At 40.2% G+C, this 144,179-nt stretch overlaps 1 protein-coding gene across 1 annotated transcript; it reads right to left on the reverse strand.

Annotated features, from left to right (window-relative positions):
• Window positions 1-15,319: 15,319 nt before the first annotated feature.
• glra1 (glycine receptor, alpha 1) lies at window positions 15,320-84,088 on the reverse strand. Its single transcript, XM_052014070.1, has 9 exons — window positions 84,033-84,088; window positions 82,008-82,135; window positions 53,701-53,768; window positions 39,302-39,525; window positions 33,442-33,524; window positions 33,093-33,230; window positions 30,945-31,159; window positions 24,022-24,168; window positions 15,320-15,604 (listed from the first exon to the last, which is right to left on the reverse strand). Exons 1-9 carry the CDS (start codon window positions 84,086-84,088, stop codon window positions 15,320-15,322), a joined length of 1,344 nt encoding a protein of 447 aa, XP_051870030.1.
• Window positions 84,089-144,179: the final 60,091 nt, after the last annotated feature.

Consider the following 144,179-nt stretch of genomic DNA (forward strand, 5'->3'; position numbering starts at 1 on the left):
GGAGTGCATTCCAGTTACTCTGTGTCAAAAAAAAACTTACCTTGCACATTTCCTTTAAATATTCCTCCCTCTCATCTTAAAGCTTTGACATTTCCATCCTGGATAAAAGACTCTGATTATCTACCCTATCTATGCCTCTCATAATTTTACAACTTTATAAACTAGGTTAGGAATAGTATATATAGATTAGGATAGGAATTCACACAGAAAATCTGGCAGAAACATAATTTATAACTGCTTTTGAAAGGGAAGAGGATAAATATTTAAAAAATATGGAATTTGAGGGTGAAGTACTGGCCTGTGCTATTCCAACTGCTGGCCATTCTCCCTCATTCTACACTCTGTATACCTGAGAACTCTACTGCCTATACTTTAACTGGCACCAAGTCACCCACCTTCCCTTTGCTTACTGACTTTTATTAACTCCCAGTTAAATAATGATTTAATTTTAATGTTCTCACTCTTGTTTCCAAATCCCTAACTGAGATCTATAATTTCCTGCAGTCCTACAGTTTTACAAGATGTCTGTGATCTTGAGCAGGCCCAGTTTTATTTGCACCACCATTGGTGGTCTTGCCTTTATCTGCCAAAACTCTCTCTGGATTTCCCTTTCTAAGCCTCTCTGCCTACTGGCCCCTCCCTCTTATTATTTAGTATGCCCCTTTGACTTCGCTTTTGTGTCTGCCCTCAGATTTACTTATATGGTTTTGTATCAAATTTTTGATTGGTCGTACAATTGTGAAAAAGCTTGGGATGTTTTATTATATTGAAGACATATTGTAACTACAAGTTATGTGCTGAAAATGCTTTCAGAGAAATGTAGCAGAAGATTTCTAGAAAGCCAAGGCTAAATGTTTATGTTGTAAGAAATTATGGTCTGAAAAATAATATATTTGTTTACATTAAAATATACAGTATCTGCATTCATTATCCCATTTGATTGTTCCATATCTCTCTGAAAGCTATTTTCTCTCTTTTATCTCTGTTGCCAAGCTGAATAACTTGGTGTGATAAGCAACTTGTAATATGTTAGAAGACTTGCTCTCATCCAGTTTGTTAATGGATAGTATGAATGAGAAGGACTCGCAGTATGTATTCACTCAGCCATTACACCCAGGCTGAACCTTTTAAACACTGCTTTGAACAGTTAGTTAGTTTAAATAGTGAACCTCATACAACAGGTTATAACCGATGATGTACTTCTCGAAGTATAGTAACTGTTGAAATCGTAGGGATAGCAACTATGAATTCCAAAGGTTTAGCCATTGTATTAGTGATTAAATATGCACGTTGCTGGTCAATGGTGTTTTTTCATTGTCTTGTAATCTTCCACACAAGCTCACAACTCCTAGAAGGAAAATATACACTGTGCCCTTGTAAGGGAAATACATAGCGTTCTTAAAATGAATACATTGACGTAATAATAATGATATAAACAACTAAAGACTCACAAAGAGTGCCATGAAAATACCCAGTATTAATTGTGTCAGCAGGAGAATAAATAGTAACCAAGAGAATGTAGGGGAAAACTTACTGTTTTTCTTTGAAAAAAAACCTATAGAGTACTTTTATATCTAACTGAGAGGGCAGAGAGGTCTTTGGTGTAACATCACATCTAATTGATGGCTGCCTGGAAATTCAGTTACATAATTTTTTTTTCTTTCAATGCTTTTCAATTGAAAATCAAATGTTTTATGGGTGAAACATGGTAATATCCATTTCTGAGTTGTTAGGTGTCACTCAGAAAATTTAACGGGGCACTTTCTGTTGTGACTCACCATTGTGACCTTGTCGTGGTTTACATCAGGGCTGATAGGATGATGTCATTCCTTGTACAACCTGGTAGGGTAAGAAAATGACTGATTTACATACAAGATCCTTCCATTCCCCTGGACTGAGGATCTCCAATCTCAGTGGGCAGCACAGTGACGCAGCTAGTAGAGCCACTCCCTTACGTGCCAGAGACCCAGGTTCAATCCCAACTTTGGGTGCTGTCTGTGTGGAGCTTGCATGTTTTCTCTGTGACCATGTGAGCTTCCTCCAGGTGCTTTGGTTTCCTCCCACGTCCCAAAGATGTGCAAGTTAGTAGGTTAATTGGCCACCATAAATTGCCCCTAGTGTCTCAGTGAGTGGTAAAATCTGGGGGGAGTTGATGGCTGTGTGTGGAGAATAAAACTAAAATGGACTAATGTAGGTTAGTGTAATTGGGTGGTTGATGATTGGCATGGACTCTGTGGGCCAGAACAAGGTTCTGTTTCCTTGTTGTATGATTCTCTGATTCCTCCCCATCCCAACATTCTCCCAGCTTTCTCACCATCTCCTTGCTTCCTATCCTGATTCCTTCTGCCTCCTCCACAAAACCGATATACTGATACCCAGTACTGATCCCTCCCCACACATCAATGGCTGGTCTCTGCTCCCAATTTCACAACCTTCTCAATAAATACTGGGCTACAAGACGACCAATAAACCCCACCCTCACACAACTCCACTCTGACCCCAGGCACACTGGACTTACAGATGAACTCCCAAGAATTAAAGTTTGATGCAGTGGGACAATGAATAAGACAGTCATTGCAATTTACACACTCCCAAGGCAAAGACCCTCAATGTGGCAGCACTCCCTCACTATTGTATTTAATAAGGATCGCTTCTGTCTCTTTACCTTCCTTATTCACTTGCACATTGTTGGTAATTTAACCCATAAACAAAGGTTAAACAAACAATCTGCTGGAGTAACTCAGTGGGTCAAGCAGCATCTGTACGAAGAAAGGAATTGTCAAAGTTTTGGGTCGATATCCTGCATTGGGACTGAAGGTGGAGAAGCGAGATGACCAGTAATAAAGAGGAGAAGGGGAGTGGTGAGAAAGGAATCCGAGGCGATTGGTGGACTGAAGAGGGGTGTGAGATGACAGGCAGGTAGTGCCAGGTAGGGGAGGTGAGTGGGGGTGGAGTTGGAAGACAGTGGCAGGTGATTGAGAGATGGAGGCAGACAGAGAACGGAAAAAAGGGCAAAAAATAGATGGAGCAAAGTGGGGGTAGAGGAGGTAAGATGGGAGACGGCTGCTGGACGGAGATAAGCACGAACACAAAGCACTACCAGAGCTGGATTCTGATTAGTAAAGGAGGTGAGAATGGGAGCCATTAGGGGAGAGGTGAACGGCAGTTGGAACCAGATTTTGGGGGTGGATCCTGTGAAGGGGTCAGGGTGGTGGTGGTGGGAAAGGGGACAAAAATGGGAGGACTGGAGGATCAGAAGGAGAGGAGAGGAAGGGGGAGAAAAGGGATTACCTAAGATTGGAAAACTCATTATTCATGCCATTGGGTTGTAGACTACCCATAGTCTCCATAAACAAAGGTTACTTTATTCCTGAAGCAGTTTACTGTTGCTTACTTTTTTTAACAACCTCTTTGGAACCTTCCATCGCCAAATTCTGTTGCAACGTTAGCCTGCAGATGGTCAAAGGATACAATCCTTCAAGGGTCACAGAATTAAAGAAACATTTATTATCTATGGATCAATATAATACATAGCACATCCATTCCAACCTACAGTGATACTTGCTAGAAATCACAAACAGTCTAATGTATCCGGACAAAAATGTCCATTATTGTGATTATCCGGTAAACATTTATTTGATCTCTGTTCAGATTCTTAGCTAGGATGTCTTGATTTCATGGGATTTACTTACTGGATGCCCTGATTCCTGAGGATTTATTATTTTAGGCTCCTTGTTAACCATCTTCAATTCATTCTGAAATGATCTATGTTTTTGAGCATTGTCCTTGTGTATTAAAACTAATCCTATGGGATAGGAAAAGTGTGTCACAGATCTGGGAAAGTGCAAGAATAGCACTAAGGTCTGATGACGCAGATGAAGTGTGACCCGCCTTCTTTCTGTGCTGATGGAGGATATTCTTCACTATATATGAACACACATATGGAGCAATAGTGATCTGCTGCATTTAAAACCATTTGCTATTGCACAATCTATTCTTTTACAGATTTTGATGCACAATTTTATTTGAGTCCATGCATGTTTTTTATGTGTTGTGTGCTTCTGTACATTGTGGTTTTGCATAATGTCTTTTTCTGTTTTTATGTTAGTGTTGTTAACATTTGTTAAACCTAAGGCTGACCTGGAGGCTTTAAAATATAGTAGGATCCGGTGAAAATGCTATGAACTTTGCAAATCACATCTGTAAGTCATGACACACAGCAAGAGGATCTGAACGACTTTAATTTTAAGTTCTGTAATTAGTTTATAGGTTAGAAAATTCTGATTGGTCCAACTGAAGCCAGACAGGTGTTTTTTTTTCTGCCTCCAGCCTGGATTTGTTATTTGGATATATATAGATTTTATTCAATTGTTTTTGTATTTTTCCATCTCTTGGTAATTTCAGAAACTCCAGTTGCCACAGTTTTTTTCATCGTTGTGAAAATAATATTCTGTAACATTGTTTTCTGTCGTCTCGGGGGAATTTCATGAAATTGCTTTTCTGTTAGTGAGTCAGATAACTGTACACTGCTGTAGATTTGACCACGGTACAAAACGACACAGTGACTAACCTTCAAGTCCAGAAAGCAAGGGAAGAAACAAAAGGTTTTCCATTCGGCACGATAAGGGGATATTGCACTAAAACCCTTCAACTTATTCATAATTACTGAGGGGTCTTCTATGACGATAAGCATTTTTTAACAAACAAGTTGTTTCGGTTGATTAATACAGAGGGCAGTAAGAGTTAATTACAATGTGTGGGACTGGAATGATTCATTTTGGGAGTACAGATCCTCCTTAGGTTACGGACACCCAAATTACGAACAGCCCCTACATAAGAACAAGCATTTGCAAGACCTGCAGGATGACTTTGCCAGCTGCTGTGGGGCTGCAGGCATCTCCTGCTGGGTAGGAACAGGGTATCTCCATGTACTTCCATTCTCCCAACCTCCACCCACTTCCACCCTCCAACTCCACTGAGTCGCAAGAGTTGGGGCAAGGTTCAGCCGAGCAGAGCTAGGAGTGCTGAGCAGACTCACTCACTCACTCACTGAGTCAGTGAGGCCGGCTGGCGGCCGATCTTCCCGTGCCTGCTCGCTCTCCCATCACAGCTGTTTCTGTGATCCTCTTCCATACATTGTTTGTTCAGTTCCAACAGTTCAGGTATGAACAGACTCTCTTGCCATCATTTACTCATGGAAAAATCTTGTGCATACTCTATTTGTTAGCTTCTCCTTTAAGAAAAATGCAGCGTAAGCCAATGAACTAGAGACAGGAGCGGGATACCTAGCACTGCAAACAGTCAACTGTACAGCAGATACAATCATCTTTAGTAAGCACACTATTCCAGAGCAGAGGAAATAAACCACAATAACTTTTCCTAGTAAAAGCAGATTAATTTCTCCAGAAAAATGCTGTGAGTGGAGGATAATTATATTTGAATTATGTGCATATAATCAATCTCAGTCAATTACAGATGTATAGACATATAGCTCGATAGACATGAAAATTAGCCAATCATCTCCATTCTGGATAACGTTGTCACCATTCCTTAATTTTCAGTGTGCAACTATTTTCCTGATGATGATTGTCCACCTCTTGTTACCCATGAGAAGATGCTGGATAACTGCCCTCTGATTCTCAGACTAGATCCTATTGTAATAAAGGAATTTTTGATTTCACTGGGAACCTGGTGCATGTGGAATTCATTGATCTACCTGGCACAAGACAAGTATCTTTATTGAAGATATAATAGTAAAATCCAAATCCAAATTGAAGTCTCATAACAACGATTTGCACTCTTCACCCTCTTGCACCCTCAGCTTTCCATCTTCTAACCAATATCTTTTGGTTTGTGAGCCCTTCACCATGATAGGATCAATAGTTTCTAATTCCCCTTCTCCATTTTCAGTAAAACTACCTCAGTGTTTCCCTTTACCTGGAGAATATAAGATCCAATCTTCCTTAGCCTTTGCTCATCATGTAACTTTCTATTACAGTATCTGAAAGTATGCTTTATATTCTGCTCTTTATCCTGCTGAAAATAATGATAATGATGCTCACCTATATCACATGAACAGGAAGGGAATGGAGGAATATGGATCGTGTGCAGGCAGATGGGATTAGTTTCATCATGGTTGACCCAGACATCATGGGTGAAGGGCCTGTTCCAGTGCTGTATTGTTCTATGTTCTAACACTTAAAATGCAAAAGGTCCCAAGTCATTTTGAAACATCAAATTATAGATACTAACCCGGTTTATGAGGCAAAACAATCTTGGCCCATAGGGAAGGCCTGTTTTATCTGATTCGTCTGAACTTCTACCAGCCCTTAGTACTTCCACTCATTTAAATGTCTATACCCAGTTTTACTTCCATTGATTACAAAGCTCTGCCTTGTCATAATTCCACCCAGTTTTAAGGACATCCTCAGAACCTACTTCTCAATCACCATTCTTGGTTAATTTCTTAACAAGTTTCTCAAACCCTTTAGCTCTGTGCTTCAATGTAAAGGTCCAAAGAATATTTTGCTAATTTAAATGTGTTGTACAAATGTAGCCCACACTTCCCAAACTGTTAGATAAGTTTCAAAAATGGGAGGATACATCATTAGGGACAGCCTTTATCCAACAACAGCTTTCATACAGTAAAATATTGGCTATAAGGATGTTAGTTTTTGCAGAACACTTACATTCAAAGAAGTTTTGAATACATTTCCTGAAAATATAAAGCAACATAAACCAACTGATAAGCAAAGCTATGATGCATTCTTAGATCTTTGATGTGTCCTGCAGTCTGAGGCAAATGCCTTCCACTTTGTGGTGAGTATGAGGTTAATGAACAGACAGTTCCTGTACACTGTGGCTGATTCATCTCTGTGTCACTTAGAATCAAAGAATCGCACAGCTCAGAAATGGGCTTACATACCAATTTTTGTGCTCATTTACATTAATCTCATTTGCCCGCATTAGGGCAATATCCTTCTTTGCCTTGCCTATTGAAGTGTCTGTTTAAATGCCTCTTAAACATAGTGAATATATCTGATGACACCACTTCTTCTGGCAGCATGTTCCAGATATCAAATATTCTCTGTGTAAAAAAAACTTAACCCCCTGATTCCCTTCAAATCTCCTACCTCTCACATTAAAACTGTGCTCTCTTTTTATTTGGTAACCCTACTACTTGCAGAAAACAGTCCAAAAATTATTCGTCTAAATTTTAATTAAAGGTGATGATATGAAGGACCTTTTGAAGTTTCATTGTCCGAGAAATTCAATCACAGGACACTGAGTACTTCAACACCAAGAGGGAAATGTGAGACCCAGTTCTGGGTCATTTTCTGTCACTCCAGAAATTCAGCTGGTCACTTCCTGACAAGACTCATTCTTGAGGCAATGCTGTTTCAGGAGCCTTTCTGGGGAAATTGGATTGCATTGATGAGATGGACTCTGACCTCATGATCTACCTTGTGACCTTGTCTACCTGCACTGCACTTTCTCTGTAGCTGTGACACTTTACTCTGTACTGTTATTGTTTTTACCTGTACTACATCAATGCACTCTGTACTAACTCAATGTAACTGTACTGTGTAATGAATTGATCTGTACGATCGGTATGCAAGACAAGTTTTTCACTGTACCTCAGTACAAGTGACAATAGTAAACCAATACCAATACCAATACCATTGTTGTGAGATCATTGGTCGCTCCCAGGATTACTAGGACTAATTCACTCAGTGTTGGACTTAGAGCCAACCAAAACCAGCCCCCTTAATCACCTTCTATACTATTAGCTCCAACACTCTGAAACCCCAAGGTTCTGATCTTCCATGGTCCCACCCCTCTGATTGCTGCTGACCCCTATCCTCTAATCTCCTTGACTGACTGCTCGATCTTAACACCAGCCCTCACTGCCACAAGGTGCCAGTACTTCAATGGCCTCTGATAGCTGATAACACATGCCCCCTCCATCCACGTTCAATCTTCCTCTGGCTAATTGGTATTTACATACATTTGGGTTTTACTTGAAGCATCATACCTGGCATTTCTCAGCTTTAACCATTTCATCAAAATTTGCTGAAAGTAACTTGGCTGTGGCTGCCTTGTGTGTCAGCTTGATAAACTTGAGAATGTGGATGAGATTGTTGAATATGCATGGAAAGAATTTTTGATTAAAAGTTTGGAATAAAACTAAGTATGGGTAATGTTATTGATGATCGTGTAAAACTGGCAGTATTAGATTGTCACTTACTACATATCTGGAACACACCACCAGACGAGGTGGTGGAATCAGATACAATTGATATGTTTAAGAGGCACTTAGATAGGCACTTATGTAGGAAAGACATAGAACGATGCTGTCTTAATGTAGGCAAATGAGATTAACGCAGATGAGCAAAAAGGTCAGTATAATTGTGATGGCCGAAAGGCCTGTTTCCATGATGTGTGACTCCATGACTCTGCACAACTCTTTCAATTCTCAATCCTACTGAAGTCAAAGGTAATTAAAATCAGGAGAACCGAACAATGATTAGGTAAAATTTATATTGCTCCCAGTGGCACTAATATCTGAAAACTTGTTCCCAAATACAGTTTTGCATTTCATTCTGATACTCATTCGTAGCTCATCTGGTGAGTCAGGGGTATTAACAGAAAATGGTTGGCTGAAAATTACTGATTTTCCATTCATACTTCCTCAGGTTGGGAATTGTTCTGAAAATTATTTTAAGAACAATTTGGCAATCTATTTAACTTCTTTTCCAATTTTCCTTTCACACCAGAATAATGAAACAATGTTTTATGGCTTACAGAAGAACATATTTCCAAAATATGAATAATAAGAACTCACAACCACTTCCACCAAAAAAGATTAGGGCAGCAGACACATGTGGTTATCTGTAGGCTTCTCTCTAATATATTTGAAAATATGTTACCATTCCTTCATCATCACTGGGTCTAAATCCTGGAATTCCCTACCCAACTACACTGTCGAGAATTTTCACTGGAATGAGAGCAGGAGCTCAAGAAAGGAACATCAGGTTCAATTAACCATGGCAATAAATGCTGGTCTTACCATTGAACTGAATAAAACAAAATCACATGTATGAATGTGAATCAATAGCAAAGCAATTAGCAAACATCATTCCTAGAGAGAAAGGGGATGGCATGATTTTTTTTCCTTGTGAAGAAGTTCTTCACTTCAGCATTTTAAATTATTTTAATACTAATTGATAATTAATGCCAAGTAAAATCTTAGTAACACTTGGTTAGTGCTGTCTTCTGCTGGGGAATAAAATTATTCCAATGATAATTACAGAAAAGCTGCAACAGTTGAAAGAAGCTATGCTAATATTTGTCTATCTCATCAGACAGACATACACAGCATGATATTCTAGCAGGTGATATTTATTTTCCACTTGCGTGAATATTACTATGTTGATATCTGAGCTTATGATATGTCTGAAATGTTTATGTGTATGAAGAGACTTCTGTGCATCAGTAAGTAAGTAAGTGCTATCAGGTGATAACTTTTTGATTGGATATATCACAGTGATCTGGTGGTTCTAAATTTTTAGAAACAGTTTTCCTCTGATCTATCTCTAAGCTGTATTGCTGAGAGGTGTATCAAGGCTTTTGGTATGGTATTTCCGACAATTAGCTTAAATGCATCAATGTCAACCCAAGGACTTCCTGTATTATTGTCCTACTAAACCATCAAACAGGCAATTGTGTGCTCCATTGATACTTGTGCTGGGATACAAGACTACAATTGGCCTGAGAACAAACCAGATACCTGTCAGTAGTGTTGCACTTCATTATGATGTAGGGTGTGGGCTTACAAGGTATCCTTGTCTGCTTTGGTACAGGAAGGGATAATGGAAAGGGATCCATATTCTTTCGGTGTAGTCTCTTAAGGCTCAATGCTGGCTCCCAGACACTTCTCAATTGGCCACTTGGTTTCTATGGGTGCAGTTTTAGCATGCTGTGACTTTCATCTTTCTTATTTTTGTCACTTAATGTGAAATGATGGCCATCTCTTCCCTTGTTGCACTTAGAAAGTGGAGAGTAATCTTTCTGAACTATTTCAGTCCATGTGGTGAAGATACAATGCTGTTGGATGGGGAGTTCCAGGATTTAGATCCACAAATGATGGTGATTTCAAAGTCAGGATTCTGTGCAACTTACATTTCACTGTGTGTTTCGATGGACATGTGACTAATAAATAAACCTTTATCTTATCTTATCACTGAATAGTGTTCCCATGTGTTTGGAGTCTTGTCCTTCTTGGTGTTAGAGATCACCAGTTCTGTAGGTCCTGACAGAGTAGCCCAGGTGAGTAACTGCGGTGCATTTTGTAGACGGTATACGCTGCAGCCAAGGTATGCCAATCATGGAGGAAGTGAACGTTGCCAGCGATGCTCACTGTAAATAAAAGAGAGGTAGACCTACTCCCAGGGAGGTAGTGTACCTAAGCAGTTCCTTTAGTTAGGAGGAACATATTCTTTCCATGGAATATTTATCACATATCCCATTTCTGGTTTTGCTGCCACAAGAAGAGAATAAACTAGAAGCAGGGAAAACTATAAAGGTTTAGTGACATGGAGGTGTATTGTCACTCAGTGATCCAGGACAGCTTTTGCCACTGAAGCTGCTGTGCCAAATCACCCATGGCAGTTCCATCCCCATCATGTCAAAAATGCACATGAACAACAGCACCTGCAATATTAATATCTGGAATCACCCTTTTTGTTTGCTGAGAGACACCAGCTTTAATAGGACAATGGATGCTTCATGACAAATCTGCCTTTTCTACCGCAGCAAGGTCGATTTGCTCCCAAGGGGCAGCAATTTTGTAGACCATTTGTACATTATTTCAAGCTGTCACAGTATATTTGGTTCATATGATGGCTTGCATTACCAGCAGCTCATCGTACGTGGTTCATGATCCTTATCTGTCTTCTTATGCTTCCTTTAACCGTGAGGCTACAATTATTACCATCCAAAGTGACAAAAGGGGAAATAAAGAAGGATTTGTTGGTTGTCGGATTTCTTGCATTGCATTTATGCACCTGGGGTGTTGACAATATGCCATTAATCCTAATAGTGACATCATGCTAAGTGTGCTGATGTCTGGCCTTTATGATTATGATCTCCAAAGAAGTGATGTGCAGGATACTGGAAAGCAGTCAAGTAGTTGTGATGAAATGTTCTTGGAAAAGTGGACTTTTCCATGTTGCTGTGCTGAAGTTTCTATTTTCCACAATTCATTGGATAACAATCATTGTTAGAACTGTGCCTGAAAAAGTGATAGTATGCGTTACAACTGAAACCAAAAATTGCATTGTGACTCTAACAAAAGAACCATCCAGGAAAGTCACGAGTACAAGTAACACACTTTCTGTATCTTTGCAACTTGTTGACTTGTGGTACCGCCCTTCAATAATGCTGGTCCTTCAACAATTAATTTTTCAATAGCTGAGGATATGATTATCTGCAAATTTCATGAAAGAAATGACACACCTTCACAATACATTTAACATCTTGGTAACCCCAAATAAAAAATTGTATTCTTGTATGTTATATCTTATAATCGGTGAGTTGCCAGAAAATATTTGTTATCCAAAAATAAACCCTGAGTCATACCCTACAGGTGCCTGCTCAAACTCAGTTGACGTGAGTGACATTTATCATCTCTGCTAAGACATTAAAGGTGACATTCCCTGCTGCTTCATGTACTACATGGTACACCACAAAAACAGTGTCCATAACTATCTTCTCTGCTTCATACACCCATTCTCTGTCTTATGTGGGTAGTCAGCCTTTGTGGTTGGTTGTTTGCTTCGAACATAAGAACATAATAGGAACAGGAGTAGGCCACTGGGCCCCTCAAGCCTGCCCTGCTATTCAATATGATCAGGGCTTATCCGTCCTAGGCTTCATCTCCTCTTCTGTGTTAGTTCCCCACAGCTCTCAATTCCTGGATCTTTCAAAAATGTATCTAGTTTGTCTTTAAATGCCCTCAATGATCTTGATTCATTGATAATGCCTTGTGTGGGTCAAATGCCTTCCATGCCCTCTGCCTTCCCAATCTTTCCCTCCTGCAGCCTCAGTGTGGTACATCTGCCAATGAGTATTGCAGACAGATATAAAAAAAGTCAATGTCTCTGCTGTGCTGGCATTTCAAAAGTATCCTTTCTATTAAATACAAACTCCAGTTTTGTCTTGACAAACATGTTAATACCAGTATTATGTCACCAGGGTGCCTTGCAATAGTGACAGAATCAGCTATCAGCTGCATGATGCATCCAGTCAGGGACAGTTGGTTACAAGTAGCAAACCTTCTTCAACTTTGTACTTTCTAATGTTGCCATGCAGAGCTTAATTTTTAGTATTTTTGGCTAATATTATTGAACATGTTCTCAAAACAAAGGTCTGGAGCAATGGTGATTCTCCATTCTCTGAACTTAGACTTTTTAGAATTTCATATTGGGGCAGGCACGGTAGTGTAGCAGTTAGTGTAACGATTTACAGCACCAGTGACCTGGGTTCAAATCCGGCCACTGCCTGTAAGGAGTTTGTATGTTCTCCCTGTGTCTGCGTGGGTTTCCTCCGGGTGCTCTGGTTTCCTCCCACATTCCAAAGACATACAGGTTAGGAAGTTGTGGGCATGCTATGTTGGCACCGGAAACATGCCAACACTTGCGGGCTGCCCCCAGAACACTCTACGTAAAAGATGCATTTCACTGTGTGTTTCGATGTACATGTGACTAATAAAGATATCTCATCTCATCTCATCTCAGACCCTAAATGGAATAGTGGGGACTGAAGAGGTTGCCTTGGGAGTTCTGTGGAAGAGGGGAATGCATTTATTAATCAAACTAGCTTTAATTCAATGTTTATAATTAGTATGAAGAATGGGAGAGGAGAGCAAAATAAACAAACCTGTTTAAAGTGGGACACAGCAAAAAAATGTTTGGGAATCTCTTCTCTACTCGAACTTGTTATCTTTGTGGTGGAGGGAGATTGATATAACAACACTTAGTAGTCTAACTTATTTAAAAATAAGGTCAGTTAAATAACGTTATGATACCTTTGTGGCTGTGTTCATACAACTATCTTATATAAAACAGAAGACTGATGTTAAACACTCACTCCAAAAACACCAAACAGAATAGTTCTGAAAATGTTTAATTTGGATAGGTTCAGAATTCATAAATATATCTTTATATACAGAGATTGCCTAAATTATACATTCTCTTCAAAAACAAAGAATTAGCAATGGGCAGATTACTATTTCATTTATACAAGCCAAAAATATCTCATATTCTGTTTATCACATATTCATGCAAAAATTACATAAGTGTAATGTACAGGATTTATTACTGTATATAAGTGAAACAAATCTGCCTGATGCAAATTACTTCACTTCGTGCTGATGGGTTTCAGCTAAGAAAATTTAAAATGATTAATTAAGGTTACACCAGTTCTTAATTATTCCTTTTAGCAGTTCCCTTGTTTTGCATTCCATACATTTTGGCACAGCTAATTATTGACATCCACTCAACTAATATATTTCCCATTCAATTTGATTATTACCATGTGTGTGTAATTGAAAGCTATGCCTGGTCTGATGAGTCATTTTGAAGGAGCTTTGTGCTTTTAGAACTCCTGTTAATGGTGTTGCCATTCATTTTACATGGTCCATGCATTCCTTAAGTGGATGGCCTACAATAAATTTTAATAAAACTTTTCACATAAGCCTGTTGAAGATCAACCAAACTTTGTAACACATTTTAAAATTAATAGTTTTGTTTTGTGTTGTCCCATGATTTAATTTTTATTATCATGGTTGGCCATCATTTTTCTACAGAAATAATGAAATGAACCTGAGAGCTGCTAAAGATCCTAAATCCAAACTCAAGTCCTGGAAACTCTGTGTGTGAATTTAATGCAATAAATTATTGTATGGTAATTTTTTTGAAGGCTAAGTGCCAGCTTTCTTTTTAATCTATAGTCTCAATTACTTATTCAAACTCTTGATCAGCCATTATCAAGAACTGAAGTTAATCTTAATGGGTTGATGTTAGATCAATAAAATGCTCCAGAACAAGTTATTGTACATGTATGTTTGTTATTTGATTAAAATTGATGTGCAAATAATATTGATGTCTTAAAATCAGGTCAATCACAGTATTATAATCTATTCTGTTAGTTAAATAAAGAATGGCCATCTCTTATATTCAATCAGCAATAATTTACTGAGCTGAAATGAATCAATAATATGCTTCTATTCTTTTTACCTTGTCAGTAATAACAAATAAATTCCCAAGAATTGACCAATAATGACATCCATTCTGTTTTAGGATCAATTGCAATATCATGTTCAATATCCCTTTGGTATAACAATCCCCAACTTCCCACTGTTTCTTGTTCATACTTGATAAATTACTGAAATTAGCCTGATGTTATTTATTGTGAGATAAATCAAACGCAATCCTTCTGCAACACTAATAAGGCAGTTTCAGTATGGTTCAATGGTGGTAGCTTCACCTTTGACTGAAACACAATCCAACAATAATATATATACAGCAAGAGTAATTCATTAGTTGCTCAGTGGTTTGGGACATCCCAAAGGATGTAAATCCTGCCACATAAATGTAAGTACTTGTTTTCTATTAAATAAAGTATATTCATGAATTTAAAATGCACAAATTTGGAACAACTTGTTATCCTTTCTAGAGTTAGTCCTTCATTGATAAATTGGAAATGAGGCTGTCATGTTATGCAGCTGCTATGATGAAATACTATTATGATGCGGTACTAAGAGTAGTTTACAAAGTTCAAAATGAAACTGTTTATTTAGATTGAGAGAGAAAGTCGATATTAATGTGATTTAAACAGGACACAAAATGCCTTAAGGATGTAGACTACATTTAGAAATGTTGCAGAGGGAACAAGACAGAATTTTAAAAAAATGGTGTGACCTTAAGTGGAATATTTTAGATCAAGCACATGAGGTTTATTATATTATATAGTCATTCCGTTTTTTCAGATTTTATACAGATCAAATGATCACATGGAGGAGTCTAATGAACCTTTTATATATAATATATTTAATATGAAAGATTTTTTGACTGCATCTTCTCCTCTGTAATGCATCTGTACTGCAGTTTATAAGGATACCTTCCTTCAGTCTGACCATATATAGAAATTCTTTTCTTTACATATTGCCATATTCTCATTATATTCATGCCTTCCTGCATTGCTCATGTGCCAGATGATGATATTCTTCCTGGCAGTGGAGTGTTTTCTTTCTCAGCGCCTAGTCTTTGTGGATATCTTCACTCCTCACGATCTTATAGATCACCCAGTAGAAAATATTAAAAATCAGGAAGACAAGAGGGAAAACCACTCGCGATACCGTGTCAATCTTTTTTGCTCGGTGGATGAAAAGTTTCCTCATCTCATCTGACGTTTTGGCCGGTGGCGAATTTGACTTTGACGTGTTATTATTGCCCTTAATGGCAACTCCATCCTTAGCTTGTAGGCAAGCAGGTCCCATCCCATATGCAGTGAAACTGAAACGCCCTTCTACTACCTCATCCTCCTGGAACAAATGAGAAGAATTTAGCTTGTACACTGGGAAAGTCTTAGAGTGAAGATATGTCTGCCATATGAACTTTCACCAAATGAGAAGTTTCCAAGAACCCACAGTGAATCAGGTGCTTCTTGCCATTGGTGAAAGTAATGACTTAAAACACAGTGAGAGGATTAATGTGATCTGGAGAAACCCTGGTTCTTTTGGCTTGTGAGCCCTGATCTGACTTTGAATACTTCCAAAATCCAGACTGGTTCCAGAAAATGAACTGAAACAATTGCTTTAGCAAAGTATGATGAAGGTAATTAACAAACATGTATACAGAGATTAACAGTACAACAATGAAAACGTCCATGTTACTCATTTGTAACCAATAGCAAGTTTGGAAAACTATTTACGATTTGCCTCAAGTCTCATTCTCTCCTTATCATTTCCTTTTCTTAATTGTGAGAAATTATATTTCTCATTTTTTGTAGCACCTTCACCATCAATATATTTTTTTTGGGTATGAGATCTCATTGCAGACTCTAGCTGACAAATCAATACTCCTGTTAACTGTTCAAAGCCTCCTTTCTTTATTCAATCACAAGCTCACCTTTTTAATATATTTTCCTTCAAAAAAGAAGGATCAATTTGCAATACATCCATAATTTCTCAATCTTTGTCTCCTGCTTCCTTGTTATATTATTAGGGCAGTTCAGTCATTGCTTTAAGAGTAATGCTGATGGAGGACTATAATCGGTGAGGTATCTTCCCTTCAAATTGAATGACAGCGTTTTAATTCTGAATGACCTATATGACTACAATGCATGTCAGACCTGGATATATTGTCTCAGAAACACTGGGATAAAGCAGCATAAGTACCATACACCAGAAGCTGTGGTGGTTATGATCACTGAATACTTGGTTTCCTTTGCACTTGTTTTTTTTCCCCGTCCTTTGGTCCTCATTACACAACTTAGACCCAATTCCCATTCTATTTCCCATTCTCATCCAACAGAATGTCTGCCAGATTTCGCATTCCACTGATCTTTTATCCTTGCGGGGTTGTGCTTGACCTCTGTTTGATTGAGATTCAAACTCATAAGCCCGTATCCTATCACTGTAAGACCCAGACTAATGTTTTCACATTGTGGTGTCATCTCATTCCATACTTAAAAAATGTTGTATAATTTTTCTCTCTAATCCTCTCTTTGCTCTCATGTCCTTGTCTGCTCTTCCAACCATTTATATACGATAGTGGATGAACAATGAGCTGTCCTTGCGTCAATTCCTGATTTATGCCAGCTGTCATCTCTATAATGTGAGGTTATAAATAGCAGCAATGCAGGCAGTTCATTTCCAAAAGACACTCATTCAGGCCCTAATTTTGATTCAGTGCTTCACCTTTGGCTCAAATCAGAACTAATCCCCTTTGTAATGCATGCCCTGTATGACTACAGTCCATGTCGAACCTGGATATATTGCCTCGGAAACACTGGGATAAAGCAGTACGGGTACAATACAGCAGAAGTACAAATACTAGACACAGTGAGAGGCAGAGTAGGGAAACCAGGCGCTGCGAAATACAAGACACAAGCACGGTAAATCCAGGCCAAGGACAACAAGACCCTTGGCAGAATCAAATCCTGGATACAAGCAGAGAAAATAGCTGGCAGATGAAGCAGGAATATTAGATCCAATGATTAGTGGGCATAAGTAATGTTAATGTGAATCTCAGGCACAGGGAGTGGGAACGCAGCCACAAAGAAACACCAGGCAAAGTAGCCAAACCAATGCTGGACACAAAGTCATACTGAGCACAAAAAGTGAAAATATTGGACACAGCCAGCAGAAGTACCAGGCATGAATGATGATCCAGGATTAACAAAATAATAAGCATACTGGTGATAATCCAGGGTTAATGAAATACCAGGTACAAGGAGCAGAAATAGTGAAAAATTGGGTACATGAAATGAAGGAGTGAGCACAAACTCTGGAAGCATTGAGCACAATTGGTAGAAACAATGTGCTAAACAGTGGGAATATCGTGCACACACTGTGTGAATAGTCAGAACAATCATTGTGATTTCTGTACACAAACAGCAGGAACACTATACACAGCAGTGGAAAGATTACATGCAATATTGTGCATGGTAGTGGGAAAACTGAAAAGGCTGCAGGAATACGATGCATAAGTAGTTGGAATGTTGGCCACATGCAGAATGCTGTGCAGAGGCTGTTTCAATAAGGGACACCATCAACAAAAGCATAAGACATAAGCAGCAGGCATACTGAGTACAAACAACATAACTATTGTGTAGAAGTAGCAATATGCTGGGCAGAAGCAACGGAATAGGGTAGATTTTAATCTAACGCTGCAGTGGCAACAGTAGGTGCCTAGCTCGAGGAAATGCACCCCAAAGAAATATCGTTCCAACAGAATTCACAAGTGGTGGCTGGAGTGAACACAAAAGAAGAAATACTTTGCAAAAGCATTGTAAATACTCCATTCAGGTTGTGGAAGGGCAGTGACAATGTGAGCAGAGGAAATGTAAATATACTGTCCAGCAATGAAAATACTGAGTACAAGCATCGTAAACACAATGAGAAAAAGTGCTCTTAATACTATGCACAAACACTGGAAATGGAGAGCAGATATAGCATAAATAATATGTACAAGCTGCACAATTGGTATAGATACTGTATGGGCAATGCTAATACTACACAACTTATGTAAATATAAGCAGTGCAGAAATTGATCATGTGATATTAACACTGCCAAAGCTGTGGCAACCATGAGTACAAGCAATATTAATATGTTCACAGCAACTAAAATACTGTCCACAAGCTGTATAAATACTATACAACAACCAGAGGCAACCAAGGTCTTGACCATACTCTGTGCAAACAGGTGGCCATACTGATCCCAAAGTATATAAATATTGAGTATGGTGCAGAACTATAGCACAAGCATTTAAATACTATGTAAACACAGGCAGTATAAGCATTGTTAATACAGTGCACAAACAGATGGATACACCGAGTTCGAAAAGATATAATACTGGGTACTCTGCAGAAAAACAGAGCACAAATAGTATAAATTCTGTGTGAAGGCAGCAGAAATAAATTGGATGAGCATTATAGATACTGTTGACAGGCAGTGTAAGTATTGATTTGAAGTGATATCCATACTGTACAAGCTGCGGCAATAATGAGAACAAGCAATATAAATATTGTGCACTGATAATAAAATTACTAAGCAAAAGCAGAATCAATACTGTGCAAAAGCAGCAGAATTACTTTGCACAAATTGTATAAACATGTTCAAGGAGAAGTATTGAGAACAATCAGTACAAATATGTTGTACAAATTGTTGAAATACTGGACACGAGCGGTATAAACATTGTGCATAGACAGCAGAAATACTGAAGGTAGTAAATATGTAAGCTCTATGCACAAACAATGGAACAATAGAGCACATGACATAACTACCAGGTAGAAGCAATAAAGATTCAAAGCACGTTGTAAATCATGTATACTGGCAGTGGAAATACTTAGACAAACAAAATTATAACTGTACACAGGTAGTAGAAATAAAGAGCACAAACAGCATAAACACTGTGTGCAAGCAATGGAAATACGGAATACAAGCTGATTAAATACTGCACTAGAAACTACATTATGCATAAACACATTAAAAAAAGCACTATCAGGAACTGCACCAGTTTTAGTCCCTGGCTGCTTTAATTTCCATGCAAATACAATGTGCAAAGTAGCATTCACATAAGTATGCCATTTTGTGGGTATTTTGCATGATTGTTCATATTAATACATGCAAAGTGAAAAATTACCCATGCAATGCCCTGCCTTGACTGGGCCTCTCCAAGTGGCTGTAACTATTTCTGGGTAGAGTGGGGAGGACTTTGAGTGGTATTACATTAAGTGGGCCAGCATAGACATTGAAACGAATAACCAGCTTCCACCCGGCTTGATTGGATACATTGGAAAAGGATTTAAATGATTGGAGTCTGCATCCACAAGAAAGGAGAAGGTCCTACCTGCTGAGAAACCTGGTCCATCATTGCACTGAAGCTGAATGCATTCTTGTCTCTGCAACAGACACCCTAACAACGGTGCAGAAGGGAGATGTTCCTTTGAGGAGCGCCTGATCAAACTTGGTTCTTTTTATTAGGGACTGTTTCTCTGCTCTCTTTTTTCATTGCTGCTATGTGTACAGTTTTCTTTGTGCTAAGTGAATCACACACACACAAGTGTATGATTCAAAGCCACAATATATGATGTGTGTGCCAGGAAGTACTGGTTCTACTTCACCATCAATTTTACACTTCAGTCGAACAGCACAAATAACTTATGCCCTATTTAACTGATTTTCTAGACAACTGGGTACAATCAGCAGAAGTACTACTCACATGCAGTGTAAATATTGCAACAGAAATATTGAACAGAAGTGACATGTGCACCTATAGTAGAAGGACCAGGTCCATGGTATAAATACCGTATACAGGCAGTGATTATACTGAGTATAAAGGGCATACATAATGTGTAAAGCAATGGAAAGACTGAGCATAACCAGAATAAATACCAAACAAAAGTAGAGTAGGTACCGTGTACAAGTGGCAGAATTATTTAACACAAACAGTACAAACAACTCATTCAAGTGGAATTACTGAGAACAAGCAAGACAAGCTCTGCATTCAACCTGTTGAAATACCTGTCATGGATGGCGTAAATATTGTGTACAAACAGTGGAAATGCCAAATGCTCATTGCATAATTACTAATTGCAACAAAAATACTGAGCACAAGCAGAATAAATACCATAGGCTGGAAATTTTACTGTGCACCCAAAAATGCCCCTGCATGTGGCATCAGTGCCAGTTTAGATTCCCAGCTGCAGGAGAATAAATTTCATGCATACACAACATGCAAAGCACCAGGCACAGAGCTTTAAGCATGGCTTTGCACAATAACCACGTGTAATTCCGCTTGTCATATTGGAAAGCACAAACTTATTCGTGCATTGTCCCGCCATGACTGGATCTCTTGAAGTGGTTACAACTGTTACTGGATGCAGTAAGACATGGTATGAAGAGAGCAAGGATAGACACTGAAGCAGCACCCAGTGACTCCAGCTCTGGTTTGGACATTGTGGTGGCAGAGCTGGACACCAAGGAAAGGATTGGAACAGCCATGGACCTAACCCAGAATTAAAGTCGAAGGCCTCACAAGATCATCACAAGATCACAAGACAAGGAGCAGAAGTAGGCCATTCGGCCCATCGAGTCTGCTCCGCTACCTCACCGTGAGCTAAACTATTCCCATCTAGCCCCAATTCCCGGCCTTTTCCCCATATCCCTTGATACCCTGACTAATTAGATATCATCAATCTCCTCCTTAAACACCCCCAATGATTGGGCCTCCACAGCTGTACGTGGCAACGGATTCCAGAAATCCACGACCCTCTGGCATAAAATGCTGAGAAATTTAGTCTAATGTTGCATCGGAGGAGAATGCATCATGGTCTTCTGCAGCGCTCTATAAGGGAAGTGGCTGACTGAACCTGTTTCTTTCTAACTGTTTTCACATTCCTGTTCTCCTGTATGAAATCAATACTATTTCTTATCGAGAAGAAGAGTAGCAGCTACTACTTGCAGACTTCCCTGTAATTCACACATTATCTGGCTTGGAACTATATTTTTCCTCCTTCCTAGTTATTGGGTCTAAATCCTGGAACTTCCCACCCAACAACACTGTGGGAGTACCTTCACCAGAAGTTCTATTACCAGCTGTACCTGTTGGCCCTGGCACACTAACTTGACAGTGAAAACAGAGAGTCAAGTTCATTCCAGAAAAACTTGCAGATTAATTCTGTCATTTTACAAAGGTCATTTGTAGTCAGCTTGAAACAGAGGGATATCACCATTACTGGCAAACAAAATGAACAGTATACTGGCCTCTCCCTTCTTCCAGACTGGCTGAGAGATCATCTGTGCCAATGTGACAGCCATGGATGCATGAATGAAGTAGCTGATGTTTCAATCAGCATAGACAGTTGCTTCATCTCTTTTGACATTGAAAGCCACCAGGTTGTTGAACATTTATTGAATTTCCTACTTACTGCTCTTTATCTGGAACTAGCAAGTACTCCACATCAGACACTCCATGAGACTTACATATTGACTTCCTCTCAATCTTGTGAACTCATGTTCTAGCCTCTGTGTCACTGTATGGTGCATGAAAATGCTGGTGAAGGGCATGTGAAGCTATTGTCTGTAGCTGCTCTTTTGGTCCACTGAGACATTTGGGATTATAATTACAAAAAAAAATCCAGGCTCCAAGAAACACTTTTTGATGCAACTTCCATTGAACCATGTATTTTTGTTGTTAGGTATATTCCCACAGAACAACCTATTATTTAAGAACAAGCAAACAACTTTTGGAAAATGATACCGGTGCCAGGAACTCACTTCTTTCAGAGTCAACATCTATTTGATCCAATGGCTATGAAATCTAATAGAATTGACTTCCCATGCATGGATTACAACATCAACTGATTTTTAAAAAATTATGTATTAAACTACAAATAATATTTTTGTACAAAAGACTTGCATGCTCACAATATATATGGTGACCCAAGGAATTTTGATCCCTGGTTTCTGCATGATTAAATTCCACTCTAGATGGCTTGAGCACAAAACTATCTTCTGATGCTTCAGTACAGTACTGAGGGAGAGCTATTTTACTGGGGAGAAGCATTTCAGATGAGATCTTAGACCAGAACCTTGCCTCTATCCTCAGATGGATATAAAAGAATTATTTCAAAGAAATGCAATAGAGTTATTGCTGGTATTCTGGCCAGTATTTGTCTCTCAATCAATATCACTAAAACATATAATCTGGTCAATATTACACAGCTCCAGGGATTTGGTGGACACGAAATGGCTGCTAAGTTTCCAACATCACAATTGTGAACACACATCACAACTACTTCATTCATTGTAAATCACTTTGGGACATGTTCCCTTGTTATCAATCCTGGCATTAAAACTGATTAACCCAGAAGTCTAGATGATCCAATTCCCATGTGCCTCCATTACATGGATCCAGATTTAGCACTAAAGGATGGGATGGGCATGAATTTTTTTTTAACCTGTAACAATTAACCTCTAATATAAGGAATAATTTTTGAATCACAGCCCAATTTCCATAGTATGATGCGATCATAATTCAGTTTTACCAAAGCTAAGTTAGAAAAGTTACTTGGTTAATATCAACAATAAAATTAGCCACTAATTTTATTGCTACTTGTGTAATGTTGCTGGCACAGCATGGCTGTTTCATTTGCATATGTAACCAGGTACTGAAAAATTAATTTGTTGAATGGAGAGCTATTTTAGTGCAATGAGATACAAGCATTTTTAATTATAAAGAATGCGCAGGGATGATTAGATTAGAAAAGGAAGGACCCAATTGAGTGGGATAAAGACGCTTTTCTGAGATTAAGTAAATGGAGATTAATTCTACCTCTGACAACACCCTTGGAAAGCTCAAAACAGAAAACCTCAGTCTGCTGAGCGCAGAGATTGGCCACTTCTATCTCCAGCCCTGAACACATTATTCTTATTACAGAAGAGAAAGAGGTGAACAGAATTAGGTCCTCATTAATGGGATAGAGATGTGTCCTTGTCCAGAAGTGGGGAACAATGCGCAGTAACTATTATATATCCATATTCAGTGCCAGGACTGATTTCCAACCTATTGCATCTGTGGCAATGAAGTAACAAAATATTGGACATGCTATGTTTTCCATAATGACCTGGATTTAGGGCTACGTTACTTAAACATGTCCAGTATCAAAAACAATTTCTCCTGGTAAGGTTTATTAAAGTTGAAGCTGGTTTCAACCAAATATCAACTGGAATACCATTTTTCTTATAATAATTCATGTTCTATGAGGGACAGTTTCCAGATCTCATTTTCTCTATCTCTGTAGCCTTCTCTAGTACTCCACAGATTAAAACCTCTGCATTGTTTGGATTATTTTCTTTGTTTATGCTCCATTCCCTTCAGCCCAATGGTAATACCTCTCTCCTCTGCCATCCAGATTCTTTAATTAAGAATTCTGTCCTTAAATCCATTTTACTTCCTTCTCCTGCACTGAAGCTTCTTGAGACTCTTTGACCATCTCTTATCTCCTTCTTGGCATTGATAGATGGATTAGTCCTCTGTAAAGTGCCCAGTGGCACCTTAAAGGTACCATAAACATTGTTGTTGACAAATCTCCCAAAAATAATTTGTTTGTTTCTAATCTCTGGTCGTATACAGACCAGAAAATATCCTCTGTCACTGCCACGCTAGTTACGCCCTGATGGGCTTTACATGTGCAGCGGGAAGGGTCTCTATCCTTATCTCTCTAGACCCTACCTTATGCAGACGCCTTCGCCGGCGGAATTTCAGTAGTTCTTTATGTTGACGAGATACAAAGTTAACAGCTGCATATTCCAATAGTGCAGAGAAGACAAAGAGTAAGCAGACAGCCATCCAGATGTCAATGGCTTTTACATAGGACACCTGAAGTAGGGAAAGACAGTTATTATTCACACTTCTGCAGCATAGAAACTACACATTCATCAAATAACCTTGTTCTGGCCACTGGGACAAGCCTTTCAACCTTTTTGCCATCACTCAGGAGCTATAAAGGGGAGGACCAGAAAATGAAAAGGCAATTCGATTGACTCAATAAGGAAATATCAAAGAGATGGGAAATTAACAATGGGAACAAAAAAGATCAATAGATACAGCAAATACTGATTATTTTGAGAGTACCTCACAAATACTGAAAAATTACAGGATAAGAGATCATGCCCCTGGCCAGCATTATATTCCATATGCATTGCACGACCACATCTACTGTGTATCTACTGTTGCCCTGCACACAATCCTGGGAATCTCTTTTTACTCCCCGATGACTTACAAGCTCTATTATCTATATATCTGAATCCCCTTTCTCCATGGATCCTAATAAAATCTCTTTTTCTGAGGTATTAGTTAACTCTGGTTTTCTATTCTACCTATGCATTTTGTAGAAAAAGATTCTTCTAATTTCAAGTCATGCTTGAAGTTTAGTGTTTTTTTGCCTGTACCATCAATTTCTCCACTCAGAAACAGAGAAGGATTGTTTGCTTCCTTCTACCACACAATCTACATCTTTCATTACTCTAAAGACCCATATCGTGTTTCCTTTCAGTCTCCTTTTCCCAGTAGAAGTAAATTCAATTGCCTGCGTTTGTAATCTATAATCCTCCAAAGCATTGAATTGTCTTACTTTTCTTCCCTGGGCCTTTTCCCATCTACATGTATCCGCTTGAGGCTGAACAAATCTGTAAACTGGAGTTCATATTCTGCCTCACTATTGACATTGATATCTGATTTAGAATCCAGTCTCATTCCAGTATATCTCTGTATCCAGTATGCTAAATGCAAACTAATTCCCACTTTCTTTTTTGGTTATTTAAATTTGGCATAAGAACTCTATTTTCTTTTTCAGCCATTTTAATGTGACCCATTTTACATTAATACATGTGTTCCATCTCTACTTTTAATGCCACAGGCTGCATTGTTCCTGCTTTCATTGAGAAAGTCATTTTTGGTTTTATTTTTCTCTGCTCTGTCTTTGGTCGTCAGATGCATGTGGTAGGTTTGTCGTTTGGTCAAGTCCACTCACAGATCCAAGATTCCTCCAATATGCTCATTCCGAGTGTTCATGTTTGAAGCCATATTCTGCATCCAGAGAACCCTAAAGCATATGTGTCTTCCATGAAAATTGATGTTCTTTGGAATGTGTGTTTTGATTTCTTCAGCCCAATCATTTTGATTTCATTCTACTAGCTATTTAAAATATGTTTGGATGGTTCATCCATCCCTGAAACTTGAATGCTATTTCCTCTGTATGGGGAAGCCTTTATTGAGCCTTAGTGGAGTTTAGGTGAATCGGGTCTCATGACACACTGGGCTTTTTCATGTCATACGTGTTTCCAGTTCTATTGTCTTATGTTTGATTAAGCACCACTGCTAATGTTCAAATCATTTACCGAAATAGATAACTCCTCCACAATATCATGCATGTTACCTAAATAGAGACACCTGAAAATTCTGACTACAAAGGAATTTCTTGTTCAATATGCTTTACAAATAGTGGAGAAGTCAGATAGTCATGTCTCTGGAACACCATTGGTTACTGTACCCCAGAGAGGATTTTATAACGACTTTAGAATTTTGATACAAAACCTGTTTTCAATCCAGGTACTAAGCACGTTTTAGTCTTTGTGTCTCAGCATTATTTCAAAAATTTCAGATAACTAGCATTTCCAATATTTTTATATTCACTTCTAGACTCACTTAACAGTACTCTGGTAATTTTAGATAATCATTCTGAGTTTACACTTAGATTTTGTTACTTTATACATTCCAAATCCACCTTCTTTCACTTTGCATTAACCTCTTCTGCCATCCACCCCATCACAAACCTAACTATCTTCTCTTTCCCTGCTCTCTCTTTCTGTACCCTACGACTTGTTTTATCTCTATTACAGTTCTGATGAACTCTTGTTTCTCTCTCCACTGAAATGCTGGGTAATTCCAGCATTCTATCTTATTGGTAAAAAATTGGTAACCTATAATCAAGAGAAGTTTAGTGAGAGATTGGGATATAGTTAGAACTTGTTTGTTGAGGCATGACATGTGCTCTTAGAACTTCAGAATTCTATTGTACATTTGTGTTTCCAGTGAATGTCTGCAACAAATATGCTTATAGACAAATCATAGATGATCTTTATACATAATTTGACACCAGTGCTGCCATTTTGGAGCCCCAGTGCTCTCTCTCAATCTAACGTGGTTGGACATGAATTCATAGCCATGTACACACCAGATCTAATTTAAATGATCATCAAATCTTTACAGGTTAGTTGTTAGTTGGTTTCTTCTTGTCGCTTGGATGATTCTGCAAACTTAGTTCCTTCGTACAGTTGCCTCCAGTGGCAGAAGTCCACAAGAAGAGGCATGGCAGACACTGAAGGACTTTTTGCTGATGTGAGTTCATTAGTAGCATTCCCAGAAGTATGACTGGGAGAATACAAAGATGATACAAAGGAGGAAGGGAGAAGCAAATTTAGCAAGAGGCCTGAACTGCCCAGGGCATTCAGAGCCCAATACTGTTCTCCAAACCCAGTGAAGGATAACATGCACTATGTTGGTTCTTCATTCAGCAAAGTCTGCCACATTCTTCAGTCATAACTGCAATCTCACAGCAGGGCAAGGGTCACATTGCCAATGCTGTTCAGGGTGACCATGGTGATGGACATTAATACCTTTGGCTCCATTCAGGCTTGAGCTGGAGACCGTTGCAACATTTTGCAATTTACCATCAACTGTTGCATAAGTGAGATCACTAGGTTTCTCTATTCAAAGAGGTATTTGCATTTCATTCTCTCCTACCTGAGGCCAACAGGCTGCAAGAAGATCAAAAAAAACTGCAGATGCTAGAAATCTTAAACAAAAACAGAAAATACTCATCTGATCAGGCCACGTGTATGGGAGGAGAAACAGCATTAACATTTCAGGTAGGAGACCCTGTATCCAAACTGGAAAGGAGACAAATGAAGCCTGTAAAGCTGCAGGTGGAGGATGTCTCCGATAGAGCAAAACTGGGGTGACCGTGGGGTAAACAAGGTTATCCAGTCAATAAGTGAATGGGAGCAGTTAGAGAATAAGAGCATAAACAAAATATGGGAGTTGTGAAATGCAGGGCAGGAGGACAAGTCCAGCAGGTCAGGAGAGAATGAAAAACCAAGCTGAGCTAATATTACAGATGGATGACTGATACAGATCAAGAAATCAAGTCACCTGAAACATTGACTCTGTTTTTCTTCCCACAGATGTAGACTGATCTACTGAGTGTTTCCAGCATTTTGTTTTTAGCCCAGTGAACACTTGTTTTTGATGTGTCTGTAGGTTTCCTCACAGTTCTGAGTGTCATTGACCATACACGTTGCTTTTTGGGCTCTGTCAATTCTACCATTTACCAAAACATCCCTGAACATACAGCTACTGTGTAATCATCAGCCAGTCAAGACCTGGTATTATGGCAGCAGTCATTAATACCTTCATTCTTGTGATAGTCTTCGGCCATTTGCGACTAAACCACCACAATAGATCATAAGATGGCTAATGCAAAACAAGGACTTTCTGCTAATAAAAAGTGCAATCTATGCAGAAGTGCACAAATTCCATCCAATTTGTAAAAGCTGTCCTGCTGCATGAAATATGATAGACCATTCATGTACTGAAACAAGGCTTCCACTACATGGATCGCTCTGCAGGAACATTGTTGTAGTTGGCCGAGTAGATGTCAAGATTCATTTTGGATTGCTGAAGGTGCATAGCCTCATCGTTATGAGGGGACAGCCAGTTCTATGCTTCAGCTGAGGAAAGAGCACAAGATGAAGGGGAACATGGAGAATGAACGGGGGGGGGGGGGGGGGCTGGGGGAAGTAACCTGGGCAACACCTTTTGCAGTCAATGCAGATTTCACCTAACTATAATCCTAAGTTGTTATTCATTAACTTATCATCAATGATCACCACGATTCAATACAAAATTAAAAGCCACTGCAAAAATAAATATTCCCAAATGATCCTATAAACAAATCACGTCATGTTGCATACAAGTGTAATTTAATCACCCTTGCACAGTGGTTGTGTTCTGTGTGCCATTGCTTGATCAAATGCTCCAATACAATGCTGCTCCAGTGACTGGTATGAGTGGTGACAAGCCATTTACTTTGAGGAGAATACAGATGGTTATGTAGAACAATCTTAAGAGAATAAAAATTAGGAACAGAAGTAGGTCATTTGGCCCTTTTCACCTTCTCTGTCGTTCATCAAGATCATCGTCGAGCTCTTATCTCAATGTCATTTTGCAGTACTAACCCCCATCCCCATGATTTCCCCAATATCCAGAAATCTATCAATCCCTGTTTTGAATCAATTCAATGATAGAGCCTCCACAGTCCTCCAGAAGGGAGAATTCCAAAAATTTAGCACCCTCTGTATGAAAAAAAAATTCTCCTTAACTGCATTGTAAGTGATCAGCCCCTTATTCTGAGCTTGTGACCCCTGGTTCTAGACTTCCCAGCCGAGGGAAATGTTCTCCGTGTGTCCAGCCTGTAAGAATTTTGTAAATGTCAATAAGATTTCCTCTCAGTCTTCTAAACTCTAGGGAGGCCCAGTCTATTCAATCTCTCCTCACATGGCAAACCCACCAATGCTGGAACCAGTCCAGTGCATCTCTGCAGCACTTCCTTCATGGTAAAAGTATCCTTTATTTTTGGTAAGGAACTGTCGGCATCTCTGAGTCTAGAAAGCTCAATTGACGACTCCATCATACCAGCAAGTGTAGCAGCAGTTCTGAGTAGGTGGGCTCGTGTCCAAGAGCAAGGACACTGAGAGAGTGGTAGAGTTGGCAGGAGGAATGCTGTCCTCCTGAGTGAGGACAACAGTTTCTGGCTCTAAGAAGCAATTACTGCTTCCCACAAGACACTGCACTCTCTCCCCCTCTCCAGACCCCCCCGGTGCAATGCTTTAGAAATCCTAGTTATCGGCTGGAGGGCCGATTACTGGACTGGTGTGGTGTCCTTTTGAACACAGTAATACTCAACTGTGATAGAGCAGGCTGAACTTGCACGACGACAGACTGAGCTTCCACTGAAGCATTCAGAACCCGTGTGGCTGCTGTTTGCCCTGTCTTGGAAGCTACAAATCTGCTGTTAGATGATATAGTGTGAATGGATCCACGGGTATATGAATGACGTTGCTCATCAGTTCAGTCCTGGGAAGGATGGGTTGCAAGGTCTGAGCTATTTTTCCTTGATGTTAAATGGAAGTTTTCTAGTAGGTTTCCCAATGCACCTTATTTTGCATAAGTTCCCATCATCTGCTGTGATCCCATTATTGGAGTCCTTTGCAGTAGAACTTGAGAGTGACTTTGCTCTTTGCTCATTTGGCACTTGGGTTATCCTCATCCCCCGAATTACCTGCAGTCCACTTCATCTGATGTCTTGCCATGAACAGACTCCAAATCAATGCAGTCTAAATTATATGCAGTGCCAGTAATAGACAGATTGTACTACTGGTTATTAGAAATGGAAGAAGGATAAGAGTAAAATTGTGGTACTGGGATGATTGTGTGTGAGTGTGTGTGTGTGTGTGTGTGTGTGTGTGTGTGTGTGTGTGTGTGTGTGTGTGTGTGTGTGTGACTGTGTGTGTGTGTGTGTGTGTGTGTGTGTGTGTGTGTGTGTGTGTGAGAGAGAGAGAGAGAGAGGGAGAGTATGTGCAACGTGCTTATATCATCTGAGAACTGTAGGAGGGTGGTCATGGACTCAGCAGCCAACAGTGTCTTCTCCAGGGGATTATAGAAAGGGGTTAAGACTTTTTGGTGCACTTGCCCCTTCCGGTTTGTCACTGCTGCCATCAGTTGTCACACTGCCATGTGAGAGGGAGATGTGTATTGTTAATATCGTGTTACGTTTTAGGGTAACATGGCTGGCATAGCTGAACATAGGGCAATGCGTGCAAAGGTGAGACGTGGGTGTGAGGCTTGTAGTAGCAGTAGGTACATAAGGATACTGTAGAACTCCACCTATAAATGCTGTGATGGAGATTTTTCATAGAGAAAGGCTGGTGTTTGACAAAGTGACAAATCATGTAGTAGGTTGCACAGAGAAATCAGCTCTTCCACCAAGATCCAATAAAGCATCTGAAATCCTTGGAGCCTGTGTTCTCTACCACATTGTAAAATTCTTCATTGTGTACCTGATCAGCTTCACTTCCACAGGGGTAGGTAGCACTTGGTCCAGATGCAACAGACCTTCATCTGGGCCTGTCCAGCCAAACAGTGAGGTAGCCGTTGTTGCCACCAAAGTCAATGAAATGAACAGAAAGCACCAAGTTATTGTGCTTGCTGCACGGTAATTAGTAGTTTGTGTTATATGCACATCTTGCTCCCAATGCCCTCTTTCAGGGGCTCATGACTTCAGTTTCCATAACCTTTTTTTAACAGCCTCACATTGTAAAGTTTTGTTAGATTCTTTCTGAAGTTCTTGTTAATTTATAGAAATATCTTTATGACTTAGGACGCTATCATTTACCCGCAGCATTGTTACACAAAACACCAAATTACATGAAAAGAATTCTTGATTATGCTGCTCCTTTGACCTCTTAAGTATTTTTGATGCTGCTATGCAAGACTGGTATCCCTCCCTTAGCTTTTGATATCAGCCAATCTGTTACCTTCGGTAGCGATGCTCGGGATCCTGAGCTCTGTGTAGTCATGGTAAGCACTGTAGTAATTCCCAAACCAACACGTGCTGGAGCCGCATCCATGTTAATCCAGAAGGAGACCCAGGAGAGGATAACAATGAGGAGACTAGGGATATACATCTGGATTAAGTAGTAACCCATCTGTCTCTCCAGGTGGAAACGTGCCTCTATACAAGTAAATTTCCCTGGAGTGGGACAGAAAAGTTACAGTGCTGTTATTTAGATTAGTTAAGATATTATAATATCTGTTATGTCTCCAAAACAAAATCTACACCTTTTCAAGGAACATTCATTGTATTCCACAGAAGCAGTCTCCACAGGCAAGGGGAGGTCAATAGCCAGTGGACACTTCTTCAAGCTAATTGGCAAATGGAGCAAAAGGGAAAGTGAAGGTGAATTTATTTAGGTTGCTGTGTGATCTGGAATTCAGTGTCCAAAAGGGTAGCGGAAGCAGATTCAAAAAGGGAACTGTGCAGACATGAGAAATAATAAGGTTTGCTGGGCACCGGGGAAGGAGCAGGGAAATAGCACAGATGTTTTGAGGGGCCAGTATGAGCAGCTTTAATTGGCTTTTCAAGGGATAATCTCCTGACTTTGTTTTCCTTGCCCATCAGCAGCACATCTCCAAGAAGCTGTACTTATTCCAAATCTTTGATGAACAACAATGGACAGTTGCCTACCCAAACTTGAAACAATTATTTCCAACAGCCAAAGCCCGTACCGATAGCAAGAAGGAAAACAAACTCTTTAAGTCAACACGGTCCATTATTCACTTCCCTGTAATCTTGCATGTGGATTATTATGGCTAAGCGCAGTATACTGTTCACTTATTTATTACAGAGTGCTGTTTTCACCCTCTAAAGATGTCATTTATCTGCTTTTAACTGATTGGTTTAGTTTAACAATGCCTTATCCAGTATGATTCAGAATGCAGTCAAAGTGTCAGCTTCATTTGACAGAGACAAAGTGTCCTACCATGATTATAAACCAGATTTTCACCATTGAGGCTAAGTATTCATGATTATTATACATACTCATGATAGTGCAAAAACATGGATTGTTCATCTTTAAATGATACACTCTGCATTCTATGAACAACTAGCTAGAAACAAGAGGAAAACTGAATATCAATTTAAAAGAATCATGCAATTATTATTCCTGACAACCATAACATCACCATCCGATACTGTCCTTGCTCTTTTGGCTGTGACAGATCAAGAGAGATACTTTGTGAGGTTGGAACTCTCGAAGTGTTGCTGTACTGATAGTGAATGTGGCACTGGAGTTGCAGATATGACACTCTACCCCTGATTTGTTGATGTATTTTCACCAGTAAAAATGTCTCCATGTCAGAAGTGAAGATTGTGAAATTGTCCCTTGGTCTTAAAACTCAGTATGCTATTCTTTCATTTTCCTATCTTGAGAGATTTATAAGAGTTTCAATACCCTTAAAGGAAAAGACTTCAAAAAAAACATGCAAGATGACAAGACTGAGGTTTGTTAAAAGTGTGTACATATAAAGACCAAGTATTATAAATATCATATCTATTTCATCTCCAAAGAAATCACTTCAATACATACAGCAAATGCAGATGAGATATGCTGAATACCACATAATTAACATCATCTGAGAAACTTTGACATTTGATTAGCAAATTCCAGAACAAATGGGGATTTTGGAGATCTAAACAACACGTAGCAAGCAGATAAACTCTCAATCAACAGAAGTACCAAAATAGAGAATAATATAATGGCTAGAAAATGTTCCACTCAAACATTGTAGAATTATAATTATGGTTAAATACCTGACCTGTTTTTAAACTGCATGTCTCATGGGTAAGTTACAATGGTGCAATGGGAGAACAATCAGTGAGGTATAAAAATACAGATAACAACAGAGAATGGCATCAACACATTAATTTGAAAAAGTAAACCTTATTGAACACACAAGGGTAAATGTTTTCTTGTTGTGAAGGCAACTTTAAACAAACTTTTTATGTACACTGTGGTGCCTTGTACAAGTATGACAGTGACGATGAAACTATTTGCAACACTGTACTGTGAGAAAATGACTTGCACCAGCATCACAATGACTATGGAACTAATTACAACACTGACCTGTGTTGTAGTGCTTTGTGCAGTATCTTAGGTCCTTTTCCTCTTGAAGAATAAACTGTGGCAAAGTTAGTCCATCAGCTACCTGCACAGCAGCAGATTCATCCCATTCAAATATCAGATCATTCATAGTGTATCCAACTGAAAAACAGAAAAAGAGCAGAATAACCAACTAAGACTTCAAATGGAGTAGACAATTGACCATTGTGATACTGGACTCCAAGGGATTTTGTCAAATGCAAATGTATCAAGATGATAAACTTAATTTTCATTTGACATTAAGACTATAGGAGGTTGATAATACTCAAATGATTAATATCAAGCAAGCATGACAAAATAAATAGATACTCACAGCTTTCAAGTTGCATTATACATGTTTGCACATCCATTGGAAAATTCTTTAAATCCATAGGACAAGCAAGGCTCAGAGTTAACCTGAAAAGAAGCACAAAATAATTTAGCATTGTTTACAAAATTCAAATGAAATGCCTAAGCTCTATTTGATTGGAACAATAAAATCTGAAACAAATCTTCACCATCAAATTCACTGAACCAAAGACAATAGCACAATAGTCAATTGCCTACTTCATTTTAAGTGCTTGAGGCCAGCAAACACTACACATGACACTAAGTTTATTGTGGCTGGTGCTTCCAGTTACAATACTTACTTAGAGAATACTGTTGAGCCAATAATATTGAACAGTAAAATATGAGTTAGTCATAATAAAAGTACTCATCTTTCTCAATTAAAACATCACATGGCAATTTGGTTCATGATTGGTTGGGGCTTGACCTGATGAATTGAAATGATTGGCATGGTGCTGTCAGTGTAATAATTCCACTATCTCTCAGTACTAATTATGATTAGCTCAGGCCATTTACTTGGAGCACTGCCCCCATGACAACTGCCTTCAACACCTCCACACATTAATGAATTATTTTCTTTAATCAACTAATAATTTTCCACCGTATCGATCCTTTTTCTACCAATTCCTGTGATCACCACTGCAAAAATTACAGCAATTAACAGCCCACTGTAATAAATCATCTCTCTATTCCACACTGTAATCCCACAGTTAAGAAAGATTAGTGGGTCTCATTTCTTGTCCTGCCAGTGTTCTAATAAAATAAATTCCCTGATGATCATTGCAATGACTCAACTACTATTGGCTTCCGTCATGCTCTCTCGCTGGGGTGCAAAGCTTTTGCTCTGACACATTTAGAAACACAATGTGACAGTTACTACCTACATTTACACTTGGCTTACACCATTCAATATTCAGTTGGATGGCTCACTCCCCTGATATTTGTAAGGAAAATAAGAAAATTATGAATTTTCCCAGGAAGTAGCTAGACAATATCATTTATCTGTCTATCACCAGTAGAGCTAATCAAATTGTAGCATGAATATCAAGAGTATTTGACATTCTCAAAACAATTTACACTAAACCTTATGTCTATCATCAGTGAAACCATGTAATGTTAGAACATAGAACAGTACAGCACAGGAACAGGTCTTCACCTACCATGTCTGTGCCAACCATGATGCCAGTCTAAATTAATCCCATCTGCCTGCATGTGGTCCATATCCATCTATTCACTGCCTGTTTCTGTGCCTGCTTCCACCACCTCCCCTGGCCACGTGTTCCAGGCACCTACCACTCTCTGTGTGTAAAAACATGCCCTGCAAATCTCCTTTAAACTTTTCCACTCTCACCTTAAACATATGCCCTCTAACATTTGTCATCTCCACTGTGGTGCTACAGATTCTGACTGCCTACCCTATCTATGCCTCTCATAATTTTATGTAATTCTATCACGTTGCCCCTCAGCTTCTGACACTCCGAGAAAACAATCCATGTTTGTCGAACCTCTCCTTATAGCTAATACTCTCCAATCCAGGCAACATCCTGGTGAACCTCTTCTGCACCCTCTCCAATATCTCCACATCCTTCCAATAGTGTGGTGACCAGAACTGCACATAATACTCCAAATGTGGCCTAACCATAGTATTATACAGCGAAAACATGACTTCTTAACTCTTATACTCAATGACGAAGGCAAGCATGGCCTTCTTTACCACCTATTCACTTGTGTTGCCACTTTCAGGGAGCTATGGACTTACACCCCAAGATTCCTCAATGTTCCTAAGAGTCCTGCCATTTACTGTATACTTTCCTCTTGCATTTCACCTCCTAAAATGTATCACTTCACACTTTTCCAGGCTAAACTATTTGAACAGGATTCAAATGTAAAGCTGCATGATCTGGAGCGTATTGAACTCACAGGTTGGACAGATGAAGGGGAAGTTTTGAGCTGAATGACCAATAGAGGGTGCATTTATAGAATGCAAAGCAGGAGACCATCCTTAGGTTACATGCAGATACTTATTCTCCCTGTACTTATGTATGAAGAAACATTGTGCACATCACTTACCCACACTTGCCATCCTTGCCTGCGGCCTTACAACACTGGACCTCATGACCTTTGGGTGTGGGACTAGGGGCCTAACTGGTCTGGGGACCATAGAAGTAAGGATGGGATACCCTCGGATTAGAGACCCAGGAATATGGCAGGTGTTGTTTGATTGTCTAGGCCCAAGTACAGATCCTGGCCCATCTCCAGCTCCAGGCTCAGTGTATCATACTGCTCTTGGTAAATTGGTAAATTAGTTTACTGTTGCCACATGTACAGTGAAAATCTTGTCTTGCATACTGTTCATACAGATCAATTCATTACAACGGTGTATTGAGGTAGTTCAAGGTAAAACAATAACAGAATGCAGGATAAAGTGTTACGGTTACAGGGAAAACGCAGGCAATCAGGTGCAAGGTCATATCGAGGCAGATTGTGAGGTCTAGAGTCCATCTTATCGTACTAGGGGACCACTCAATAGCCTTATAACAGCGGGACAGAAGCTGTCCTTGAGCCTAGTGGTACATGCTTTCAGGCTTTTGTATCTTCTGCCAATGGGAGGGGAGAGGAGAGAGAATGTCAGGGGTGGGTGGGACCTTTAATTATTTTGGCAGCTTCACCGAGGCAGCGAGAAGTGTAGACAGAGTCCATGGAGGGGAGGCTGGTTTCCATGATGTGCTAAGTTGTGTCCACAACTCTCTGCAGTATCTTGTGGTCGCGGGCAGGGCAGTTGCCATGCCAAGCCGTGATGTATCCGTATAGGCTGCTTTCTATGGTGCATCGATAAAAACTGGTGAGGGTCAAAATGGACATGCCAAATTTTTTTAGCCTCTTGGGGAAGTAGAGGTGCTGGTGAGCTTTCTTGCCATGGTGTCTACATGGTTGGACCAGGACAGGCTATTGATGATGTTCACTCCTAGGAACTTGAAGCTCTCAACCCTCTCAACCTCAGCACTGCTGATGTAAAGAGCAGCATGTGCACCGTTCCCCTTCCTGAAGTCAATGACCAGCTCTTTTGTTTTGCTGACATTGAGGGAAAGGTTGTTGTCATGACACCATGTTACTGAGCTCTCTATCTCCTTTCTGTACTCAGTTTCATCGTTATTTGAGAGACAGCCCACTCCGATCGTATCATCTGCAAACTTGTAGATGGAGTTAGAGCATAATCTGGCCACACAGTCATGGGTGTATAGGGACTAGAATAGGGGGTTGAGGATGCAGTTTTGTGGGACCCCAGTGTTGAGGATAATTGTGCCAGAGGTGTTGCTGCCTATCTTTACTGATTGCAGTCTGTTGGTCAGGAAGTCAAGGATCCAGTTGCAGAGGGGGGTGTTGAGTCCCAGGTCGAGGAGTTGGGAGATGAGTTTGCTTGAAATTGTAGTATTGAAGGCAGAGCTGTAGACAATAAACAATAGCCTAACGTAGGTGCCTTTACTGTCCAGATGCTCCAGAGATGAGTGCAGGGCCAGGGAGGTGGCGTCTGCTGTAGACCTGTTTCAGCAATAGGTGAATTTGACTGCAACAAGGTTTGCTGGAAGGCTGGATTTAATGCGTGCCATGACCAGCCTCTCAAAACACTTCAAGATGGTGGATGACAGAGCCACCGGGCTTTAGTCATTAAGGCTCTGGTGTGTCACCATAAAGGGATAGAGTACTGGAACTGGGGAAACAGTACTAGTGGGTGCAGGACAGCCACAGTAAAAGATCAGGGTACAGTACTAGCAGGCATGGATATGGCAAGGTGGAAAGGAGCACAGGAGATTTGGTGAGTGTACCTGTAAGGGAACAGTGAGTGCAGCAGGGAGAGGTTTAATAGTGAAGATTAGAAGGGAAAATAAGAATCCATGCTTTGGACTACAACTCATTTCTCAGCAGATGATTTGTGGCTGGGCACAATCTTTATTTGTGAATATTTTTGGTGGACAGGTAGAACATGCCCCCAAGGATAAGATCAATCGCAGAAGCTCCATCTCAAGCTAATTTGGACTATAGTACAGAAACAGACTCTTGTTCACCATGAACTCAGCCATGAACACAGTAACTACTTTGCATGGATAATTTTAAATGAGACATGTCAACTTTGGGAATGAGATAATAATTGGGACATAAATGCAACAATATAGTTAGAGAGGATTCTTGCTGTCAACAAGGAATAATAAACTGAGAGCTATGACTTACCACCTGAGGCAAGTTGGTCCAGAGCCAATCAATTGAAGTGGTCTGGTTGGAACCAATAAATTTTCCAAAAAGACCACCAGGTAATGTGAAACCTATCATTTTTTTCCCTGACACATATGGGGTCTGTACTGGCAGGAATGATTAAAGTATAAATAATCACTCCTGTAGTCTAAAATCAGTTGAGTGGTGATTCACCCCATCTGACACATCAGCACAAACTTATTCTTCTGAAAGGGTTACATTACATTGAAAACAGAAGGCAAGACTAAGCAAAAATACAACTCGATAAAAATCAGTCACGATCTTATTGAATGGTCTTCTCCAGCTTTTGTTTTTTATATATATACCAGCCCAACTTATCTGGGAATGTGTTACCTCAATTTCAGTTACTTACTAATATTTATTTATTATAATTAATTAATATTGTTATTGATTGCCTATTTATTCAATAAAGTTACAGCCAGTATTTTGCAGGTAATTCATTTTAAAATCTAACAATGTGTATGGAGAGTACAAAGGGTGAGTCCAGACAGCAGATCCAGACAAGTACAATTCACCACAATAAATCTCCAGCCAGTTATACAGAGCTAATTTTCTTTTGTATCACTTCCAGTAAGGGAAACATCTGCAACTCTGTTGGAGATCAGCGTCTCTTTTTGAGATGTAAAGTGTTTCTTAACAGTTTCGCTTCTCAATTTTTTAAGGGATAAAAGCTTTATTTATTTACAGTTCATAACTTCTCACATTGAATTTATATCTTGGTCTTAAAAATCTACATGGGATACCACTTCACCCAGTTCAGTTTAAAGTGTTCCCATATGGTGTGTTGGCCCAGGCAACATGTTGAAAATTAATCATGAATGCTTTTAGCATTAGGGAAGGATCTGCACATTTGCCTGTACTCACTAATTGGCCCAAACAGAGCTATGTAGAGCCAACAAGAGTGCAACAGCAGAGATTAACTACTGTTACTAAGAATAGAATAGACAGATCATTAGGTAAAGTGAAAGTGCAGCATCCAATGTAAATTGGATTTGTAGAATGGCCATTGCTTCGGTTCAAAGAGCATCTTTACAATACAGCATTCTCAAATACAAATAGCAGTAACAATGTCCATCGTGGTTAGTGATAATGATCAAACATGAGGCAGATGTATCTCAGTAAAAACTGATGTAACACTTACCCAACAGCCACAGTTAGTCAGTCCTTTATTCCTGGTCCTCAAGTACCTGCTTCTTAATCAATGTTGTATATGTAGTTCTAGGCTAATGTGATATGAGAACTAAACACAAATATTGTTGTATATATAATTCATTACTGTGTAGCTGTCAAATTCCCTCATACTCTACAAGTTCCTGTTCTGATTCATTCATACATTGAAAAGCAAAAAACTGTTGAAGGTCAATGTTAACTCTGTCTCTCTTATAACAGATGCTGCCTGACCAGCTGAGTATTTCCAGCAATTTCTGCTTTTATTTCATACATACACAGTTTGTTTGGTATTACTTGCTTACAATCTGCTTATGCTGTGTTCTACTTTATGGCAGATAGTTCATGGTTACCAGTCATCTCATAGCCTGTGCATTGCCCTCACCCAGTTCCACATGACTGCCACTTACCTGATACTGTAGAGGACGTTACCATTTTTAAAAATTCGCAGCAGTTTGTTGTCTGTTGTAATTTCATGAAAATGAGCACCTTTTTCATTAGCAAAGAACAAATCTGGTTTCCAAATAGAATCCAACATGGATGGATCCAGATCTAATGAGTCATCAGGAAACTCGCTGTAGGCCAGTCGTGGATCATTCCATTGCTGTCGTAGGAAAATATTTAACCGGTAATCCTACAAAGGGAAAAGAAAACCTGTTTAGGTTGGGCTCAGAGTAATGTGAGAGTGAGAGTTCATCATCTATCTCAGTGAAAACCTGATTAAAGGAAACAACCACATTACACCATCATTGCTTTTATCACCATGACTTTAGTTTCCCTTCAGCTTGCTTTCTCTGTATACCCAGACGGGAGCTAATTATTATTATTACTGCAGAGGGAATATAATGCTTTAACTGCAAGAAAACAAGATATTATTAATGTATTCAATGATATTGTAATAGTCATTTCAGGAGGTCTCTTCAATTTAATAAAAGGGAATGTGTAGGACCTGGTATAACCATTCCAAGGACTGATTTGAAGGGATGTCAAAAATATCATGTGGGAGATGGGTTAAATAGCTTGTTGGAGGTACAGAAAAGGTGGATCCAGGAGGAAGAAAATTGAAATGCATATGGCCTGAGTATATTTGCATAAATGAAGCACACGGATTAGATGGAACATGGTTTGAAGATATGGTACTGTAGGTGGAAGTTGTGAAAATGACACACACTGCATTGAAAAGATATCATCAGAACATATGAAGCAATAGCTTGAAGTTAACAGGCGGGAAGCTTTGAATGACATCAGGAGGAAATGATATTTCTACAGAACATTGGGAGAGTAAAAGCAGACAAGATAAGAGTGCCATGATAGATGGCATTCCCAGAGGGGAATAATAGACATTTGTGACCACGAGGAACATTAGAGGCCATTTAATATGGGCTTGATTATCAAACACCAGTGGCTGTTCCAGTCATGGTTAAACCCTATGTCTTCCTATAATATGGATCTTCAGAATCTTGGAAACCATCTCTACCTCCTCACAAAGAGTTAGCACAATGTGTCTTCGCTTCTTGCTGGCTCCATATTTAAGCATTGAATGGTAAAGAAGTGTAAGGCATCTCCATCATAGATAAGCCTGTTGAATGCAGACACCAATGATATGTAAATATATGTACTTGAAACACTGAATTTTATTCTTGGATGGATGTGAGTTTTGGAAATGCTACAGAAATCATTTTTATGTAGCAGAATTTGAGCTCAGTAAAGGTGATGGAAGCTGAATTATACTGGATCTGAGTGATGCTAGGTATGAAGAATGATTATGAAAGATGCAATACTTTACCTTATATTGCCCCCAACATCAGCATGTCCTGGACACATGATGGGTCAGGGTAAATCTGGGACTTACTTATCTTGGAGCAACATTATGGCAACAATTCTCTTCAGAACTTCTAGTCACAGCCAGTATGAATTGACTGAATATTTCTCTTGGTCAGTGAGTCAGTAATTAGAAGAGGTATATACAAAATATATAATATTTATACAGAAGGTGGACTGGACATCAGGTGCTGAATGAAATCATCAATGGGAGCAGAAAATATATATACTTTTTTACAAGAAAGGTTGATGTGGATAACATCAATAATTGGGCAGGCACGGTAGTGTAGTGGTTAGCGTAATGCTATTACAGCATCAGCGATCCGGGTTCAATTCCGGCCACTGTCTGTAAGGAGTTTGTACATTCTCCCTGTGTCTGCGTGGGTTTCCTCTGGGTGCTCCGGTTTCCTCCCACATTCCAAAGACGTATGGGTTAGGAAGTTGTGGAAGTGCTATGTTGGCACTGGAAGTGTGGTGACACTTGTGGGCTGCCCCCAGAACACTCTACGCAAAGATGCATTTCACTGTGTATTTTGAGGTACATGTGACTAATAAAGAAATCTTAATCTTAAACTTTGAAACAGACACATTTGAAAAAAGTGTGGGAAAAGTCAGATAAAATTGATAGCAGTGTTCAGTAGATTTGGGCAAACAGGACATATGGTACCTTCTGACTGTGATGTAGAATAGATGCCATCCAGGAAATTGAGATGGAATATACTTCAGGAAAACAGACACTTATCTCAACCAGTCTGTGCTGGTGGTTATACTTCACAGGTCTTCTCTTATTTCACTTAATTTATTTTAGCTTTTCAATACTTTTATTCTTTCTCTCACGTTTTCATCCACTCATCATGAAGAAGAGCGCCAGCACCTCCACTTTCTTCAAAGCTTAAGGAGATTTGGCATGTCAGCAAATATTCTACCAAACTTCTACAGATGCACTGTTGAAAGTATCCTGGCAGGTTGCATCATGGTCTGGTATGGCAATTCCAATGCACAGGAACACAAGAGGCTGCAGAGAGTAGTGGACACAGCGCAGTCCATCATGGGCACAGTCCTCCCCACAATTGACAGCATCCACAGGAGGTGCTGCCTCAAGAAGGCGGCGTCTATCATCCAGGTCATGCCCTCTTCTCGCTGCTACTGTTGGGCAGGAGGTACAAAACCTTGAAGTCCCACATCACCAGGTTCAGGAACAGCTACTTTCCTACAACCATAGGGTTCTTGAACCAACCTGCACAACCCTAATCCTACCTCAGCAAAGGAACATTATGGACCACCTCTAGCAGTACCATGGATTTATCTCTGGTTGTGTTTTTTTTTGCACTTGAATCTTGTTTTGCAAAGTCTTTTTCTTCACTGTCTTATATAATTTATGTATATTGTACTGCTTCCGCAAAACAACAAATTTCACGGCATATAAGTCAGTGATAATAAACCTGAATCTGATTTATGAATAATTTATGTTCTGTGTGTTGTCTGAATCTATGTGCCTGTGATGCTTCTACTAGCAAGTTTTTTATTGTATCTGTACTTCACTGTAATTGTGCATATGACAATAAACTTGACTTAACTTTCCTTTAAAAAGCATCTGAGTTATTTGCCTGATCACTGATTTATTTGCCAGACCACAGAATTCCTTATTCTAACCGGTTCCTGTTTGGATATTTTGATAACTCTTTTGGAGTCATAAGAGACTGCAGATGCTGGAATCTGGAACAACAAACAATCTGTTGGAGGAACTCAGTGGGGTGGGCAGTATCTTCAGGAGGTAAGGAATTGTCAACACTTCAGGTCAAAACCCTGCATCAGGGCCTGCTGATTTCCTCTAGCAGATTGTTTGTTTGTTTGTTGTTGTTGATAACTCTTTTGTTCTTTTGTGTTGATGGTCCATAGTTTTAAAATTATATGAGGAAGACCAAAGCTGACTTGGGTGCAGTTGTGCCTAAAAGGCAGAGCAACAAGGGGAAGACTGCTGTGAGAACCCACTTAGGCATAAAGAAAATCCTCTGTTGACAACAAACTGGCCTGAAAGGAACAAAGTTTTTTGAGTTGAGTTCAATGTCTGTTCATTACCACATGGTGTCTAGAACAGAGGAAGAATTTCTATGTCCATATTGTTCAATTGAAATAGCTGGCTCGAAATGAAGACAAAGCAGAAGAAATAAACATGGTGATTAGGTTTTAAACTTTGAATAATCCATATCCCAGTTTCTAATTAGAAGATATTAGCACTATTCACTACTCAATGGTTCAGTTTAATGCAAATTCACCATATTGGATGATCATCTAATCCAGAAATATAATAGTTTTTAAGTTCTCATTTACCCTTAGTACAGAATGTATTAATTAAAAATTAATTCAATCTTTTATTTTTAACTACACTGTCAATTTCTGAGCAACTTTAATTAATGATGTATTATTGAAGTCTGGCATATCGGTATTTATGTGGCACACAGCACATTGCTGTTAAGGTGTTTAATCACTCTTTAGCCACAAGAGTTAGAGATAGCTACCCATGAATAAATAAAATTATGGCCCAGAAATTCTTACTCACAATACCAGAAAAAACAGCCAAACAGCTGAAAATAGAAATAACCTAAAACAAAACTTGATTGGTTTCTGGGCCCCTAAGTGTCTGGCAGAACATTCATCCCTTGACTTTTACTGGTGTAAAATTCCAAAACTTACATCAGCAATAGTGCAATCCCCAATTTTCATCCACAGTGTGATTTTCTACCTCACTGCTCTGAAAAACAGCTCTTGTTTACTTATAAATTAGCTTGAATTAACCCTGCTTCCTATGAAACTGCTATTTAGCAGCCTTATTCTCCAGCTGCATTCTTTGCAAAACTTTCCAGCACTTTTCTACCTCTCTGCCTTCTCGACACATTGATTACAATCAAGACTGAGCGTTTTATGCATCTTCAACTTTTCTGCACTCAATCCTCGGATGGGGATTTGTCTACACATGGGTGGCCTAGTGGCACAGCTGGTAGATCTGTTACCTCACAAATCCAGTAACCTGGGTTCAGTACCGTTCTCTTGTGCTATCTGTGTAGAGTGTGCACATTCTCTCTGTGACTGCATGGGTTTTCTATGGGTGCCCCAGTTTCCTTCCACATTTCAAAGATGTAAAGGTTGGTACATTTATTCACCACTGTAAATTGCCCCAGTACGTGGTAGAATCTGGAGAGTTTATGGGATCGTGGAGAGAATAAAAGGGGATTAATGTAGAATTGGTGCAAATGAGTGCTTGAAGTTGTCATGGATTTGATGGGAAGAAAGGCCTCTTTCTGTGCCGTGTGATTCTCTGACTCGAATACATTTCTTCTATTAAACTTTTTTAAAACTCTTCTCCAGCACGGTAACAGGCCCTTCTGGTCTAATGAGGCCATGCCACCCAATTACACCCATGTTAACCTACTAACCTGTACGTCTTTGGAATGTGGGAGGAAACCTGAGCACCCGGAGGAAACCCACGCAGACACAGGGAGAACATACAAATAGCATAGCAAGTATAAGTTAGCCATGTGGGTAACGTGGAAGATGGGAGAGAAGTTTTCAGTCACAGAGAGTTGACAAGAACTCATGCTCAGAACCAGATCCTCTTTGGACAGATCTCAATGAGGACATTCTTCACTGAGATCTCTGAACTCCTGCAACCAAGTACAGCCTTATACATGTGCCAAGGTTGCTCTTCCTCTGGATCCTACATCACAGGCAGTCTCAGTTTCAAAACCTCAGGATTGTTTCAGGCTACTGCCACTGCTACTGGCAAGCGCGGTAGTGTAGCGGTTAGCATTATGCTTTACAGCGCCAGCGACACGGGTTCAATTCCGGCCACTGTCTGTAAGGAGTTTGTACAATCTCCCCGTGTCTGCGTGGGTTTCCTCCGGGTGCTCCGGTTTCCTCCCACATTCCAAAGATGCATGGGTTAGGAAGTTGTGGGCATGCTATGTTGGCGCCGGAAGCGTGGCAACACTTGCGGGCTGCCCCCAGAACACTCTACACAAAAAATGCATTTCACTGTGTGTTCCGATGTACATGTGACTAATAAAGATATCTTATCTTATCTAAATCTCTTCCATGTATCAGAATTTGTTGCTCATAACTGCATTAGGGAGGTCACTCAAACATCATACTAACACAATATCTACCTCTCCTTTTTCACAGGAGTGGACAGAGTATGACTAGGAACTTGATGCTTCCCCACAGACTGAATTAGTATTACTCCTTCAGAGATCTCCAAGGAACCCTTTTATTAGGAACACCTGGCAGGACCTCTGTGTCCACCTTGCACACAGAACACGTTTCCTTCAGATTCTGCTCTCCACCAGCTGGTCCAGATTCCTGTCAGTTCTTGGGAGCATTCTCAAGAGTCATTATTGTAACATCTCTGTCATTATTGTAACATCTGTTCTTGAAACAACAACACTCCCAAGAAGACATGATCCTACGAGGGTTGGATGTTAAATTCATAGCTGTGAGGCTGAGTGTTGGTGGCTATGGGACCTTACAATACGTTAAAGCAATAGTGCATGGTGAAGCTAACAGTGTAACACAGGAAACCTGACAATGCTATCTGTGAACCTCACAACTGAATACTGGGATCTTTATGGGACTTTTCAAAACAACAGTAGGATGACACACAATACTAATGCCATTAAAAAGAAGTGGAGAAATTTCTAGGTCTATGGATTCAAGTTCCATTGGAGCAGAATTAATTAGGTTGATATTTCAGTGTAGTACTGAAGGAGGCTGCAATAAAACAGGAAATGCTGGAAACAGTTCTGACAAAATGTTTCAGACCTGGAACATTAACTCTGTTTCTCTTCTCACGGATGCTACCTGACCTGCTGAGTGTTTCTAGCATTTTCATTTTGTTTTTGTGTTGTTCTGATTTTCATCAACTGTTAATGTTATATAATGTAACATTACATATAATATAACATTACATGTAATATAACATTAATATAACATGTAATATAACATAATATAACATTACATGTAATATAACATATAATGTTAATCCAGCATCCTATCTGCCCTCTCAGATGGACACAAACACAATCTTATGGCACTATTATGAATAAGAGCAGTGAAGAGCAAGGTGAAGCAGCATTAGTGCTGCTGCCTCAGAACTCCAGGGACCAGGGTTTGATTCTGATCCTCAGTGACATTAGTGCAGAGTTTGCACGTTCTCTATGCGACCTCATCGGCTTCTTCCGAGAGTTCCAGTTTCCTCCCACATGCCAAAGACCTACCACTTAATGTAAACACCCTTAGTGAAGCTTAATGGTAAAAAGAATAAAAAGGTAGTTGCAAGTGTGAGAGAGGATTAATTGCAGGGAAGAAGGTAGAGGGGAATGAGACCAATAGGATTTCTCCCCTGGGAGGTAGTATGAACCTGATAAGTTGAATGGCCTCCTGTTCTGATGTAAGTATTAAATAAGAACACCTCTAGACTATCTAGTCATTATGAGATTGCTGATTGTGGGAGTTTGTTGTGGAAAAGTTGACTGCTGTGTTTCCTATATTATAACACTGACCACACCCCCAAAGTAGTGTAGTAAAGCTGTAAAGATTTTTGGGGCAATATGCGGCCATGAAAAGACTTTTATATGTGTTACAAGTAACCACGCTTATTGATGTTACCAGTGCAGATAGTAACAGCAAAACATGACCTACTAATAATTTCTAGAAACACCATTGTTTACCCAAATGTACTTCCCACCTTCATACAAGCATGTAAAGGCCAAATTACGAACTTATTACATGAGGAAACATAGGAGATATAAAAGTACAAGCTGCTTTGCAGCTTAGGCATCTTGTTAGCTGGCTAGTTCAAAGGAATATCATCAGTGCTGTGTCTACACTGAGGAAGGTGTTTTTATTTTATAATTCACTATGCCTAGCAATCCTCATTCTGTGGTACAGGCTTTGCATATTTAATATTCATCTTTATCATCCATATAAAACATGCATACTTATTTTCTTTTGAAAGGCCATGTTCAAAAGTCAAAAGTATGCTTCAGATTGTGAAACATCAAACCAACAGCATTACAGAAATCACTGAGATGGCGAGACATGAGCAGGGCACTTCACAAATTTATGCATCATCTCACATTTAAGAATAAAAATTGCTTTAACCATTTGTACTGTGCCAATCACTTTGGCATTTGGAAATTGTGAAAAATATTTATGTACTGATAAAACAATTTTTCATTTGGTTGGGAACTGTGAAAGCTTGTTAAATGTAAATTTAGAGCTTCATACAGCTTCACCAAAACCACACAATTACTGTCTCATACAATTTAATGAGATGCACCTAAAAGCATTTAAATGTGCTCTAAAACAAATTTATAACCCCAAAATGCAGGGGTTTGGGGCCCCATGTTTTCTTTATGGATGATAAAAAGGTTAAGGGATAATATAATATTAAAAAGAAAGCATGCAAAAACCATAACAGAATTTTGTACTGAAAGACTTGCAAAATGCAACAAAGTGAATATACGAAAAATCATGCAAGAGGAAAAATAGCAATTTTTACTAAAGAGGATAGTAGAAGAGGGTCATCAGGAATAAAGTGGGTCCTTTGAAAATTGATAAATGAAAAATTTCCACTGTAAATTAAAATAAAGAAAAATAACTATTTTACGTCAGTATTTATAGTGGAAGAAGCGAACAGCATGTACGGCATCCTAAGAAAACTAATACTGATTAAGAAATAGAGAAATCTTCAAAATTAACAGAAATAAAATAACAGCAATGTAGAGAATAATAATGAAGTTGTTATAAATCTGAAATAAAATCAAAAGATATCAGAAATACTCAGCTGAAAACATTGAACTGAAACAGTGGGTAAGACATTGCTGGACCTGGCCTGTCACTTAGACTCACTTCTTAGACACTCCTCCTGCTTGTAGTTACCTGGTACAGATGAGTAGGTAGATTCTTGCTGGGCTTCTAGATGCTGTAGGTGAGACATAGTGAGGGCTCAGCAAGCAGAAGACCTCAGTTAGCACACTGTGGAGGCCCCTCTACCAGAATGCCCCTGACAGATGGTAATGCAGGGGGTAGAGATTTGGATGCTGCCAAAGCTATGAAATACTCTTCATAGTTTTTAAATGTCTTCGGCAAAATGAAAATTAGATAAAAAGTAATACCATTAAAAAGTAAATTTAAAATTCAATCATAGCATTTGACAGCACGGAAACAGGCCCTTCGGCCCAACTCATCCATGCCAACTAAGGCCCCTACTTGAGCTAGTCTGATCTGCCTGTATTTAGCCGATATCGCTTTAAACCTTTCCCCATCCATGTACTTTTCTAAATGTATTTTAAATGTTGTAATTGTAACCACTTCTACAGCTTCCTCTGGTGGCTTGTTCCACATACCCACCACCCTCTGGGTGAAAAAATTGCCCGTCAGGTCCCTTTAAAATCTTTCCCCTCTAACCTCAAATCTATGCACTCTGGTTTTAGACTCATCTACCCATCCACCTTATCTATGCTCCTCTCGATTTTATATACCTCTATAAGATCACCCCTCAGCCTCCTATGCTCCAGGATAAAAGAAGTCCTAGCCTATCCAGCCTCTCCTTATAATTCAAGCCCTCCAGCTCCAGTAATGTAGTAACATCCTTGTGAATCTTTCCTGAACCCTTTCTTGCTTAATGACATCCTTCCTAGACCTGGGTGACCAGAACTGCACACATTACTCCAAGCGTAGTCTCACTTTTGGGATGGATTATATGATTTGTTCTTGTATTTGCCCCTGTGTTTAGCGAACATGATATTTTTATTATTGTGGCATAGGCATGTGTAATTTAAAAGTCAGTCATGCTGTATAAATACAGGAAGATATTAAAACAAGATCGTTATGAGTGTTATTTTGATTTCAAGTATAGTCTACATCATTTATGTTTGTTTGCTTTTGCGCTGAAGCTGAAATGATTTTTAAAACATATATAATTTGACAGGCATCATTCTGCTTCTCATTGGGAATTCACCCATTTACACTTTAATGTGTTGAGTTCACATATAATACATTGGATGGAAATTCAATCCAAAAGATAATTGGGACAAAATAGGATGCATCAATTCCCATTTTTTGGATGAGAGATTGGGACAGCAAGAACCATTTTCCTGCCACTGTCTCTCACACCCCAAGGAAACCTGAAATATAGCCCATATAATGTTGGTTGGGCAACATTTAGGCAATCTTTTTGCTCCCTAAAGCAGCTATTGTGTCCCCATATATGCCAGTATCAGATTAGCACTTTTGTTGTAAATTTGTATTAAGTCGAATATGTACCACTCACATTTTCTATTAGGAGTATCAGAGGGCTGGTTAACATTTACTTGATATAATCTTTGGCTTGTTCTCCTGTTTTGGTTGTCTTGCTTTTATGCCTAACAGTGAAAGCAATTTCAGTCAAAGTTAGCAGTGCCTTTGTATTGCTATAAGCAAAGGAAAATATTCAAGGGTGTCTCAAAGCTTCCAAGAAGAAATGCAGCATCCCCAGTGATTTCTGGAAATATATGGCCCATGATTGCTCCAAGTGATGGAGCATTTAGGATGTAATTGGGAATCTAAAGGCCCTGTGTAAGTGGCAGAAGAAGCGGACAACCTCACAAACTACCTTTCCTCCCATCCCATTGGCCACCACATTCCCCATTTGTGGAAGAGTCCATACTTCCCATATTGGCCTCATCAGTCGCCGCAGAACCCTCAAAACCAGAATGGTAAAGAGTGATCCTTGAACCCAAGCGACAGTAAATCTAATTTTACTGGGCCTGGACCCATTAAGGAGGCCAGGGGTTCACAGGCTGAAATGATACAGAATCATTAGATGGTAAGTAGTGCAAGAAAAGAAATAGGCATTCTTTGGGATGAAATTAAAAGCAGTGGAAACCTGAGAAGTTTAACAGATCCATCTTTTTTGGAACAGTTTTAAAACAAGAGCAATCTGTGAATCCACATCTCTACAATGAAAACAAATACAAGCTTCAAACTGAAATGCACAGGTTATACTACTACTGGCTATTTGATATCTGTAAACTATATACATTGAGCAGATCAGAACATTGATTTCCTTCATTTTGTAGATCTGGAAGGTTGGAGGAAATATTTGTCCTGTTTTCATTAAATGGGCTTTGAATTTAGCATGGCAATAAAATCATGCAGGATTCAGGATTAGTCAGGCAATCTGAAGCCAAACCATTAATAGAATTGATGCAGGGTTATTGACTTTGATTCCAAAATTGTTGGCGAAGTGCCATCTTCCAAAAGATACAGAAACAACTTAATTAATGAGACTGGAAACCTTGAAGATTCATCTCGGCTAGTGGTTAAGGACAAAAACAGTAACAAATCTCAGAGGACTCATCGCACACTCCCTACAGTGTGTTCGGCTTCAGGCAAGTTTAAGAACAAGAGCATCAAGCAAATACATTGTTCGTCATCCAGCTGCCAAAATTACCCTCATGGCCACAATTTCCTGTTACATATAGAGATCAAAAACTACACACATTAGTCTAATCACATAAAAGGATTAACCAAATGAAAAGCAGAAGAGCTCTGTTGCACTACCCGACCCAGAAACTGCTGACACATGCTCAATAAAATCTAGGGAAAAAGGCACGGTGCATCTAAATGGAAATAACCAGTTACTGTTCCCCTCACAGGATTCATGCTCTGCTTGTATAAAAGCATAGATTTTGCACATTGACATCTCCGAGCTGGAAAGATTGGATCAGCTGAGTTGTTGGAGTGTAGCAACCAGAAGGTAATAAGTGCTTCAAATTCCCTTCAGAGAATCTTCGTCAGCAATGCTACATATTTTTGTCTGGCCTTCAGTGTCTCCCAACCCTCAATTCTGGAAGCAAGTGTTTGCAACAGCAACTTTCAGACATCTCTCTATTGGTAAAGTTGGCAGTAAGGGTGGGGAAGGGTGAAGAAAGAGTACCAGAGCTGGGATGTCATGTTACAGCTGTATGGGACATGGGTGAGTCTGCACCTGGAATATTGTGTATTGTTCTAGTTGCTATACTGTAGGAAGGGTGTGATTAAGCTAGAGATGGTGCAGAAAAGTTTCACAAAGATGTTACCGGGAACGGAGAGTTTAAGTTATGAGGAGAGACTGGATAGGTTGGGACTGTTTTCCCTGGAGTGAAGGAGACTGATGGGCAACCTTTACAGAGGTTTATACAATCATGAGGAGCATAGATAAGGTGGATGGCCACAGTCTTTCTACCAGGGTATGGGAGTCTAAAACTAGAGGGCACAGCTTTGAAGTAAGAAGGAATGATTTAAAGGGGACCTGAAGGGCAAGATTTTCACTCAGAGGGTGGTGGGTTTGTGGGATGAGCTGCCAGAGGCAGGTACAATTAGAATGCTTAAAAGAAATTTGGACAGGTTCATGGATAGGAAAGGTTTAGAGGGATGTAGGCAAAGGGGGCTTCCTCAGGAAGACATATTGGGCTGAAGGGCCTGTATCTATGCTGTATAACTCTATGACTTTAAATTGTTGCTTTGACAATCCTCCAACCTAAATATTCATTCCCTTCACTACTGATGCAGCAATGTGCAGAATGCACTGCAGCTATCACTGAGGCTTCTTCTCCACTGCGTTCCAAACCTGCCTACTGCTGCAGAGGATAAGGGAAGCAGGGGTAATGAGAACACTGCCCTTGACAAGTTGGAAATATGTTAACGTTTCTTCAATGTTGTTGCTGGTTCAACATCCTAGAAATTAACAACATTGTATTGGTATTGGTATTGGTATTAGTTTATTATTGTCACTTGTACCGAGGTACAGTGAAAAACCTGTCTTGCAATTCATTACACAGTGCATTGAGGTAGTACAGGGTAAAAACAATAACAGAATGCAGAGTAAAGTGTCACAGCTACAGGGAAGTGCATTGCAGGTAGACAATAAGGTGCAAGGTCATAACAAGGTAGATTCTGAGGTCAAGAGTCCATCTCATCATATAAGGGAACCGTTCAATAGTCTTATCCACAGTGGGATAGAAGCTGTCCTTGAACCTGGTGGTATGTGCCCTCAGGCTCCTATATCTTCTGCCAGATGGGAGAGGGGAGAAGAGAGAATGACCCAGGTGGGTGGGTCTTTGATTATGCTGACTGCTTCACCAAGGCAGCGAGAGGTATAGACAGAGTCCATGGAGTTCATTGAAAGAAAGAAACAGTTCCTGTGTTTGTGCCTACGAAGGCACAAGCCCAGTTCTACAAAACTGTATAAACCTTACGATGAGAGTTTTGCAGTGTAGTTGAGACGGGGACCTGACCAAATGGGATTTTGACCCTTAATCTGCTTGATTTAAGATTTGAGAAATCTTGATGTGAGGTACAGCACTGAGGATAAGATCTCCCTTTTAGATGCTAACTCATCTTTTTATTCTTCATAATTAACATAGCAGCAATGCAATTCACCAAACACATTCTGCACAGCTACTAGTTCTCACAATTTAGTTAACAATTCATTTAAACCCAAATATTCAGGATTAGAAAATATCCACTGACCAATATTTAATATACATTAACTATGCTAAATTTCTGAAAATTTCTGCTGGAAGGATCATAACCTTGAAATGTTATCTTTATTTCTCTTTCATCTTTATTTCTCTTTCAACCATTGATTATCTCCAGCATTTTCCCATTCTATTTTAGATTTCCAAAATCCATGTGTTCGAGACATGCCTAATTTCTTGCAACCTTCAATTGTTCCTTTTGATAGAACTCTGAAAATGTCTCTTCGTTTTAGTGACACTGCTAGCAGTAGCTTTCTGGTCTGAACACGCCACACATTCACCATCCTTTGTGTAGAGTGCCTTGAAATTAGATCTATTAGCACTGTCTTTTTAAGAGCAGATCATACATAAAAGCTATTTTACTCAGGGTAGACCACACGAGCAATTATTTCTGGGTGAAATTGCACCTATCAGGAAATTGGACCTGGCACTTATGTGCTCAATTCATCTTAATGTATTTCTGGAGTTCGCCGCACATCTAATATGTTACCAGTTGTGAACTGCACACGTTCTCCCTTGCCACTTTCATTGATCACTCAGAATGCAACTAGAAGAACATTGCACTGAATTGTTGCATTTGTGCCCATTTAAATCTACACTCCACTGACAGTGGGTGCTTGAATGGGCAGATTCAGAACTCACTGTAGGCTGCTCAAACCTTTTCCAAAATCCACAGGGTGTGCTATAGCTAAGAGGGAGTGCCTTCTCCAGATGTTAATGCAGTTATACTCCTATAATTGGTAGCTCAGTGATGGCAACATTGCTGGGAGTGTTTTATTACTGGAAGTCATAGAGTTGTAGACTCATACAGGACAGAAACAGGCTCTTTGGCCCAACTCCATGATGACCATGATGCTTATCTACACTACTCCCATTTGCCCACATAAGGCCCATATCCCTCTACTCCTTTCCTATCCAAGTACCTGTCCAAATGCCTTTTAAACATTGTAATTGTATCTGCCTCCACCACCTTCCCTGGCAGCTCATTCCGTATACACACCACCTTAAGTGTGGAAAATTGGCCCCTCAGATCTCCTTTAAATTTCTTCACTGTGCTGCTCTGATTTTAGCACACAATTCCGGGTGTAGACCACTGTAATGCTGTTTTTAATGTGCCTTAGCCTGATTCGATGAATTTTTGCATAGGATTCGATTAGGTATTAGCAATATAAACAGTGTATCAAAAAAGGATGAAATTTAATTTCTCAGCAGATAAACCTGGATTATCTGCATCCTTTCATTTGCCTTATTAGGAAGTCTTGCCTCTAATATGAATACACATCATGATATATGCTTACAGTTTTGCAAAGCACCCATACACTTGAAAACTAAAGTTAGCATTAGTATCATAGAAATAACAAGTTATCTTAGACTATTTATCTAATAATTCTTACTTTATTAGTTAATATGAAGATTTAAGGACAACTTACCATCGTGGTTTCTGCTATTGAGCCAAAACTGTTGATAAATATGTTGCATGTGACATTGACTGGTGGACCTGAAAACAAACATCAGGTAAAATTTATTAATATTAATGCAATTTCCTCCAGATTTCAGTCTCTAATATTAATGGAGCCTAAGGACATTGATCATTCAATTCTAAAGAAATATATATGGAGAGATAAATTTAACTTAGCAAAATGCAACCTCACCATTCACCATGGAGAAGAAAGGATTTACTGAAAAGGAGGCAGCAGGAAAATAAATTACAAACTATTGCACAGAAAAGCAAATGTACCAGAAAAACCCTGTAGCGTGAGTCTCTATAAAAGTGTGTACTTCACTACTCTTGAGTAATTGATATAAAATTGAACAAAATAAAAATGGTTTCCTATGTTCTGTGCACAGTGTTCTCATTAGCAGCTCAGTGCTTCATAATTTTTTTTATGTGATGAAACACTGATGGAAAGAAGAAACATATTTGCATTTATATAATTGATCATAATATTCCGAAGTGCTTTTCAGTTAACAAAATACTTGTGCAGTCACAGATGCAATATTGGAAATGTGGCAGTGAAGTTGCATTCTCCATACTTCCCCAATAAGCTATCTATAATTGACCGGATAGTTTGCTTTTGTGATGTTGATTAAGGATGTATGTTGAGCAGGGATCCCAGGATAATTCTCTTATTTTTTGAAATAATCACCTTTGAAAACATACAGGGTGTCAATTTAATGATTTGTCCAAAGAAATAGCACCTCTATCAATGCAGCATTTCCTCAGCACTGCACTGAAGTGTTAGTCTAGGTTTTTGCATTCAAAGATAATTGTCTTGATAGAACAGGCAGTACAAAATTGGAGGGATAATTTCCAGTTCAGTTATTTCTGAACCTCTGAAATAGTAAATTGATTTTGGGTCGATTTGGGAATTTAAAGTTTCTGCTCTGGTTCAGAAGAGATAGAGGGAAAGCTTCTGAAACCCAGCAATCCAGTGAGGAAAAGATCTTCTGAAATTAAGAACTCGATGTGCCTCAAGACTGTTAAGGTTAAAGATTTAGTTGACATAGAACAAAAATAACAAGTTGTACCACTGGACTTGTGAGAGGTTATTGCCATCAACAAATTAGTATTTTATGCATATTTGTTCAGAATGGAAGGTAAACTTAGAGCTTCAAGGTTAGTGAAATTGTTTCAGTAGATGCCAGTGTATGGCTCTGTATATGGCTCTTGCAAGCTTACTCTTAACCACAGAGAGCTCGATAACATAAAAAAGCTAAAAATGATTGTGAAAATGACAGGCTGTAAGGATCTGCATTCGGGTATCCTTTGAACTTTTGCAAATTAATCTGAACTAGACCAGTTGGAGCAGCGCAGATTAACATTTCTGTATTCAACATTCGGATAAAATAAATATTATAAAAAACTGGAATTAGAAAACAAATGGAGGAAGAGATAACCTTTCTGCACAATGTTGGAATTTTGATTGATACATCAGCTGTGTTTGGTAACATAACAATTGTCAATGTAAACATATTAGGGGAAAAAACAAATGGTTAGAAATTAAATTGCTCAGTTCGTTTTGAAATTATTCACAGCACACTCACAAAATAAAATGTTTGGAAAAAAAATTAATTCATGACATAATCTTTCCTGGAAAACCTAACTGGCTTACTGTTGGAAAGTATCATACCATTTTTCAGGCTTTGTAGATATCAAGTTATAAATAGTAATCCTGCTAAAGTTTGACAGAAAGAAACTTCAATGAACTTTCAAACTTCATCTCCCACATCTGGAAAGAGGGGGACATAACAGAGGATCTCAGAAGTGCCATAATTGTGACCAAGGAGGCAAATATCATTGTGGTAATGACAGAAGGATCTCCCTGCTATCTGTTACAGGGAAAGTTATCACATGGATCCTCCTCAGCTTCTTTCTCTCAATGGCTGAAGAGGTGCTCCCCAAATCACTATGTGAATTCACAATGGACTATGCAACTCCAAGGGAAATGCAGTGAGCAGCATTGACCGTTATATTTAGCTTTTCTGACCTTACTAAAGCCTATAGCCCCATCAAGTAAGAGGGACTGTGGTGCACCTTTGTCAAATTTGGCTGCTTGCAGAAATGCATCTCCATTTTACATCTGTTACAGATAGCATGCAAGCCATATTCTCAAATAATGGATCCAGAACAGATCCAATCACAGACGGGGGTCAAACAAGGCTGCATCATTGCCCCAAAATTTTGCTCAATCTTCCTCACTGCAATGCCGCATCTCACCTCCAACAAGCTTCCCACTGGAGTTGACCTAATCTGCAGGACAAGTGGGAAACAGTGTACTCATGAACTAAGGTCACTCCAGTTTCAGACATTGAACTGCAGTATGCAAACAACGCACACATTTGGAGGTTGAGCTTGTAGTCCTTGTCAACTTTCTCACTGAGGGAAATATGAGAGAAGGGGCCTCCACAAAACAAAAATCCTCCTCCCCGGACAACATTGGACTCCAATATTAAAGGTCTATGTTAAGACTCCAGAAGAAGTAAACTTCTTCCTAAACCTTGAGAACCTCCTCTCCTCATTGATGACCCAATGCACCACTGCCTTCAGTTGTGCCAACACAGCATTTGGATGTCTGAGATAGTCAGCTTAAGGCTGGCACAAAGCTCATGATTTTCCAGGCAGCAGTAATCCCTGCTTTCACGTAGACTGCTGAAACATGGGACACCTGCACCGCCAACAAACTTCCCACTGGAATGGAGCTAATCTGTAGGACAAGTGGGAAATGGTGTGTTGCCTTCACTCCTGAACCAAGGTCACCCCAGCTTCAGTCATTGAGCTGCAGTATGCAAACAGCACACACATTTGGAGGCTGAGCTCCCAGTCTTTGTTGACTTGTTCACTGAAGCATATAAAAGGAAGGGCCTCACACTTGGTGTCCACAAACAAAAATCCTTCTCCCCTGGGCAACACTGGCCTCCAATATTAAATATCTATGTTAAGACCCTGGAAAAAGTGAACTGCTTCCTGAACCTTGACAACCACTTCTCCTCAGGCAGACATTGATGTTTATGTACATGTACATCGAAACACACAGTGAAATGCGTCTTTTTTGCGTTACTGAGAATGTGCTGGGGGGGCAGCCCACACCACCGCCTTGTCTACCAACAGATCATTTTGATGTCTGAATTGGTAACTTTTTGAAGAACACCATCTTGAAGCCGGCACCATTTCCCAGGCAACAGTGATCCCTGCCTTCCTGTAGAATGCTGGAACATGGGCCACCTGCAGCAGACGACTTGACACAGTGCTTTCTCAACTAAATCCTCCAAATTCTCTGGTAGGATAAGCAAGCTAAGGTCAGTCTCCTTTCCCAACTCAATATGCCCATCATTGAGGCCCTAATAGCACTCATCAACTCCAATGGGCAGGTCACATCATTCACCTACTGGACATCAGATTGTGAAAACCGATGCTCTATTCTGATTGCCTTTACGGCAAGAGGTCATCAGGTGGACAGAGAAAACATCACAGATGCTCTGAATGTCTCCTTGAAAAAGTATAACATCCCCTTTGACTCATAGGAATCCTTGGTCTTAGATTGCCAAGAGGAATGGCACTGAGAACAATGAATCCATTTGTCAGGAGTAGAGAGAAGCCCAATCTAATCATAGAAGCAGCACACCACATCTCAATCGACCTATTCACCTACCCTACCTATGTGAGCTCCAAAAATTACCTCATCAGCCTCCTCAGAATGCATACCACTGGAGTAGAAGCAGGTCATCCTCAACCTCAAGGGACTACCTAAGAGAAAAGGTTTATATTCACCTCAACTGACATTGGATTTTAACCACAAAATGAAATCTCAGGTTACACAGACTGAAATCAAATTTGACAATTACGCTTGTGTGGGATATTTTGCTTTGATAGAAGTGTTGTACAAATAAGCTGTTGCATATAAAGAGCAATCTAATAATGCGCGTTTAAAGAGTAATGGAGCTGTAAGATCCATGTCAGGGATGTAATATGCATCAGAAGGAGCCAAGATAAAATGAATAAGCAATTACAAATTTATAGCCTGCATTTTGTGATCAGAAGAGACCACACTGAGTTATTATACCTTATAGTGCAAATAATAAATTTTTCAGTTAATCTGAAATTAGATAAACAGGAAGAAACAATAAAGTTTGGTTTCAGATTGCTATATGACTGAGATGTTACACTTAGAAACTTCACTGGAAATAAGTATGTTGTTGAAGAATGTGCCATTGTGCTTAATAGACTAAGCCATATTTACCAAAGAGGAGCATTATAATAGGTCCAATATATAGAATTTAAGATTATATGCATAATAGAAAAATATCATTGTCAGGACCCTGGTATGTGGCCTAAGATGCAAACTAAGTAAATAAGAACCTGTATTTTTTTGTTTCAATGAACTGTTCCTGTTGGAACCACAATTGTGTGGGGCAATTTTTCCAAGGATGAAATGGGCTGTGAGGAGATGGAGTAGGACAGGGTAGGATGATAAGATAAGATAAGGTAAGATAATATCTTTATTAGTCACATGTACATCGAAACACACAGTGAAATACATCTTTTGCATACTGTTGTGGGGGCAGCCTGCAAGTGTCGCCACACTTCCGGCGCCAACATAACATGCCCACGACTTCTTAACCTGTACGTCTTTAGAATGTGGCAGGAAACCGGAGCACCCGGAGGAAGCCCATGCAGACACGGGGAGAACGTACAAACTCCTTACAGACAGCAGCCGGGTCGCTGGCACTGTAAAGCATTACGCTAACCACTACACTATTGAGCATGACTGAGAACTATCACCAACGTACTGCATATTCTAAAGATCTGAAACAAAAATAGCATATATTAGAAATATTTGGCAGATCGGGCAGTATCTTGGAGAGATAAAGATAGGATTAATCCTTTGGATTTGTTTATCAGAACTATTATCTTGTTTTCTGTTCAATGGTTTAAATCATTGTCACTTGTCTCCCAGATTGAAGAGGTCACTCTTTACTTTCACATTGTGGTTCATTGAACCAAAATGGTTATCCTACTTTTCTCATTCTCAGTTTCTATAGTTGCAATCAAGGTGTACCTGGTATTTTCTGTTTTTATTTTTGAAATATACCTTGGAATAAAGGCTGTGATAAAAGCCCCCTTATAGAGCTGAACCCTACCTTATCATTACAATGGTCTTGTAAAGTTACTTTAAAGTTTGAGAGTTTTACCAAAGTGACTAATATTCTAACTTCCAACCTATATTCTAAATTATAAAAATTGCTTTGTGTCCAAGCATTCGGTCTCAACAATTTAGTCGTACAACCAGCAGATGGGAGTAACTCTTAATCCGTAAGAAAATATCTAATATACTTAAATTGTAGAATTTCTAAGCTGAAAATATACCTTGACCTGATTAGGATATCTAAATTTCAACATGAAAATTTGTTTTGTGTCCATTGTCCTCAATTAGATTAGACAAAAAAACAGATAAAAGGAAATAAATTTATGCAAGGTCACCTAAGAAAAATAATTGTCAAAGGGAAATAACCAAGAGAAATGCAATTAAAATGGAAGAAATATTTTTTTCTTTGAATACAATCAAGAAAACTAGGAATAAATGAGAGATACAACAATTTTGACAAAAAGCTGAAGGAAATGATTAAAACTTTTCTAAGGTAAGGAGACTTAGAAAGAAAGTGAGGGGATTATCAATTAAAAGACTCTCTGAGCAAGTTATGTCACATCTGAGAAACAGCCAGCTCTCATTACCCTTTGGCAGTGGGTTAGAACTGGAATCTAGTTCAGGAAATACTGGAAATTAGTACAATCTGGAACATGATGTCTATGAAATGCAAACAAGTGGTTCGATATACCAATGAAATGGAAATCCTGGATGGAGCAAGTTGTTAAGAGTAGAAAAAATGGCAAGGTAGTTCATAAACCTTCCCAAGAGTTTATGTCACCAAAAATAATCATAAAGTTATACAGAAATCTCAATGCAGAAACAAATAGTGCAACTCAAGCAATGTGTGTTGAAGTTTAGTCTCCATGTGGTTAGAAGTCCTAATTGTGTGAATCCCCACCTGCTCCTGTAATTCTTTCACCCACATTACTTTAACTACTAGTCTGATCTATTCCTAAATCTTGACAAGTGTTTCTTCTTAAATTATCAACTCCCCTGGTGCATTCCACAACCTTATGCCACTACCTAATCATGCAAAAACCCTTAATCATGGAAGAAGAGGAAGCTAGAAAAAGAGGACACTTGCACTTACAGAAAATTATCATCATGGGGAATTCCTTAACCAGCCTAATGGATCGGTATGTTTTACACAAAGATTATGTACAAATAAATGGTCAGTTGTCTACCTAGAGCTGGACCAATAGGTATTACAAAGGATAATGAAGAAGAAAGAAAAAGATCCAGCATGGCAGTCATGTAGATTAAGAAGAAAAAGCAATTGTTATCTTCATATTGTTACCTCACGCATGTATTTTCCTTTTAAGCACAGTCAAGTTCCTTTCATTATAATGAATATAGGCAGGAATGATTCTTAGTTGATTACTGGTCAATGAATTAGTAATCAATGCATTCACCAACTTGACAGTTCTTGGAATTTCATCTAGATTCCAGCATCTTGCAGTCCTTTGTTTCTCTAGTACTTGGAGTGAGTGCTGAATGATGTGCTTCATTCCACTCTCCTTGGCATGAATCAACCAAGCAGCCGTGTGTTGGTTTGATTATTTATGTATATACACAACAAGCTTATTTGAATACAGCATATGGTGACTCCTGATGTTTCAGGCAAATGATTTGTCATAAATCAGCCTCTGCTGCAGATAAAACTGCTGTGATTTAGAGAACCAGTGATACTCACTTTGATGCATGTTCAGGGTCATTTATTATGATGTAATCAAAAATGACTTGCAGCTGACTTTCAGGATTTTTAAACCGTCTCTGACTTTTGGCAACTACATTACATTATACGGTTTACGTGAAGGGATGGTATCAAGTAACAAACAGGAATTGCCCTCTCTCTTCTACTTACCCCACACGGTGAGGCAAAACATATCTAAAACATGTTAGATTTTTTTCCCAGCATAATAGCAGATTTTCTCGCATTTTCAAGAAATGGACTAGGGAGCAGAGGTAGTGAATTTGTTTTACTTAACACGACTTGAATAAAATGTAAAATCAGCATTCACATTCTTCTTCAAAATCTGGTTAATTTCACTGCAAATGATCATTATTGAAATAGTATATCTAAAAAATGCACGATGCAAAACCTCACTGCAAAATACTAAGTAACATTAACAGGATTTAGTTATATTCTGATCACCAAGATATATGAAATGATTTGCCATTTTTTAGCATGCTGACCTTCAGGAAAAACTGAGCATGTTTAATTGAGAGGGTCTCTGAGCTATCTGGAGAGGAATAGCTGATTATGAATCTTTTGGATGTCCAAGACAACCTGTTCAGCTAACTGTACCCAGCTAACATGCAGATAGCTAAATCCAATGTGAATAATTATTTCCAGTGTTCTGGGCTCTCAACAACCTTGCTCACCTGCTCTCTTGAGATAAGTTGTTGGATGCAGCATCTAAAGCAGCCCACCATTGACCCTGTAGAAACTGAGGTGTCCATTTGTACTTCTACATGCAAGAAATGAACAAAAAAAACATAATTTTGTAAGATGTGCTTGTAGCTTTCTTTTTTATCGATTGCATTATGGCATTCTGAGGTTGGTTGCCTGATCAGTTTATGGATTGTAGCTCAAAGCTAACAGAAAAACCATATACTTTTACATTGTATGCAATGTGTTATTGGTGGTGGTGGTGGTGGCATCCGTTAGTCTCGCGAGACCATGGATCTGCGCATGGAGAGTCTTGCTTCAGTCGGTAGTGGTAGAGCAGTGTCTGTTGTGACTGTAGAGGCCTACACGGGAGTGACAGTCTTGGCTGCAGCGACTGCACTTGAAGGCGCTGTCCTCCTGTGTTGCTTTGGTGCTGTTTTTCCGGCGAGTGCGCTTTTCTTCAGCAGCTAGCCTCAGCTTCTCTTCTCCTCGTTTCAGACCTCTGTGTAGTTCCAGCCTCCAGCGAGAGTGATCGCTTGCAATTTCTTCCCACCTCTCGACATTCATGTTCAGTGACTTCATATCTCTCTTATAGACATCTTTGAAGCGAAGATGGGGTGTGTTATTGGAATGCATTTAAATAGCACCTTTCATGAACTTAAGACAGCCCTAAAGCACCTAGCCGCTGATGAAGCACTTCTGAACTATAGGCACTATGGCTATGTACAAATTGTGGTAACAATTTGCAAAGTCACATAAGCAGAACTGAAGTAAATGAACAGATGATCTTCTTTAGGTATGGGTTGAGAGAGCAGTGGTACTTTAGTGCCCATGCACTTCTTAACCCCAATGCAACCCCAATTTACAGTAACATAACAAAGTAAAATCTCCCTAATTGCTTCATGGGAGTATTCCACACAAAATTTGACTCTGAGCCTTATGAGGTGTTATTAAAGTAAAGAAATAAGTTTTAAGCAGAATCTTAGAAAAGGAAAAAGCGGCAAGGTTTAGGAAATGAATTCGAGAACTCGTGTTCCTGGAAGCTGAGGGCAAAGCTGCCAATGATGAAGCAACTAAATAAAGGAATAATCAAGAGCCCAGCATTGGAGGAGACATCCCGCATAACATAAGAGAGGCCTTTCAGCCCATGAGGTCAATGCTATCTCCTAGAGCAATCCCATTAACACTGTTTCTGCACTTATTCCCGAATAATCTGTTCTCTCTACCCACCTATTCAGAACAATTTATAGTAGCCAGTTGATCTACTAATCATATCTCTGGGATTTGAGAGGAAACTGGAGTACTTGGAGGAAACCTTCATGCTCATGGGGAGAATGTGTAAACTTCATGTGGTCAGTATGCGAGGACAGGATTGAACCCAGATCACTGGAGCTGTGAGGCAGTTGTGTTATTGACTGTGCTAACATGCCACCCCAAAGAAGTGGAGCCCATTGAAGAGATCCTTGTGAAATCCTGGATTTAAGAGCATAGGAAACAGAAGCAGGAATTCTGCCCCACATGTCTGCTCCACCATACAATCAGATGATGATTGATCATTTACCTCACCATCACTTTCCCGCACTAATTCAATGTCCCTCGGCTTAGGATGCTAAATTGGAGATCAGCTAATTACAACAGTATAAGGCAGGAACTGAGAAAGCAAACTGCAAGCAGCTGTTTGAGGTTAAATCCACACCTGACACGTGGGAGTCTTTTAAAGGCCAGTTGACTAGAGTTTGGGACAAGAATGTTCCTGCGGGTGGAATATGAGGATAGCAAGGTCTGATGACAAGATGATGTTGTAAGTTTAGTCAAAAAGCTGATGTCAGACAAGACCCTTAACGAATATAAAGGAGGCAGGAAAGAACTTAAACAAGAAATTAAGAGGGCTGAAAGAAGCCATAAAATGTCCATGGCAATTAGGAATAAGGAGAATCCTAAGGAATTTTATACATACTTTAAAAGCAAGAGGTTAGCTAGGGAAAAGGTAGGTCCACCTAAGGACAAAGGAAGGGACTTATGCCTGGAGCCAGAGGAAGATGTTGTGGTCATTAATGAATACTTTGCCTCACTATTCATGATAAAGAAGAATGCAGATTATGGTGAGATTCGGGATAAGCATGTTGATATTCTAGGACATGTCGATATTAAGAAGGAGGAGGTGTTAGGTGTCTTGAAGAAAACATTAAGGTCGATAAGTCCCCAGGGCCTGATGGAATCTATCCCAGGATACTGAAGGAAGTATGGAGGAGATTGCTGGGGCCTTGACAGAGATCTTTGTATCCTCTTTAGCACAGCGAGGATCCATGAGACTGGAGAATGTTGTCCTTTGTTTAAGTGGAGAAACAGGGATAATCCAGGAAATTATAGGCTGGTGAGCCTAACATCAGTGGTAGGGAAATTATTGGAGAAGATTCTTAGGGACAGGATTTACTCACATTTGGAACAGCACAGACTTATTAGGGATAGTAAGCATGGCTTTGTTTGGGAAAGGGCTGTCTCACAAATTTGATTGAGTTTTTTGAGGAAAGAACGAAGATAGTTGGTGAGGGTGGATCAATGGCTGTTGTCCACATGGACTTTAGTAAAGAATTTGACAAAGTCCCTCATGCTCAGCTGGTCCAAAAGATTAAGTCACATGGGATCCACAGTGACTTGGAAAATTGAATCCAAAATTCATTTGGTTATAGAAGACAGAGGGTAGTGGTAGAGGGATGTTATTTTGACTGGAGGTCTATGACCAGTGTTGTTCCACAAGGATCAGTGCTGGGACCTCTGTTGTTTGTAATACAGTAATATATGTGATTTGGATGAAAATGTCGGTGGTCTGATTAGTGAGTTTGCAGGTGACACAAAAATTGGTGGTGTTGTGGATAGTGAGGAAGGTTGTCAAAGGATACAGCAGGATATAGACAAGTTGGAAGTTTGGGTGGAGAAAGGCAGGTGGACTTTAATCTGATGCATTTTGGGAGGTCACAGGGAAGAGGAAAGTATACAGTAAATGGTAGGACTCTTAGGAGCATTGGCGTACAGAGGGATCTTCCTGGAAATGGAAACAAAAGTCCAGAGGGTAGTAAAGAAGGCATGTTTGCCTTCATCGGTTGGGACATTGAGTAACAAAGTTGGGAAGTCATGTTGTAGCTGTCTAAAACTTTGGTCAGGACACATTTGGAGTATTGTGTGCAGTTTGGGTCACCACACTATTGGAAGGATGGGGAGGCTTTAGAGAGGATACAGAAGAGGTTCACCGGGATGTTGCCTGGATTGGAGCGTATTAGCTATGAGGAGAAGTTGGACAAAGTTGGATTGTTTTCTCTGAAGCACTGGAGGCTGAGGGGCAACTTGATCGAAGTATATAAAATTATGAGAGGCAGAGATAGGGTAGATAGTAAGAGTCCTTTTCCCAGGGTGGAAATGTCAAGTACTAGAGGGCATAGGCTTAAGGTGAGAGGGGGAATGTTTAAAGGAGATTTACGAGGCAGGTTTTTTACACAGGGAATGATAGGTGCCTGAAACATGCTGCCAGGTATTAGAAGCAGATACAATAGCAACAATTAAGAGGCATTTAGACAGATAGATGAACAGGCAGGGGATAGGAGGAGATGAACAGATGAGATTAGTTTGGATTGTGGTCAGCGCAGACATTGTGGGCCACTGTGCTATACTCAAAATGCTGGAAGAAGTCAGCAGGTCAGTCAGCATCTATGGAGGGAAATAAACAGTCGATATTTCGGGCCGAGACGTCAACTGTTCATTTCCTTCCATAGATGCTTCCTGACCTGCTGAGTTCCTCCAGTATTTTGTGTTTGTTGCTCCAGATTTCCAGCATCTGCAGTCTCTCTTGTGTCTCCACTGTTCTATACTGTTCTACATTCTAATTCCTTCAATATCCTAAAATCAATTTTCTCTGTCTTGAATATAGTTAGTGAATGAGCCTGCACAGCCATCTTTGGTAGGAAATTCCATAGATTCACAACCCTCTGGGTGAAGAAATTGACTTTCTTCTCAGCCCTTGAATGATCAAACCCTTATTTTGAGACAGTGACCCCTGGTTCTAGACACCTCAGCCAGTGGAAACATCATAAGAATATTTTATGTTTCAATGACACCACTCTCAGTCTTCTAAACCCTAGAGAGTATAGAGCCAATCTGTTTATTCATTCCTCATAGCACAACCTCCTGATCCAATGAATCAATCTGGTGAATATTTGCTATACTCTGTCTATAATAGGTATATACTTCCATGGGTAGTGAGACCAGAGACATATAGAATATACTAATTTCCTATTTAGGTAGCAGTGTAAGATCAGGAAGAAAAGCCTTTGCAAATTACTGCTTGGCCTAGAATGGATGTACAACAATGGAAGTAGGCAAGTACCTAGATGAATTGGGGAAGTTGGTGTGTCCAACAGTGCTGAGCACCATAGGCAATTTAAGAAGGATAAGGAAGGAGAGACGATCTTTGCTGCAATTTCAAATCCTGTCATTAATATTCTATGTCATTATTTGAATGCTTCTTCATTATACAAAGCTTCATTTTTGTTGTTCATTGAATCCATGATTTTATCTCAATTTTTAATGAATTATAGCAATAACATACAAAACCCATTCCCTCTGTAATATAATTTACATGGAGACATAATTTTGTACAGCATTTATCTACATCACCATTGCTTAGAACAAAAAAACTAGAGTTAATTATAATTATGACCTAACCAATTTGCATTATGTGTTCAATCAAATGACATTTTCCCTTTGGCATATTCAAGAGAAGAACATCCAAGCTTTATCACCTTTCTCTATTCTACTTTCCTTTTTCCATGGCCTCCAAGCTAATTTCCTTCTGTCTTCAGGCCATTTCTTGAAGGTAGTGGCTCATAACAGATGGCAATGAATTAGCCATAGCCTGGTAGACTTTCCTGTTCTTAAGCACGACAAGCTTCCAAGTTTTTCACAAGGATTTGGAGATAATAGGTAACAAAAACAGAAAATGTTGAAGGCACTCAGCAGTTCAGGCAGAATTGGAAAAGTAAGAAAGCAAGTGTGTTTTAAGTTGTAGAGGGGTGGAGAGAACAGAGGGGAAGCCTGTGACAGAATGCAGAGCAAAATGATCATGGTGACGTTCGCTTTAAAAGAAAGTAGTTCAAGACAAGAGAGAAAGGAATTAACACAGAAAGGTGCAGCCACATCTTTGAAATGATATTATTAAATTCAGTCTTAAGTCTTCAGGCTGCACCATGCCCATACGGATGATGAGGTGCTGTTCCTCAGACCTACATTAAGCATCACTGAGCAATGTAGGAGTCTGAAGACAGAGAGGGAGTGGAGCAGAGAGTTAGAGTGACAAGCGCCTGGAAGCTAAGACTTACCTTTATGGACTGAATGAAGATAATAGTCCTAGTGAAGTGCTTAAGGGTTGTCACTTCACTGAGGAATTCAGCAGATTGGATTACAACTGTTTACTGTAGCAGAGTGATCTGACTTAAAGGCACAAGTAGAAGATTTCATCAGCTTAAGAACAGGGATGCATCACACTTGGATAAATATAACTAATTCCCAGGTAATAGTTACTACAAACATAAATCCTGTTTCATTTTAATTTTCAGCCTTTATGCTTAGTTCACGATCGTTTATAATTTTGCACCTTTTCAGGTGATACCTTAATTTCAATTTGTACTTGGCCTACTCAATGGGATGTTCCATCTGGAATATATTAGGGAAGGGAGGTGGATTGAAGAGATATGTGCATAAAACAGCTGTGGGAAACTTACTGCAGTGTTCTCTCTAGACCATATTTATTGGGACTTTGAATGTCCATTGAGGAGGATCGCTGCATGTAAATCAGTCCATAGAATTCCAAAGCAAATCTCAACCACCCATTTGTATGTGGTGCTGAAGAGCAATATGTCCCAGCAAGGGAAGCAAAATATTAATCATTGGTTCACCACAAATTGAAGGATGTTCCTTTGGGCACTATAATAATAACAATAAATAAATGGACAGCTATAGTCATAGACCTCCTCTTTCCTTGCCCCAGAACCACCAGCCCTCTACTTTCTTACCTCCATAAGATTAAACCTCCTGTAAGCCTCCAAGCTACATGATACCATGTGACTTGGAGATATTGTGTTGAAGGAGGACCCTTGACCAGAGCATGAAGCTTGCCTGTCTTCAAAATAGGGCAAGAGTCCAGCCATCAGAAGCAGGTGGCAAGCCTGCACCCCACTGTGATAAGCTACTCACTTGCATTATTTCATAAAGAGCATTGACAAAATAGCTACTTAATTCCTTGATGTTTATGGCAGGTTCACAAGACAACAGAGTCATAGAGTCATACAGCATGGAAACAGGCCCTTCAGCCCCACTTGTTCATGCCAACCATGGTGCCCACCAAACTAGTCCCTTTGCCTGTGTTTGGCCCATATCCCTGTAAACCCTCCCTATCCATGTACTTATCCAAATGTCTTCTGAATGTTGTTAATGTACCTGCCTCAACCACTTTCTCTGGCAGCTCATTCCATATGCACATCACCCTCTGCGTGAAGAAGTTGCCCCTCAGGTTCCCTTTAAATTTTTCACCTCTCACCTTAAACCTATGCCCTCTAGTTTTTAGTTCCCCTTCCCTGGGTAAAAGACTATGTGTGTTCACCCTATCTATGTCCCTCATGATTTTATACACTGCTATAAGGTCACCCCTCAATCTCCTATGCTCCCAGGAATAAAGTCCTAGCCTGCCCAACCTCTTCCTATAACTCAGGTCCTCGAGTCCTGGCAGAATCCCCATAAATCTAAATAGTTATCGTAAATAGTTAGAAGTACATAGAACACTGCAGTACAGTACAGACCCTTTGGCCCACAATGTTGCGCTGACATTGTGCAATTGTGTAGATGTACAAATAGTTAATGAGCATTATAAGAACAATTTTAGAGAGTCAAAGGACAAAGTCTGATAAACAATTTTGTACATTTGGTTGACCCTTGTCATAAAGGTTGTGGTATTTTTAAAACAGCCCATTCAAACAAGATATGGCAGTTGTACAGTACAAGTCAACCTCATGACCATTGCCCTCTGGGGTACAACATACATTATTTTCTGATACTGCCATTAACAGGGTCAGAGGATTCTAAGATATTTTTGTGTGATTGTTTTACTTAGTTTTGGCAAATTTGCAACTGAGAAATATAAAATCTATGCTCAGTAAGAAGTGGCAGACAACTAATTATTCACTACAGTGATATTAATATTGGACATTCTACTTAATGTTTCCTGTGAGATAATTTTGAATTATGTGTGGCCCTGCTTTTGATAAAGTAGGGATGAAGAAATTTTGAAAGGTACAGCTTCTGAAACAATTATTCGTCTCCCAAATACTTGCAAGAATGAAGCATTAAAGGTCAAGTGGGATATAATCAGGTATCTTATGATATTACTCTAAAGCCTTCCATTCTAAGTCAAAGTTATATGTTATATCTCAGCTCTCTGCAAATCTTATTAAATAAGAAAATACTTAGAACTTAACATTGACTGTTCATTTTTGTTTCATAAACATATTTAAAAGGCCTCCAACCTTGCGCCCAGATAAACTTCCCAGAATGTCCAGCTGCATATCTGTCTGCAGGTCACAGATACTGGGTGTGCTGCAAGTGGGTGATGGATACAGGGAGCATCCTTCAGTACTGACCCATGGCAGTGGCAGAGTGAGCAAGTGGTATCACAGCACAAAACTGTCCCCAAACCACAACCCACCAAGGGAGATATTTAGGACTCTTATAATTTAAGAACCCCAGCATGTTTGTTGCAGCTACAGTTGACTGGAAGTGGAAGGGATAGATGCCAACATGTATTATCCATCTCGGGTTAAGTCACTTCGGAAGGCATTTTGGGTCAAACCTGGACTATTTTGGATCGAAAGGGGTAGGGTTGCAAGTTCCCATTCTTAAATGAATTGGGTTTTTGCAGCCATTTGTTGGTGCAAGAATTTATTTCATTCAATATTACAAACTGCCATAAAGAATCTGAACTCCTGATCCATATGTTATTTGCCCAGCATGGTAAATACCAACATGTGATGGGCTGGACTTGGCTTGTGCTTTGCAGTCACTCCCATGGTTTCCAATAACTTCGAAGCCTCACCAAATCAGAGCAGCCATGACAAGATCCCAGTCACTGTAGATCTTCCACTCTTTCCTAGTCCTCAGAGGCATTTTAGAACAGTTGAAAGAAATTTTTAAAAATATATAAATTTGCTTAAACACAATTAGCTGGCATAAATTAATGAAAGTATCAATTTTAATTAAAATAAACTAAAAAGAGAGCAAATCATCAATCTCCACTTACCATCTTAATGAGAGTTGCTGACTCTATTCAAATGAATAAGCCCATGCCTGGTACAAAACTGAAGGGCCAGAACAGTGAATCCAGACACAGATTGGGATCTGTGCTCCATTGCATTCATACTTCCATGCAGCTGTATGGTAGTTCTCTACTGACCCTCCAGCGAGCCATCAGTGTCCATTATGTGCAGTGAGTCTGCCTTACTGCACATGCAAAAGGAGAGGATTGAAGTTTTGGATGCGGGTCTCTTAATCAAAGTTCAATTCTACTCTGGCTTTCCAACCATGAGATGTAGAAGACACAAGAGAATGCTGGAGTTTGGAGCAAAAGACAAACTGCTGGAGGGACTCAATGGGTCAGGCAGCATCTGCACAGGGAAATGGACAGATGACATTTCAGGGCGAGACATCATCTGAACTGTTGTATGACCGGAGATGTAGGCCTGTGTCTTTCATTTCCTTGGAACAAGGGGCATTTATACTCCCTTATTTCCTGAGAATTATGGACACACTTGCTCCCTTTATTTCCTGTGGAATTCCACTACTCTTCCATAGGTCTACACTCCATTACCCACCATTATATTTACATAGAATACTCCTATGCTTTTCATTATCGTAAGTACACACATATTCTTATGTTCTTCAAATGGTCCTTTGACTCCCTGAGATGGCATTTTGCTTCATCTAACAACCCGACAGGTCTAATTCTATCAGTGGCTGCTTTGTTTGATAACCCTCCAATGAATCAGCTTAGAATGTTTTACTATGTTAAAGATGCAAAAGAAATACAAGTTGTGGTTGAAACAGAATGCTTGGTAAGTGACAAGCACAGATAAACAATCAAGAATTATGTTACCTGGTATTGTCAAAGGACCTGATAATATCCCTAAATCATGATTGATTGAAACATTATCCATTCCCTGGGATTCCTTAACAATTATTCTCAGAAAAATGATCATCAATTATTAAATGCACCTTTCAGTTCAGTGTCGCATTTGTATTTTGATCAGAGGATTTATCAATATTCGTCACACTGGCTAGAATCTTTAACTCTTTCAGAATTTGTTATTTTATATCTACCCTTCCAATGCTGCTATATTGCATGATGAGTTAAGGACTGTACGTAGTATCTGAATATAACACAGTAAATCACAGTAATATTGTGATAATTCAAACAGGACTCCACCTCAACATTGCATTACTAATCTGTGCATAGCATCTGCACAAACCAGAAGAAAATAAGATACATTCTAGATATAAAAGTTGAACCTAAAATGAAAAAAGTAAGGCTCCAAGCAGATATACAAATATAATGTTACGAGTAACATAAGCTCCTTGGCCTCTCAAGCCTGCTCAAAAAGGTGACGGCTGATCTGATTGTGACCCCAGGTCCATCTGGTAATCTTTCACCTATTTTGCCTTTGTTTATTGAGAATTTATCTGCCTTAAAAATATTCAAAGACTTTGCTTCCACCACTCTCTCAGGAAGAGAGTTCCAAAGACACATGAAACTCAGAGGAAAAAACTCACATCATTTTTTTTCTTAATTTGGAGACCCTTTATTTTTAAACAGTGACCCCAAGTTTTAGATTCTCCCACAAGAGAAAACATTGTATTCCCATAGGAATAGAGTTTCTACATCTACCTAGTCAAGACCCCTTAGGATCTCTTAATTCTTATTTAATCTTTGTTCTCCACCTCTCTTTGACCAAATCACAAAAGCAGTTTTCTTCAGTTCTGACAAGGAAAACACAGGACTGACCTGAGATGTTAATGCTAGTTGGTCTCCGTTAGCTGATGTTAGATATACAGATCACACAACACTTTGTTTTTAAACTTCAGATATATTGTGCCACAATCCACAATCACACACCTCAAATTGGTCCCAAAATTGTTACTGACACTCAGCAGTAAGGTTACCCTGGAAAAATCTACCAACTCCATCCCTGTAGTTACAACTCATTGTTCTTGTCTTTGTGTCAGACCAGGTGTTACTCTGTAGAGTTCTGGTCTGTGTCACACTGGGGGGTTCTTCTGCACAGTTTTCACCCTTGTATCACCGTGGGAGTTACTGTACACAGTCTGGTCTCTACATTACACTGTGAGTTACTATGCATAATTCAGGATTCCATATCAAAATGGGTGTTCACCATATTAGACTGGGCACTACTGTGGATAGTTCTGGCCTTTCTGTCATACAGGGCAGTACTGTGCACAGTTCTGTTCTCCATATCAGACTGGTTGTTACTGTGCACAGTTCTGGTCTTCCCATCACACTGGTGCTGCTGTGCACAATTCTGGCTTTCCTATCTGACTGGTCATTACTGTGCACAGTTCTGGTCTCTGTATCAGATGAGGTATTGCTATGCATAACTCTGGTCTCCATATCGCACAGCGAGTTACTGTACACGTTGAAGACAGAATCATATTAAAGCAGTAAAGGTGACATGCTGTCAAGAAGAATTCTTTACTTTGTATAAGTTATATAACATATGGAGCCACTAAAACAAATTTATTTGGAGCTATTTCCCAAAGTCAAGTACATTGAATATTCTCTAGCTAATGCATAGAAAACAATGATTTGTGTTCCTTCACCTTTCTGATCAGCCATGTTTAAAGTGTCGACAAGTAGTAATATATCCTGAACACTAAAAACCACCCTGCAACAATTGATGGCAGCAATTTACTCATTTTATCCTAGACATGAGTCATATTAAAAGGGATGAACTCTGAAGAATAGAAAACTTGAAATACCAAGGTCCTAGATCATGAACGTATCTTATTTCAAACAGAAACTTGTGATGTCAATGCTGGCTTCTTGTTATGATTGTCGAAATAGTGGATAATACTCTGAAATTATTTTAAAAAGCTACTGCCCAGGAGGGTACTGTTATGAAGGGTAAACCTATTTATAGTCATGTGCATGCTCTGACTTCTCACTTCTAGGATACGAGATGAATGTGAATTTGCAAATGGGCAATTTCCAGTTATTACTCCACACTCCTTGACTTTTTCCAAGTGTTTGTCCTTCTATTGTCAGAGTTCTGTTTTCCAACCGCTTCCATAGGAATAAGAGAGAAAGATAGTTTCACTACACAACAGAGGTCACATCAAACTGAATGGACTTTTCAGTCCAACACATTTTATAGGAAGCTTGTCAATGGCTCTATAAAACATGCAAGTATAAGCACAGATCTCTGTTAGAGTCTTTTTTTCTTCTTTGTCTTTGAATGGCACAAGCAGAGGAAGACTTTGCTGCCTTAAAAGGTTGCTCCGTAGCGGCTAGCTACACACTACAAAATGAAGACACAGAGCCGCTGGTTCGAAATCAGAAGTCGAATGAACGACAGGGGTGCAGTGTGCCTTTAATATCCCAAAACTTCCTGCGCTACAGTTCCTGCACTGATGTCACACGCGGGTCACCTGACCTTCCCGTACGCGGGCTTTCCTAGCCCGACGATGGGGAAGAAGGAGGGCCCCACGCCATCTTGGATCGGGGCCTCCGACGACGTTCGCGATGTCGGGAGCCGGTTCGATGCCGGTGCGGTGAGTCGCTACAGCTCATACAAATTGGTAACAGTGAAAAACCAATCAGTAAATAGAGCATAGAGATTTTTGCTGCCTTTTTTTACAGCTGAAAAGATGACATTATAGAAGCTTTGATGAAATTATTTTGATAGTGAAGGTTATTTTTAAATTTGGCACAGGAAAATACTAAATACTAGACGAACGGCAATATGATTGGATTCTGTTGAACTATGTTGCTGGCATATTGCATACAAATGTGAAATCACATCAGTTCCCCTGGTACCCCTCAATTCTCTCCTATTTTTTAAAGATGCTGACTCAGACTCAGGTATGGATCCAAATTTGACTTCATCCAACTGACCATTTTTTCCTGTGCAATCCCAGATAATGAGGGTTGGCAGACTATCTGACAATTAACACAGAGGAGCCACACTAGTTAGTAATCCTCCCTTGTTATCTACATGAGTGACATTTCACTAAAAGTCACCAAGAACAGAAACCCCTGGTTGATTTTCTTCCCCACCTGAAACATGGAAGAATCTTGGCAGCAGAACTATTGTTCCTGATGATATCAATTACATCATGATGCCATGATCTGCAGAGGATATTGGAGGAGAATGCCAACAAAAAGAAAATATAGTGAACTTACACCCCTCAAAAGCAAATTTTTCTCACTCGTCATGCCGTGGTTAATACTTAAGCATACACAAAAGACACATCAATAATGGAAACTGGGAAAACGTGTTGATGTCGATTTGGATGAGTCAGTTCAGGCCAGTGACTAAACACTGGAAAAAATTCTCATCTGAAAGCAAACGTAAAATATTTCCTCAACTTAACTGCATCCTGGATATCACTTAAAGGTTGAAATACATCGCAAAATTTGGGGTTATGGTTATTGATCTTAATATATTTTGATCTTGCATTAGGCAGCAAATTTCCAAAGAACACAATTATTAATAAAATCCTTGCCATCAATTAAATAATATTTTTGTTATTTTTCAAACATTCCCATGAGTACTGTTTCTTCTTTGCTGAAACTATTTTCTGAACCTGTCCATTTTATTCCTTTTGACCACATCTTGCTTTGTAATTACACTGCTGAATTTGGTCTTAAAATACACCACACAGAAAGGGAATTTGAAATATTTTTGTCATTTATTTTGAGCTAGTGGTGCATATCACTGATGTAATAGTGAAATGGAGATTAAGCTTTATCCAAACCTCATACAAATAATTCTGTTGAAACTTTGATTAATGGTTCAATCTATTTGGTATCATTTGGCACAGGACTATATTCTGAAAAATGTTCAGTTACATAAATCGTTAACTTCACCTTGACTCGCATGTAGGGTAGTTGTATTTAAAAATGTTCAATGAAATTCTGTATTGTAATCAAAACAGATATTGGTTAGCAAGCTCAAATTACATAGAAATGTGATTTTTATTATCAAGAAGCAGCAAAATATGTCCACTATCATGCCATCCATCACAGGAAATGCTGGATGATACTGAAACTTCAAAGTGCAGTATCCTAGCTGGGCTTTTCACAAGGGCCAGAGACTTCATGTAAAGAAAATTATTATTTAAACTGCTCAAAGTTCCTGGTGAAATGGTATGTTGGATTCACCAAGATAAGCCAGAGGAGCAGGAAAATAAACAAATGTATTTTCATTTATATTAATAATAATCCAAGTTGGTCTAGATTCATTCACCTCACTCATTTACAGCATTGTGCTTGACCTTTACAATTTTGGTATTGCATGCAACTTGGAAGGTCACTTGAAATGCATTATGTTAATCTGAATTTCAACTTCAGAGATTAGGACAAGTTATGAAAATATGGAGTTTTGATTAGAATGGAATTTGAATTTCGACCAGCTACTGAACAAATTCCCTTGTGCTGTAAATATTATTTTTTCTCTCTCCTTGGACTTGTCCTTTCCATGTACTTCCACAAATCTTTTTGCTGTTGCCCAGTATTCCCCTTTATTCCTTATGGTTATTCCCAATGCATTTCAACATCTTCCTTTCTCCTACTGTGCTTTTCCTAACCGCCTATGCCCAATAATTGCCTTACTTCTAAATCCAGCATATAAGCATTTTAGCTGCTTATTTTTTGCCATATCTGTAATGGTTACCAATATGGTTCTTGTTATGCCATACACCAGCCCCTTATTGTCCATATTTTCAGTCTCTATTACTGTTATGTCACCTCGTTCTGATTACCTTCCTTCATAGTTGCTGAGAAAATGCTTTTCGAAATATTATTACACTGCTATAGCTAAAACGTTTGGCTTACCTAAACCTTATAATTTGCATGCCCAACTTCCGTTCATCTAACTGTAGACAAATTTTCTTCCCAGAAATGAATTGTGCTGCTAGTTCTAGATTATTGTGGGGAAGAAACTCATCTTTGATCACAAGCACTAACGAAAATTTTGGACACTGGCATACTCACCGCCATATATGGAACTGAACGAGCAAAGGTGAGGATAACAGACAGCTGAAACCTCCTCATGCATTTGATGTGAGCAATCAAAAATGAATTTCTCTCCTGTATCTGAGCAGAAAATCATCAGCCCCAATACCTTTCAACATGCAAAGAAAAAATACCACAGTATTTTAAAGATACCCTATTTCTATCAGACCAGAATATACGATCAAACTCTGACACAACATCCATTATGACATATTTCCCATTATATTACACACTACTGTTCATTAAGCTATTTAAGAATAAATATCAAAATTGCTGAAAATACTCAGCAAGTCAGATATCATCCGTGGAGAGATAAAAAGAGTAAACTTTAGGTTGCCGACATTTCATCAGAACTCAGAAAAGTTATAAATCAAAGGTTTTTCATCTGCAGAGAAGAGGGAAGGGTGGAGAGAACAAGATGACTGTCTATGGATGGAGGCCAAGAGACACTGAATGACATGAAAGATGGTAGTGCAGAGAGGGTGGTGGCTGGTTAATCACTATTGATTTGTCTGGAGAAGGTGTAAATAGAGGAAGATGAACAAGGATGGAGGAGAGAAACACATGCCAAAAGTTGCTGGAAATCTAAAATAATAGAGAATGCTGGAAATACCCAGCAGATCAAACAGCATCTATGGAAAGAGAAAATAGAGTTAACGTTACAGTCTCAATAACTACATTAGAACTGGCCTATCCTAAAACAAACTGGAACGGCTGGAATTCCGACGTTATTGAATGCAATGCTGAGTACTGAGGGCTAAAATGTGCCTGGTTGGAAGAGTAAATGCTGTTCCTTGAGTTTATGTTGGATTTCATTGGAACGTTGTAAGAGGTCAAAGACAGAGCAGTCAGAGTGGGCTTATGAAGGAGAAGTAAAGTGACAGGAATGTAAGTGTAAGCTAAGGATCATTGCTGCAGACTGAATGGAGATGTTCTGCAAAGCAGTCACCCAATCCATGTTTGATTTCTCCAAAGTAGCGGAGACCATAATGTGGGCACCTAATGCAGTAAGTAATCCAAGTGAATTGTTGCTTCACCTGCATCCCTGCATGGAGGAAAGTTGTTGTGTCTCCTGTGGTTGCATGGGAAAGTGCATGAAAAGGGTGAGTGGGTGTCATATGCTACAGATGGAAGAGTTAAGCTGAGAGTCAAAGAAGTAACAATTTCTTCAGAATGCTGAAAGGGGAGGGAAGGGGAAGCTGTGTCTGGGGGAAGAGGGGCTGAAATAAATATCATTGGCCTGTACTTCATCGTAAAAATTCTAGGTTCTCTTTTAATGCTGTTTTGGGAATTTTAATTCCGTCATCCACACCCATCATTTTTTATCAAATACTGTAAGAATAATGTACACAAGCATAAGTTATTTAAATTCTACTTAGAGTTTATCTGTAGAGACGTGATTTATTATTACATGTCTATCATTGAAAAGCTTTGGGATTTCATGGGAATAATTAACTTGGATCTACAACTCTACAGTACAAAGCTATTTGTCTCTTTGTGCCTGTGCTGGTTCTCCGAAAGAGCTCTATATTTCATCTCATTTCCTTGTCTTTCCTCCACATTATATATTTTATTCTTTAAAAACAAATCCATATCTTCAATAAAAACTAATGGACATACTGCTCCCACCATGTTCAAAACCGTTGTGCTTCATTAACCCTAAACATGCAAAAGTCCTTTCCTTTCATAGTTCAGACTATTTTATAATTTTGAAAGAAGTGTAAATTATTTGCACTCAGAATATAGGTTACAGGTGTAGGCTCTATAGCTAAAGGTGCTTTGCCTGGATAATGTTGAAATTTGAGTATTGGTTGAGCTGCACTCATTCAGGCAAGTAGAGAACATTTCACCACACTTTTGCCCTGTGCCTTGCTGAGAAGAATTTGATGGCTTAGATCATGAGTCACTTGCTGCAAGGTACCAAATTCCTGAGCTGTTCCTGCAGCCATATGACTTACGTAGCAGGTCTAATGAATTCCTGGTGAATGGTGACCTACCCCTAAGATTTGATAGTGGTGCACTTTGTGATTGCAATGTTGTTTTTAAGACAAGGGAAGCTGGTTGGACTTCCTCTCTGGTTGCAGATGATGATTGATGACCCATGTGTAATATGAATTCTCACCACTTATCAGCCCATGCCTGAACATTGTCCAGTTCCAGCTGCACGTGGGTATCGAGATCTATGTGTAACTGAACAATGCGTAATCAAACGTCTTAACTTATAATTGAAGGAAAATCATAAATGAAACTGTTGAAGCCCACAATACAGTCCTGAGGAGATTCTGCTGCAAGACCTAGAACTAGGATGTTTGTGGCTTCCATTGTCTACAATAATCTTTCTTTTGCGCGGGATATGACTCCAGCCAGTGGAGAGTTTTCCCACAATTCTCATTGACATTAATTTTACAAGTTCTCTTTGATGCCACACCAATTCAAATGCTGTGAAGATGACAAGGGCAAGTGCATCTCGCTTCCCACTTGGAAGTCAGCTCTTTTTTTTTTCATTTTTGGATTGTAATGAGGTCTGAAAGTGAATACTTCCGGCAAAACATTGACTGAATATTGGTGAGCAGGTATCGGTCAGTGTTGCTTGATAGCACTGTCAATTACTTTCATTACTTGTTGATGATTGAGAGGAATCTGACTGAGTGATAATTGACTACATTGGTTAAGTCCTATGTTTTGAAGCCAACACATACCTGGACAATTTTCCACTTTGTTGGGTAGACACCATGGTAGAGGATCAGTTTGGCTAAACACACAGTTGGTTCTGGAGTACAATTCTTCGGTATAGTTGCAGTGATGTTGATGGGACTTTAAACCTTAGCAGTAGCTACTGTACTCAGCCGTTTCTGATATCACATGGAAATTGTAGAAGACTAGCTTCTGTGTTGATCGGGACCTTAGGAAGAGGGCCAGATGGATCATCCAGCCAGTGTTATGATTGAAGATGATTGCAAATACTTCAGCTTTGTCACTGACTGAACTTCATAGGAGGCCATTTGGCCTTTCAACTCCATGCCAGCTTTTTCCAAAGGCTATTCAAATTAATCCAATTATTCTGCACTTTCCACTTAGCCCTGACTTCCTTTCTTTCTCTTCAAGTGTTCATCCAGTTCCCCTTTGAAAGATACTGGATTAGCTTCATTCTTCCTGACAGAAAGTATATTCCAGATCACCATATCATGTTGCTAATACAAGAAAACACTTCTCATCTCGCTCTGTTTTTTTTGCCATTTGGATTTGGTCATTAAAACTTCTGCCATTGAAAACTATTTCTGCTTGTTTACTTTTTCTAAACACCTAAGAATTGCATTTAATCTGCTTATACCCTTTGCTCTGAGGAGAGCAATAAGATTTAATATTCTCCCTGCAAATGTATAATCACCAAAGCACTTCAGCTTACAAATTATACCGTTTATTAAATTCACAAATTGACATTGAGAAATGAAACATGCCTAGTTCAGTGTTAAGTATAGCTTGCAAAGCAACAATGGAAATAGATTACCTTATTGAGTAATTGTATTTTTAACATGTTTATAAGATCTGCTCCGAACCTTTGTTATTTTAATAAAATTGCCATTTCTCTTGTGTCTCTTCTAACATAAAGCTTCCCACCTCCAAGGTTACCTTAGTCAAGTGCACCTGAAGCCACAACTGGCACAGATCTCTGACTACAGCCTTGGTAATGAAATGTGTAGAGTTTGTATTACCTGTTTGCTTTTGCATCACAGGGTCTTCTATCATTTCATAATTTTAGTAGCTAAATTAAAAATGTTGTCTTAACTAGTCCCTCTGATCTCTGATTCCTTTTAAAGTTTATTCTTTCAGCAAATATTTCTTCTTTTCCTTTCTAAAATGTACCAGCTCAGAAATTTTGGCATTAAATTTCACCTTACATTTATTACCCGATCAATTAAGAATTACTAATATTAGTGGGTCCAATTCAAATTATTCTCTCCTCACTATTAACTAGACTCTCTACTTCACCATCTGATATCTTAATATCTGTTGTAAGTTAGTGGCACTTTTGTCTGAGTCAGATATTTGTGAGTTCAAGCTCAACTTCAGGGATTTGAGCAGAGATGTCTAAGCTAACACTGCATACGATGCTGAGAGAGTGCTGCATCGTTAGCAGTGCTACCTTTTGGATGAAAATTTACACTGAGCTCTCAGTGATCTAATGGCAGCATTCTGAAGAGGAGCAGGTGAGACATCCCTAGTGTCCTGGCCAGTGATCATGTGGCTGATTGTGAGAGCTTGCTGTGCATCAATTGGCTGCCACATTTCCTACACTGCAGCAGTAACTAAAACAGCATTTTAATTAGCTGTAAAATGCATTGGGACAGTTAGAGGTCATGATAGGGCACTTCATGAATTCACATCACTTTCCTGTCTACATATCGCCTTTATTTTTTAAGCATTGAGTAATAATCTTAACACTGGCCCCCAGGAGAAACTATTAATACAGTATATTTCTCCAATATATCTTCAATATATCTCTCCAGTTTTTTTAACCCATTAATCATTATTCCCTGTTTCTGTCCTTTGACCATGCATTCAGTTATGCATGTGCCTTAAAGGGATTAATAAACTACCTGTGACACAACTTATTAAAAGGCTTTATTAAAAATTGAACAGTATCTATTGTTTTTATTGCTTCAAGGCCTGTATCCATGAGATTATTTTGCACATTACTCATCATTTTACTAAGGAAAATTAGACTGTAAAATAAAATCATAAAAGCAGAGGATGCCAATCCATCTGACTTGTTGTTGCACGTCTTGTCCCTCTTGAATCAAAATCAAGCCATTTTCAATGGCACTAGTCTTTTCACAAGGGGTGTAGATGAAATGTCGGAGCAGTTTTACCTCAGTTTCCAACACATGTCCGGAACATAAAAACCTGCATATTTTGACATTAATCTGATTGCCTTGCTCATTTGTGGAAAATGAAAATATCACGTTGGTACAATGGATGGGGCATGGGTGGGGAGGGAGTGGCACTGATGCTTTTTTGAAGTGGGATCCATTATTCAGCATAACAGACGAGTTTCACCACTGACCTGGGAACATTTTACATGATCACGCATGGTAAATTTTCCACTTGTCCCTGTGACTACAGAAGTTTAAGAATTTGAAACAATAATCACTTCTTTACATGACTTTAGTTCGAGAGTCAATATACTGTCATTAGTGATTAAAATCTCTGGTCAACTGACCTATTGATATGCAGAGCTTTTAGGATTGTAGAAATAATTCGACACAGTGTACACCTGTAAAGCAACCTGCTTCAGAATTTTAGATTTATCAGCCTGTATATCTCCTATCAGATAATTTTGGAGTCTTATTGATTAGCTAATGAAGAACACAATCACTGACTGTTGGCATTGATATTACGTTAATGTGTGCTACATAAAATCAATCCATCTTTAATAAATTCCTCTGTGAGGAACAGAATTGTAGTCTATGAGACAATCAGTGGGGATACTCAAGCTAAAGTTTAATAGTAATGTGACAAGCAGAAGGCAATCTCTCCTTCATCAGAGAATATTTAGTGTTTTGCAATCACCAAACCAATATACAAATTTTAATAAAGCATTTTGGAAATGCAAACCTGTAAGAGTACAGAAATGATGATTTATTTTGCTTCTTTCTGCTGATGTATAACCCACAACAGTAAATGTTACTTTGTAATTGTGTGTTAGATGCAGTGAAAAACATATTTCAACAAGATATCACAATGACGAAGTGACAGCAAAAGGTAATTTCAATTGACTTTATTAGACTAAAGTATCTGTTTTGAAAACTGAACCCATACTACAAGTAGTATGTTAAGTAGAAGAATGCTTTGAGCAATAAGTTGGAGTTATAATTCAAGATGCAAAATCAGTCCACAGGATTTTACTGCGCTCATTTGTTGAATAAGTTATATTATTACCTTTAGCATAAAGGTGCAGTTAGAAGACTTTGCCAGGGGACGTGCGCCAATATAATTAGGCATGTTTTGTCATTAATGAGACAGATCAATATTTATCATTGAAAACTGGACATTAATCTATCACGTCTTGATACCACACGCACTTTATACGGTTGTTTGCTTCACTCTTAAGTCTTTTCGAAAATAACTTTTAAGAGCAAAGGTCAGCTATCAATTTCCCTATCCCTTGCTTGTCTCTCCCTCATTGAAAGAGCAGGTAGTCCCATTGTTGAGTTTCAGCAGCCGTGTTCTGGCATTGTTTACTGGTGTGATTTCAATCCGATTTCCCGCCCTCCCCTCCTCGCTGCTGTTGCATAACTAGTGATTTATGTTTCGCTGCATTGCTACAAACAATTCAGTGTTTGTAAATAATACCTTTGAAATTCGGTCTGATCCTCGCATCGTATCCCGATGTCCTGCCCATCAGCTTGTCCAGAAAGTCTGACGGGGACGGGGGTTTGGCGGCAGACCTCGCAGCTTGCACCTCCTTAGCCGCGGCCAAACTGTGTGAAGGAAATGCACACAGGAAAGAAATGTCAACTAAACAAAAAAATCAATTCTCCAATTGCGCCGAATAACAGAGACAACAAAAAGCAGCCACACAACTAACTGCAAATAAATTTAAACCAAAATAAATAATTAGTATCAAAGTCACGCAGAACATTGCAGTTTACAAAATAAAGCCTGGGGATTCATAACCTCAATATTTTGTTTCTGACCTCAGTGGCAATAATGTTGAACTTACTATGATATTGGTGTTTGCATTGATGAATACACAAGTATATATTTTCAGACCTCACATCTGATTTATAAACACCAACCCTTGGTGCAGCTATAGGGAAGCAAATCGTTGTCATAAACATTCGGGACAATTGAATAGACGCAAATAATTGCCATTCTACGCGGGTTGTCCGAACATCAGAACACGTTCCTCCTGTTCAATGATCTGAGTCCAGTCCTCGACATGCTGATGTTTTTTTGTTGTTGAATTCGAAATATTGAGGATCTCGAATCTTATTTGTAAGAGCTCATGTGCAGTGGGATGTTTCGATTCTAAACTGTCTGTATTCAGCTAACCCATAGCGTCAGTTATTACAAACACTAAACGAGAGTCATTATGGAGCCTAAACCGAGCCAGTGCTTACGCAACGTACTTGCCGAGATGTGGAGCGTTCTATTAAAAAAATAATTTGTATTCCTGAAGCACAACTTATTTCTCAAATGGTCAAGAAACCGCGGATCTCCATTTCAATTGAGAAACGCTACTAAAAGATGGTTTGCGAATTTATCGGGAGGGTGCAGACACCAGTAATTAGATACCGATGTGAACAGTTTCTTGATCACAGGGATTAACGTCAAATTGCAAAACAAAATGCACGCCATATCAGGTAATTTTAATTACTTCCCCACCAAATGCTTCACCTTTATTTCTGGAGAGTCAAATGAAGGGGCACTACCTGTAAAACGCCTTCTCTTAGCGCGTTGTACACCAGGCGCCTTTAAATTGCAGCATCGGCATCGATGCGTTCTTTGCCCCATTTGAAATCAATCTTGTGCATCTTCAAGGATAGCGGCAAAAATGGTCAAATGGAGATGAAACTCGGACCGCGTCCGGGTAGAAACGGAACGGGTCAAGAATAAGTTAGCTTCATTTTAAGTAACTTAATTGACCCGGTGAGAAGAAATGGTCAAGGTTTTAAAATGAACGGTCCGCCTTGTTGACCAAAAGCAGCTTCCATCTGGTGCAAGGAGCACTGAAACTTTCACCTGCACACCCCAGGAAACAAGACCATTGCACCAGCAGATGTAAAAAGGAAAGATTATTGCAACCGATTTTAACATATAATTAACGTTAATTTCACCGCGGGTTCTCTTGAGGGTTGCAAAGCCCGATAAACGAAAAAGACTTTTTAGAACATGTTTGTTCCTGTCCAAGTAATTAAATCGGCAGTAGGAAGGAGCACGAAGTATTCCTTTTGAAGATTTTTTTGTGAGTAGTTCCATTCACAGTTGACGTGTGGTGCAGGTCGGGTCCCACCGATAGTTGGCGGTGTTGTCCAACGAGCAGGTCTCGACAGACAGCTTCGCTGAGCTACAGATCACTGCGGTCTAATCCAATGCAGCACAATTAATATTGTGGCTTTGGCTGCACGGTCATAAAACCGAAATGAGATTACGGTGTGTTCTTTAATGGTGATTTGGCAAAGTAAATCTATTGAAACGGGTACCAATCTCAATCGGAGAAAGAACAATAATCCCCATTCTTTCTTAGAAATCAGAATTCTGTACAGCACTCTCAGCAACCATATATAGCCTTTGTTTTAATTAAACCTGCCAGTTTCCACGCTGCTAGTTATTGCAATAACAGTAACAGAGCAAAGGCTACAACAAACATCTTACCTGAAAAATACGATTGTCTCCCACAGGTAGAGGCGCAGAGCGACTAGGCTGTGCATCTTTGAATCCTGAACGATGTTAGAAAGTGCTGTTAATGCAGGTGTCGTTAGGAATCTCCAATGGTCTTGGCGTTTTTGTGTGTGTGTGTGTGTGTGTGTGTTGCTGGCTCTCTCTCTCTCTTCCCTCCAAGATCTCGATTCTTTTAGCGTCCTGGGATAGGTAATAACGTGATGTTTTCAGGACCCTGGACAGGTCCACTCCTAGAGCGGTTGATGTTTGAGAGCCCCAGCCAAGGGAGCACTCCCTCCCCTTTTCCCAAATTATTATCACATTAAAATTTATATTTATCTTTTTTATTTTTTTAAAGAAAGATTTCCACAAGTTTTCTTCTCCCAGAGCAGCTCCTTTCTCGTCCTCCAGCTCCAAAAGTCTTTACCGAAGGGAGAGACATCCAAATGTGTTCGTTATGGCTCTGGATTCAGACATAGCCACGGCTGTTCCAGGTAACATTTAGTAGTTTCAATGCTGTTTTTCCAGGAAAAAAATGCAACCCCGATATTATTGCTGATGTAAAATAAGTCCCATCGCCTGGGGTTACTGAAGAGAAGAAGCCGAGGGGAGGTTTCATGGCATTTGTTGATGGTGGGGCTCTGGCTCCTTCCCTTTCCTATTTGTCCTACATTACTGTTGGCGCTTGAGTTATGGGGATTTTTTCACTGCAGTAATTCTAAACTCTCACTCTCCCAAAAAACTTCATCTCGCTAATCCCGCCCCCCTCGGCAGCTCCCATTGGTCGGGGCACTTGGCTGACAGATTTGAAAGGCTCTTTTGGCATCAGGTGAAAGCTGAACTCTGGGAGCTGGAGTCTGTTGTCAGATTGGGCTTCCCTCAACCGAGTGCGAGCGCTGACTGCGTCGGAACTGCATCTCCCAAGAATCAGAGCGATTGGGTGCCCAAATCCGAATCTGAGCCCGCTCTGCAGCTGGAGTTTACTCGTCAGACGTCCCTTGAACTTTCCACTTCGCAGTTAAGGAGCACAATCTGGACATCGGAGGCATAGATTGTGGTTGATGAGGTAAGTAAGTTTATCTGAAGATTGAACTGTGCCTTTAAACCTCTCCTCCTTGTTTTAGGGGGAATACTCACATCGATGGGAGTTTAACTAGGAAAGTCCCGCCCCACCACTGTTTTGAGGGTATTTGCCTAGTTAGGATAGGGACAGTTATGGGGTATGGTAGTAGTCTCAGGAAAATGGGGAGGGGCGAGCCTTGTTTTGCGCTGATGGATTGTGGCATTTGATTGGAATGAGTCTACCGGTTGGAAACTAGATAAAGTGGATTCTTGGACATTGAGAGTGATATTGCCGTCATTGGGATGGAGTGTCACGGCACCGCGACTGGGCAACTGAGTGCGTTAATATTTGATAGAGATAGACTCCTGAGTTTTCATAGGTCTGAAATGAGAGTCCTTGAAGGATTGGTTGTCAGGTTGTATTGAGGGAAGTTATTGGAGTGTGAGCGTATTAGGATAACGTTCCAGCGATGTGTGAGCACTGGGAATCGCCACGGAGTGGTTTGTCTACAATGAGATGTTTTCTGCAGTGTGGCGAAACTTTAATGCTTTGTCTGGGATTCGCCAGGAAAGAAAAGTGCCGAGAAATTCGACCCATTTGTACCCGTTTTTTGTGTGTGTAAATCGTGCACTAGAAAGTCACTCGTATTTGTTTTAAATGTCGGTCATATTTCTCCGGCATAATTCCCTCACATTCTCGATGTCATCAATCCGCACGGCTTGTTTTTCTTTATTAATTACAGAAATTGGATCAAAAGTTTGTAAGTAACGACCTTTGCAAATAACTCTCAATAAAGCAAGGTGAATGTCACGTCAAAATTAGCGAACTATACAAGAATTAAAGTGATATGCTCGGGCATCATTTTTACATGGGAGTAAAGCAGCCCCTGTAATTTTATTTGGTAAATTGGTTTATTATTGTCACGTGCTGAGGTGCAATGAAAAGCTTTGTTTTGCATGCCATCCATACAGATCATTTCATTACAGCAGTGTATTGAGGTAGTGTAAGGGAAAATCATAACATAATGCAGAATAATGTGTTACAGTTACAGAGAAAATGCAGTGCAGGTAGACAATAAGGTGCAAGGCCGTGACAAGGTAGATTGTGAGGTCAAGAGGCTATCTTATACCAGGGAACCATTCAATAGTCTTATGACAGCGGGATAGAAGCTGTCCTCGAGCCTGGTGGTACATACTTTCAGGCTGTTGTATCTTCTGCCCAATGGGAGGAGGGAGAAGAGGGATTGTCTGGGGTAGGTGGGGTCTTTGATTATATTGGCTGTTTTAGTTTTCCCCAGGCGATGAGAGGGGTAGACAGAGTCCATGGAAGGGAGGTTGAATTCTGTGATGTCATGAGCTGTGTCCACAACAATCTGTGGTCTCAGGCAGAGCAGTTGCCATACCAAGCCGTGCTGCATCTGGATAGGATACTTTCTATGGTGCATTGATTAAAAATTGGTGAGGGTCAAAGGGGACATGCTAAATCCCTTTAGCCTCCTGAGGAAGTAGAGGCACCAGGATAGGCTATTGGTGATGTTCACTCCTAGGAACTTGAAGATCTCAACCCTCTTGACTTCAGCACCGTTGATGTAACCAGGAGCATGTGCACTACCCCCTTTCCTGAAGTCAATGACTGTTCTTTTGTTTTGTTGACATTGAGGGAAAACTTGTTGTTATAACACCATATCACTAAGCTCTTTAACTCCCTTCTGTACTCCGACATTGTCATTTGAGATTTGGCCCACTATGGTGGTGCCATCTGCAAACTTGTAGATGGAGTTAGAGCAGAATCTGGTCAAACAGTCATAAATGTATAGGGAGTAAAGTAGGGTCTGAGGACACAGCCTTGTGGGGTACCAGTGTTGAGGATAATTGTGGTGGACATATAAAATAAAATGTCAATTTGGACAGATTCTGACTAGATGGAGAGATCTGTGGGGGGGGGGGGGGGCTAACTGTTAAACCTCTTGAATCTATGACCAAAACAGAAAATGCTTGAAACACTCAACAGGTTTCCATTTGTGACTGTGATATATAGTTGGTGGAGCTGTGGATAGTGAAGAAGGTTGTCAAAGGATACAGCAGGATACTGGATCAGTTGCAGATATAGATGGAGTTTAATCAGGACAAATGTGAGGTATTGCACTCTGGGAGGTCAAACGTAAGGGGAAAGTATACAGTAAATTGTGAGATCCTTAGGAGCATTGATGTTCAGAGGGATCTTGGGATGCAAGTCCATAGCTCACTGAAAGTGCAACCCAAGTAGATAGGGTGGTAAAGAAGGCAAAATGGCAAGCTTGTCTTCATTATTTGGGGCATTGAGTAGAAGAGTCAGCAAGTCATGTTGCAGCTGTATAAAACTTTGGTTAGGCCGCATTTGCAGTATTGTGTGCAGTTCTGGTTGCCCCATTGCAGGAAGGATGTGGAGGCTTTGGAGAGGCTGCAGAAGAGGTTCACCAGGATGCTGCCTGGATTAGAGAATCTTAGCTACAAAGAGGTTGGAGAAACCGATTGTTTTCTCTGGAACATCAGAGGCTGAAGGGAGACGAGATAAATTATGAAATTATGAGTGGATAGGGCAGATAGTCAGAGGCTTTCTCTTAGGGTAAAAATGTCAAATACTAGAGGACAAAGTTTTAAGGTGAGAAGAGGGAAGATTAAAGGAGATGTGCAGGGTAAGTATTTTACACAGAGAGTGGTAGGTGCTGGGTTTGTTCTGCCAGGGATGGTGGTGGAAGCAGACATGATAGAGATGTTTGAGAGGCACTTAGGCACATGAACATGGAGGGATATGGATCATGTGCAGGCAGTTAGGTTTAGTTTAATTTGGCATCATTGTCGGCACAGACATTGTGGGCCAAAGAATCTGTTCCTCTACTGTGCTGTTCTAAGTTTTACATACTGTGTTCTAGACCATAAGACATAGGAGCAGAATTAGGCCATTTGGCCCATCGAGTCTACTCCATCATTCGATCATGGCTGATTTATTTTTCCCTCTCAATCCCATTCTCCTGCCTTCTCCCTGTAACCTTTGATGCTTTTACTAATCAAAAAACTATCAACCTCCTCTTTAAATATACCCAATGACTTGTCCTCCACAGCCGTCTGTGGCAATGAATTCCACAGATTCACCATCCTCTGGCTAAAGAAATTCCTCCTCATCTCTGTTCTAAAGGGATGTTCTTCTATTCTAAGGCTGTGCCCTCTGGTCCTAGACTCTCCCACTACTAGAAACATCCTCTCCACATCCACTCTATCCAGGCCTTTCGATATTTGGTAGGTTTCAATGAGATCCCCCCTCATCCTTCTAAACTCCAGTGAGTACAGATTCAGAACCATCAAATGTTCCTCAAACATTAACCCTTTCATTCTCAGGATCATTCTTGTAAACCTCCTCTGGATCGTCTCCAATGCCAGCACATCCTTCCCTAGATATGGGGCCCAAAACTGCTCACAATGCTCCAAATGTGGTCTGACCAATGCCTTATAAAGCCTCAGCATTACATCCTTGCTTTTATATTATAGTCCTCTTGAAATGAATGCTGACATTGCATTTGCTTTCCTTACTACCGATTCAACCTGCAAGTTAACCTTTAGGGAATCCTGCACTAGGACTCCCAAGTCCCTTTGCACCTCTGGTTTCTGAATTCACTCCCTGTTTAGAAAATAGTCTACACATTTATTCCTTCTACCAAAGTGCATGACTGCACACTTCCCTATGCTGTATTCCATCTGCCACTTCTTTGCCCATTCTCCCAACCTGTCCAAGTCCTTCTGCAGACTCCCTGCTTCCTCAACACTACCTGTCCCTCCACCTATCTTTGTATCATCTGCAAACTTGGCCACAAAGCCATCAATTCAATCATCCAGATCATTAACATATAATGTGAAAAGTAGTGGATCCAACAACGACCCCTGCGGAACTCCACTAGTCACCAGCAGCCAACCAGAAAAGGCCCCCTTTATTCCCACTCTTTTCCTTCAGCCGGTCAGCCAATCTTCTATCCATGCTAGTAACTTCCTGTAATACCATGGGCTCCTATCTTGTTTAGCAGCCTCACGTGCAGCACCTTGTCAAAGACCTTCTGAAGATCCAAGTAAACAACGTTCACTGACCCTCCTTTGTCTATCCTGCCTGTTACTTCCTCAAAGAATTCCAACAGATTTGTCAGGCAATACTTCCCCTTAAGGAAACCATGCTGACTTCGGCCTATTAGATTAGGCAGCATCTGTGGAGAGAGAAATAGTTAGTATTTCAGGCCGAAGACCTTTAATTTGACAATTCTGACAAAGGGTTTCAACCTGAAACATTAACTCTCTCCACAGATGCTGCCTGACCTGCTGAGTGTTTCCAACATTTTCTGTATTTGTTTCAGATTTCCTGCATCTGTAGTCTTTTGATTGTCATTTGCCTTGAATCTGTGAACTGGTTGTTGCTGCAGATGGTGGGGTTTGGGCCTGCTTCTGCCATGGGTGAGAGGAATTGTCTAATGAAAGAGCCATGTTTCTCCCTTCCCCATTTCCCCCGTCTGATGTACTTATTTCCATGACAGATGCAACTAAGAGCTCAGCAAGCAGTTTGCATATAAGAAATACGCAGGTTGGCTTATAACACTCTGAAATGGGAGGAAAAAATAAATGCTGATCTCTTAAAGCAAGGATGTTCCAATGTCACAATTGTTTGACTCTTGATTTGGGATTGACACAAAACAGCACTCGAGTAGTGCCCCAAGTGTGCCTAAAAGTTTAATTTATGTCAGGGGACTTTGGTTCTGGAGTCACCAAAGAGGAAAAAACGGAAATTTTGCTGAACTCTAGAAGGAAAATTTGTCAGATGTTGACCGTGGTCTGTGATGTTGCACTTTGGTTGGATTTCTGATCAATCTTGAGCTTGAAGGAAGACAATTAGCCTTGTGGAGTATGAGTGTGGAGGCCATGTGTTGCAACATTGCTTTGTAAATTTCTAAAATAATGATTCCAAATATTGAATTTGGTTTTTCTGCAGTTGTCTTCTTGAAGTTTCTCTCTGCTTTCCTTTCTCTGTAGTTCTCCATCTCTCCCCTTAGGCTTTTCATTCTTTGTCCAATGCATTTTATTTGAGTCCATGTGTATCTTTGTCTCTCTTGTTCAACCTCAACATCTTATTTTCAACTGTCACCAGACAGAATATTTACTTTTGCACAATCTGCAAACAACAATGCCAGCCAGGGTTTCCTTGTCTGTTTTCTAATTTTATAGAACAGATTATTTTCAGTATGGAAGAAGACCATGTTGACCGTCATATCTGAGCAATTCCTTTAATAGGGCTGTCACACTCTTCCTCCTTGTTATCTTGCAGATATATTCTTCTCAAGTACATTCCGCTGATTTCTGTAAAGCTCCTGTGGAATCTGATTCCAATGCCTTTTCAAGAAATATGTTCCAGATGTTAATTTGCTATTGTTTTTTTCACCAGTTATAGTATCAAAGAGCTTTTGTTACCAATCCATTTGTCAGAGGAAATTAGTTATCCCTTAACATATCTATATTAGGAGAAGGAGTAGGTCACTTGGCCCCTCTAACCTGCTCCCCCATTCAGTAAGATCACGACTGATCAGACAGTAGCCTCAATTTCTTCTGGTCTACTGTCAGTAGCCTTTCAAGTCTCTGCTTTATCATAAATCTATCTACCCCTCTCTTAAAAATGTTTAAAGATTGCTTTTGAGGGAGAGAGTTCCAAAGACTCATCACCACTGATTTAAAAAGAAATATTTCAGCGTATCTCTGTCTTAAATGGATGACCCCTTATTTATAGACCTCCTATTATAGATTCTCCACAACAGAAAACATTCTCTTCACATCCATCCTGTTAACACTCATCAGCATCCATCAACATTCTTTGTAATTATAAAATGGCAATGTTAGATCTCCAGTTAATTTCTGCTCAGTGCAAAACAATTTCAGCTGCTTCTATAACCCTATATAACTAGGTCTCTCACCCCCAGTATCACCTTGGTAAACCTCTTCTGTATCTACTTCAAGGCTTTGATGTCCTTTCCACTGAGGCCTGAATTTGGTATAATATCTTGGCTGGATATATCACCAGGCATAGATAAAATGTCTTCCATGCTCTTAAGAAGCAAGTGATAAAATCTCACTGGCTCTGACTATCATTTTTCAATTCACTTTGGCTACAAGCTATAGATGGAGGACTGGGAAGATGCCTAATGCTTATTGTATTTTAGAAAGCACAGGAGGGATAGACCGAGATAGCCTTTCATTGGTGATGGGTGAATTATTGAAAAAAAATTGGGAGACAACATAAATCAGCACTGACAGATGCACAGGTTAATGAATGACAGTCAGTGTGAATTTGTTAAGGGAAACTGTCTGTCTAACTTGAGGTGATAATGAGGAGGATTGATGAGAGTAATATACTGTCACTCCCATTGATCATCAACTGAAGAAACTGGGATTGTTCTGCACAGAGCAAAGAAGATTAAGTGGTGCAGAAATGACCTCTGCACAGTCCTTGTGGAGACAGCCATCTTCACACCGAGGATACTTTCCATTGTGCAGGGTGGCACTAGAAATATGCCAAATGGGATAGAGACTGAACAGATCTAGATGCTCAAAACTGGGCATCTATGAGGTGCAGCGGACCATCAGCAGCAGCAGAAACATACTCCACTACATTCTGTAACCTCATGGCCCTCATATCCCTCACTCCACCATTACCATCAAGCAAGGAGATCCTAGTTCAATGATGAGTGCAGGGGGGTATGTGGGAGCACCATCAGGTATACCTAGTGCCAGTCAGTGAAGCTGATTTGCTTACATGTTAAACAGCATTGCAATAAACAGAGCTATGTGATTTCACAAACAACAGATGAGCTGCAAGCTCTGCAGTTCAGTCACATCTTGTAATAGTGGAGAATAATCAAACCACTAATGGTAGGAGATGGGCCAAGTGCATCCTTCTTGTGCTGTGAATTTCCATGTTTCTGAGGCCTACTGGGGACTTGTGATAGTTAGCAAGACTTCCTTGATTTTTGCATTTCACTGTCCCTGGGGCAGGCATGGTAGTGTGGTGGTTAGCATAATGCTACTACAGCGCCAGCAACCTGGGTTCAATTCTGGCTGCTGTCTATAAGGAGTTTGTACGTTCTCCCCAAGATTGCATGGGTTTCCACCGGGCGCTCCGGTTTCCTCTCACATTCCAAAGACCTACAGGTTAGGAAGTTGTGGGCATGCTATGTTGGCGCCAGAAGTGTGGCGACACTTGTGGGCTGCCCCCAGAACATTCTACGCAAAAGATGTATTTCACTGTGTGTTTCGATGTTCATGTGACTAATAAAGATATCTTTTCTTATCTTATCCCTATTTAGAAAGGCAATTCTGTCTATTTTCTGAATATATTTTCCAAGAATATCCTCATCCTCACTGATGGAAGTAAGGTTGTGGTGCCCCTGATTATGTTTAGCCAGAGGACGATCTTGGCTTCCTCCTGACCTCCCCACCATCATACAAACCAGTTTCCATTTCAGTTCCCTCACATGATATAAAGAAGTAGACGAGAGCATTGGGTACAATAAAGGCTATGAACCAGACAATATTCCAGTTATAGGACTGAAGGACCGGACTGAAGAACCAGAATTAGCCGCACGTCTGACGAGATGCTGGTACAGTACAGTTCAGGGAGATCTACAGTGCATCTACTTGACAATGTGGAAAATTACAAAAAGCAGGACAAATCTAATCCGGCAAGTTCTGCCCAATCAGTCTACTCTCAATCATTAGCACAGCTGAGGAAACCATTGTCTTCTGTGCTATCGAGCGCAATCAAAGCAAGGGAATCCACAATCAGAAAGCAAGGCTAAATGTAGATGAACAGAGGGAACTGTGAGAGAGGGATAAGGTAGTTATGGTGCAGATGGGATACATGTGATTATTGGCTGTGGCACTGAATAGAAGAGCATGTTAGGGATGCACAAGCTATTAGATAGTCCACAAGTAGAGTATTGCATGCAGTTCCGTTAACTACACCACAGGGCACAAGGGAAATTTATGAGAATATTGCGAGTGCTGAAGAAGTATATTTTTGAGGAGAAGTTGTCCAAGTTAGGGTTCTGGAACCCATTACCTCAAAGTGTGGTGGAGATAGAAACTATTTTTTTACCTAAGTGCCAGGATGATCACTTGTTGAGCTGTAACCTACAAACCTATGGATTGAGAGCTGAACTAACCCAAGTAATTCTTTTGGTTGGAATGGAGATGGGCCAAGTGTGTCCCTCCTGTGCTGTGAATTTCTGTTTCTGAGGCCTAACTGGAGATTTGTAATGGTTATCAAGACTTTCCTGATTTCTGCATTCACCGTCCCTATTTACAAAGACAGTTCTGTATACTTTCTGAGCTACTTTATCAATTTGTCCAGCCACCTTCAAAGATTTGTGAGAACGCACCACTAAGTCCCACTGTTCTTGCACACTCCTCAAAATAATGCTATTTAGATTATATGGCCCCTGGATTTTATTTCTCCCAAAGTCCATCACTTTGAGTTTATCCATGTTAAATTGTACCTTCCAGCTGTCTATCTTTTTCACTAGCTTGTCTATGTCTTCCTGAGGTCTTTTTCTATCTTGCTCACTATTTGCTTTGCCAAGATTTGTGTCAAACATTGGAATTAGAACATAGAAGATAAATCGGTACAGCACAGTTTTCCCAATACCAAATACGCAAGTCTAGGTCCCTTGTAGTATCAACAAAAGTAATACTGACCCCCATGGAACCCAATTGTGTCCTTCCCTCTTGCTGTCATTAATTAATTTTATGCGAGGTTACTAATATCCTTCTACTACTTTAACACTTTAGTGGAAAAAAATGAAATGAAGAAAGATGACCTGACTGATTTTTCAGTTTGTTGCACAGGAGGTATTTATCATTCTCTGATTGGACATGGGCATCTTTGGGAGTATGGCATTCCTTCCCTAAGTGCTCTTGAGGAGGTGCTGGTGAGTTGCCTTCTTGATCGGCTTAACTCCTTACGATTCTTCCTTGGTGTTGTTAGGAAAAGACCCAATGATGATGGAAGAGTGGGGATACAAATTCCTATCTTGATCCGTAAGTACAAGTGATCTGTTGCTTTGCATCTGTGTCCTCCTCCTTTTAGGTTGTACAGGTTACAGATTTGGGAGATGTAGCCAAGGTTGAGTTGTTGTAGTGCAAGTTGTATATACTACACCCAGCAGCCACGATGCGTGGATGCTAGAGGAATGAATGTTCATGGTGATGTATGAGATAACAATCAAGTGATTTGCTTTATTCTAGATGGAGTTGAGCTTCTTGAGTGTTGTTGGAGCTACAGACATCTGGAAAATTGGAGAGTATTTCATCACACTCCTGACTTGTGCCTTGTAGATGACAGAGCGACTTTTGGTGTCAGATGGCGAGTCACCTGCCACAGACTACCAGACATTGACCTGCTCTTGTATCCACAGTATTTAAGTGGCGAGGTGAATTAAGTTCATGGTTCCTGACCATAGGATATTGATGGAGGGGGAATTGGTAAGGTAATGCTGTTGAAATATCAAGGTGAAGCACTGAAACACTCTCTTGTTGGAGAGATTCATAGGTTGGTATTTCTGTGGCTTGAATATTACATGCCACTTCACTCATGCCTAGATGTTGTCCGAGACGTATTGTAGTGGGCATGTATTACATTATTACCTGAGGAGTTGTGAATGGAAATGAATGCTTCAGTCTCAAACTTGCCTTCACACTTTTGATCTTTATGACAGAGGGAAGCTTATTGATGAAGCAGATTGTTGCTTAAGCCTAGAACTCTGATATGAGATTGTTCTTGCATATAGCTAGAATACAAAATCAATGTTATATCCAGTGAAATTTAACAAAAAATACCCAATAGGCCCAATTGCATTTTTCAGCTTGGCATTAAAATACACTACCTGTAGCGACTCACCGTCCAGTCAGGCGAACCGGCTCAGCAGTTGGGTTGCGTGGCGTCGGAGCGACGAGGCCCAAGATGGCAGCGGGCCTCGTCTTTCCCGAGCGACGGGGAGAACCCGCACGCGGGAAAGACTTGATGACGTAGTACTTACGTCATTGCCGGTTGCATTGGGTGGGAACAGTCTCCCTTAAAAGGCCCGTGCAAGGCGGGAAAATAAACCAGTTCTTGTTTGACAATCCTCTGACTAGTGTCTTGTTTTATTTTGCGGTAGCAACCGCTATATTGGTGACCCCGACGGTCCAAACAGATTTTGGACCTGCGCAATGGACAACAACACAGCAGCCAACGCAGTGGCCCTCAAGCTGCCCACCTTTTGGACACTTTGTCCCAGCATCTGGTTTGACCAGGCCGAAGCGCAATTCCACCTTCGGCAGATCACCTCCGACTCCACGAAGTACTACCATGTGGTTAGCTCTCTGGACCAAGAGACAGCTGCCCAGGTCGGAGACTTCATCCAGTCGCCTCCGGAGGAAGATAAGTACCCGGCTTTCAAAGACCTTTTGATTCGGACCTTCGGCCTCTCCAGTCGTGATTGCACCACCCGCCTGCTTCATCTGGACGGCCTGGGGGACAGATCCCCATCCGCGCTAATGAATGAAATGCTGGCATTGGCCGAGGGACACAAGCCATGCCTGATGTTCGAACAGGCCTTCCTAGAACAGCTCTGCGATGACATCCACCTGCTGTTAGCTGACGCCGACTTCAGCGACCACCGTGAGGTAGCCGCCCGGGCAGATGTCCTGTGGAAGGCCAAACGCAAGTGTGGTTCGTCTGTCGGCCAAATCACCAGGCCGTGAGCCCAACGCCCACCTCGCCCAGTCCCAGCAACCGAGCAGCCACACCACAGGAACACAGACGACGACACGGGTGACCAGCTGTGTTTCTACCATCAGAGGTGGGGTGCGGAGGCCCGTTGATGCCGCCCACCCTGCAAGTTTCAGGGAAACACCAGGGCCAGCCGCCACTGATGGCTACGATGGCTGGCTGCCGACAGAGCCTCCTATTCGTTCAGGACAAGAAATCTGGACGGCGTTTCCTCGTTGATACTGGAGCAGAGGTCAGTATTTTGCCCCCGACTGGCCACGACACTTGTAACAGGCCACCAGGTCCTGTACTCAATGCTGCCAATGGTACAACGATACGGTCTTTCAGTACCCGTACACTTCAATTACAATTCGGCGGCAGCCGTTTTACCTGGACCTTTACCCTTGCCACCGTCGCCCGACCACTCCTAGGAGCCGATTTCCTTCGGGCCCACAACCTGTTAGTCAACCTGCAAGGGAAGTGGTTAGTCCACTCTAGCACTTTCCAGACCTATGCCCTGGGAGAAATCAGCCTACCAGCCCCGCGCCTGGACTCCATTACCCTTTCTGGCGACGATTTCACCAAGCTCCTAGCCGAATTCCCATCAATTTTGGCACCTCGGTTTACAAATTCTAGGCTCAAACACGGGGTACGACACCACATCATTACTACAGGGCCACCCCTTCATGCCCGGGCACGACGGTTACCTCCAGACAAGCTCCACCTGACAAAGGAAGAGTTCCGTCACATGGAGGAGCTGGGGATTGTTCGCAGGTCAGACAGCCCCTGGGCCTCGCCCCTGCACATGATCCCCAAAGCCACCAGAGGGCGGAGGCCCTGCGGCGACTACCGCAGGCTGAATGATGCCACCATCTCGGACCGCTATCCCATCCCTCACATCCAGGACTTCGCAGCGAACTTACACGGGGCCCGCATCTTTTCCAAGGTGGACCTCGTTCGGGGATACCACCAAATCCCGGTCCATCTGGATGACATCCCCAAAACTGCGATTATCACCCCATTCGGCCTGTTCGAATTCCTTCGAATGCCGTTCGGCCTTAAGAACGCTGCGCAGACCTTCTAGTGGCTGATGGACGCGGTAGGCCGAGACCTGGACTTCATGTTCATTTACTTAGATGACATACTGATCGCCGGCCGTAACGGCCAAGAACACCTTTCCCACCTCCGCCAGCTGTATTCCCGTCTCCGCGATTTTGGCCTCACGATCAACCCGTCCAAGTGCCAATTCGGACGACTCTATCGATTTCCTCGGCCACAAAATCACCAGCGATGGGGCAGCACCTCTACCCACCAAGGTAGACACTATCTGCCATTTTGCCCATCCCAACACGGTCAAAGGCCTGTAGGAGTACGTTGGCATGGTCAACTTTTACCATTGTTTCAGCCCTGCAGCAGCCCATATCATGCGCCCTCTGTTCTCGCTGATGGCTGGTAAGGGCAAGGACATCACCTGGAATGACGAGGCTGCGGCTGCCTTCGTTAAGGCCAAAGATGCCCTGGCAGATGCCATGATGCTTGTACACCCTAGGACAGACGTCCCAACCGCCCTCACGGTGGACGCGTCCAACACTGTGGTGGGTGGGGTACTGGAACAGCTAATTGAAGGCCGTTGGCAACCCTTGGCATTTTTCAGCAAGCACCTTAGACCACCCGAACTGAAATACAGTGCTTTTGATCGGGAACTTCTAGCGCTGTATCTGGCGGTCCGGCATTTCCGATACTTTCTAGAAGGCAGGCCTTTCACCGTTTTCACCGATCATAAGCCTTTGTCCTTTGCCTTCTCCAAAGTCTCTGATCCCTGGTCAGGTTGTCAGCAGAGACATTTATCCTACATTTCCGAATTCACAACAGATATCCAACATGTCTCCGGAAAGGATAATGTCGTTGCTGATGCACTTTCCAGACCGACCATCCACAACCTGTCCTTAGGTGTCGACTACATGGCCCTAGCTGATGCACAGCAAGCCGACGACGAGCTGCCCAGCTACAGAACCGCAGTCTCGGGCCTGCAGCTCCGAGATTTCTTGGTTGGTCCAGGTCAGCAGACCCTACTTTGCGACATCGCGACAGGTCAGCCCGCACTATAGTCCCTGCAGCCTGGCGGAGATGCGTTTTCGACTCGGTACATGGGTTGGCGCACCCATCCATCAGATCAACTGTCCGACTGGTCGCCAGCAAGTTTGTCTGGCATGGCCTGTGCAAACAGGTCAGTGAGTGGGCCAGGACTTGTCCGCACTGCCAGACATCGAAAATCCAACGACACACCAAAGTCCCACTACAGCAGTTCGAGCCTACCCGTAGGAGGTTCAACCACATACACGTCGACCTCGTGGGCCCTCTGCCGGTTTCAAGAGGAGCCCGGTACCTCCTTACCATCGTGGACCGGTTCACGAGGTGGCCAGAGGCAACCCCCCTGACTGACATCACGACTGATTCCTGCGCCCGGGCGCTGCTCGCAACTTGGGTCTCACGTTTTGGTGTTCCGGCCCACATCACTTCAGCTAGAGGCATCCAATTCACTTCCAGTCTCTGGTCTGCATTAGCGAACCTGCTAGGGACGCAGCTGCACACCACCACGGCCTACCATCCTCAATCAAACGGGTTGGTGGAACGTTTTCACCGCCATCTGAAATCAGCCTTGATGGCCCGCCTGAAGGGTCCTAACTGGGTTGACGAGCTGCCTTGGGTCCTGCTTGGCATACACACTGCCCCCAAAGAAGACCTCCGCGCTTCATCAGCTGAGCTTGTGTACGGGGCGCCCCTAGTTGTCCCAGAGGATTTCATACCTGTCCTTCAAGACCAAGGGGAACAACCCCCAGCAGTCCTACAAAGACTGCGCGAGAAGCTCGGCAACTTGGCCCCGATTCCCACTTCGCGGCATGGTCAAGCCCCATCCTGCTAGCCCAAAGAACTATGAGACTGTAAGTTTGTTTTCGTTCGCAGGGGCACACCTAGGGCGCTGTTGCATCGACCATATGAGGGACCGTTCCGAGTCATCAGGAATAATGGATCCACCTTTATTTTGGACTTTGGGGGCAGGGAACAGATTTTCACAACGGACCGCCTCAAACCGGCCCATTTAGATCTGCAACAATCGGTCGAGGTTTCAACGCCGCGACGCAGAGGCTGACCCCCTAAGTGGTGGCTGGCACAGCCCGCGGACCTTGGGGACTGTATCGCTGGTTCTGGGGGGGGTTGTGTAGCGACTCACCGTCTGGTCAGGCGAACCGGCTCAGCAGTCGGGTCACGCGGCGTCGGAACGACGAGGCCCAAGATGGCGGCGGGCCTCGTCTTTCCCGAGCGACGGGGAGAACCCGCGCGCAGGAAAGACTTGATAATGTAGTACTTACATCATTGCCGGTTGCATTGGGCGGGAACAGTCTCCCTTAAAAGGCCCGCGCAAGGTGGGAAAATAAACCAGTTCTTGTTTGACAATCCTCCGACTAGCGTCTTGTTTTATTTCGTGGTAGCAACTGCTACGTACCTAATAAATAAGAAAAAAAGCAGTAGAGTCCACACTTTTAACTCTCTCAACTATATCATAAATTAATATTTTCTCCTTTTTGTCTCAAAATAAATCAAAATACTATCTTGACAAAGATTCTGAACTTTGTCCTCTTGCTTTTCATTACATAATTTTGAGAAATATACATTACATAGGGAGGCATCGTATCAGTTTATTGAATGCTAAACTGGAAATATACAGACTAAACACAGGATGGCAACCCCTGTCATCTTCTAGTTAACAGATCTAGTTAATATATTTAATGTTAATTCATGAATACATTAATTTTTACCTTGTACCATCTTTAGGAAATTAGACATTTCAGTTACTGAAGAAAATGAAGAAAAAATCCAGAAGATTCTTAACAACTGATTAATACATTATATTTTCCTATTTAGTACTTCTTCATTAGTAAACTTTCTTGACTGGGATTTGGAATGCTTTTCATGAAACTTTAACAATGTGTCATCAGCAGTTTTCTCCATATTATCTCATGTTTGCTTTGTACATTCTCTACCTCTTTAGTTTGGATTTACAGGTGTGAAGTAAAAATAAGTATGTAGGCAAAAATGTGACAAACTGAAAGTCCATATGATTTAAATTTTACATCTGGTTTCTGCATACAGGGGGAGGGGAGATGTTCCATATAGCCCAAGGATATAAAGCACACTGATTGGTTCAAATTTTATATTCACAACCAAATGATGAGCCTTGAGAACTCAATAACTACAAATGTCATAGAACATAGAGCATAGAAATCTTACAGCACAATACAGGCCCTTTGGTCCACAAAGTTGTGCCAAACATGTCCCTACCTTAAAAATTACTAGGCTTATCCATAGCTCTCTATTTTTCTAAGCTCCATGTACCTATCCAAAATATAAAGAATGTCCTTTATATTGCTCTTCTAATATACAAAATAAAGTATTCCAAAGCACTCCACAAGACTACAAACAAAGCAAAATTTTTTTTTAAAATTCAGGTTTTCATAGATTCCCAACAAGTTGGACTAACAAGCTGTCCATTCCACTTTGGTTCTTGAGGCTTTAATGGATCTAACACTCCACACGTGCTCACTAACCTTGACCTAACTCCTAGTTGCTCCCTTCAGCCATTTCTTCAACAGTTTGCAAGTCTCTGCACTTGTGCGATAACTGTTTGCCTGATCTAATCTTTCTTTTGGCACATTTCGAAAATATTGATAGATACAGGAAAATATGAAGAAATAAGGCAGCTGAAATGAGAGCACAAGTAAGTGAGGAAGAAAATTGTCTAATGACTTGTCTAGAAGAGAGAGAGTTGGGGTAGTATGTCAGCAGGATATTATTTGTTTTCAGTGCTGGGATGCAGAGGAAGCAGAAACACAAGGGTTGTGCTTGGGGCTTGCCAGTGTTATGGACTCAGTGAAAGTCCCTTTAAGATAGAGAGTGTGTGTGTATGTGTGTGTGGGGCTTGCTTACGTCAATAGAAGATAAAGGATGTAATGACGTTGTGGAAGAAGAAGAAGAAAGAGAGAGAGAGAAGGGAGAGAGACACCAGCCTGCTTGTTTTCTCTATCGATGGATGAGAAACAATAACTGTGTTTGCCACTGAAATCCATGTATGGAAGTTGGAAGTAATCCGGTGGAGTTCACTTTGTTGCTGACCTGTAGAAGGAAACAGGTATTTGTGTGTGGACGACCACGGTTCGGATGCTTTTCGGGGTGAGGAAGTCACTACCGAGTAAACACTGAAGTGTCGTTTGGGTTCCATCGTGGAACATTTGGATTTCGTATGTACTCTCTCTATGTTTTTCTACATCTACACTTATCTTCAGACAACGGTGGTTGTTGAAGAAGCCCTTGCTCATGTTTCACCTTATGGCTTGCGGAACTGAACTTTAAGAACCATTCAGGAACTGGGAGTTTTGGACTTTGTCACACACACACACACGACGAGTTTAGTTTTGGGGTTAACGTTCGAGGTTTAACATTTTTGAATTCTAACATACTAACATTTTTACTTTTATTTTACATATTATCAATAGTAGTGATTAATAAAATAGTTTTAACACTGAATCATGCTCAGTGTGTTTCTTTTGTTGCTGGTTCGTGACAAAATTGGGGGCTCGTCCGGGATAGTTCCCAAGGTTAACGAGTGTCGTCTGGGATTGTACCCCAGATTGACGAGATTTGTTCGGGATTCAATCCAAAGATTTTTGAGGAAGGTCTGATAAATTCTTTTTAATTGGCTTGTGTGTGTGGAAACCAGCAGCAATGGATATTAAGGCATTTTTGGAGTCACCAACCCAAAAGGGATTGGAGGTGGCGAAAAAGGATGATTTGATAAAGATTGCTACAAGGCTAAACCTTACAGAAGTAAAGCAGTCTATGAGAAAGGCAGATATTCAGAGATTGATAGCTGGCCATTATGTGGAAAAGAAGGTGTTTGAGAAGGAAGTGTTAAAACAGTTTCCTGGCAGTGAAATAGCAATTTCTGAGGCACAGGTGCAGCTGGCAAAGATAGAGGCTGAACGAGAGCAAACCCAGTTAAAGATAGAAGCTGAACGAGAGGAAAGAGATTAGAGGGCCGAACAAAAGCTAACTCAGATGAAGATAGAGGCTGATCTAGCAATGAAGCAGATGGAATTGAAGAAGATGGAGCTGGATAACGAGGAGAAAAAAGAGGCAGCATGAGTTACAAATGAAGCGTAGGAGTTCGGAATCTGATTCTGATGATGGTTTTTCAGCCAGCAGGGAGGTTCGATTAGTCCCTCCGTTTGAAGAAGATCAGGTTGATCAGTATTTCCAACATTTTGAAAAGGTTGCTGTGAGTTCAAACTGGCCAAGGAAAGGATGGGCTCTTATGGTACAGAGTGTGATTAAAGGTAAAGCTCAAAAAGCTTATTCTGCTTTGTCTGTTGAGGATGCAGCTGATTATACCAAGGTAAAACAAGCTATTTTGAAGGCCTATGAATTGGTCCCTGAGGCTTATAGACAAAAATTCAGAGACTTGAGGAAATCTGCAGATCAGACTTATATGGAATTTGCCAATGGAAAGAGAATATGTTTTGAACGATGGTACATGGCTAAAAATGTAGATGGGGATTATGATAAATTGACAGAATTGATACTAGTGGAAGACTTTAAAAAGATGTGTTCCAGCTGAATTAACAACATATTTAAATGAAAAGGCAGTGGAAACTTTACAAGAAACTGCTAGGTTGGCAGATGATTATACTTTAACCCATAAATCCAAATGGGGACAACCTAAAACCTTTCAAAAGAGTTACAAAGACAATCCAGGTAAACCAGAGATTAAATTGGGAGGTAATCAAAAAAGGAAAAGATGAAAAGAAGCCAGGGCTGGAGAAATCTGTTGAGCGTACTTGTTATTACTGTAGGAAACCTGGCCACGTGATATCTAATTGTGCCCTTTTGAAGAAAAAGAAGGAAGCTGGGGCCCAATGCTTGTTTTCCAGGCAATTAAAAATCAAAAAGGTTCAGGAGATGCTGTTAAAGATCAGTCCTTGCAAGAGGGAAAAGCGGAAAAGTTGGAGGAGGTGAGAAAGGAATTCCGTTCGTATGTATCAGAGGGTTTTGTTTCACTGAATGATGAGTCACCCCAGGTGCCAGTGAAAATTCTTAGAGATACTGGGGCTAGTCAATCTCTCTTGCTGGACAGTGTTTTAAATTTTGGTGAAGAAAGTGACACTGGTGAGGTAATCTAGTGCGAGGCGTTACAGATGACACCATATCTGTCCCTTTACACAGGGTGATTTTAAAGTCAAAGTTCGTAGAAGGACCAGTCGAGATAGGGATAAGACCTAGTTTGCCAGTGGAAGGAGTTTCTTTGTTATTGGGAAATGACCTTGCAGATGGAGAAATTGTTCCTGTGGTACGGTTAACGACCAAACCAAGGATTGATGAGTCTGAGAATGATCCAGATGTTTACCCATCATGTGCGGTGACTCGAGCTAGAGCTAGAGAATTAGCCAAGACAGACAGTCCGGTGCAGTCTGATGTAGTTCCTTGTGACAGTCCTAAACAGGAAGAAAATTATGATGCCTTATCTGAGACTTTTCTGTCTTCACTGGAGGATCAATATCCTTATAGTGAGCCTGAATTTAAAGATTTGTCTTTGTCGAGGAAGGATTTTATGGTGGAACAGACAAAGGACCCTGAGTTGACAGAATTGAAAGAAAAAGCACTCTCATGTGAGGAGATTGAAAAAGTGCCAATTGGATATTATGTCAAAAATAGAGTGTTAATGAGGAAATGGAGATCTCCTCATGTTCCTGTTACTGAGGAATGGGAAGTTATTCATCAGGTTGTTGTTCCAAAAGGTTTATAGGGATGAGATTTTAAACCTGGCCCATAGTATGCCTTTGGGTGGTCATTTTGGTGTGAATAAAACTGTAGGGAAGATCTTGAAACAATTCTATTGGCCTGGTTTGAGAAAAGATGTGGTGATGTTTTGTCGAACCTGCCACACATGTCAGATGGTAGGTAAACCAAATCAAAACCCCCCTGTGGCTCCTTTGAAACCAATTCCTGCTTTTGGTGAACCCTTTTCGAAGGTGATTGTGGACTGTGTTGGCCCATTACCAAAGTCTAAGACTGGAAATCAGTATTTGTTAACCATCATGTGTGCCACTTCTAGATTTCCAGAGGCAATACCCCTTAGAAATATTAAGGCCAAGACGGTGTCAAAGGCTCTTGTAAAATTTTTTACCTTGTTTGGTTTGCCAAAAGAAATCCAATCTGATCAAGGTAGTAATTTTATGTCAAAAATTTTTCAACAAATAGTCTATGAGCTGGGAGCAAAGCAGATTGTATCATCTGCATATCACCCAGAATCTCAAGGAGCTCTGGAGAGATTTCATTCTACTCTCAAAAATATGCTGAAGACTTATTGCTTTGAAAACACCAAGGATTGGGATGAAGGTATCCATTTACTTTTGTTTGCCATTAGAGAATCAATCTAGGAGTCAATAGGATTTAGTCCGTTTGAGCTTGTATTTGGACATAGGGTGAGAGGACCTTTGGAATTGTTAAGAGAGCAATGGGTTAATGAGGAAGTGCACTTGAGTCTTTTGGACTATGTCCAAAAATTTAAAACTCGGTTGGAGAGAGTCTGCCAGCTAGCGAGAGAGAATTTGAAAACAAGCCAGATAAGAATGAAGACATATTTTGATAGACGTGCTCGGCCTAGGACATTCGCAGTGGGGCAAAAGGTGTTGGTATTTTTCCCTAGCCAAAATAATCCCTTGCAAGCTCGTTTTTCTGGACCCTATGTTATTGAATCTCGAGTGACTGATCTAACATATATAATCAAAACACCAGATAGACGCAAGAAAACACAACTCTGTCATGTAAACATGCTAAAACCTTATTATGAGAGGGATTCAGTTGTGGCCTTGGTGGATGGTGAAAAGGTTGTTTCTAGAATGCCTGATGTTGATGTTGAGGAAGGCCAATTTAGACCAATATTGTTCCATCGAAACTAAAAAAACCAAAATATCCTGGAGAACCTTGAAACGAAGTTGGACCATTACAAGTTTCACAAAAACAACAGATGAGAGAATTAATTTTAAAATTTAAAAATCTGTTCCCAGATGTTCCAAACAGAACATCGATAATTACCCATGATGTTGATGTTGGGGATGCAAAACCAATCAAACAACACCCATATCGAATGAATGTGGAAAAAAGTAAACTTGTTGATCAGGAAATAAAATACATGTTGGAAAATGATATTATTAGACATTCTACTTCAATTGGAGTTCGCCCTGTGTTATGTACCTAAACCTGATGGAACTGTTAGATTTTGCACAGATTACAGGAAAGTGAATGCTGTAACAAAGTCAGATGCTTACCCTATTCCTAGAGTGGATGATTGCATAGACAGAGTGGGAAAGGCAAAATTTCTTACAAAGATTGACCTATTAAAAGGGTACTGGTGTGTTCCATTAACAGATAGAGGAAGGGAAATTTCAGCCTTTGTAACCCCTTCTGGATTGTATGAATACAATGTTTTGCCATTTGGAATGAAAAATGCTCCGGCAACATTTCAAAGAATGATTAATTCAGTGATTCATGGGTTAAAAACATACAGATGCCTACATTGACGACTTAGTGACTGGGAATGATACTTGGGAAGATCACATCTCTGCGTTAGAAAGGTTGTTTGAAAGACTTTCCAAGGCTAACCTTACAGTTAACTTGGCTAAAAAGTGAATTTGGCCATGCCACTGTGACGTATCTTGGTTATGTTGTAGGTCAAGGCAAGCAAGCTCCTGTTCAGGCGAAAAGTTCAAGCAATATCTGAGTTCCCTATTCCCACAGGTACGAGGACTGTTAGAAGATTTTTGGGAATGGTTGGATATTATCGAAAATTTTGTAAAAGTTTTGCTGATATTGCTCTTCCCCTAACTAATCTTCTGAAGAAGGGAGTAAAGTTTGTTTGGACAGATTCTTGTCAAGAAGCATTTGAGAAGCTGAAAGCCATTTTATGCTACCATCCTGTGCTCAGAACACCTGACTTTGAAAAGCCATTTTCATTAGCAGTAGATGCCAGTGATGAAGCTGCAGGAGCTGTGTTGTTGCAGAAGGGTGACCTTGATGATATTGACCATCCTGTAGCTTACTTTTCAAAGAAATTTAATGAGCATCAAAAGAATTATTCCACCATAGAGAAAGAATTACTGTCGCTTGTTTTAGCCTTGCAACATTTCAGTGTATATGTTTGCACCGCTCAGAAACCATTGACTGTGTATACAGATCATAACCCATTGGTGTTTCTGAGCCGAGTCAAAAACAAGAACAGAAGGCTGTTAAACTGGAGTTTAATTTTGCAAGAGTTTGATCTCATGATAACTCACATTAAAGGCAAAGATAATGTGATTGCTGATTGTCTTTCCCGATGTTAAATGGGAAACATGTATCTATACTAATCTGATAGTCTGTAGTTGTGTAGCGTGATAATTATTAACATTACTAACTCTATGCGCGGTTAAAATTTTCTTGGGAAAATTTTTTTTTTAGGTGGGAGGTGTTATGGACTCAGTGAAAGTCCCTTTAAGATAGAGAGTGTGTGTGTATGTGTGTGTGGGGGCGTGCTTACGTCAATAGAAGATAAAGGACGTAATGACGTTGTGGAAGAAGAAGAAGAAAGAGAGAGAGAGAAGGGAGAGAGACACCAGCCTGCTTGTTTTCTCTATCGATGGATGAGAAACAATAACTGTGTTTGCCACTGAAATCCATGTATGGAAGTTGGAAGTAATCCGGTGGAGTTCATTTTGTTGCTGACCTGTAGAAGGAAACAGGTATTTGTGTGTGGACGACCACGGTTCGGATGCTTTTCGGGGTGAGGAAGTCACTACCGAGTAACACTGAAGTGTCGTTTGGGTTCCATCGTGGAACATTTGGATTTCGTATGTACTCTCTCTATGTTTTTTCTACATCTACACTTATCTTCAGACAACGGTGGTTGTTGAAGAAGCCCTTGCTCATGTTTCACCTTATGGCTTGCGGAACTGAACTTTAAGAACCATTCAGGAACTGGGAGTTTTGGACTTTGTCACACACACACACACGACGAGTTTAGTTTTGGGGTTAACGTTCGAGGTTTAACATTTTTGAATTCTAACATACTAACATTTTTACTTTTATTTTACATATTATCAATAGTAGTGATTAATAAAATAGTTTTTAACACTGAATCATGCTCAGTGTGTTTCTTTTGTTGCTGGTTCGTGACACCAGGAACAACATGGCCAATTGCAACAGTGACATTAATGTGTGACCTGACTGCTTCTAAATGCTATTTCCTCTTCTCCCAAATCTAATCCCACAAACTACATCTTTTCACTGCAAACTACATTATGGGTGATCCATTCCTGTATATATTCCAAATACATGGAAGGGCATGGCTTACAGATCACTCTGGATTTGCATAGCAAGTTCTAAACTGTATCACCCCTGATACAGTTGGTAGCAGCGGCTGTTTGAAATAGGAGAAAAATTGACTGTTAATAAGACAAATAGTGAGCCTTGAATAAAGTAGGATACCATCTGCCTTATCACTTGAGGGGCCCTCCAACCTCACAAGATAGCGATTGGATAATTTCTTGCTGGTGCTTTTCCTTAGTAGCAGGGAGTATGAATCTACTTATGAGCCAATATAATTAGTAGATTGATTGTAAAGCCAATATGTCTTCTGACTAATAAGTATAAAATTTGTATAATGTATTGCATGTGTGTATTGCTGGAAGATCAGCCAAATATCCATAATACCATAGTCAAACAGAGCACTAAGATGAATTAATAAATGCAAAGAGCTATCTCAGTGGATGATTATCGCATCTCTGAATCATAGGATATGGAAAGGTGTACAAACTGCAAATCAACAGTGTGTCTTGCAATGCCTTAGGCCATGATCAGGCAATGATCTGAGTCAATAAAACAGGCCTATCAATTTAAAATATCTAATGCACTTCCACAGCTACTTGGCTTTAATAAATTGGAACAATTGACAATAATAGATATAATTATTACTTTTGATGTTTCGGATAGAAAAGTATGACTGCCCTTTTAAACCTTTTATTGGGGTTGACCTCAGACGTCTAATGAAACATTATTTCTTGAATTATGTTTTCCCTTGGCAGTAAAATATCACAAAAATTATTGACAAGACAAATCAAAATCACTGCGCTCAATTAATTTTCAGTGAGGATGTTAAATATTGATTATCTAGCGGAATGTCATTGATTCAATTGGTATCTTGTTAGCTGCTGAAACAGGGTGTGAAGATATAGTAAACAGCTTTCATTTAGGATGGGGTAGATGCAAACATAACTGGCACCACTGAGCATGCATTTATCCTGGGGCATGACTGTTCTTGGAGTAATTGGTAATGGAACCAAGTGTAAAAGATGAGACACATTTTCTGTTTAGCACTGACAACATTCACTGTTACATTCACAAACTAGGTGAAATATTAAACAGATCAACATCTACCCAGGATTTGCAGCTTGAAAAAGTGTGTAATCCATTTAATTTTTATTTATATCATCAAAATAAGTTAGAAACACTGGCTCATCTTTCTAGAGCCAATCCACTTTAGTTAGAAGTACTCGGCTTTTAATTAACCAATGTAATTTAGGGGAACCAGCTTAGTCCATGAAAGCTTTTAAACTTGAACACCTTAACAGTACATGTTGGGTGCACATAAACTCTTAAGTTACTGGGAAATAATGAGTTGACATCTCAGTATCGGAACAAGAAACTTTTACAATCAGGATTTTCTGACTTTTTTCAGTGCCATTTAGGAAAAAGGGGCCAAAATTCTGGCCCAGATAAAGTTTATGTTTTTGACATATTGGAGCTTGGTGGCAGTAAGGTGAGAAGTATTGCATGGCACATGTTCAATCATCACTTGGTGGCCATCTGAGGAGGTTTCTGTCATTCAAACACAAAACATGGGTATTAATGCAGTTGGTCCATCCTGGGACTAATTATATGGTAACAGCTCTTTTTGGAGATTTAAAAAGTGTGAGACACTAAACTAGAAAGCAGGATTTGAAGGGATGTAATCACTTGATTATAACAAACAGATTAAGGAGGAGAAAGCACGTCTGAAAGAGTGGTGTGGGAAAAATGGATTCCATTTCACAGCACACTGGCACCAGTTTCAGGACAGAAAAGAACTGTACCATTGGAATGGGCTCCACCTGAACTGGGCCAGGGCCCCAGCGTTCTTGAAATCAAGATGAATCGAGTTGACACAAAAATGTTCAGCCACTAAATGTGAGGAAGGACCTGAGAGGAAGAGGGAGCATGAATAATAGTCCTATCGCAAATGCAAGTAAAAGCAGGCTAATAGAAATGGTGCTTTAAGCAGAGGGAAAACTAAACGATTAAGCCAGGAGAGAGAAATAAGAAGAGTGCAAGTGAACAAAGTGGTAAAGGGGAGGATTAACATTAGCAAATAAGGATAAAATTATATCACAGATGAGAGAAGATATATTGAAGGTAATGCAAATTTTGTGGGGTGAAATAAGAAACAGAGCATACAAATGTACAATTTGGGAACAGGAGTAGACTACTGGTCCCCTCGAGCCTGCTCAGCCATCTGATATGATCTACGTTCCTGAACTCTCCCAGTAACACTCACGATCACCTTGTTGTGACCTTGCACCTTATTGCACTGCTCTTCCACTGTAGCTGTGACACTTTACTCTGTATTGTTATTGTTTTTACCTGTTCTACATCAATGCTCTCTGTACTAACCCAATGTAACTGCACTGTGTAATGACTTGACCTGTACGATCGGTTTGCAAGACAAGTTATTCACTGTACCTTGGTACAAGTGACAATAATAAACCAATACCAATACCAACCTTTCCCCATCCTCAAGAATCTATCTATCTCTCTTTAAAAAAAATTCAAAGACTCTGCTTCATGCAAGCCTTGACAGCGTGTATGTGGAGAGGTTATTTCCTTTTGTGGGAGAATCTAAATTAGGGATTACTGCTTAAAAATAAGATTCTCTATAAGGTTTGCCCATTTTTTTGTGAGTTGTTGAACTCTCATCCTCAAAGGGTAGTGAAAGCAGAGGTAATATTCTAGTGGGAGTTGCACATGCCACCTGGTAGCAGCTATGAAGTAGCAAATTGCATAAATGTAGAACTGAACGACCATGTAGCAAAGGCAGAATAATTTTAATGGGATGTATTATCTTTCTTTTATATTGGGATATGTAGGCCTCGTTGGCCAGCTGTATGTCACAATTTTAATGTATCCTTCCTGGTTCTGAAGTTCTTTGGGACCAGGAAGGGTGCAGTAGTGGACTCAGCCCAATACATAACGGGCACATCCCTCCCCACCATCGGTAGTATCTACATGAAGTGCTGCCTCAAGAAGGCAACATCTATCATCAAAGATCCCCACCATCCGGGCCATGCCATCTTCTTGCAGCTACAATTGGGCAGGAGGTACAGAAGTCTGATGTCCCACACCACTAGGTTCAGGAACAGCTACTTCCCTTCAACCATTTGGTTCTTGAACCAGCTGGCACAAACTTAATCATTACCACAGGATAGCAACACTATGACCACTTTGATCACTTTGCACTACAATAGACATTTTTTTGTTCTAATTGTGTTCTTTCTGGTAAAAATTGTGCATATTTTATGTTCAGTTTATGTTTTTCTTGTGAATGCTGCTTATCTAATACGATGTGCTTGTGATGTTGCTGCAAGTTTTTCATTGCACTTGCGCATACATGTACTTATCCATATTGACTTTGACACAGCTGGCCAATAAGGCCTTCTTTTCAAGGGCCCACTGCATAGTGGAGCGATTGGAGGGAAATAGGTAGATTCTTAGTCCAAATTAGAGGAGAGTGGTCTGGGTTTGGGACATCAGATGAAGGGGTGAGGGGAAATAGCTGGGTTGGAGCATGAGTTAGGGAGATGGGTGGTGGTGGTAGGGTGGAGTCAGGGTCATGATCTGTTGCTGAAGTGGTCAAGTCATAATTAGCTACTGGGAGAGAGGGAGGCATGATTAGATAAGAGGTAGATTTTGAATCATGATTGGAATGAGGTTTGTGATTATGAGTTTGGTTCTGATCGGGGAGCGGTCCCTGAGGGAGAGCTGCCACAAGGATTGTTTCTCAAGTTAAAGTGCACTTACCAAAGCTGGTTTCCAGCTCCAGACTCTAAGGACCAAGACCTGCTCAGGACGGCATCCTTTAGGTTTTACTGAAAGGAGACTTATGAAAACTTGCTTCTGCTTGATTTGATTGCTTCATCAACAAGCCATTGATTCATCAGTAAGTTTAATGAAATGGCACACTGTGATGTGTTGTATACCATTGGATACTATTCTGTAAGTCCAGGCAGCTCCTTGTGTTCATATATCATTACATGGAGGACCCAGAAGGAACATTACACACAATTGATTTTCCAAGGAAAATTACTCTGCTGTTTGACAGAATTTTTAAGCCAGTGTATTTCTGGAGTGTCCTCCAGTTACTTTTCTGCAACAAGTTGGCCTAGAACTACCAAGGGAGTAGGCCGTATGAATTTAGTAATGAGTAATAAACTGGAGTTAGTTCATGGCATGAATAATTATTTAGTCTCAATTGCAATAGGATCAATTTTTTTTATCTTGTTTGGCAGGATGAAGCTCACAAGATGCTGAGATTCTAGATATGGGTAAAGCCAAACGCAAATGGGTTACTTCATATGGAGGCTGACCAAACCTGAATAGCTGAAACATTTTTAATTGTAATTCTCCTGAGATAAAGGCTAATGTTGGTTCCATTTTGCTAACTTTCTTGCACTTGTGCACTAACTTTTTAATGATGTGTGCATCTGGATTCTCCAATCACTTTGTTGCTCCATAGTTACTAATCCCTCACCTTCAAAAATACATCTCTTCAGTACAAAGTTTAGGACCATCTGCTACAGATTTGCCTACTCAGTCTGTCTATGTACCTTTGTAAATTCCTACCCCTGTCTCCACAACTCATTTACCTGCAAACTTAGATTACATTTCTCTTTCTTTTCTAGGTTGTTCAATCACAGGGCAGAAGGCAAGTCTCTGTGCCATTCTTGGAGGCACAGCTTGACACATCCCACTCATTACAGGATAGTTTTTTAAAAATCTCTAATCTATCTACCACCTTCCAATGAATTAGAGTCATAGAGACATGCAGCGTGGAACAGCTCCTTTGATCCAACTGGTGTATGCCGACCAAGGTTCCTATCCAAGCTAGTCTCATTTGCCCGGATTTGGCCCATAACTTTCTAAACCTTTCATATCCATGTACCTGTCCAATTGTCTTTTAAAAATTATGATTGTACCTACCTCAATCACTTCCTCTCGCAGCTTGATCCACATAGGTGCCGCCCAGTGTGTGTGTAAAAAAAAGTTGCCCCTCCAGTTCCTATTAAATCTTTCCCTTCTCACCTTAAACCTATGCCCTCTAATTCTTGATTCCCAAACACTGGTGAAAAGACTAAGTGCATTCACCCTACCTATGCCCCTCATGATTTTATACACCTCTATAAGATCACATCTCAGTCTCCTATGCTCCAAGGAATAAAGTCCTAGTGTGCCCAACCTCAGTCCCTTGAGTCCTGGCAACATCCTTGTAAATCTTTTCTGCACTCTTTCCAGTTTAATAACATCTTTCCAACAGAAGGGTGACCAAAACTGAACACAATACTCCAAATTTGGCTTCACCAGCGTCTTGTATAACGAAACCATTATACCTCAACTTCTATACTCAGTGCCCTGACTGATGAAGGCCAGTGTCCCAAATGCCTTCTTCGCCACCTTGTCTAAGAATTGTTATTGATTATTTAGAACTCGCTGCTATTTAATTTTTGGTAATTGGTTTATCATTGTCACGTGTACCGTGATACAGTGAACAATTTTTGTAGATCCAGATAGATCATTCCATACGTAAGTACATTGAGGTACTGCAAAAGGAAAAAAATGAATGCAGAATAGTATTACAGTTACAGAGAAAGTACAGTGCAGATAGACAAATAAAGTGCAAGGGACATGACAAGGTAAATTGAGAGATCAAGGGTTCATCTTTAGCATATAAGAGGTCCATTCGAGGTCTTATAACAGTGGGAGAGAAGCTGTCCTTGAGCCTAGAGGTTCATGTTCTCAAGGTTTTGTATCTTTTGCCCGATGGGAGGGAGGAGGAGAGACAATGACCAGGGTAGGAGGGGTCCTGGATTATATTGGCTGCTTTCCTAAGGCAGTTGGGAAATGTAAACAGTCAGTGGAGGGAGGTTGGTTTTCGTGATGGACTGAGCTGTATTCGCAACTCTGCATTTTTTTGTGGTCTTTGGCAGGCGAGTTGCCATACCAAGCTCTGACGCATCCAGATAAGATGCTGTCTATGGTGCATCTTAAAAAAAATTGGTGTGGCGTGTTTTATCCACCTTAAAAAAATTCATCTGTATTAGTCAAACTCACAATCATAACATTATCCCAATCGTGATTCAAAATCTACCTCTTACCCAATCATGACTTACATTTATTCAAGTGGTCATATGCACTATTCCTGAGAATGGAATCCATTAAGTTTTTTCACAGCTAATGTTAAACTGATCAAGGTATAAGATATTGGGCCTAGCAGTTCCCTGAAAATGTTGCAATAAATGCAAGCTTTGGTTGCATTTGGATGGTATCATATATTTTTAGGAACAAAATGTGCTCCCAGAGTGGTCAGTGAAAGGCTGGGTTTGGGGGTGTTGGGATCACTTTATCACCTTGCCACAGCTCAGGCCTGTACAAGCTACAGGTCCGAATGGACTTGAGCTGTGGTGAGGTGATAAAGTAATTTAAACACATGCCTTCAGATGGTGGGAGTAGGATGGCATGATTAGAGGGAAGTAAATTCAGGCCAGTGCTTTGCCAAACATGATGCAGCAGAGCTCAGGATTTGTTTGAGGATTGGGGTAGTGATTAATTAAGTGGTTGCGGTTGGTCATTGGAAATTGCGGTCTCCACTGAAAGCCTCAGCTAGTCGTGTGGTTGGGAGGGAAGGTGCTGGATGCAATGCAAGGGCTGCCAGAATGATTAAAGGTAAGTAGGGGGTCCCAATCCAATAGAGTATTTGGAGGACCTAATTGCCCCAGGAATGCCTAATAATGGTGTTCCTGGGGCGATATCATAGAATCACAGAAGGCACGGCATTTGCCGCCTTGTGTCTGTGCTTGAAAGTGGTGCAAGTTTCCCTGCAGCATACAAAAGAACTGTTGCATAGTGAATGATCTGATCCCAAACACACATTTGACATGGAAGTCACATTAGGTGTACAAGGGCGACTCACCACTAGAAGACCCTGGTCAAATTTTTAGATTGACTTGAAGTGACCTGGAAATGGTCACTATTGTTTATCATTCTGCTAAAAAAAAGCTTTGAAAATCTAGTATTTACTTTCATATTTCTAGGGAGTAGTTTAAATTCCATTCCTTAAATAATAGCGACAATTGCAATTTTCTAAACCAAGCCATTTCCAATACTGGTGCTGAATGATTTTGGCAACAGATAATCGGACTCTCAGAACAGAATTATCTTTAGTGACGTGGCCAAATGATGTCGTTATTTATTTTAGTCCAGTGAACTGAAGTATAATAACTTTAATATGCTATCTTTTGGACTGTTGTTCTCAATTCTGCCATTTATCTTTATATCAGGTTTATGTTTTCCTTCTCCAAAGCCTTCTTTCTCAATACTTACCTGTTCAGTGAGATGCTTGTTCATTTGTTCAAATTTCAGTGCATTTTCTTTAAAGATAGAAATATTACTCCATGCATAACCAGGGCATGAAAGGGTCAGGGAGCTTTTAGATCATCAGATATCTTCAATTTATATTCTGGATGTAAACTCTCTGCTGTACAATTGAAACAGATGTAAGCAAAAATATTTGCTATGAGCAGGTACACATACAGGTATCACCTATACAATTCAGGCAGCTGGGATTTTCTCAAAATTGGTGTAGCCCTTGGTATCTTTGCCACTGTGATCAGAAAGCATAACAACATGATGGGGCCTTGATTTAAAGGGAAGAAATTTGTCTCCAGTCCAGCCAAGTGGTTCTCATACCCATTGGAGTTCACTTCTGAAATTCGTTTCCATTGAGTTCAAAGTTATGAAGTGGAAAACAAATCAGAACCACTGCATTATGCATTTAGTGCAAGCACTGAGGACTAATTTCTGCTTCAAATCTCCTCCAAACAACTGCAGCACTGACAGAACAGCATGGAGTGAGGGGTCAGACTAAATTCTATGCTCAGGTCCATAGAACACACAATCTTCTGACTTGGAGCCAAGGATACAACTCCTGAGCCCAGCTGACACGTGGTATCTTATATATAAACATATTGAGAGAATTGGTGTTTTATTGGTAGGGATTTTGCCCACTGGGGTCCACCAACCACTTTTGGTGCTTGGACTTCCCATTGCCCTGCACTCAACCTGAATCAAATATGGATTCCTTCTCTGACTGTCCTGGACTGGATTGGCAAGGTTCTGTCCAGTGCCAGGAAGTTTGCTCAGGCAGATAGGCTTGAACAAAGTCCTTCCCATGAAACTACAGAGAAAATCTTCGAATGATGCAAAACCAAATCCCCTGATTTTCCATCAATGCTTTCAAACTATTGAAATGTATTTATATGTTTCTGACTTTTAGACATATATTAGTAACATAAGTAAATTTGTTGTTAAATTTTTTAAAAGGATCTATGTGAAACATTTCAACTTTTTGAAAGTATTTCAAATGTTACTACAAGAAGAGATAATTTAAAAGATCTAACTTATTATTGCCTTTCTTCCTCGTGGTTGTAAAATGTCCATTGAGATCAGTGAGCTTGCAGACTTTGACAAGGTCTAACCAGCATAAGTGCAGGAGAAATACGGTGTGTTCATGCTCTGATGTTAGACACCATGTGGAGTCCAGCAGCAGAATGTAAAATCAGACTTGCTGGCTGTAATCTGTCAGCTTGTTTTGATCTTCCACTTGGGGGATACATATAGGTTGAAGTTACTTGCATTCATAGGGGGTATTGCCTGTGATTCACCATTGAACTGACATTTGTCAGTAAGATTTGGCCTTTTTATTCTTGTTGGCTGCTTGGGGTTGGCAAGTTAGTTCACAATTCAGAAAAATAGGATTGTTTTAAGCCAGCAGGCTTTATTACTCCCCCAAAACCTTTTCATAAAAGATCTATCTGCAGCAACAATATTTTCTGCAAGATCTTCTGTGTCAATCTCTGCTTAACCTCAGCCACCTTCCTCTGCCCCTCATATGCCAAATCCATTTTCATGATATTTAAAAAAAAATAATGCATCACATTGCTTAGACACAGTTGCAGTGGTGAATGAGAGGGAACTATCTCCACTATCTCAGTTTTGGTTCCTGAACCTAGCTGAGATAAATATAGATAAGTCTAAGATTTGTGTTTTATTGGCATGGATTTTGCTGAGTGGAGCTCACCACCTATACATCTTTCTTAAGATAAGATATCTTTATTAGTCACATGTACATTGAAACACACAGTGAAATGCATCTTTTGTGTAGAGTGTTCTGGGGGGCAGCCCGCAAGTGTTGCACACTTCCGGCACCAACATAACATGCCCACAACTTCCTAACCCATACATCTTTGGAATGTGGGAGGAAACCCACGCAGACACGGGGAGAACGTACAAAATCCTTACAGACAGTGGCTGGAATTGAACCCAGGTTGCTGGCGCTATAATAGCATTACCTCCTTTTGGTAATGACATTGATGTTTCCATATGTGTGGGTGTGCCTCCATTTTTTTGCTTCCTCAAATCAGACCAATTACGATTGTGGGAATTTGCTTTTGAACTTTATTTGACACTGTGGAAGTATGCAATGAATGTAATTTTTGGTTGGGGTACAATAGCAGAAATTGCTTGATTTGTTGATTTTGAACAAGTTAATGGACCTTTCAGATGAATGAAGGAAGTTTTAGAGAAAACACAAAATACCTCTTAATGTCGTGCATATCAAGAGAAGGAAGGTTAATGCTGGGAATTGGAGTCACTTTCTCCATTTTAAAGTTAGAATGATGCTCGGAATGTATAATGTGGTTAGAACAAGGACCACAAACACCACTTCTCTGTCTCAATGCTGCAAGTCAGTGCCATAATGCTCTCCAGTCATTCCCTTCTCTAGCCGTTCCTCCAGCCCGGGTGAGAACACAAATTTAATGGATTCGGTGCTAAGTTAAGGGAATGTTTTGTGATGTTAGCCCAAATAATTTAAAACTAGGGTAAGTATTCCCCTGTGTTTAACTAATATACTTGATTATTTCTTACTGAGGAAAGGTGGAAGGAGTCATAGTGTCAAATTAGTGAGCAGGAGTTTCATCAGAGCAACAATTGAACGTGATTTTTGACCTTCAGGCAAATCCTCTCCAGGGTTCTTGTTATAAATTCATACAAATCCACCACATGAACCAAAGCTGAAGTGCAGTAAAACTCCATTAATCCATCACACTTAGAACTCTGGTGGTGCTGAACTTGCAGATTTTCTTAACTATTGGTAGTTATTCTAAATAATACTCTAACACACTTTTAATTCAATTTTATGCATGTTACAATGTAGTATAATAATTTTTCCAGCAAGCCCAGAAATTTAAAGGGAACATTGGAAGCAGAAACTCGTGAGCTTCAAGGGAGCATGGGAACCTGGTCCCTGGTGTGTTACTGGGAGCCCGGAAATTGGGACACTGGTGTTTTAAATGGAGCATGGAAACTGCGGCTCTGGGTGTGTTAAAGGGTGCGTTAAAGTTGGATGCCTAACTGGATTTCAGAACAATCACCATAACAGATTACTTTATTGTTTATCTTGATCAAAAAAATCAGAATTGCATTGGCTCCATTGTTGACCAGGATTCACTGCACATGGAATTGTGGTTTCACAAGTCCTACTGTGTGTACGTGGGATGCACATGCCCACAAGTATGTGTAAGTGTGTGTGTGTAACTCTCCATATCCACCTATGCTCACATAACCTTTATTACACTTGAATACTTAAAGGTGAACACTTCCTTTACATACTGTACAAAATTGTAACCTGTACTTTATATAAATGGTTCATGTATTTTATATCCCCAGTAAGCAGAGTGAATATTCCCCTTGGTAACCATGAGCTATGCTGTAGCACTAGGTGCACTAATTTAAGCTGTTGTTACATTCAATACAAGCTCTAATCTCTCAGCACATTCTTTAAAATGCCTACTCATCCACCGGGAAAACATTGTATGAAATCCTTTGGGGACTACAGGAATATTTCCAGTGTGAAAACATAACATTTTGGTTTTATTGCAAATTCTGTGAATCCATGAGAGGTTTTCTGTTTCCATCTGCGTGTCTTTAATTATAGTTGCAACGTGTGACTGTTGGGATTCATCAAGCGTCATTTCTTTCTCTGCATAGTAAATGGAGCATTTGTATTTTGAATGTTGTAGAATTCATTCCACAAGAACGTTAGAAAGAAACTAGCTTTGACATTTCTGTAAAGATCACAGAATTCCTTTTACTGTTGCTGGGAACAAACTGAAAGTCTCAGTATTATTGCTAATTTACAGATAATTGTGATGTGTTACTGCACGGCTGAAGTACACTTCTGTTTACAGCCCACGTCCTGCAGCATCTACTTATACCCATCAGTTCACTGAAACCAGGCTCCAATTATTAGAGATATTAATAGCCTGATATAAAATTTTAGGCACTATTTTGTTTCTCTCTGTCTTCTTCTGCATTATTTCTTTACCAAACCAGGGTGCAGGCAAATTTCTTGCCCAGGAATTTATGCGACTAAATCAACTGTTTTTTTAATGTACTCATTTTTGGGCTCTGTGCATCACTGACATCAGTTTACAAACCATATCTCTTGAACAGCCTCCTGCTGTGGACCAGTAGCCTGTGCTCTGTAGACAACACTGTTTTCAAAGCCATCCTTTTAATTTCAAAGCTGATTAATGCTTGTAGTTTACATTTTGAATAGTTTTTTCTGAAGACTGATTCCCATTTGTATTAATGCCTGCTATCCACATAATTCCCATCACTCCTGAATAAGCCCTAACACTGACTACCTGTTCACACTGTAATAAGGTGTCTTGGTTAAAGCAATGGAAGTCATTGGAACAGGAAATAAAAACAGAAAATGCTGGAAGTACTCAGCTGGTCGTGCTGTATCTGTGGAAAGACAAAACAGAGTTAACAATTTGGTTTGAAGAGTTATCAGAATTGAAAGTAAAAGAACTGATGAAGACTCTTCCACCTTGAGGCACTAATTCATTTTTCTTTCTTTCCACAGATTCTGACTGATCTGCTGAGTGTTTCCAGCATTTTCTGTTTTAATTTCAGATTTCCAGTGTCTTCAGTTATTTGATTGTTATAGGAACAATGGTCATGTCTCCATTTTTAAGATAAATGCATTTATAGTTGCACTGCCAAAACAAATCTAAATAAGATTAGATTAGATTAGATTTCTTCATTAGTCACAGGTACATCGAAACACACAGTGAAATGCATCTTTTGCGTAGAGTGTTCTGGGGGCAGCCCGTAGGTGTCGCCATGCTTCCGGCGCCAACAGAGCATGCCCACAACTTCATAACTCATACGTCTTTGGAATGTGGGAGGAAACCGGATCACCCGGAGGAAACCCATGCAGACATGGGGAGAACGTACAAACTCCTTACAGCGGCCGGAATTGAACCCGGGTCGCTGGCACTGTATAATAACGTTATGCTAACCGCTATATAAACTAAATTATACACAGCACAGCTAGAGTGGAACATTTAAACTCTTTGTGTTAGGAATGGTAACAAACACTGCCACTTGAGGCTCTTTCCTTTGCTTCATGAATTGAGTTCCTAAATAACCTCATGGAAATCTGATGACAACACCCCAAGAAGACAGGCTCAATAATAATTGTTTCCTATCCTAAAAGGTACTCTGTCTTTGAAAATACAGTGTGTAGGCAGAGGTTTCAGCTCATGGATACCATGATTGATATGTTGTGTTCTGTTCTGCAAATCAGCTGTCCTTCAACCTTTGGGGATGGATCTGCAGATGTCACCTTCTCACTGACGCCTAACATTTCTCCCTGTCTTTGGACAATGACTGTAGATTCTATTATGTTCCTTCATCCTCTTTAGTGTGGCCCGCTTTAGGATTTAAAGTTCAATATTCCACTCAACGACCACTTCTGAGTGTTGACCTTATCTCACCTGTGAAACCGAGTAAATGATTGTCAAGGGTTTGAACAAAAAATCCTTGCCAAAGTTCTGCAGTTTACTGATTTCTTGTCATGTGAATCATCTCAGCCTTGGCAAGCTAGTTGAATGTATATGGAGAAAATGACACAAGTCATAATTGGGCAGAAGTGTATTGTAAATACATTGGAGTTGTAGAGCCATAGAGAGATACAACATGGAAACAGGCCCTTCACCCCACCAAGTCTGTATCAACCATCAAATGATCATTTGTACATGACCCAATTTATTCCTATCACATTCCCATCAACTCCCCCCAGGTTCTGCCACTCATCTACATACTTGGAGCAATTTACCACAGCCAATTAACCTACCAATTCGCATGTCTTTGAGACAGGGGAGGAAGCTGAAGCACCAGAAGGAAACCCACACGGTCACAGGGAGAATATGCAAACCCCACACAGATAGCACCAGAGGTCAGGATTGAATCTGGGTCACTGGAGCTGTGAAGCAGCAGGTCTACAAGCTACGCCACTGTGCTGCCATTATTTTGGAGAGGGGACTGCTCCTGTGGATGATTTGTTTCCTGAGGTTATTGCCATCTGATTTCCATGTTTATTTAGAAGTTGTTTCATGAAACTGAAGGAAAAGCCTTAAGTGAGAATGTGATGTATTATTGTTACTATTCCTACCAAAGTTTAAATATTCCCAATAACTAAATTGTAAACAATTATATTTATTGCCAAAAATAAAAGAATACATTTGTTTTTGCTGTGCATAAAATACATTTACTGTAAAGTTTGTATTAAAATTATTTTACCGGATTGTGGTGTGTGCTGACAGGTTCTTTGCTGAGAGACCTCAAACTAGGTCCATGCTATGTCCCTGATTCAGTAGCCATGATTTAATAAATAATTTATCCAGTATCTGTGGAGAACCAGCTAAACTTTAGGTTCATTTACATGCCTCAAACATCTTCCACGGTTTGAGCTGAAGTGCAGTGTAGAGCAGCTTATGGGGATCTAATTAGGTTAATATAGGAATGGAAGAATAAAGTCTTAAATATTGCTGTCTTCAGTAAAAAAAAAGACGAGTGATCCAATGAATTAGCTGCACAGTCACATAATTAAAAACACTTTTTTCTCATGGAACCATTAGGAAAGCATCTGCCATCTGCCTGACGTACTTTGCAATGCTCCTTGATATTTGTAGAACCTCCCAGTCGGTGCTATTGTAAGTTCTAAGACTTTGATGACTTCCTGGCTGTTGAGTATAAGACACAATAAACTGACAGAATGCAGTGTGAACTTGGCAAATAAACTTCAGTGCTGGCAAAGGTCAACACGGTAACAACCCCTTTGGCCCACTGAGTCTGTGCTGAGAGTCAACCACCCATTTACACTAATCCTACACTAATTCCATTTTATTCTCTCCCAAGGAGCTAGTTAATACATAAGGTGATTCTTCCAAGAAAGTTATGGGGCATAGTTGTTAAATTACTGGATTAGCATTCAGAGACCTGGGGAATTGCTTTGGAGGAATGAATCCATCATGGCAACTGGGTACTTAAATTAAAGTAATTGAACAAACCTTGAATTAAAAGGCCTAGAATCAATAAAAGTTATGAGGAAACAATTGGTCAATGTACAATCCCATTTGGTTCACTAATGACTTTGAGGAAAAGGAATCTGCCATTTTTACCCGGACTGTCCTTCTAGTGGCTCCAGACTGACCAATATGGTTGACCCTTAACTGCCTTCTGAAATAGGCTAGCAAGCTGCTTGTGAATAAGACTTTCACAATCACAAGGTAAACCATTCATTAAAAAGCTCTAGCCTCACATCTGCCCATCAAAAGAGGATGTGATTGCACTGGAGATTCACCAGGATGCTGCTTGGATTGGAGGACTTTAGTTATGGGGAGAGATTGGATAGGTTGAGTTTGTTTCCCCTGGAGCGAAAGAGGCTGAGGGGTGACCCAGTGGAAGTATCTAAAATTATAAGAGGCGTAGATAGGGTAGAGGTCAGAGTCTTTTTCCCATGGTAAGGGTATCAAAAACAAGAGGGCATAGGCTTAAGGGAAGAGGATCGAGTTTTAAAGAAGATCAGAGGGGAAGTTTTTTTACACAGAGAGTGGTTGATATCTGGAATGCGCTGCCAGAAGAGGTGATAGGATCACATGCAGTCAATACGTCTAATGATTGACATTAGACAGACACTTAAATAAGCAAGGCATGGAAGGATACTGTCCTTCTGCAGGCAAGTGGGATGTGTGCAGATGGACAGAAAGGTCAGCATGGATCAGTCATTAAGAATGTCCAAGACAGAGGTGGATTTTTAGATATTAAGAGAGGCAAGGAATGTGAGATTTGCACAGGCAACCAGGCTGAGGTAAAAGATCAGCCATGATCTTGGTAAAAGGAGGGGCATTTACAAAGAGCCAAATAATCAACTCCCACTTCTATTTGTTAGATCTTTTGTTCTACAGCTTACTGACTGTTTCCAAAGATCACGAGGAGTGATGTCAGCCACTGTCTGGAAATGGCTGGCATAAACCCTGATGCCAGTTTATTTCAGTACAGCACAGGCACTTGCAGAGCAAGGTGAAACAGAATGAGGGCAAAAATTACTTGCTCCTTCCTTTGCGTATTACTGCTGGGCCTCTGCTTATCTTGGGACCATTTCCTGGAGAACTGGTAAAAAGGTTCCTGATATTTGCATCCAGGAAATGGGCCTTCACCAGGGATATAGGTGAGCAAATCTGGGCCCTATAATCCAGCATAATTCTGATATCTCTGCTGCTTACAGAAGTAAGATTCAATGAGAGGATTCTTAAGATCACAAAGTATTTTCAACTGCTGTTACTGGTCTCCATAACAGAAGAAAAAAATTCCAAGTGAAATAAACCCGATGAACAAGAAAGTTAATTTGTCACTCATCACTTGGGCAAATATAATATAATTAGCCAGGTGACTTATGGCAACAGGTTACTTCACAGTTGGAAAAGATTCCCCATGTGAGGAAGTGTGGATTCAAAACAATATTCCCAAGGAGGTATGTCATTTAATTAATCATAATTAGAGTCATAGAGTAATACAGCATGGAACTGAGCCAGTATTTCTGTGCAACCACTGCTTTGCTATGATTTGGAGGATGCAAATGACCAGTGAATGCAGATTTTCAACAGACTTTTGTTCCTTAACCTTCTTGTGACTCTCTGAAACTTGGGCAGTGGGGAAGTCAAAAATCAACCCCGTAATCTTGAACACTGCAAAAATTCCATGCTCAGTAAGTTATGATTGTACTGTTAATAAACTATTACACTGCTGTCTACTGATGGGATCTCACAGACTCCAGGCTCATATGTTTAAACATCAGCCCATGCATTCTAACACAAAAGAAATCCATTTACATAATGAAAAAAACATCAACATTTGGGAATTCCTTTACTCTTATGATGGTTGCCCAATGTCACTAAAAATATTTAACTATTAGAATAAATACATATTTCAAATTTTTTTTTCCGTCTTGTTCTCCCCTCCCTTTAGATAGTTTCACTTTAGCTACTCTCACCTGTAAAGGCTAAGCATTGAACTGAATCTTTCCTTGCTGGTCACGAAAGTTCCATTTTCCATCTGGGATGACATGATAAAAATTGATTTTCAAAATCAAGTGTAAAGGAAATATTCACCACTAATGCCGGTTAGTGACCATTAGTGTTGGCCATTGCTTGCCATAGCCTACACTTGCTGATGAGGCCTCGTCAAATGCTCACACTGAAGTGAAATTATCTGTGAGCTACATCTTGCAAAGAAGGTTGTTAGCCACCATGAATTAAGCCAAAAGCAGAGGAAGTTCAATGATACAAAGAATATCACTAAGATCATTACTGAACTTGCATCTAGAAGGTCTTGCACTTTAAGTGCAGCAAATGTTGTAAAGTAGGAACTGTGGTAGCCAAATTGCACAAAGCCAGCTCCCACCAAAGGTTATGTGATAATTACTAAATAATCTTTTTTAATGATTGAGGGAGATAAATATCAACCAGCATGCAGGAAATAATGTCCTTGCTTCTTGTTCAAGTGTGTCAATGGATTGTTTACTTGAGAAAGCAGACAGACTCTCGTCTAAAAGCGAGCACGTCCAACACTGTAACACTCCTTCAGTGTTGTATTGGAATGCCAGCCTAGGTTTTGCAAATACAAGTGTTGCATGATCAAATAAGGATATGTAAAATGAATAACGTACAATGAATTTCACTGAGTAATGTTGGAAGCAAGAGTGGATTGCACTGACAATTAATGAGAAATTATAATGTTACAGAGAACAAGGATAATTTAGCATCTTCTAGGAGAATGAAGATGACTGACGAACCAATTAAAGCTACAGTTTAATTGCTTGCAATCTTTTGTTCCTTATTCTCCTCTATTTAGATGGCACAGGGACATAAGCACAATGGCTTCTTCTCATGCTGTATGATATCAACCTTTGTTTTGTATGTATGCATAAAAAAATGAAAGTGCAATGGTTTGAGAGTACTGGAAGACAAGCTACCATTTTCATGTTCCTGTTTATGTCCCCTGCTCTTACAGTGGGATGGGAATGTGATTACCTCCAGATGTGGAGTTTGCTACCACAAGGGTTGTTTATAAGAGGAAGCTGTAGTTAAAGGTTTCATAAACAACGATTAACTAGATTATATGGTTTTAATGGTGAGTGAAGAATAAGTGTTGTCTGCTGCATTCTTGTTCTTCAAATAGTGCCAGCAGATCTTGTGAAAGAAAGCAGAGTATTGGTTTAATACTTTATCTGAAATTAGGTTCCTCCAGCATTCAGGACTCCTCAGGGCTCCAGAGAGCTCTCTGTGTAGATTTAGCATGCAATTTTTAAGAGCAGGAGATGAAAGAACTTTAAGGGCTCACCAGCAAGGTGAACTAGGCTGAACTAGCTTCAGAATCATTGAAATTTAAAGCATAGGATGGAGCCATTTGACCAGTTGTCAGAACTTGAATGGTGATAATTTCTTTCTTAGTTGTAAAATTACCAAGTGGATAGCTTTTAAGACAATGAATGTGGATTTCATTTGACAATTCAAAATAGAAATGACAGATTCCTGATTGAATAGGGGATGAAGATTTAGGTATTATTACACTGAGTACTCAAAGTGGGTGAAATATGGATGTTTCTTGAACAGGAATAATAGGTGAATCTGGACAAGGTAGAATATTTTTATATTGTAGTAATATAAAGTAGACAGTTTAAATTTGTCATCAGAAGTCTTTAAATTTCTGCTGTGCTTGTACGATTTTGTTTGATTGTCTAAGTTCTTAGCAGTGTTGGATTCAGCAGAGTTCAGTAGGCATTTTTAATCTAAGTACAAGTAGCTTACTGAGACAATTGCAAATCTGCCTCACAATCAGGAACTCTTACATCTATGAGAAAAAAACAAGCATTTTAAGACCAGTCACATAATCCCATACAGTTACTGATTTTATAGTTAAAAAATATTAAAATAGTTTATTAGAAATAAAATAACAGACCCAAAATTTTCTCACACTGTCTTTTCATGATAACCACAAAATATATTATTTTATCTTATATAATATAATTGAGATGGATCATACAAGGATGCAGGGAAGTCCTTCTAGGACTGTGCCATTGGCTAAAGTGCCACTATTCAATATTCCCACCACTCTGTGCCAGTAATATTTTAACTGCTCTTCAATTAACAGCAGAGTGAGAAATTGTTACAGTTCTGCAACATTTATGATCCCAGAACTTTTAACTATAAAATTCCCTAACAACAATACAAATCCTGGGAAAATTCCCAATAAACCTGGTGTGGGAACAATTAGTCCATTTATTTCAGTGGAGAGGAATGGCTGTGAGGGAACAGAAGTATTAGATAATTTGTATTTGTCTTGATTGGGTTTCGTTAAATGTCTTCAATTATTTAGAAGCGTATTCAGTGTCTTAATAAATTTAAACATTTTTAATCATTTTAAAATAGTTAGATTGATTTTTTGATGATATTTGTAACTAGTGGACAGGGTTGGCAGGCTGCCAGACCAGGGGAGGGATGACAAAGTTTTATTTCCAGTAATTTCATGCTTGGGGAATGCAGAATTTCACTCTGCATTTTCTCACCCCATTCCTCCGCTCCATCCCAGCCACATGACCACATTTACATACAAGCTGCATGTGGCTTCAACATTTACAAACAAGGAGGCCTTGAAAACAAGTTTCCCCAAAATCTTGCACTTCTTCACTTTAAATTACTTCTACCACCCCCTTGGCTAATGCCGAAAGGATTATTCTAAACTTCTTGCTGTCCATGGAACTCTCTGGTTTCATGTAATGGCAGGAAATGGCTATAGAAAAATCAGGACTGGAAATTAATCCTTTGCAGTTTAAAATAGTTTCGGAAAAGATAATGGGGGGGGGGCGGTGGTGGGAGAGGGCAGCTTGGGTATGGAAGCCAGACCTGTACACAATTTGCTAGTCTTGCCAGAATCCTATATCATTTTAATGAGATGTCTTTACTCTTGTGCTCAATTCTTCTTGCAATAAATACCAAGTTAGCTCTTGCCTTTCTAATGTATTGCTGTTCCAACATATTAACATCCAGTGATTTGTGTATAATGACACCCAGGTCCATAAGACATAGGAGCAGAATTAGACCATTTGGCCCATCGAGACCATTTTTCCCTCTCAATCCCATTCTCCTACATTCTCCCCGTAACCTTTGACACCCCTATTAATCAAAAACCTATCAACTTCCGCTTTAAATATACTCAATGACTTGGCATCCACAGCCGTCTGTGGCAATGAATTCCACAGATTCATCATCCTCTGGCTAAAGAAATTCCTCCTCATCTCTGTTCTAAAGAGACATCCTTCTATTCTGAGGCTGCGCCCTCTGGGCCTGGGCTCTCCCACTACTGGAAACATCTTCTCCACGTCCACTCTATCCAGGCCTTTCAATATTCGGTAAGTTTCAATGAGATCCCTCCTCATTCTTCTAAACTCCAGTGAGTACAGGCCCAGAGCCATCAAATCCTTTCATTCCTGGGATCATTCTTGTAAACCTCCTCTGGACCCTCTCCAGTGCCAGCACATCCTTCCCTAGATATGGGCTCAAAGCTGCTCACAATACTCCAAATGTGGTCTGACCAATGCCTTATAAAGCCTCAGCATTACATCCTTGCTTTTATATTCTAGTCCTCTTGAAATGAATGCTAACATTGCATTTGCCTTCCTTACTACCGACTCAACCTGCAAACTAACCTTTAAGGAATCCTGCACTTGGACTCCCAAGTCCCTTTGCACCTCTATTTCTGAATTTGCTCCCCATTTAGAAAATAGTCTACACTATTATTCCTTCTACCAAAGTGCATGGCCATACACTTCCCTACGCTGTATTCCATCTACCACTTCTTTGCCCATCCTCCCAACCTGTCCAAGTCATTCTGCAGACCCCCTGCTTCCTCAGCACTACCTGCCCCTCCACCTATCTTGGTATCATGTTGAACATTAACACCTTTCAATCACAGGTCTCACATTTTTCCATTATATTCTATCTTCCACGTCTTTGTTCATTCACTTTCTGGTCTACAGGACCTTGAAGTCTCTTTGCATCCTCTTCATACTTACACTGCCACCCAGCTTTGTGTCATCAGCAGACTTGGATATATTACACTTGTTCCTCTCATGTAAGTATTGATATATATTGTGAAGAGCTGGCTGGGACTCCAATACTGATCCCTGCATCACTGTATTTTTCACAGCCTCCCAACATAAAAATTTGCTTATTCCTATCCTCTGTTTTCTAGCCATTAACCAATCCTAAATCTATACTAGTATAATCCCCCCAATCTCAGCTGTTTTAATTTTATTGAATGGCCTGTACGTCACAATATTGAAGACATTTTGAAAGAGTAAATATACCACAGCAACTCATTCTCCCTTAGCGGGCAGGCACGGTAGTGTGGCGGTTAGAGTAACGCTATTACAACGCCAGCGTCCCAGGTTCAATTCCTGCCGCTGTCTGTAAGGAGTTTGTACGTTCTCCCTGTGTCTGCGTGGGTTTTCTCCCACATTCCAAAGACGTACGGGTTAGGAAATTGTGGGCGTGCTATGTTGGTGCTGGAAGCGTGGCAACACTTGCGGGCTGCCCCAGCACATTCTCAGTAACGCAAAAAGATGCATTTCATTGTGTGTTTTGATGTACATGTGACTAATAAATAAATAATAAATATTCTGCTGGGTGCAGTCTCAAAATACTGTGACAGGTTTGTCAAATATGATTTTCTTTTCATAAATCCATGGGGTAGCTTTCCACATCCATGGTGATTTAATATCTGGCTTGCACCTCCTAGAGCAGGCACAAAAGGGAGTTTGGATTGTGGCAGTCCTGCAATGGAGGTGTATTCAAGTGATATGAAGTGATATGAGATAAAAAATGGTGTTAATCCTTAGCACTGTAGTTTGGGACATATGTCAAATGCCAGACTGCGCTTGCCTCTTGACGGTTGTTGTTTTAGGGAACCCCCAACTATGCCCTGCTCACTCTACAACTTGCTCAGATGTCTTTAACTCCCATCAAAATGAGTCAGAGATGAAACTCTGGGACATCTGACACACGCCTCCACTGCTGGACTCATCAAGTCCAGTGGCAGAGCAGTGATATGCTGAGACCTGGAAAAGGTGGGCACTGCATCTGACTCCTTGGTTTCATGTGACAGATGACCAAATTCTATTTGAATGAGGTTGCTGACCCTGTGAAAAAAGGTAAAGGATATAAATTTTACTTCATTTTAATGCTGTCAAGCTTGACTGACTCTCTGTATCTGTAACAGGTGAGTTCCAGATATAGAGGGTCAGCCAAGTTGCTTGGTTGCCAGTCTGCACCCTAAATAAGAAGGGAGAAATGGATTTCTCTGCATATCAATAGAAAGTCACAGACACCGAGTAAATTTGCCTCAAAAGATGCTAAACTGAACCTGAACAGATTTGAATTAAAGTTCATGCAATGAAATAACAATACTTTAAAATTTTATCTGAAAGTATAGTGAATGTCCAATCTCATAAGTGAGGGAGATAAAAGGATATACATGACAAAGACCAAGCATTGGAATATTTTAATTAAAGCTTCAGGATACACTTCCTTCTGTGGTGGGTAAAACATTTGTCGGTGTCAATAGTTGCCTGTCATAGAATCTGATTTTCCTGGGAGCAGCTTTGAGAGACTTGTCAAGAATTTTGAAATTTAAATCATTTGCAAATATCACAAGAGACATAAAAGCAACTGGATTTTACTGAAGGTAAAATGAGGAACAAAGCTAGGGATACTTATGAAAAATAAGTATAAACAGCAAGTATAAGATTGCCTTTTAGAATTCTGGGCCAGTCTAGAAAAACACGTCCTTATACTTGGATATAACAAAATCTATGAAATGTTTTTAGAATTTTGGCAGTCCTGCAAGAATATCTGTTGCCTTTTTTAAAGCTAAATCTGCCATTTCAAATCCCTTGCAAAACCTTAAAATAAACATGAGATTGCTCTGTTATTATGATTGTCGTCATATGTTATATAAGGTGTAAATGTGTTAAAATGTTTTTTAAAACTGACATATTTAGAGTAATCAATTCATTGCTGAATCATATCACTGTTTTTTTATTTGTATGTTGCTGACATAGTTGAATGATTCATTCATATATTGACGTCAAGGAAACAACTTTATAATGCTTTGAACACGATTAAGAAAATGTGCTCATTTATATTTTTTTACTTCAGTGTGCAGCTATAGGGCAAATCATGAGTGCATGTCATTTATGGCCACCTATTTCCCAGATGTTAGCAAACTAGTTTCCTTTCTTAGACTCATCTTCTTTTCAGGCCAATCATTCACTGTGCAGTAACCACTCCTTGAGTTAAGGACTGTCAACATATTTGATATTTCCCCTTCTTCAGACTTAATTCCTTCTCCCTCCCTTGTCAAAATAAGCATCACTACTCTTTCATAAATATACTGCTCTCACCTCCTTAATCCTTTGGAAGAACCTCTCTGTTTCCACTTTCTTTCTTCAGGCTTGAATCTTTCATAGCAAACTCTGTGTTTACAATACCCAGTTTGAGTCACACCCAGTGGACATCATCCTGCCTAGCCACAGACTGTATCCTAATCTTTGCCATCAATATCAGCCTGTTTCCTGTGCCTGTAAAATGTCAGCCTTCCTCACCCTTTCTCCTTTAGGTAGACCAGGAGGATGGCTACCCGAGGATGTTCCTTTCAATATAAAGAGATGACATGATGTAGTCATGGATTATCTCGTCAATAACGAAGCAATAATGCCTGTTTTACATTTGAATATCAAAAACATTCTCAGGCTGAAGCCCTTAAGAAATGTGTTACATTTAGCAATTATTGGCCTTTTGACTATTTGTTCACAGTAAAATATTTGATTATTCAGCGAAGCCCCTCCATAGCTAATGCAAAAACACAGATAGTGAAAAGGACCCCAGATACCACAACTGCCCATCAGTGGTGACCATGGTCTACATTTTAGTGTTCAGCACCACCTACATCTGTGTCTACTGCGCTGAGCAATTCTTCAGCCACCTGGCCAGGCAACCATGCATCTGGTCAAATGATCTGTCAGCTCTGCCTTGAGGCCTTGCACTTTCCTTCCAACCTTTATGTAGACCAGCGTGAGCGGTGGCAGGAGCCATTGGCCTCACAGCTGTGCTTTACCTGTGCAGCCTTTGCTGGGAGACGATCCGTGGTTTCAACAGCCTTCAGGAGCACATCCTCTCCATTGTCAATCACATGGCTGAATGTTTAGCTCCAAATCATTCATATATATAATGAAAAAGAAGGGATTGAATACAAGGACCTGAGGAACCCTGCTGACAACAGTCTTCAAGTCACAAAGACAACTGTCATCTGGTACCCCTTGCTACCTGCCACTGAGGCAATTTTGGATCCAATTTGCTGCTCTCCCTTGGGCTTTTACATTCTTGATCAGATTGCCAAGTGGCACCTTGTCAAAAGGCTTAATGAAATCCTTGTGGACCACATCAAATGGACTGCCCTCAGCAATCTTCCTTGTTACCCCCTCAAAAAATCTAATCAAGTTAGTCATATGGGATCTTTTCTTTCTCGATCCATGCTGACTGTCTCTGATTAATCTGAGCCTCTCTTAAGGAAGCTTGATGCTGTCCTTTGGAATGGGTTCCAGTACTCTGCCCATCACTGAATTGAAACTGACTGGCCTGAAATTACTCCCTTTTCCCTTGCCTCTTTTTCTTAAACAACACTGCAATGTTAACGGTTCCCTATTCCTCTGGCGTCACTCCTGTGGCCAGAAAGAATTGAAAAATATAGTCAGAGCCTCTGCAATTTTCTCCATTGATTTTTTTTAACAACTGAGGATATATTTCTTCCATGTCTATTCTCTTTCAAAGATGCCAAATCCCTTAATACTTCATCTTTTACCATGTTTATGCCTTCCAAAATTTCATGCTCATCTTCCTCAATATAGGCATCATCCCCCTCTTTTGCGAAGACAGACACAGGGTATTCATTCAGGATCTTATCCATATCTGCTGCCTTCACACCTTGGTTACCTTGCTGGTCTCTGATCGGCTCTACTCTTTAAATAGTTATGCTTGTGCTCTTTATGCATTTATAACACATCTTTGGTGTTTCTTTGATTTTGCTTGTCAGTATTTTTTTCATTTCCTTTCATTGCTTTCCTAATTTCCCTTTCTACTTTCACTCCAACACTTCCAATTCTGTCCTAGGCTTTCTGTTGTATTGCTGTCTCTGTCTAAAACAGGCTGTCCCTTTATCTTACCCTCTCTGCATCCTAGTATGCAGGAGGCACAAAATGCTGAAGGAACTCAGCAGGTCCGGCAGCATCTATTGGTGAGAGATAAACAGTCGACGTTTCGGGTTGAGACTCTTCATCAGGACTCGTCCTGATGAAGGTCTCGACCCGAAATGTCGACAAGTCCTGATGAAATGTCTCGACCTGAAACATCGACTGTTTATTTCCCTCCATAGATGCTGCCTGACCTGCTGAATTCCTCCAGCATTTTCTGTGTGTTGCTCCAGATTCCAGCATCTGCAGAAACTCTTGTGTCTACATTTGTCAGCCCAATTCTCTCTTTTTCCAGGAACATATTTACCATGTTCTCTTGAATCTCCCTCTCAAGTGCCTCTTGTTGCTCTGAGACCGATTTTTCTTCAGGCAGCTGTGTCCAGTGATTTTTTGCTAAATTACTTCTCAGTCTTACCCCAGTTTTGAACCTTTATTGGTATATAGTTTATTCACATGTACCAAGATACAGTGAAAAACTTTGTTTTGCATGCCATCACTACAGATCATTTCAAAACACAAGTACATTAAGGTAGTATGAGGGAAAGCGATAACAGAATGTAGAATATAGTGTTATGGTTACAATTTTTGAGAGAGTGCAGTGCAGGTAGACAATAAGGTGGAAGGGCCATGTCGGGGTAGATTGTGAGGTCAAGTGTTCCTCTTCATCGTACAAGAGATCTATTCAATAGTCCTTGAGCCTGGTGGTGTGTGTTTACAAGCTTTTGTATCTTCTGCCCGATGGAAGGGGGGACTTTGTCTTTTTCCATAACTAGGCTAAATCTATGCAAACTGATCCAATGATCATTACCACAAATCTGTTCTCCCAAAGATAATCCTTCCATCTTCCTAACTGAACCTCCTGAAGCTAAGTCTAGAATTACCCTCTCCACTTCTGCATGCCTCATCTTGTAGGACTTGCTAAATAGAAGCTGGAAAGACTTCTCCTAAATACACCTTAGGAAATCTGGATTCTCCATACCTTTTGTACTGACTCTATCCCAGTTAACATTAGTGTCATAAAAATCTTCCTCTTTTACCAATCTAATGATTTTGCATGGCAGAAATTTGTCTCCACATTTACCCTTTTCTCTTCCTTTGACCTTGGGAGGCTGATAATACATGCCTGATAATGTGCTTGCATGTTTTTGTTAATCCAAAACATATATAATCTCATTTGATAATCCTCCTAACATGTCAGCCTTTCTCACAGCTGTGACTCATTTCTTATCATCACCTTTTTTATTCTCCCGTCTATCTTACCTGAACCCACTGTTAGTCTACCAGCCTTGCCTCTCTTTAAACTGTTTCAGTAATGGCTAAAATATCATACTGCTCCTTGTCTATAAGTGTGCTAATTTACCTACCCAGATCACTGATCATGTTGCATTTAATTCTATTCACAGCCGGACTCTCATATACTTTCATGACAAAGATGGAAGCCATTTGGCCCATCGAGTCTATGCCAGTTCTCAGAATTTACCAGACAGTCCCTAACTTATTTTCCTGCAACTTATTTTATTTTACATCCCCATCCTTGCTACCCACCTATACTAGGGGAAATGTACAATGGCCAGAAAACCTACCAGCAAGTTTTGGGGATGTGGGAGACAATAGAAGCAGCTAGAGGAACATATATGATCACAGGGAAAACATGCAAACTCCATGCAGAAAGCACCAGATGTTGGATTGAACCTGGTTTTCTGGAAGTGTTCTGGATCAGTTCTAACTCTTGTGCTTCTGTGCTTCCCCAATATTTTCTAACATTTGTTCACTCAGCCTTCCAAACTCACCAGATCTCTGCTTTGCATTTCCAGTTCTGCTTTGCATTGTTCCAAATCCATGCCCAGCTTCCCAGCTCCCTGCCAAACCAGTTTGTTTCACTTGAACCCTCCCCAACAACACTAGCAAGACCATAAAGATATTGGTCCGATCCCTGTTAAGGTGTAAACCATCTTTCCTGAGCAGTCTCACATTTCCCAGAGCTGGTTTCCATGCCTAAAGAAAACCTTCCTCCTGTACCATCTCTCCAACTACACCTCCTATTTCTTTACCCACTGGCACATGGCACCAGAAATAATTTGGAGATCACTACCTTTTGAGGTCTTGCTTCATAATTCCTTTCCTAACTCCTTAAAATCTTCCTACAGGACCCCACTCCTTTTTTCCCCTCTGTTGATGGTACTGATACAGGCCATGATCTCTGGCTGTTTGCAATCTCCTGCCAGAATGTTTTGCAGCTGCTCAATGATAAGCTTGACCCTGGCATCAGGGAGCCAACATACCATCCTGGAATCACATCTATGATCACAGAAATGCCTGTCTAGTCATCTCACGGTAGAATCCCCATGACCATTGCTCTCTTGACATTTCTTCTCCCTTCTGACATTGCTGAGCCACTTATAGTGCAGTGATTTTGACAGTGGCTGCATTCCCAAGGGGAATCCTCTCCCCCATTAATACTTGGAACCGAATAGCAATTAGATAGTGGGTAGCCACTCAGGAGTCTCCACATCTAGCTCTTTTATTTTTGTCTGTCTAACAGTCAGCCAGTCCTCTTCTGCCTGCAGGGTGTCCATGCATGTTTAATAACAACAAAACTGAGGGACATAAATAGTCCTGTCTGTCTAAGTTATACAGAACTCCAGCAGGCCCTGTTAGTGAAGATGGGCCTGAGTACCATGGAGAAGTGCTGAAGCCAAGAAACAAAGCTAAGGAAGACAAAAAGAAGGGCTTCTCCAAAGTAACAAATGGAAATTTGATCTCATGGGGCAACGCACACAAAATGCTGGAGGAACTTAACAGGTCAGGCAGCATCTATGGAGGGAAATGACCAGTTGACGTTTTGCACTGAGACCCTTCATGAGTCCTGATGAAGGGTTTCAGCCTGAAATGTCAACTGTTTATTTCCCTCCATAGATGCTGCCTGACCTGCTGAGTTCCTCCAGCAGTTTGTGTGTGTTGCTCCAGATTTCCAGCATCTGCAGTCTCTCAGATCTCATGGGATTGCGAATGAACAGTGAAAGTAAGTAAATAGAAGTTACATTGGAACTGTAAGAATACTTAGTCTTTACAACTTCCCAACATTCCATTGGGAAATTGAGCAGATGCCTACTTCCAGTTTAAAGTTTATTTGAAGCTGTGCAAAGCTTGCTTTTACTCATTGAAGGTGTTCCTTTTAAGGATGATTTTAACCTGCAAAGTAGGGGCTTTGGGATGGGAGCAGGAAAAAGGAACATGGACGAAAACAACAACCACTTCCGGTTTAAATTGAGGCATGGCTGGGGATGGGTGACCAATCCACGCCCGGGTGGCAGCTCGCTATGTTCCTCGGATTTCTTCCCTGCTCCAGCTTTAACTCTCTTGGCATGGTTACGTCAGTTTGGGGAAATCGAGCAGCGAAAGGGAAGGAAGGATTCCTACAAGGGAGAGGTAAGTGCTTTCCCGGCACTTGTTGGCCAGAAATAACACAAATGCTTCCCTGCCAACTTCAAGCAAACTTTTTATCCATCCAAGACCATTTTACCCCATATATGACCACTTTACCAACACAACATGATGAACCAATTCCCTTGTAAAGCCCCCAAATCTCCTCCTGTCAAGCCTCACTTCCTCTCTCCTTCACAACCCACCTCCTCATTCCCTGATCACCACTGTACTTGCTGTGATATTCAGCCTCCAGGCATCCTAATCTTCTTGGCTGACACCTTGAGCAAAATAGGCAACCTCTCGGTCCAGGTGATTTGATGCAGGAAATGCAGTCAAAAATGCTAAATAGGTTCTGCTATTAAATTCAGCAGGATCTGAGAATGACCCGCTGTTCGTGTCTTGTGACTCTTAAATTGCACACTTTCTCCTCTCCCTATCCTACTTCCTGCTCTTTCTGCATCAGGCCATAGTATCAGAAAACAACACAACACAATTCTCTAAGAAGAACAATCTACAGTCTCTCAACATAACGTTGTAGAACAGGGTAAATCTCTTCCCCATACTCTCCAATGCCTTGACATTTTATGATGTATAGAAATCACCACAGCTGAGCCTAAACAAAATCTTTAGACTCTGTTTTCTTCCATAACAAAATAAATGTTTTGCGAATATTTTTGGAAATGAGTACCGTTAAGGGCACATATACACTTGTGTCATGTGACAAGTGTCAGGGCCTGACCACATCAGAGATATGTGGAGTGACTTTCTTTGAGCACAGACGTATTTCACTGATGCAGTTTGATGCATCCTCGATTATAAATCCAGTGCATTCTCAAACCTGGTCACACACATTATTTCATTTTATTTTGTTCAGCAGGGATTTTCCATAGCTGCTTTCCAAATATTTACATTTTTAATTGCATGGGTAGAATCCTCTCGTGGGTTAGACTCTCGGCATTATGACAAAGTTGACATGATTTTGTCTGGCAAGAAGCTTAACTGTCTCAACCAACCTCAAACTAGTAGTTGTAAATGCAGACGTGAATCTGAACGTTGTCAATTTATTATAAAATTGATGGCAGGTGAATAATCATGACAGCCAACCAAAGCTTATAAGGAATGTTGTTATTTCACAGATAACTGAAACCACAGAGAAGGATAATATTTCTACAACTCAGTATGCCGGAGAGCTCATGCATCATATTGATGTTGAAATGATCTCCTGGGTCTTTAATTGGCTTATTTCAACTTTAATGACATTGATCTTTAATAATTCTCTCCAGCTTCACTTTGACACTTTGATCCATTCATGAGGTGCAAATGAATGGATCGTTTGCCTGGCAAGTCCAGAATTTAATGTCCATGTCTAACTGCCGTTGAGAAGCTGGTGGAGAACTATGTTCTTGAACAGGTGCACTTTGTGTGGTCAAAGTAATCTGTCAGTGCTCATGGGGTGGGACTGTCAGGAATCTGACACAATCACTGTGAAGGAACAGAGATATATTTCCAAGTCAGTTGTTTGTGTGTCTTGGAGGCATATTAACATATGGTGGTGTTCTAATATGTTTAGTACCCTTGTCTTTCTAGATTGTGAATGTATGCGTTTGGGAGGTTTGCTGCATGCGTCTAGTAAACAATGTATTCAGTAGCCATGGGCACCTATGTTGGAGGGTAAGGTAAGCACAATGCATGAAGCCTTCCTCAATTCTGATTCACCCTGTATCATGCAAAGTTTTGTTTTGTATCAGCACAGTGACAATGGGAAATCTTCGCTCCTTTGTCCCAGAAAGCAATATTTGCATTTTGAAACTTGCAGATAAGTTTCATAAATGATTCTGAAGTGATCTTCAAAATTTTGTTCTCTTAAATAAAGAATAAATCAAATAGAGTCAGCAAGGGTGTCATTTAATCTTGAAATCTTAAGAGCAGTCTGAACCCCAGGGGACTGGTCCATACTTATGCTCCCTGACTGTGATGCACAGCCTCTCTGAGAGAGATGCTATCAGTTAAACAGCAACTGACAAAAATAAAAAGAAAAGCCATGCACTGCTCTTGGTGTCACCCTATACTTCAGTCCTGTAATTAGTGTTGGTTACCTCAGCAAAAGCAAAAGTTGACATCTCTCTATCTATAGGCTGGTACTTTCTGAGTAGAATTGAAGATATCCAAGGTTATGCTGGCTGGTCCACACAGTATGTGGCATGAATTTGAGGGAAAATGTGAAGTGCATTGGGATGAAATCCTTTTTGACCCTTTTATGTATCCAAACGTAACTGAGGTATGCTTTGCATACACAATATTGAATAATATTAGTATATCATTTGTATTCTGTAATTGGAATGCATTTCATTAATTTTCAGAGACTTGTATCTGATCTCTAAAAGCCCAAGCTGTTTGATTGAATTTAGTCAAGGCTTCTTTGACAGATTAGCAATTTAACTATTGGGTTGCAAATCACAAACAACGGTAGCAGTTTTTAAAAAATGCACTTGGGTACTGAAGAATCATATCTACTTTGTGTAAGTGAATGATGATCCCCTTTTCAGGTCAGATTTGGTGCAGATCATCGATTGAACAAGGAGGTAATGTTGCAATTTTGAATCAGTAATTTGAAGCATTTAGACAATAAATAAGATGGTTTGCTGCAGTAATTATTCAAAAAGGTGTTTCAGAGGAGCTATTAAGTTAGCAATCAATGCAAACAATAATTAAAATGCTATTGTTTTTCCCAGCCTTACAATTTCTTCTTATTTTGCTGAAGACGAAACCCAGAGCTAATTCAGTTGTGTCTTATTCTTTCATCATGTTCCCATCATGGGAATGCCACTAATATCAATGAAGGTTAGGTGGCTTGCTGTGTTACAGGGCATTCTGTAAAAAGCCAAGTTGCTATCCATCCATGTTTTTTGCTCACCGATCTCATCACCTCTGAAATCAATGGTTCGAAAATAAAGGAAAAATTAACGCTTTTTTAGCCTGGATTTTAGGATTGTTCATTCCTGGTTGAACATCCTGTTAGAATTTTGATCACTTGACCTCCACCTCCAGCCCCCACAGACTTGCCATTGGTTGGCCAACAAGATGACACTCACAGAACTAATTTCTCTTGTTAGTTGCAAAATGAGCTTTATCATTTTTACCCAATTATATCATTCTTAACTTTCAGTCAAACTATTTTATTTACACAGCTCCAGTATTTCTGTAACTCACATTTGAGCAGTTTAATTTATATCTTTTTAAAAAATCTATCTTTGGAATTCCTGTATGTTTAATTCCTGACACTCTCCCTGGAAACTCCAGGACGATCTAGAAAAGGCAACAATCCAAAGCATTTTGTCTTAAAAACTGCCTTTTATTGTCTCATCAGCATGATTTATAATTAGGTAAGAACAACTGCTCCATCCCCCAGTCTGCTGAATTAGTGAATGAGCACATAATTTATCTTCAACATCAACCATATCATGTCCTATCCATCTACTCCACTGGTAGTCTAAAATCTATGATCCTCCATGTGGAATACATATTTGTTATGGCATGGTGCAATAGAAGATTTCCAGTCTGAATTCTTTGGGACTAGACCATAGATCAATGGTGTTTTTGCACAGCTAATGTAGAATTTAAGTATTATTTGTATATTGTTTTACAAGTAAATAAACGCTGTGAATCTACAGTAGACAAGAAAAACAATTATTAAAATGGTACATTGGTTTATTATTGTCACATGTACTGAAGTACAGTGAAAAACTTTGTTTTGCATGCCATCTATACAGTGCAGTGAGGTAGTTCAAGGAAAAACAGTAACAGGATGCAGCATAAAATCTTACAGTTACAGAGAAAGTGCAGTACAGACAGACAGTAAGAGGTCTGTAATTCCCAGGGTTATCCCTACTCCCTTTCTTGAACAAAGGAATAACATTTGCCACCCTCCAATCATCTGGTATTACTCGTGTGGCCAGTGAGGATGCAAAAATCATCACCAAGGGCTCAGAAATCTCTTCCCTTGCTTCTCATAGTATCCTGGGATATAACCCATCCGGCCCCCAGGGACTTATCTATCCTAATGTTCGGACCCAGTGCCAGTGACCTGACTGCTGCAGCTTTCCCCGGTAGGTCATCCTCACAACGGTATCCAAAGCAGTATACCTGTTATCGAGGGGAACAGCCACAGGGGTTCTCTGCACTACTTGCCTATTCCCTTCCCCTTTCCTGACAGTCACCCAGCTTCCTGCCTCCTGCAACTTAGGTGTGGATACCTCCCTGTAGCATTTATTCCTCTTCATTCCCCTGTATGAGCCGAAGGTCATCCAGCTGCAGCTCCAGTTCCCTAACACGGTCTGTAAGGAGATAGCAAGGTCTGTAAGAAGATAACACGGTCTGTAAGGAGATAGCAAGGTCTGTAAGGAGATAACATGGTCTGTAAGGAGCACCCGGAGGAAACCCACATGGACATGGGTGAGAACATGCAAACTCGGGATGGAACCTGGGTTTCTGGAGCTGTGAGGCAGCAGCTCTTCTAGCTGTGCCACTGAGCAGACAAAGTCAACATAGATTTCTGGAAGGGAACTAATGTTTGACAAGCTTATTGGAGTTTCTTGAAGATGTAACTGGTAGAACAGAAAGGAAAAAAACAGTGGATGTGGTGTACATGGATTAATGACCACCTTTAATAAGGTCCCAAAAAATATGTAAAAGTATTCTAATGTATGGTAATGTATTGTCATGGATTAAGCATTGATTGACAGACAAGAAACAGGGTGCAGGAATAAATGGGTTTATTTTGGAGTGGCAAGCAGTAATCGGTGGCATATCACAGGGATTGGGGCTTGGGCATCAACCATTCATGTTATCAACCAATGAGTTGGATGAGCGAACCAAATGTAATATCTCCAAATTTACCACCAATGTTAAACTGGGTGGTATTGTGAATTGTGAGGGCGATGCAAAGAGGCTCTAAGGCGACTGAGATAGACTGAGCTTGTGGGTAAAATCGTAGCAAACCCAGGATAATGTAGATACGTGTGAAGTCATCCATTTTATTAAGAAAAAAACAGAAAGATCATAAAACCATAAGACATAGGAGCAGAATTAGGTCATTCGGCCCATCGAGTCTGCTCCACCATTCAATCATGGCTGATTTATTTTCATCTCTCAACTCTATTCTCCTGACTTCTCCCTGTAACCTTTAACACCCTGACTAATCAAGAACCTATCAGCCTCTGCTTTAAATGTACCCAATGACTTGGCCTCCATAGCTGTCTGTGGCAATGAATTCCACAGATTCACCATCCTCTGGCTAAAGAAATTCCTCCTCATCTCTGTTCTAAAGGGATGTCCTTCCATTCTGAGGCTGTGCCCTCTGGTCTTAGACTCTCCCACTACTGGAAACTTCCACTCCACGTCCACTCCATCCAGGCCTTTCAATATTCAGTAGGTTTCAATGAGATTCCCCCCCCATACTTCTAAACTTCAGTGAGTGCAGGCCCAGAGGCACTAAATGCTCCCCATGCATTAACCCTTTCATTCTTGGGATCATTCTTGTAAACCTCCTCTGGACCCTCTCCAATGCCAGCACATCCCTCCTTAAATATGGGGCCCAAATATAGATAGTGCATTAGTTAAGTGGTATTAGATGTGTTGATGTACAAAGAAACTTGGGTGTTGTACACCAGTTACTCAGAAAACATGCGGGTGTAGTTAATGGTCAAAAAGACAAGTGGTATGTTGGCCTTCATAGAAAGAATTTGAGGTCAGGAGCAGGATGTCTTGCTGCAATTACACAGGGCCTTGCTGAGAGAACACATGGAGCATCGTGTGCAGTTTTGGTGTCTTTATGGATTTGTTATGTGGAGAGTACAACAAAAATTCACCAAACTGATTCCTAGGATGGCAGACTGTTAGATATGGGGAAAGATTAGGGCAGCTTGGTTTGCCTTCACTAGAGTATAGAAGAATAAGAGAGGATCTAATTGACACTTGAGAAATTCTGATGTGCTTGACAGCCTGGAATGTTGTTTCCCCTGGCTGGGGATCTAGAATGAGGGATCACGTTCTCAGGTTCCAGGACTGAGCTGAGGAGAAATTTCTTCAGAGTGTGATGAACCTGTGGAGTTTGCTATGATGGAGGCTGCAGAGGCCAAGTTGCTGAATATATTTAAGAAGGAGATTGATAATTAGATAAAGAAGATAAAGAAGAGGAGCTGGTATATAATATTTCAATTGATGATCAAGCTGATCATATTGAATGTTGAATTAGCTTCCGGCAAAACACAATGGTCATGATCACATAGTAGCAGACCACAATCAGCTTTTTATGACATGTACATATCGTGTAATATTTTACCAGTGTCATTGAAATATCCTTTTCACAATCCTGCAAGACATCTCAATTAAATTCAGTGAATAACCTTGGACTCTTTAATGTCACTGTACAGTAATTAGTGACTCTGTTGTTCATGCTCCCTTTAATTTTATTTTGTTTGTGACTATCACAACCATTTTTCTCACAATATTTTACATAAGAATGGAATATAATGGGATTGCTCTGAGAGCTGGCATGAACTTAATTGGTCAGATGGTCTACTTCTATGTCAAAACATAAGAAGTGTAACGTCATTGTTTTCCAATTAATTCTAACCTTTCTTATCCAGCCACAAGCTCAGTTGATGTAGTTAGTAGCTATGTTTACTGTAATTAGAAATCTCTCACACAAATCTAGACTCATACCTCAGTCCACTGCTGTCAGAATGGTGCAGCGAAAGCTGGTGTCTTTCAGATAAGAAAGATTGTCTGCTTGCTCAGGCAAACATTAAAGATCAAGCAGTTGAATTTTGAGGAAAAGCAGAGAAAACTGGCCTATGTTTGTCCTGCAGTCGATTTAATTTGAAACAGATTACTGGATCATTTCTTGTTTTTGGGATTTTATTACATGCATATGGTCGCTATGTTTTCCATTACAATGGTGATTGCATATCTGAAATAATTGGGTGTTGAACATTTTGTGTTATCCTGAGGTCAAAAAATGTGCTGTACATGTACTACTTTATTCTGTCTAGTTGTTATTATTTGGTAAAGTAATTGAATTATGTAAATGGTTGAATGGACCATATACAGTGCAAACTTATGTACTTTTCTGATAGGTGGATCTGAACAATTAATATCGGAAGTGATAGGCCCTCCCTATGGATGTATTTTTTACATATACCTTGGGTGCCACATAAATAATCAAAGGTGATTTTTTTGAAATCTTGGAGTAAGGCAGAAAGTGGAAATAGAAGTGAGGCAAGTTTAACCATAGATTAAGAGGATATTTGTTTCCTTGGGACTGCAAGGATTGTTGTGATGGTTTAGCATGGTTCTTTGTAAATTTCCTTTCTATTGATTACCTGTGATACATGCAAAACAAAGTAAAACATGATCTTGCAAATATGAAGAGATTAACAACAAGTCGCGGAATGTAAAAGGACTCTTCATAAAGTCAATATCATAAAGTGGAGTTAAATATTTCACTCTATCGTGGAATTTTGTGCTGGGCACACATCACAATTTCACAATAGTTATATAGAATTAAGGATGTGCTCCTATCCATCAATAATGTGTTAAATTTGTTTTGCATGTAGTGGCTACTTATCACTTGAGCATCAACACACTGTGACACTTAGACATGGTACCGACTGTATGCTTCTAGCATGAAATTTGTTAGCTGACATTAAAATGTTGTTGTTTGTCTCCCTAATTCTATTTCAAAGAACTGTTAAAAGAAATCACATAATTCGATAGCTGCATTTATAGAATGGCTTTGTTGGAACCCATTGTGTAATGCCAGGCTATTTTGAAACAACGGCATTGCTAAAAGGCTCTGGTTTAATTTCTTACAGCTGCCATTTCTTAGATAAGCCTCTGAGAACTCATCAACCAGCCTTTAACAATGAACATCGACAACACCACCAGCACTCTTCCAACTGCTGGAGAATGTTGTTTCCTTCCTCAAGGCTAGCCTAGTGTATCTTGAGTTCTCAAGTTTACTGAGAGTGACCTTAAAATGCTGGCGGATCACGTCACTGCAAGAAGGATCTCCTCTGTCAAAATGGGCCACTGTGATCATCACCAGATGCTCCAGGTATAGAGGTGACAGGAAGGTTACTGTAAGGGCATGAGGGGCCGTATTTTCGGGTAGCCTGTAATGGCAATGAATGTTTGCACCTGGTCTACTTGCTCTGAGGGGCTGATGAAGAAATTCATGGTCAGGATGGTCTTGTGGAGTAGAGAACATCAATAAGCAGCTTAATGAGGCAGGGAACAGCAAACTCATATATGACATACATTAGGAAGTTGAGAGTGAGGGTGATCTTGACCTTCACTGCAAGGGCAGTGAGTGGGAGTTTGTACTTCAGATTTTTCTGGGGTTACAGATGTGAGTGAAGGCAATATTATGGGAGTGAAGCCTGCAAGAACATTTTTTCTCTGAGCAACACACAAACCGCTGGAGGAACTCAGCGGGCCAGGCAGCATCTATGGAGGAAAATGGACAGTTGATGTTTCAGATTGAGACCCTTCATCAGGACTGAAAAGAAAGAGGGGAGAAGCCAGTATAAAAGGGTGAGGGGAGGGGGTTGAAGCAAGAGCTGGCGGATGATTGGTGGATCCAGGTGAGAGGGGGAAGATAGGCAGTTGG

This window comes from Pristis pectinata, chromosome 4 (assembly GCF_009764475.1).
Source record: "Pristis pectinata isolate sPriPec2 chromosome 4, sPriPec2.1.pri, whole genome shotgun sequence".
Lineage (NCBI taxonomy): Eukaryota > Metazoa > Chordata > Chondrichthyes > Rhinopristiformes > Pristidae > Pristis > Pristis pectinata.

Coding starts and splice junctions, on each gene's coding strand:
- glra1 (XM_052014070.1), bottom strand. CDS start 84,088: ATGCACAGCCTAGTCGCTCTGCGCCTCTACCTGTGGGAGACAATCGTA. Junction 39,526..53,700: donor CAATAGCAGAAACCACGATG/GTAAGTTGTCCT, acceptor TTCCCTTTGTAG/GATTACCGGTTAAATATTTT. Junction 31,160..33,092: donor CACAAAGCACTACAACACAG/GTCAGTGTTGTA, acceptor GTCCCACTCCAG/GGAAATTTACTTGTATAGAG.